Below are 133,481 nucleotides of genomic sequence, written 5' to 3'. Positions count from 1 at the left end.
TTCAGGCTCTGATCAGGCCCTACACCCAAACAAGGGCACTGCGTTCATCCACCTCTGGCCTGCTCGCCTCCCTACCTCTGAGGAAGTACAGTTCCCGCTCAGCCCAGTCAAAACTGTTCGCTGCTCTGGCACCCCAATGGTGGAACAAACTCCCTCACGACGCCAGGTCAGCGGAGTCAATCACCACCTTCCGGAGACACCTGAAACCCCACCTCTTTAAGGAATACCTAGGATAGGATAAAGTAATCCTTCTACCCCCCCCCCCCTTAAAAGATTTAGATGCACTATTGTAAAGTGGTTGTTCCACTGGATATCATAAGGTGAATGCACCAATTTGTAAGTCGCTCTGGATAAGAGCGTCTGCTAAATGACTTAAATGTAAATGTAAATGATGTTTGGTGAGGACCTGCCTTACAACAGGCCTACAAGCCCTCAGTCCAGCCTCTTTCAGCCTATTGCGGACAGTCTGAGCACTGATGGAGGGATTGTGTGTTCCTGGTGTAACTCGGGCAGTTGTTCTTGCCATCCTGTACTTGTCCCGCAGGTGTGATGTTTGGATGTACCGATTTATTACACGTGGTCTGCCACTGTGAGGACGATCAGCTGTCCGTCCTGTCTCCCTGTAGCTCTGTCTTAGGCATCTCACAGTACGGACATTGCAATGTATTGCCCTGGCCACATCTGCAGTCCTCATGCCTCCTTGCAGCATGCCTAAGGCATGTTCACGCAGGTGAGCAGGGACCCTGGGCATCTTTATTTTGGTGTTTTTCAGAGTCAGTAAAAAGGCCTCTTTAGTGTCCTAAGTTTTCATAACTGTGACCTTAATTGCCTACCGTCTGTAAGCTGTTAGTGTCTTAGCGACCATTCCACAGGTGCATGTTCATTAATTGTTTATGGTTCATTGAAGAAGCATGGGAAACAGTGTTTAAACCCTTTACAATGACGATCTGTGAAGTTATTTAGATTTTTACCAATTATCTTTGAAAGACAGTGTCATGAAAAAGGGACGTTTCTTTTTTTGCTGAGTTTATATGGGTGGATTTTGCAAATACGGGCCTTTTTGTGCTCAGGGTTAGATTTCTAAGGTGAAATGTTAATTTATTTTTCTTTTTTTCCCCCCTCAATTAAGTAGAAACTAAAATAGCCTTTTTTTCAGCTTTAAAAATGTTTTTTTATTTTAGTTTCTAAAGCATTTCATGTATGGATTTCACTGTTTTGCACTGTTTTTGTCCTGTCTCTACAGACTTTTGACATTCTTCAATGTATTACACTTTCAAAAGTCTTGATAATTACAAAATATTTAATGCACCTGTTTCCATGAAATAAATTGAAACTATATACATATTAGATGTGCATAAGCCATTTGATACTTTTTACACAAAATGCAGTTCTCTCTAAGTATTGTGTCATTAACCCCACGACAAGCAAATTACATGATAATAACCTTTTTTCAAAAGTTTGTGAACTTGGTTACCATATATATGAATAGTGACAGTGGAGCACGTGGATGTCATGGAGGGGAATTCCAATTTTGATGCCAGGAAATTATAGAAAAATAAAGGTAAATATGACTTGAGAGGATAATGTTTTTATTGTACGTCATTACCAAATAGGCTATAATTCCATCAAATTATGTTTGATTTTTAAAATTATGTTTCAATTATGTGTATTCAGAATACATTGTCTGCTAGTTGTTCAACTGGAGTTAGCATGCTAGAATCCCTGCTAATTATGACCAAATACTGTAAAAATGTAATTCCCACCACATGTCATTACCACCATAATGAACTGTGATGGTAGGGACAGAATGTGGTGATAATGACAAAATGTATTAGTTCATAAATTTTTACATACCTTAAGACCTGAAAAGACAAACATATTACATATGTGATCATGGTTAAGTTGAAATTGAAAAGTTATTTGTTAAAAAGGATGAGTGATTTTTGATGTCTATTTATTTGACTTACTATGGTTATTACTGACTTAAATGTTTTTTTTTTAATGTTTCTATAAGATGCCTCCTAAATCAACCTAGGAGAGGACAAGGACTAACACTATATATACAAAGTATGTGGACACCTCTTCAAATTAGTGGATTCGGCTATTTCAGCCAAACCCGTTGCTGAAAGATGTATAAAATAGAGCACACAGCCATGCAATCTCTATAGACAAACATTGACAGTAGAATGGTCCACACTGAAGAGCTCAGTGACTTTCAACGTGGCACCATCATAGGATGCCACTTTTCCAACAAGTCAGTTCGTCAAATTTCTGCCCTGCTGGAACTGCCAAGGTCAACTGTAAGTGCTGTTATTGTGAAGTGGTAAAATCTAGGAGCAACAACGGCTCATCCGCGAAGTGGTAGGCCACACAAGCTCACAGAACGGAACCGCCGAGTGCGTAAAAATCATCTGTCCTACGTTGTAACACTCACTATCGAGTTCCAAACTGCCTCTGGAAGCAACGTGAGCAAAATAACTGTTTGTCGGGAGCCTCATTAAATGGGTTTCCATGGCCGAGCAGCCGCACACAAGCATAAGATCACAATGCACAATACCAAGCTGGAGTGGTGTTAAAGATAGCCGCCATTGGACTCTGGAGCAGTGGAAATGTGTTCTCTGGAGTGATGAATCACACTTCATCATCTGGCAGTCCGACGGACAAATCTGGGTTTGGAGGATGCCAGGAGAATGCTACCTGCCCCAATGCAGAGTGCAAACTGTCAAGTTTGGTGGAGGAGGAATAATGATCTGGGGCTGTTTTTCATGGTTTGGGCTAGGCCCCTTAGTTCCAGTAAAGGGAAATCTTAACGCTACAGCATACAATGACATTCTAGCTTCCAACTTTGTGACGATAGTTTTGGGGAAGGCCTTTTCCTGTTTCAGCATGACAATGCCCCCATGCACAAAGCAAGGTCCATACAGAAATTGTTTGTTGAAATCGGTGTGGAAGAACTTGACTGGACTGCACAGAGCCCTGATCTCAACCCCATCGAACACCTTTGGGATGAATTGGAACCAATGGTCTGTTCCATATCTTCAATCAAATTTAACATGTACAACTGTGACATTAAAATGTTTAATGGTATTTTTCATCAGTTGTTTTATATGAAATGTAATTTCCACCACACTCTGTCATTACCACAACACTAAGTCATTACCATCACGGTACATATTTTTGAGGCAAAGGTGCATTAAATTACAATTGATATTGATGATTTTTCCCATATGTGAACCTTATATGCTTGCTCTTAAGATCATTTCTAATGGAATGTAAAATATTAAGATTTTGATGTTGTAAATACATTTTTCTGAGTATCATCAAGGCATACAGTATATGGACATTTAGACATGACAATGATGAATACATATAATTAAGAACATGTCCAAATAGTAAATAAATAACATTCAAAAAATACAGTGAATGTGAAATGTTATATAAAATACCATTTGCACAATTTCTGTAATTTCATTTTCAACAAAAATTGCACATTTTATGACGTTGTGGAAATTACATTTCCCCTCTGGTATTTGGGGAACTGATAAAAATCGTTATATTCTAAATAATATGGTCTCAGCCACTATTAGATATTGTTTCCAGACAGAGTGAAGAAAATATTTTGATAGATAAAAAGCAGTTTCCAGAGGTTTCATTTTCCAAAATATTTAACATCCAAAAGTTCCCATATTTGCAGAATGAACCGTATATTCAACCACAAGGATGTACTAATGAGCTATGCAAGATAGAATAAATAAAAAATAAATCATAATGGAGGACTACTGAAAGGATATTATTTCACTGTAGATAAGGGAAGGGCAGGTTAAATAAAAAGACGACAGCCAGACAAGCCAGTGTATGAATATAACGGATTCGCATATGAATGGAGTGGAAATTAACTTCGTGATCTGTAAGGTAAGTAACTTTAATGTGTCAAACAGATTACACGTTTACTTTGCCATTTCTGAAGCGTAGCAACGTTTAAGACATGGATATCATGTTGTAATGTTAACAAGGTACCCAAAAGTAGTTGTTTTTATCTGATTAGCTAAACAAAACTTGTTTAAACCGTGACATTGTCGAATCATTAGGTCACCACACCATTGATATAGCAATGGACGCTAATAGTTTATCGAATCCCATTCTGACGCAGAGGGAGACACTATTTGCCCTGGTTTCTTCCTTGCATTTAGACTGCTCCTGTTGTATCTGCCTGCTCAGCACTGTACAGAGCCCATCCGTCATGGTCACCCCTCTCACCCCCCTCCCCCTCCTCTCTCGCCCCCGCCTCTCTCACCCCCCCCCTCTCTCGCTCCCCCTCCCCCCCTCACACTCACTCACTCTCTCTCCCTCCTCTCTCGCCTCTCTCTCTCATTCCCAGTTGGAGTGCTGTTCTAGTGCCCTCTCCTAGATGACAGAGACAGATACCTTTCCAGTCAAAATGTAAATGAACTTTATTGATCCCCAGTCAATTGTATTACTTGGTTTTATGTACTAATTTCAGTTTCTGTTGTGTTTTCTCTTTCAGATCTGACCCCTCTCTCTCCAACTAGCTGACCCGTGTCTGATGGAGAACAGTGAAATCTACACACACACGCGCACACACACACCTCTTAGCTTTCCATCGATGTCGATGATGACGAATGTTCCTCTTGTGGATCGGGGGTAAGGGTGTGCTAGCACTTTAAATAGACACACACACACACACACACACACACACACACACACACACACACACACACACACACACACACACACACACACACACACACACACACACACACACACACACACACACCTACAATCACTCTCACTCAGGCTCAAAGAATGTCAAGAAATGCCAAAGATGGACTCGATGCTCATTCAGTCATCCTTTCAATGTTGTTTTTCAACTTTGATCATTTGAACTGCTGCCATTTTGTATGTGGACTATTGTTACACTTCTATGTCACACTTTGTTGTTCCTATGTTGGTCTAGAAATCTTGTTCCTGTGGGTTATAGAATGGATGGCCAATCTGTTCTTAATGTAATATGTACACACATTTCTAAAGGTGCAATTCAAATTTCTCTACCCCCGTAATGACATGACCAAGTACAAACACATTCCACCTGACACAATCACAAAAACATAGATTGTTTGTATGTTGCTTTTTGTTTTAACACTCAAAAAAAAACACTCCACTAAGGGATAGATTCAATCAGTTCTGCCTTAACCCGCAATAATCGACAACATTGTTTTATTAAGGCGATGTCGGAGGTGTAACTGCGTTGGAGCTGTAAAATCAGAAAACGCCTCCCGGCATTATAGCTATTACGGACCCTGCCATTGGATGTGCAGAGACACAGTAGTAATACTAGCATGCAGCCTTGTTACGAGCTGTCAAATCGGTGAGCAGCTGCTCTTGTGATCATTGTCAAAAAGCCACACCTGCCCAACTCGCGTTATAAGTTCAGAACCAGGAAGTGTAGGCTATATAGAAATAATTACTCTCAATTTGAAAAATCAATAAGCTAAATAATGAGGATTTCTATCATCCTAATCGAGGTGTAGATTACATCTCACATTACAGTGTTCAAAATAGTGAACAAGGCTGCATGGCATTTTTCTCAATGCTCCACTCCATGTAGCCAATGGCAATGTCTGCTTTAGGTACAATTTAATATTGAGATATAAATGGCTGCATTGGACCTTTAAATGTAGCTATTTGGAGTCTTTGGACCCTTTTCCCCACTTTGAATAGCATAATATTTGTTTGCTAAATAAACTTTTAAGTACCTCCTGTAAATTCTTAGATTTTTCAATAGTGAATTGCTGTATACAGTTTAAGCACAGGAATTTCACCAGCATCTGTGGTGATAAAACACATGAAAGTTCAGACTGTTGCAACTGCTGCAACCGTTAATGCTCTATCTTGAAAAATGGAAGTGATTTTCCACTAGTGGTGTAAAGTACTTAAGTAAAAAATACTTTAAAGTACTACGTAAGTAGTTTTTGGGGGTATCTGTACTTTACTTTACTATTTATATTTTTGGCAACTTTTACTTTTACTTCACTACATACCTAAAGAAAATTCTATACTTTTTACTCAATACATTTTCCCTGACACCCAAAAGTACTCGTTACATTTGGAATGATTTGCAGGACAGGAAAATGGTCAAATTCACACACTTATCAAGAGAACATCCCTGGCCATCCCTACTGCCTCTGTTCTGACGGATTCACTAAACACATGCTTCGTTTGTAAATGATGTCTTGAGTGTTGGAGCGTGCCCCTGGCTATCTGTAAATTAAAATAAACAAGAACATGATGCCGTCTGGGGTGCTTAAATATAAGGAATTTGAAATGATTTATACTTTTTTTTAAACTTTTGATACTTAAGTATATTTTAGCAATTACATTTACTTTTGATACTTAAGTATATTTCAAACCAAATACTTTTAGACTTTTACTCAAGTAGTATTTTACTGTGTGACTTTCACTTTTACTTGAGTCATTTTCTATTAAGGTATCTTTACTTTTACTCAAGTATGACAATTGGGTACTTTTTCCATCACTATTTTCCACTTCAGCCGATCCTTACAGGGAAAGAGCTTGGGTTATGTTGTTGGAGGTGAATGGATGGAGTTCTTTTACATATGTCCTGTTGCAGGATAACTTTCTTGCAATTCAGGAAATGTAAAACTTGTAGTGTATTTGAGGTTTAAAAAGGTTTCTGAGGTTTGTTATCTCCACTTAGACATTTCAGACTTGATTTTCCCGAAAAATGTATCAACCCCTACAAAAATGTCTGTTAATTATAATCCACATAATAATTCACATTTAATGTTGCTGCAGGATTATTTTCCTGCTGTAGCAAACTGGCTCAAATTAAGATCCTACATCTGTAGCGTCAGATCTAACTAACTGACCGAAGCCTAAATGTGTACTTTAGGACCGGGTTTCACTGACTCTTACTGCCTTTTCACCCCACAACACCCATACTTCTACAACGGATATTAATAACCAGCTAATTTAAAATATCAGTTCGGAGTTATTGGCACCTATTGTCAGAGTAGACGTGCTGTTAACTGAGTTGAGGGAGGAAGGTTGCGGAGGGCTAGTGTCCACATTTGCCCTCAGCTGTGGTCTTTTCCCAGGGCGCACCTAGTAACCTGAAGGAAGGTTAGGTAAACAGCGTAAAAACACTTGCCCTCTGACATTCACTAATTTCAGAGTTAGAGAGCTCAAATTTTCAGGGAACGTTGTACATTGAAGATGTTATTAAACGTGTCAAGCGTCTTTAACCCAGCTTGAGAAAGGTCATGTATACTGCAGCTCATCCAAATGGAGAGAGAAATATGTCTTAGACACGTCTGCATACATCTCCACTTTCAGCTACATTGCAGTCTTCGACCAGCAGTCTTCTGTGTTGCATATCTCTCCTCTTGTTCATCTGTATCTCATATCGCTCTCTTTCTCTCCTTTGGTGGTCTCAATCATAACTGTTTCACACAGTTAGTAATACAGAAGTTTGGGCTGGTAGAAGTGAGAAATGGAGTGGGGAACATAGGGCCAGATTCACTAATCATTGCAGAAAGTTTACACCTTTTATTTTCCAATCGGAATATAAATGAGTGTTGAACGAAAGATGAAATAAAGGGAGGTGCAACAAGTGCAAAAACTTTGGGTAAATTTGGCCCTGATTGGTTGGGTTTGGCTTCATTTTGGAGGCTTTGCAGATATAATTTGCAGAGGCTCCTCTCGCTGATTTCTCTCATGGGGAGCAGCTGGAGATGTAGAAGAGATGATTATAGAGAAAGAGAGAGAGAGTGAAAAATAGGGAGAGAGGGGTGGTATAAAGTGTCAGACGGGGGGGGAGAAAGAGGGGGTAGATACAGGAGAGAGAGAGAGAAAGAGAGAGAGGCGGTGGTAGCTTCAGAGTGTCAGTCAACTCACAGTGCCAGGGAAGGTCACATTACACTGACTCTGGGAGTGCAGGGTTTTAAATAGAGTGGCTATTTTGGGGGCTACATGTTCAGGCGGGGCTGAGGGGTACCGGGGAGGGGGTGTACTCAGAGGGAACGTAGTGAAAAGGCTATATGGGTTGAGTGTGAAGACCAAGCCATTCATTGTTGATCATTGTGCCTGCAATGCTTGGTAATGTGTGTGAGTAGCCATGGGCTGGCTCACTGCTTGTTCCTCCAGTGCTAGAATTGTTGGCGGGTTGGCGGGTTGGTGGGCGGGTTGGTGGGCATGTAAAAAAGGGTGGGTTAAAAATGAGTGGAACATTTGGTACAAAACTAATTGGCATAGGCATTGACATTGGTCAATAGTTCCCTATTGATAGCTGATATTTCTTCTCTCAAAACATGCATACCTGCCTGTTTGCATACCTGCCTGTTTGTCTCACCAATGTTCTCTTGTCTCTCTCCCCCTCACTCGTTCCACTGATATAGTTCTGATATCACCCTTCTCCCTCTCTCCTTTGCTATTTCAACTCTTCCTCCTTACACCTCCCTTCTTTCACGATATATGGTCATCCTGGCCTGAGCCTCCTTCTCCCACCGTCCTCTCTAAAGTTAAATTTGAACATTTGATGACGGCAAAAAAGCAAGCAATATCTGCCCCTCTCTCTCTCTCCCTCCCTCTCGCTATCTGCCACTCTTCCCTGTTCATTCCATTTTAGACGGTGCATGGTCAACGGTGCTGCATTTGCCCCTGTCACTCAGCCTAATTGCCCCCCCCTCCTTCTCATCTTACCCCCCGGGTTGGTCTCTCTCTTCTGCTGCCCGTCCCACATTAGTGCCGTCTGTGTCGGGTCTGCAACGGGGTCTCTTCGAACTGTGCCATTTTACTGCATTCTTAAACTTTAAAGGGTGGGGTAAACAAACACTATTTAAGGAGGACAAGAGGGTTACTTTTTTTTTCCAAAGGAGAAGGACACCTACCTTTTCCAGGAGTGATTTGATTCATCATTGTTTTGTGAGTTGAGAACAAGTGTCTGGATTTCTACTTGGAAATCATTCAACTGGGCATTACACAGGCCTATTGTGTGCACTTATTTATAACTGGAGCCCGTTCCCCATCGCTCTCCCTAGGGTTTGTTTGTGTGTGTGTGGGTGTTTGTGTGTGTGTGAGACAGAAAGGCAACGAACTCTGGGGGTGTTAGTGTGCACGTGCTAAACCATTGCACTGCAAAGGGAGTGATCCCTCGTTTATCTGGTATCATCCCTCACTCTCCTTGTTTATCTATCGTCCCTCACTCTCAACCCTTTGTTCTGAGATTAATCATGGCCTCCTTTAAGACGTGGCTCTTGGGACTGTTCCTAGCCCTGCTCTGCACCTTCCAGACCCCTCTTGCCCCTGGCGTCAAGGCTCAAGACCTGCCGCTGGCCCACCAACAGGATGTAGTAGCTGATGACGAGGGGGAGCATGCAGCGGAGGTAGGGGGAGATGACGACGATGACGATGACGATGATGATGATGATAATGATGGGGACAGTAAAGAGGACGATGCGGATGATGACGATGATGATGACGATGATGATGACAATGATGACGATGATGATGATGATGACGACGACGATGATGATGACGATGATGATGACAATGATGACGACGATGATGATGACGACGATGATGATGACAATGATGACGATGATGATGACAATGATGATGACGATGACGACGATGACGACGATGATGATGATGATGATGACGACGACGACAACGATGATGATGATCATGATGATGATGATGACGATGATGACGACGATGACAAAGATGATGATGATGATGATGACGACGATGACAAAGATGACGACGATGATGATGATGATGATGATGAGGATGATGATGACGACGACGACGATGACGACGACGATGATGACGATGACGACGACGACGATGACGACGACGACGATGATGACCACACAGGTACGTTACATCTGTTCACTTAAATGATGCTGCATTCTTTATCCACCTTCCCTCGCCATCATCTTTGTGTGACCCTAACCCCACTCCTCTCTGCCTGTCTGAAACTATACCAGAAGAGAAAGGGAGAGGGGAGGGGCTTAGCCACACCTTGGCCACTCCCCTCTCCTTACCTCTCCCTGCCCTGCAGAACCTCTCCTTGTCAGTTAGTTCTCTGCTCCGCCTGTCACTCAGTTCAGCTGTCCAATCAGAGTAGATATAGGAAAAGAGACTAGTACACAAGTCCCTCCTTCACGCCTTTACAGCTGTCCATTACCTTTGCTGTGTCTGTCTGACTCTCTCTGTGTTCTCTTCCCTGCTTAAACAGAGTTATGAACACTCTGGGGAAATTGAACTGGCCCGCCTGGAGTCCCAACTGTGTGTCATCCTTCGTACAGTAGATATGAACCTGGGGACTACAGAAGCATTGTAATGATGAGGAAAAAGGAAAAAAATATATATATTTAAAAGTAACAAGAGACTTGATAGAGTCAGTCATCGGATCATAATAAAAATCAGATCTTTTGATTTGTGTCTTGTTTGAAATAATGGTTTCTTCTTTTTCACTCCGTCCTTCCTTTCTCACGGTTATGGATTGGATTGACCTGTATTTGTGTCTCCTCCATGCTAACCTACAGAGAAAGAAAGAGAGACAGTGATGTAGAAAGAGGAGGCTTGATAGAGATAGACAGACAGACATGAGGTGGAAGGGGTGAGGGGAGGCACATGAGGGCTAAAGAATTCATTAATTTAGTAGATAAGAGTAGTAAGGAGTGGTAATTGTAAAAGCGTCGATAGAGTTTCTCTCTTTCTCCACATCTCTCAATCTCTCTCTTTCCCTGTAGAGCTTCCTTCTTTGTCACTGTATGTTGAATAGTTCCAATGAAATGAATGTACTGTATATGCAACCCTGGTCTATGTTTTTACGTCATCTTTGAATGCATATTAATAACACATCTGTGAATGTATCCATTCATATTTTGTAATACTCACTCAAGCGGTTCTCAGACAATTATATTTGTACAAAGATAATCATTCATGCTGAGAACAGAATCTTCCGTTATTTTCTGAAACTAATTTTAAATATTTATATGGCCATTAGCCATTAGTCATTTTTCACTTCAGAGAGGATAATTGGAATATAAATGATTCTGATAATACATTCATTTGTATAATTGGGTATGATACCACTTTAGTTAGATTGTATGTCAGATATCAGAGATTTTTTGATGACGTTCGCTACACCAGATCAAGCAATGTTTGTGTGGGCTACCTCTAGCCTGGTACTCAACGTAGATGTTTTTCATATTTTGGAGGGAAAAAAATGCATTGGGAAAAAAAAGAAATATATCTGTTTTAGGTAGTCAACTGACAAGAGATGACAGTTACTCCAGGAGTTTGAGTCTGCTCTTATTTTTATGTGGATTTTCTTTCTTTATTTTTCGTTGACTGTGAAACAACCCCTTTCTGTGAAAACTGTGACAAAATATCACCTCTGATCATGTCTCTCTAACCCTACTTTCAATCATAGAATAAATCAATTGATCATGACGAGTTATATGGATGTACTTCTGTTGTTGCCTGGAGTCATGGGTTTGGTGACTGACTACATGCATGGAGTACGTCTGTGTAGTATGAAAAAGGTGGGAGATAGTACTGAAAAAAAGTCTGTTTGAGACTGTTTGTAAGGTCATACTGAGTGTGAACCTATATATATCTTTAAAATGATTGGACTTTTCTTTATGGGCGTTTGTGATTATAATCTACCTATGTGTATTTGTATGTACAAAGCTTCTGTGAGGTAGTCTGTACATTGTACTGGTTTGGGTATGTGGTTAGAATTTGTGTCTGTCTACAGTATATGAGCGTGTAGAACTAGTGTGTGCATGCGGGACTGTATGTAAGAAATGAGTTTTGTACAGTATGAATGAACTCTACACTGCCATTCTGTTACACTTGCTATACAAACAAAAATGCATTAATTAACACTATCACAGAACATTTACAGATACACACATACGTGTTAGGATGGAAATGAACAACTTATTTTACAGAGGCTGACGGTAATAACGACGATGATGATGATGTGCCGGCTGCAGCTGATGATAATGACGATAATGACGACGATGATGATGATGATGATGATGATGATGATGATGATGACGACGATGATGACGATGATGATGAAGAGGAGGAAGATGACGGTGAACTGTATCACAAAGGATCCCTCTGTTCATACTGTGAATACTGTGAGGTAGGTCTCACCATCTAGATAGAAACACAAGTTTAGTGTTTGTGGATGTGGTTACATTTATTGGTAAAACAATTTGCACCCTTTTAATACGTTTTCCCCATCCTTGTTAAAAATGGCAAAAATTCTCTCTCCCTCGCTCTTCTTTTCCCTCACCTTTTCCCTCTCCCTCTCTCTCCCTCCCCATCTCTTTATCTCTCTCTCTCTCTCTCAGCACTGTGACACCTGCGACAAGTGCCCATGTGCAGAGGGAGATGAGTCTAAGCACTGTGACACCTGCCAGGTAAAATTACCTTCCCATTCAACCACTAGTAACCTACACTCTCAGAAAAAAGGGCTCCAGAAAAGTTATTAAGCTGTCCCTGTAGGAGAACCCATTCTTGGTTCCAGGGAGAACCCTTTTTTGGTTCGAAGGAGAACTGTTTTGGGTTCCAATTGTAGAACCCTTCCACAGAGGGTTCTATATGGAATCCAAAATGGTTCTACCTGGAACCAAAAAAATGGGTTCTCCTACAGGGACAGCCGAAGAACCCTTTTGGAACCCTTTTTTTCTGAGAGTGTAGACAGCATGAAAATGTGACGGACTGGGTTATGAACCCAGGTCATCTGTGCACCACAAGACTGTGCATTATAATTAGCTTGGGAAGTTAACACAAGTCTTCAGGTCCTAGGCAAGGTTACAACAGAGCCAGTTAATACCTAGTCTCTCAAAACTCAGGGAGCTCTCTACGCTTCGCATGCTCCATACAGCGGTTGTGAGAAGAGACACTAGTCAAAACCAAGCTGACCAAATCATTATCAAACCTCACTGTTACCCTTGAACTAAGCAGAAATCAGATATGATCTAGATATGGTGACTTGGGCAGGGCCTTCCTTTGGCATGCAAGCTTCTACGCAGTGCAGCTGTCTACACTGAAATACATAATGACAACCACATAACTCTGTTATGATTACTACTGCATAGTTTGTAATAATCAGGACAATGGCTGTAATCGGGAAAGTGGCTGGTGAGATGGTTGTAAAACATGATGATGCCTGTGACTGTAGGACTGGGTGACTCTTGAAAGATAATTGATAGTGGGCTTCACTTTTTATCATAATGATGATTTGACTCATTTTGCGTTCGCATGCTCCTCAGAAGTAGGAAGCTGATCTTAATATTATGATTTTTGACATCATGTAACGGAATTCCTCCTCCTCTTCATACGAAGAGGAGTAGTGATTCGACCAAAATGCAGCGTGGTTATATGACATAATGATTTATTCAACAAGACGAAGACGAAACGAAATACACTTTGATAAATTACAAAACAAATAAACGATATAGACAGACCTGGACGACGAACTTACATGAAACACGAAGAACGCACGAACAGGAAAAATGACTACATAAAACGAACGAACAAACAAACAAAACCGAAACAGTCCCGTGTGGCGTAACATACACAGACACAGACACTGACACAGGAGACAACCACCCACCACAATCAATGTGAAAACACCTACCTTAATATGGCTCTCAATCAGAGGAAATGAAAACCACCTGCCTCTAATTGAGAGCCATATCAGGTCACCCATTTACCAACATAGAAACACAAAACATAGACTGCCCACCCAAACTCACGTCCTGACCAACTAACACATACAAAACTAACAGAAAACAGGTCAGGAACGTGACACATCAAGAGGGCTGGTTATGATGCAATGACAAAGTCAGATCAGAGAGGCTCCTCCCTCCAGTTATGTCCTATGATGTTATATACTCCATTATTTCTTATCCTTCTCTAATGGCTTACCCTTTTCCTGCTTATTTCTTTAGATCTGCAACTTCTGCTACGTGTGTCCCGTTTGCAGCACTCTTTGCCAACCAGGTAAGACAGGGGTGTGGGACTGTTTGATAAAGAATGATCGTTTGAACTGCTTGCAAAAAAACAGTTGAGATGTCATTAGCCGCTATTAGAGGCATCTTTGAGCTTGAAAGCCAGGCAGCAGAAACATCAGGTTCACTGTATGTTTTTAATTCCCAAGGTGGTTTTCTGGACGAGCTGACTGGATCAATCTATAAGTAAGACACAGTTACACGTTCACAGTGACATAACACCTTTTTGAATTCCTCATTGGGAGCTGTCAACATTTAATTTGACACAGAATTACGTTTATTCTCAAAATGACAAATAATGTCTATCTGTGGAATTCAGTTACTACAAGGAGCACCCCACATGAAACGGCCATTAGCATTGCTTCACTACATGCCGTGCCCACTGCCATTGAGGCTGCTTGTAATAGTACGGCCCGTATCGTATGGATGGAGAAACAATTATCCACACAATGTGGAAAGATGTCTTCGGCTACACACATATCAAAACAGACATTAAATGGCAGCCATTAGTTAAAAATAGTTATGTTTATTTCACAGTGACATGCCAATTAGCTAAAATTACTGCCTTCGGGAAGCTCAACGACAAGCAAATGACACCGGTGTTGTATCGAGGTGCCTGCTGACCTAAGGTGCTTCCCACTGGGCAGCTGTATCAGTACATCGGCACACAGTGTCTTGCGCCCCCGCCTGCCGAGCACTGTTTTCTCGCAGTTATTTTAACGTTACGGCGAGGGAAGTAGCTAGCTACAGTGCTTTCAGAAAGTATTCATACCCCTGTGTTAGAGCCTGAATTCAAAATGGATTATATTGATTGTTTTTCTCACCCATCTACACAACATACCCCGTAATGAGAAACTGAAAACATGTTTTTAGAAATATTTGCAATTGTATTACCATGAAGTCCAAGGAACTGTCCATAGATCTCTCAGATAGAATTGTGATGAGGCATATATCTAGGGAAGGGTATAAAACTATTTCTAGAGTGTTGAAAGTTTCCAAGAGCCCAGTGGTCTCCATCATAGGGAAATTGAAAAAATATGGAACTGCCTAGAGGTGGCTGTCTGACCAAACTGAGCAACCGGGCAAGAACGACCTTGGTCAGGGAGGTAACCAAGAACCCAATGACCACTCTGACAGAACTACAGAGTTCCTTGGCTGAGATGGGAGAACCTGCCAGAAGGACAAGAGTCTCTACAGCACTACACCAATCTGGGCTTTATGGGAGAGTGGCCAGACAGAAGCCACTCCTGAGACAAAGGCACATGACAGCACGCCTGTAGTTTGCAAAAAGGAACGTGAAAGACTGAGATCACAAGGCAAAAGATTCTGTGGTCTGATGAGACAAAAATGTAACTCTTTGGTCTGAATGCCAAGCGCTATGTCTGGAGAAAACCAGGCACAGCTCATCACCTGTCTAACACCATACCTACCGTGAAGCATGGTGGGGGCAGCACCATGCTATGGGGATGTTTTTCAGCAGCAGGGACTGGGAGACTGGTACGAATAAAGAGGAACAATGAATTGAGCCAAATCCTTGATGAGAACCTGCTTCAGAGTGCAAACTACCTTAGACTGGGGTGAAGATTCACATTCCAACAGGAGCGTTAACTTAGCAAAGTTTGAGAAAAGCTGCAAGGAAGAATGGTAGACAATTCCCAAATCCAGATGTGCAAAGCTAATACAGACGTGCTCAAGACGACTGAAAGCTATTATTGCCACCAAAGGTGCTTCTACAAAATATTGACTCAGGTGTGTGAATCTTAGATAAATTAGATATTTTTGTATTTCTTTTTCAATAGATTTGCAAAAATGTCTAAAAACATGTTTTCACTTTATCATTATGGGGTATTGTGTGTAGATTGGTGAGAAAAGATATATAGTTCGCAAATCCAAATGGCAAGCTTATCATACCCAAATTCACATGCACATCACCCTGTGATCCTTTCAATAGGCCTACCTGTGTGAGTAGAAATGTGAAGACTGACGCGCAGTAAAATCAAAGATTGATGGAACATAAACCAACCACTTGTCTCCCTTTATCCGTTAGGACTGTAGCCGACGTCTTCGAAGCTGACAAATAAGCTCCCTGCCGCCACCATGTGGCCAAGGAAGATACTGCAACCAAGGGATTGTATTCACTGTCATTATTTTCACTTTTAATAAGTTATAAGTTATTTTTCTGTCTTTTTTGTTGTTGACTGAGAACACCACAAACATGCACACTGGATATAGAGATATTGGATATATTGGATACACATATTGGATATAATGGATAGCCTATAGAAGTTGTAATTGAGCTATTTGTGTATAATTGTTAGATGACAGGTTCATGGTATTCTTCTCAGGAACATGCATTCATATTTTAAAGTCATATCTGTGTTTCTTAAACACAGTGGGGTTGTATGAAATAAACTAAAAGGGGACGTTTTAAACATTTGTGCTGTAATGTTTTTATGTGCACTGTCATATCAAATGGAAAATGCAGCTAGAATTAGGTTATAATAGAACAAAGTATATTGGCAGATATGAGCAAACATGGGGTATTTTATCGTTTCAGCTTCAATTGGAAGATTCATATTTTGTAATGGGGAATATAAGCATAGAGTGTAAATTGTTGACTGTCATTGAGTAGAATTTACAGTATATACTGAACAAAATATAAATGCAACATGTTGGTGCCATGTTTCATGAGCTAAAATAAATTATCCCAGAAATGTTACATACGCACAAAAAGTGTATTTCTCTCATATTTTGTGCACAAATTTGTTTACATCCATGTTGGTGAGCATTTCTCCTTTGCCAAGATAATCCATCCACCTGACAGGTGTGGCATATAAAGAAGCTGATTAAACAGCATGATCATTACACAGGTGCACCTTGTGCTGGGGATAATTAAAGGCCACTCTAAAATGTGCAGTTTTGTCACACAACACAATGCCACAGATGTCTCAAGTTTTGAGGGAGCATGCAATTGGCATGCTGACTGCAGGAATGTCCACCAGAGCTGTTGCCAGAGAATTGAATGTTCATTTCTCTACCATAAGTCGCCTCCAACGTAGTTTTAGAGAATTTTGCAGTACGTCCAACCGTCCTCACAATCGCAGACCATGTGTATGGCAGAGTGCCCCATGGTGGCGGTGGGGTTATGGTATGGTCAGGCATAAGCTACGGGCAACGAACACAATTGCATTTTATAGATGGCAATTTGAATGCACAAAAGGTATCAAAAGGAATTTTAAAGGTATCTGTGACCAACAGATGCATATCTGTATTCCCAATCATGTGAAATCCATAGAGTAGGACCTAATTAATTTTTATTCAATAGACTGATTTCGTCATATGAACTGTAACTCAGTATAATCTTTGAAATTTTTGCATGTTGCGCTTATATTTCTGTTCAGTATATTTCTTTGTTCTTCACAGGTCAACATAGTTGTGGTCGAATACTATTACTGCATAACATTTGAACATACCTCTAATATACACTACCATTCAAAAGTTTGGGGTCACTTAGAAAATTCCTTGTTTTTGAAAGAAAAGCACATTTTTGTCCATTAAAATAACATCAAATTTATCAAAAATACAGTGTAGACATTGTTAATGTTGTAAATGACCATTGTAGCTTGAAACGAAAGATTGTTTATGGAATATCTATGTAGGTGTACAGAGGCCCATTATCAGCAACCTAAACTAATCCAAGTTAGCTAATCCAAGTTTATTGTTTTAAAAGGCTAATTGATCATTAGAAAACCCTTTAGCAATTATGTTAGCGCAACTGAAAACTGTTGTTTTAAAGAAGCAATAAAACTGGCCTTTAGACGAGTTGAGTATCTGGAGAATCAGCATTTGTGGGTTCGATTACAGGCTCAAAATGGCCAGAAAAAAATGTCTTTCTTCTGAAACTCGTCAGTCTATTCTTGTTCTGAGAAATGAAGGCTATTCCATGCGAGAAACTGCCAAGAAACTGAAGATCTTTTACAACGCTGTGTACTACTCCCTTGACAGAACCGCGCAAACTAGCTCTAACCAGAATAGAAAGAGGAGTGGGAGGCCCCGGTGCACAGCTGAGCAAGAGGACAAGTACATTATAGTGTCTAGTTTGAGAAACAGACACCTCCCAAGTCCTCAACTGGCAGCTTCATTAAATAGTACCCGCAAAACACTAGTCTCAACGTCAATGTCAACTCTAAACAATGAAGAGTTTAATTCCAAAACGCTATAGATTTTCTGAACTTAATAAAGAGATTGTTGTGTTTTTTCAAAATCTAATCGGGCATGACATGTATTTGTTTAATATCTATCACTTGATGGTTTCATTTCAGAGAGACAAATACATGTTTAATAAAGAACTGTACAAATGATACATTTGTGACAAACATTTTTTAAATGTAAAAAAAAAATAATAATAATTCAATAGAGTAATATGACATCTGTATGTAAAACATTTACATTTGGCGTTTTAGTAATTTAGCAGATGCTCTTATCCAGAGTGACTTACAGTAAGTGTTCTCATTTGAGACAACTACAGCTAGTTGAGACAACCACATAACCCTAACATTACATGTACAGTGCCTTGGGAAAGTATTCAGACCCCTTGACTTTTTCCACATTTTGTTACATTACAGCCTTATTATAATATTGATTCAATATTTTTCCCCTCATCAATCTACACACAATACCCCACAACGAGAGCATAAAAGCTTTTTAGACATTTTTGCAAATGTATAAACATTTTAGAACAGATACCTTATTTACATAAGTATTCAGACCCTTTGCTATGAGACTCGAAATTGAGATCAGGTGCATCCTGTTTCCGTTGATAATCCTTGCGATGTTTCTACAACTTGATTGGAGTCCACCTGTGGTAAATTCAATTGATTGGGCATGATTAGGAAAGGCACACACTTGTCTATATAAGGTCCCACAGTACACTGTGCATGTCAGAGCATAAACCAAGCCGTGAGGTCTGCATACACGGCGGAGCTGATGGCATTACAGTGGGTTGAAGTCAAGCCAGACAGAGTACCCAGCTAGCACATAACATTCTGAGAACCATATGTTTCTTAGGGCTTGGTGAGAGTGTGTTTGTCCTATGGTTATTTAGCATACAACCTTCCCACAACATTCTGGTAATGGTGCAAGATAGTTGCTTGGCATTGGAACATTCTCAGTGCATTTAAGGAACTTCACAAAGTCATGTTCTCAGAACATTATGAAAACTTTCCATAAAAAATGAAAACATTAGTAACATTCAAAGAAAGATCTAAGAATGTTATCTAAAAACATTTACATTCTGTTCTCAGCATCAATAAAACTCTCTATCCTCTCTTGTTAACTGTGTTCAGCTTTGTTGGCTGTGCACACTAATTGGCCACACCTGATCTTAATAAGTGTTTGTATTCTTTGAAATGGGGCACATTTGACTAGAATAAAATGAACAGCTTTGTATGAGTTTAAAAAAAAAACGTGGTACAGTAGCTCCATCCTGGTGTTGCAGTAGACTAATTCCATGGATAAAGAACAGAAGACGTAGGTTTGAATTCCACTGACGCTGTGCCACAATAAGAAAGAAATATGTTTGCATGATTAATACCTAAGCAAATTAATCTCCATGTATCCTATCTGTTCAAAACAGAAACTAAGCTAGCAGTGATGTAAAGAAATCTCAAAATAACCTTCACATATCGTTCAAAACAATCACAACATTTAGAGAATGTTCCTACAATGTTATTTAATTACCTTCAAATAACTTCAAATGTACATTCTCAGAACGTTATTAAAACTGATGTACTGGCTAAACACCCTTAGCAGTGACGCGGTGGACATTGAAGTTTCAATGAGCAAGGCAGCGGCAAAAGGCCTGATGTGGTGGTGGTGCAGAGATGGTAGGAGCAGTGTAACAGAGACCCTAAGGGCAGGCATCTATTCCAAGTACAGAGGAAAGTCATGGAGGGGCGGACGGCAGGAAGAGACAGAGGAGAGGAGCCATCTTTACAAGATTAAGGGTGGGACTCAGCCAGTTGAATAAGAAGTTAAATGTGATAGGAAATCATCCAACAAGAAGGTGTGATTACTGCCAGGAAACAGAGGAGCATGTGCTGATGGAGTATGAGAGGGAAAGAGAAAGAATATGTGCTTCAGTAATGTGGGATTTTTAGCATTCATAGCCATGGTTATCAATTGTACTGCAGAAATGGATCGGAAGTCACAGAAAAGAGGTTGTGGTGCCAGCGGCAGAGAAGTACTTGGGATTGCGAGGATTTACTGCAGAACAGTTGCAAGGGGTGTGGAGTGGTAGTGTTCTGTCCTCTCAGACCGTTGGATTAGATGTGGTTAAATAGTGGAATGGGGGTATTATTTTTTGGGGGGGAGCTTTAATAGTTGGCTGGGCAATTTTCCTTTTTCCCAATGTTGTATTACCATATCAATAATTGAATGTAGGTAGGCCGTGAATGCCATCACACACCAGTACAGTAGGTGGCGGTGTATGCACCAAAATTTGGATGCGATCCAACAATCAACTCATGAAGAAGACGACTCGAACAATTTTCACTGACGTACCAACATCCGCAGGATTGACTTCGCTAGAAACGGACACAGTATTGTAAACACACATATTGTTTATAAAGAAGCTATTTTTATAGTATTATTGTTCTTTAGATTCAGCTACTACTCAGTTCCATGCAAAGAGGGTTATTATTTGTTTGTTTTTTACTATCAAAGCTTGCTGCTAACGTTTGGTCGTGGGACCAGTTGGCGTTGGTTAGCGTTATCGTTGGCTAGCTAAGACTTGCATGTTAACCTACATGTTTTCTGCTAGCTAGCAAGTTGTTTAACGTTAGATAACTAGTATCTTTAAAGTGTTTTCCCCCCTAGCGGACAATGACTCGGCATGGGAAAAATTGTACGGCAGGAGCCGTTTACACCTACCACGAGAAAAGGAAGGACACTGGTGAGTCTTTGCAACGTTGGTTAACGTTAGCTATTCATGCCAGCTAAGCACCATCTGCTCTCTCTTATCTAGCGGCATCGGGTTATGGGACGCAAAGTGTGCGTTTAGGAAAGGATGCCATTAAGGATTTCGACTGCTGTTGCCTTTCTCTCCAGACTTGCAGGGACCCCGTTGTAACGTAAGCCGCAATCCCCTTGTCTCACACAAACACATCATTGTTGTGTAACTCGTTAATACCAGTTTGTGTGTCGTAAAAATGATGTTAATGTTGTATCTCCAGTCCAGATGGATACTTGTATGAAAAACAGGCCATCCTGGAGTACATACTCCACCAGAAGACCGAGATCGCCAAGAAAATGAAGGTAACTGGCTTTTCTATGGTCCTGTTTGGGAAATAGTACAGGAAACACAGAGACTAGTTTTAGCTATATATATATATATATATATATATAAATTAATGGCCAATCAAAAACCCATACTTTGACCAATGGGTATGTTACTTGTGTATGTTAATTGTGTACATAATCCTTTAACAAAACCAATGGTTGTAGGATGGTCAGAGAAAAAAGTGAAACAAAATCTGGAAAATGTAATCACTTAAGCTAGGCTGGATTCTGTGCAAGAATTAAGGCTCACTTTCCCTTTAGGCTCTTATATTTCTTCTCGAATCCGCAGGATATAAAACAATATAAAGGTAAGATGGATATCGATTTTGAGACATGACATTTAGAATTGTAGTATACATTTTTCTCTGAAATGTCAATGGAGCACTGAGCGTATACCAATTTATTTATTTTTTCAAATCCCTTTACATTTTGATTTGGCTCGTGTCATGTTAATTTAGCTTCTTGCGACCATCGGATGTAACTCTGAAGATGACAACCACAAAATGTAAAGTCCTCAAGTTGTTAATTAGAATCCTGTACCGCTATGTCAACAGAGCTCTGTGCTTATTATCGGATATATTAGGTTACAAAATCTTTTTTTATTTTTTTATATCATGTTAATGATATAATTCATAAGGCTGACGAATATGATTATTCAGGTTCTGAATCATTCAGTGTAGTCTTTCTAACATATCATTAACATGATACAAAAAAAAGTTAAATTTTGTAACCTAATACATCCGATAATAAGCACCGAGCTCTGTCTTCATCTGACCCTCTCACTGTCCATCTTAGGCGTACGAGAAGCAGAAACAGACTCAGAAGAGTGACAGTCGTCTGGAGTCTAAATCTGAGGAGAGGGGGATAGCAGAGAGGTTCAAGACCCGGGAGAACAGCATCGTGTCCAAACCCATCAACCCCTTTACCTCTGGTAAGTGTGTGTTTGTGTGTCCACTAGCTTGGAAAGGACGTAGGACAGAGAACAGTAGATTGAGTTAACCTATCTCTTCAGGCCAGGCCAAAGAGTCAGACAGCCAGAGTGTTGCGGGTACATCAGCCAGTACATCAAAAGCCGAGTCCTCTGCTCCTGCCGCCGGCACTAGCTCCTCCCAGGCCCTGCCCAGCTTCTGGATCCCCAGTCTCACCCCAGAGGCCAAACCCACCATACTCAAGAAACCTGTGAGTGAAAGCCAAAGTCCTAAAGTGTTGACTTACCCCTTGCCCTTATCCCACATTTTCACTCTCTATTTCTTTCTCTTAATTTCTCTCATTCAACACTGCTGTCTGGTCACTTGTTTTCCTTTACTGAGGATCTGACCTTTGTGTCCTAGGGAAACAATTGTTGACTCTTCCACTGCCAAGAGCTTGTTAGGTTTCTTGTCCAAATGTCAATGTCATTGCACTCCCTGTGTCTGTCCCCTCTCTTTCTCCATCTCTCCGTTATCTCTCTGAGGTCAGCTTGTCCCCAGGTGTTTGATCTGTTGGTCTTTCCTTCTCCACCATACACCCAACATACATTTGAGCTATTTCAATGAGTTTGTGCAAAGCAAATTATTGACCCAATAAAGGGGAGTTCAAATTCAATCATCGCTCGCTCTCTCCCCCTCAGAGTAAGACGGTGGTGTGTCCCATGTCTGGCCGGCCTCTGAAGATGAATGAGCTGACCAACGTACACTTCACTCCTCTGGACCCCAGTCTGGGCCGAGTGGCCCTGCTCGCACGCCAGGTCAGTGCCTGACCACACCACAACCTCTGCACACTGTTACACATTGTTATCTCTAGCTCCATGCATCTCCCTCTTTTACATAAATAGTTGCATTCATGAGTTTTCTTGACAAGTGTCAATAAAAAAATAAGGTCCGCCAAAGTAAAAACCTGCGCAAAAGGAATTTATGATTGCTGTAAATACAGAAATGTTTTGCTCACTGGGAAATAAATGTACAACTAGTCAGTGACTGTTTGGAGTTTGTGATAGCAACTATATAAGCTTATTACAGTATAGACGCTATGTCCTGGGATTTCCTCTGATCTATGTAGAAAAACCCCTTACCTTCTAATGATGCTTGTGAGCATCCTAGAGCAGAGCATGTTACAGGTTCATGCTTTTCATAAATGGTGTGTAGCTCAAACCATTCGGACTCTACAGATACCCAGCCCCGGGCCCCATCGGGATCCGCCCTTGTCTCACAAACACTGTTCTAGCTCAGCCCCCGTTAATCACACAGGCTAATGGTTGGTATCTACAGATGCAGAAGAAATAGATAAAGCCAATACCCAGAAGTATATAGCTCAAACACAGAATTTTTAAAAGGGGTTAGAAATCTCCAAAACCTGTCGGCGTTACAGTGGGACTCATTGGGTCATGTTGTTTCCAGGAGAGGTACCTGTGTGCTGTGACTAAAGACACTCTGGGTAACAGTGTCCCCTGCTCCGTTCTCAAACCCTCGTAAGTATACCCCTCTTCGGTTCCTTTATTTACTGGACCACCTCTCTTTACATCAAGCCATCCCTACTACCTCTCCTCGCTTCTTAAATATCTTTCTACTCCCCCTCTCAGTGGAGCGGTGGTGACTCAGGAGTGTGTGGAGAGGCTGATCAGGAAGGACATGACGGACCCGATTACCGGAGACAAACTCACAGAGAAGGACATCATCCCACTACAGAGGGTGAGTGTTGGAGAGTGTGTTCGAGTTTTAAAAAAGAGTATACGTACAGTACATGCAAGACCGAGCAAGGTACTTAGTTTGTAAGGGTATTTGAAGACCGCCTGATGTTAATGCTGAAATAATATTTTCAATTTTTTTCCTTCCCAGGGTGGAACTGGGTTTGCAGGCTCTGGAGTGGGACTGAAAGCTAAAGAGGCTCGACCCGTAATGATGGTGTGATGGTTCAGAGACGATAGTCAACATGACAAAGGCGTGTACATGCGGTTATCTGTTCTCGTATGGAGTCTGAGAATTCCAACTGCTATTTTGAAGCTTTGTCACACATACACTTATAAAACAGGGCTCTATTCTGACCTATTTTACAAGAAACACATAGGTGAACACACAAAGAAACTTAGGAGGTAAAATATGAGGTATTAATTTTAGGCACACTGGTGCTCCTAAATAAAAACAATCCTGTGTATATGCAAGTAAAATGGCCGTACTGTAGAGCCCTGAGGAATGTCCTTTTTATTTCTCTGGCATACACGCATCAAACAGCCTACACACCAATTCATGTCTGTACCATGTTTTATATAAAGTTAAATTGACCGTCTTATTGGCTGTGTTGGGGTCAGAGTTCTTGGTGACCCTCATCCGCCAACATACCTCCGTAGTCAGTCAGCGTGCTTGACTTAAGGAAGTCGACCTTGTCCATGACCTCCGAGAGAGAGAGACGCCCATCCTAAGAGAGGAGAATGAAGGATAAGGGAAGTAGAAGATAGAGATAAATAGGAATCTGGGTAAACTCCATTCACGCGCCAGGAAACAAATTACATTTGAGTAATTAAGTTGCTTAGGACAGTAGTTAATGATTTGTCATGCCATAAAGAAAAATACAACTTTTTGTAGAAAAACCAACATGGCTTTATTTAAAATTCAGAGAAATGTTTCACCACAAGTGTCATTCAATTTTGCTTCCTCCCACCCTGTGTAAACCAAGTGTATATTCTATATATGGTGCTGTAAAAAAAAAAACGCTTATTGACTTGTGGAGTGTCTTTGTTCACACTTGAGCGTGATTGTGTGTTCGGTGTGTGTCTGTGTGAGGTTGTGGTTATGTATCTGCGTGTGTAAACATCTCCATGCTCCCGTTACCTCCCATGGCAATGTGTGTTCAACAGTATAAATATGACCTGTGACCTTTTCCCCCCTCAGAACTTCCCCCTACCCAACTCCATAATAGTAACAGTATTCTCCATTATAAGTGGATGCCCTTTCACAATACAAACCCCAAATATTTTGGAAATCCCTCTCCCTAAAGGGCTCTACGCAAACAGAGTACGTATACGGTCCGTTCCAAAAATTCGGCCTCACAAAAAGTACATAGAACTGCGCAGAGAGCGATGCAAACGGTGCTCTGTTTGCATGGAGCCCTTAACCCCTCCCTATGCCTTTGCATGACTTCATCAAAGCTCGTCATGTCTCCTGGTGAGATCCTCTCCGTAATTGGTTGCCTGGCTCCCCACAAACATGTTCCAATTAGCCAGAATCTCCTTCTTGGTTATTTTGTCATCCTGTTTCGTCCAATCGCGGAGGAGGCAAATTTCAGGTCCCGCCCACCACCATTCATTGCGGTCATGATTGAGAGAGAAGGATGAAAAAGAGGGAGAGTGGAATGAAAATGAGGGAGAAAAATGGATAGATAACAGTGAGAAAGGGAGAAAAGTGTGAATGAAGGACAGATGGAGAGAAAGATTAATTATAATTAACAGGTCATTACCTCCAATTAATTCCATTATGTTGATTATTAGCTGTGTTCAGGCTGACAGTGTGTGATGTGAGTTGTGAGAGAGAGCCCTGAATCTGCTCCCAGGCTCATGTCTCTGTAGTGTCGCAAATGGCACCCTATTCCCTATAGTGCACTACTTTTGACCAGGACCAATAGGGCTGAAGTACTGCACTATACAGGGAATAGGTTGCCATTTGGGATGTAACATCTGTTTTGTTTTAGCATAAATGCTACTATTTTTCAAAGTTCCTAATTTAAACTGCTAGGAGACTGTTCTTGTATTATTACCACAGATGTCATTTAATGTTTACTCCATGTAATGTAGGATAGGCCTATGCGTTGCACATGTCACCAAATGCAGTGGTCAGTTGTAACAGGATGTTATTTGGTTTTTGTATGGGAAGTCGGTGTGAGGTTGGGGGAAGGTGTGAGGTCAGAGAGGAAGGGGAGATGCTACGGGGTGAGTTGGAAGGGGCGTGAACGGGTGGGGGTGTGCACTACACGATAGTTGTAGCTATGGCGGTGGTTAGATGTGGGGTGAGGGTAAAAAGGGGGACACAGGTGGTGTGAGTTGTAGAGGGGTACAGTGATGGGGAGGGGTATGGGGAGGAGTGAGTTGTAGAGGGGTACAGGGATGGGTGCTTCGGGGGGGATAATATTGTGTGTGGAAGTGGATCTCACAAGGGTGAGAGTTCAGGCAGTAGGACTGAAGAGATGCGTACCTTGTCTGTGTCTGTCTCGTGGATGAGGTGCTTAGCCTCATTGTCAGTATGATCAATCTCTCCTGGCAGGATCCACTGAGCTACCTCATGGTTATCCAGGAAACCATCCTGACAACACAACACGCATAGAGCTTTTACAAACCATCCTGACAACACAACAGACACAAACCTGTTAACTTAGTGTTGACAGAGAGAGGGGTGTGTGTGTAAGTATTGACATGGCTGGTCTGAGGGGTAGGGTACTGTAAGTGTACTGACTTAAATAGTGATGTATAAGGAGAGGATGGTGTCAATGTTAAGGTGATCCAGTAGCAGCAGACTAGTGTACCTTGTTGGTGTCTCTGAACTCTGTGAAGTGTTTTTTCTCCGTCAGCACCCAGTCTGGTTCACTCTCTCCATTCTCAGGTGTGAACATGTCCCCTGTGATGGAGAACAGGTTACAGCTTGTACAGTAGGTGTTGTATTTCTAAAGTATATTCCAGGGGTTATGAGCTAGTTCAGGGCTACAACAAAATTGTGAAACGTCTGGGGATCCCCGAGGAGTGGTTTGAAAACCACTGGTCAATACGCTGGGGAGAAAATCACTTTTAAAATCCTGCCTACTGTGCATCTCTGGGTTATCTTCTGTTTGTGTGCGCATACCAGCACTTTTCATTTAACATATAGTTGATTGTGGACCCAAGAATATCCCTCATAGATGGTAATAAAATAAATGAAATATTTCATTTTTTGTTCTCATATTAAATGTATAAAAACCAATTACATTTGGTTGATGACATATTGTATGTTCTCTGTTTGGAAAGGGTAGTAAGTGGAAGGAGAGACTAACCAATGTATTCATCAAGGGTGATCTTTCCATCACCGTTCTTGTCAATGTCTTCTACGGTTTCCTGAAGCGAAACAGAAAAAAATAGTTTAGAAGTGGGCTGGAGAAAAAAAGTACACCACCTGGATGTTCCTCAGAATTTGATTGATCTAGTGACTGATCCCAGTCCTCTGACTGACCTGTATAACAACGGCCTTCATGTGGTCGTACTCCTCGGGGTGAAGGAAGGCAGTGAACTCGTCCTTGGTGGCGATGCCGTCCCCGTCGCGGTCAGCTGTCCTAAAGCGCCTCTCGTCTCTAGTCAGCATGGCCTTGTAGCTAGCCTTGTCATCCACGTCATCAAACTCCTCATCTGCAACGGAGCGGAGGACATTCTCAGAGTCAAGACATGGCTTTGTAAAGCAAAGATCAGGGGTCGTATGTATCAATCGTCTCAGTGTAGGAGTGCTGATCTAGGATCAAGTTTCCCCTGTCCATGTAATGTTACTTATGATCTAATAGGCTAAACTGATCACTAACCCTTTCCCCTGCCTTTGTATTAACAATACGAGCCTAAGATGACACCACTATCGCATAGCTGTATGGCCACTACTGTACTGTCATGTTCAGCTCTCCCCTCTCATTCTTGGATTGTGTTTGTAGCTCATGATCAATCTCTCCTTATATCACATAGTAATTATATCAAATTAGACCCTACATAAATAGTATATTGGTTGTGCCAAAACCTGCCCATAATTCCAACAATATTTAACACCCATAAAGCCTACTAATTATATGCAGACTATACACCTCTGGTAAATTTGGACTGCCCTTTTGAAGTCCCACCCCCTCGCTCATTCGCCTCAAATTTAGGCTACCCACACTCCCACACACACCCTCCCTCCCTTGTCGTACCCAGGTAGTAGCCGTAGGTGGTGTTCTTGTATTCCTCCCAGCCGATCTTCCCATCCTTGTTCTGGTCGTACTCCTTCCAGTGCTTCAGCACATTCTCCTCGATGTACCTCCTCTGCCTGTGTTTGATCCACTGGTGCAGTTCCCCATGGCTCACGAAACCATCCTTGTCTGTGTCGATGCGATCTACAATCTTCCTGCCAAAGGGACAGAACAAGCCAACTAAGCCTACTACCTACAGAAGCGAACTGGCCACCATTCAGAGCCTGGTTCCTTTCTAGGTTTCTTTCTAGGTTCCTGTCTTTCCAGGGAGTTTTTCCTAGCCACTGTGCTTCTACATCTGCATTGCTTGCTCCTTGGGGTTTTATGCTGGGTTTCTGTATAAGGTCATTTCCATGTAAAAGGACCCATGAGCACCAACGTGAAGTTCATAGGAGCATATCAAATTGGGTGTCAAATGAATGCTAAGAGTATATTTCTGATAAATGAAGGCATACTGTATACACATTTGTTACAGTTTTTTTTTTTTTCATTTATGTTTTGAGTTTGGACTTTTAGCACGTAGGGTGCACCGATTGGTGTCACCTTGTTAGTCAGAAGGTGTTTCACCTGTACTGGCCCAAGTGATATTTAAGAGCAGCTGACCCAGTGCTCCAGTTGTCTTGAGAGATGTGTAGGGTCAACACTTTTAGTTGGAGCTCCCTATTTGATTTATAGAAAACATTCCTTTGTCTGATCTTCCCTGTTTTCGTTTTGCTCAACTTTTTGGTTTGCCTACTGTCTTTAAGTTTGGTGTGGGTTTTTCATTTGTTTGCCTCTTACTGGGCAAATTTAGTGGGTGCTCATGGTGGGTGTCTTTTAGGTCCCAGTTTTTATTGCTATGCAATTTTCAGTGGACACCCCAATGAGTGTCTTTCAGAACCCCTCCTAAAACCCCACCTCTTTAGTTTTGGTTGTTGTCAGTGAGTCTTTGTTAGATCCCCTTTTGTTTGGTCAAAATGTTTGATTCTTGCTGGGGAATGTAACATTTTACAACCAAATTTGGTCTTGTTTGGGGCAGAGCTCATTAAAATAATACCCAAATAAGGATATTGCATATTTATACTTTTTTTAATTTAACTAGGCAAGCCAGTTAAGAACAAATTCTTATTTACAATGACGGCCTAGCCCGGCCAAACCCGGACAGCGCTGGGCCAATTGTGCACTGCCCTATGGGACTCAATCACGGCCGGATGTGATGCAGCCCGGATTCATACATAGTTCCCTCTTTTTAACCTGAGCCCTATTGGCCCAGGTCAAAGGTACTGCTGTACATAGGGAATATGGACCCTGTTTCTATAGTAATGCATAACATAGGAAATATGGGCCCTGGTCAAAACTAGTGCATGTTGGCCATTTGGGACACTGCCTGCCTGGGAGTTCTGTAACATAATGTACCCAAGTTTGTCTTTGCTTTCCTCGGGGGTCAGCTGGTCGAAGGTCTTGGCTTCCTCTTTGCCCAGGAAGGCTTCGTGGTCATAATGGAAACCAGTGGTGTCGTCATGGGCGTGGTCACTCAGGTCACTATGGCGATGGACACGCTTCTCTTTAGCGGGCACAGCTACCACCACCCCGAGGATGAGAATGAGGGACGGTAGTGACTGCAGCAGCATCTTCTGTCCTGAGAAAGAAAAAAGGAGAAAGAGAGACACTACAGCAGACTGAACAGAACTTATCCTACAAATAGACAGAGATGATACTTGCCAGACACATGGGCCTCAAACAAAATAATACATTATTGGGTTAGACAATAACTGTTTATTTAATGTAAACAGTGATACATATGGTCATAAAAAAGTGTTCAACTTTTGTGCCCTATTTATAGTGCCCTACTGTCTTGAGTCCTGACATGATTTAGGATAACTCAGTCAATGTCTGTTGTCTTAAGTCTTAACACTTCTGAATAATGAATACAACAATAAATTACATCAATAATGCAAAAAGTGATGCAGTTAGGTAGCCTACATATTTTAAGGCAATGAGTTTAGGCTACTTCAAAAACATTTTAACTTGGCATAAACTGTACACAACGTTTTTTTATTTTAAACAACCGAAATCACTAAATCACTACGTTCATGCATTATTAATAATAATAAAACGTACCAATTTTTAGCAACACGTCTCAATCACGGTTTTTTCTGGGCTTGTAAAGATACGCGTTGGCACTTTCCCTGCCTCTTTAAATTCTACAATAAAGGAGGCGGTGCCACGCTTTCTCAGTCGACCATTCACAGACACGCTGACAAGAAAAGTAACCAATAGAAACGAGAAAATGGGATTAACGGAGCCCGAGACTGATTTCGATTGGCTTTGAAGCGCCACGTTGACACGCGAACGCGCAAACCTCCATACCGGAGCGCGCATGAAGAGATTTTTACGAAAGTTTTCATCAGCAATGTAAAGGGACACCTGAGGTTTATATACATACGGCAAGGAATGGCAGGCAGCATTGTTTGGTAAAACCCAATGCAATTGACAAGCATCTAGCCCACTCATATGAAATCAGAGAGGATGGAAAACCACACCATTGTAGCCTTTACCACTGTAAAGTCCGAAAATGATATACATACTAATATCGGGAACGACAGACTAACGTGATATTTATTATAAAGGAACTTATTCAGCATGGGGGGAAATTAATTTCACATAAATAAATAACGTATGCTTATGTTGTTCTAGAAACCTAACGCTTGGGGGCAGAGTGGGATACATTTTGAACAGAACAATCTAGAAACCACAGCTGAACTTTTTTTCTTCAAAATCCCCCTTTTTTCGTTTCCCGACTTCCTTCCTACCACATACCTCCCGCCAGAGCCACCTTAGCCTATTGCCACTCAGTATACCTTTCAGGGCAGTTACATCAGTTTTATTTTTAATGCCTCGATAAAATCATTAATTCGTTCCTAATTTATTGTATGAGAAGGAAGTATTTTGTTTAGGTTTTGCAAAATTTCTTTTCAATGTTTGGTCATATGAACGGAGTTTGATATGATTAGAATTGGCTATTCATTAATTGATTAATTCATTTTATGTAGCCAATTTCTCCATATTGTCATTGGAATTGTTGTTATTTACTTAATTGTGTTATTCAGGCCTACTTCATTTTGTTATTAAAGGTGAATAGCTATTTTTCTATTTTGATTTTAAGGCTATGGAATAATGCACTGTGCCAAATTGTGATGTAAATGTGCGTACTATGTACTGGTGCATCAAAATACAGTGGGACAGTTTTATAGGCTTTTCCAATGGATGAAAGAGATCCAGGCTACTGTCCAAACACTAAACGACACCTTATCCCCTCAGCCCTCAAATTAAGTGGACACTTCTGATGACGTTTCATCACGTCTGACGAGTATACACTTGCAGAACAAGGGGCGAGGGAGGAAGGAATGCTTTTTAAATGGACTACCCTTGGCCGGAAATTCGTCACTTGTTCATCCCGAGATGATTGTGTTTTCAGCCACTGGTAGTTTGTGGGTGTTTTATATGGCTACAGTCAATTATGAGTGCATGTCTATATTAAATATATAATTATTAATATACACCTATTGTATGATAGCTAGCAAATGAATTAGCTAACTAACATTAGCCTGCCTAGCTGGAACTTCTGAAGAAGGAAAATGTTTTATTTCTACAATTTCCAAAGATAACCAAACAAAAACATATTTACCTTTACGTAGTAGCAAAATTTCACAATTATTTGCATTCGTTTTACTTACACTTGTATGTTGACTTCTCCATTGGTGTTGTTTTTAAGTTTTCGCTGACTTTTCTTAGCGGATGTGCAATCGTCGCAAATTGAATTATGGGGAGTTTCTAAAAACTAGGGCTGAGGGGCTTACGTTGTAAACTTCCCTTGCTTGGCTAATAATTTGGACCGCCCACCAAGATGGCGACGGGGATTCCCTCAAAGGCATAAGGCGAGGGTAAGTGGACGAGGGTGTGTCTTTTAAGTGTTTGGACCGTAGCCCCAGTTTACATTAGGGACTCACACCCACCCTGTAGGTTAGGCAGGGCTCTGGTACTTGTAGTACTATGCCCTGTAAATGTTTTCTTGTAGTACTTTTATTAGTACTGTTAAGATGGCACCGGAGAACAAGGCTGACGTTTTAATTATTCCTAACCAACCGTGTTTTTTTATTTGTTTCTTTGCATTATTTGTAACTTAATTTTTACATAATGTTGCTAATACTGTCTCTTATGACCGAAAATAACTTCTGGGCATCAGAACTGCGATTACTCACCATGGACTGACAGAATCCTTTTTTTCCTTTAATGAGTCCGAAAAGCCCGACATGAATGATATCCTGCTCTCCCAGGAACAGGCCCAGATCCCGTCATTTGCATGAAGAGACGGCGGAGAAAAAGTGGCCTTAGAATTTGTAGACAATCGAATAAATCCCCACTTCCTTTCATTCTGCTAGCAAACATGCAATCTTTGGAAAATAAAATCGACGACTTACGCGGAAGATTAAACTATTCTTCTGACACTGCCAGGACCTCTATACCAGGCGGTGTCAGAGGAAGGCCCTAAAAATTGTCAAAGACTCCAGCCACCCTAGTCATAGACTGTTCTCTCTGCTACCGCACAACAAGCGGTACTGGAGCACCAAGTCTAGGCCCAAGAGGCTTCTAAACAGCTTCTACCCCCAAGCCATAAGACTCCTGAACATCTAATCAAATGGCCACCCAGACTATTTGCATTGCCCCCCCCTTTTTCACCGCTGCTACTCTGTTGTTTTCATCTACGTCTAGTCACTTTAATAACTCTACCTACATGTACATATTATCTCAACTAACCGGTGCCCCCGTACATTGACTCTGTACCGGTACCGCCGTATATAGTCTCGCTATTGTTATTTTACTGCTGCTCTTTAATCACTTGTTACTTTTATTTCTCATTCTTATTAAAAAAATGTTTAAACTGCATTGTTGGTTAGGGGCTCGTGAGTAAGCATTTCACTGTAATGTCTACACCTGTTGTATTCGGCGCATGTGACTAATACAATTTGATTTTGATTTGATTTGATTAGTACTGTTATTTGAGTGAATTCTGTAAAAGTGGGACTCTTTTTGCATTTACTGTAACCTCTGTAACCCCGAACGGTAACCTCTTCAGAGATCTATCTAACATATTAGCCCAATACATGATACATTTCTGAAATACTCCAATGTTTCCTAATCACACACAATTGAATTGAATTGTCATTGGGGTACAATTGGGACTATAATAATGGTGTCCCAGTTATTTTAGCCTGCTGTCCCAGTCTACCAAATGCGAACTGAAAATATGCTTTTAACTCACTGTACACAAATGGGTGTGTCATCCCTCCTGTCAATATGATATCAACATAGTTTTTTTGCTGATTAGGAAACTTCTTGAGGATTTCAGAAATGTATCGTGTTGGGCTAATATTTTGGATAGATGTCGAAAGAGGTTATAGCAGACGGAAATGCAAAAAGTGTCGCACTTATTCCGAATTGATCCTACTTAATTGTGTTATTTAGGCCTACTTCATTTGATTATTTACGCAATTGTGTAATTTACTTCATTTGTCCTTTCTTGAGTTTTTCTCATAGAAATAGAAAGACCTTCTCACAACATTCTGGGAATGGAACCAATTTGCTATCTTAGTTAACAGGAATCCATTAGTTCTCAGTGTTGGACTCCTCAGTCAGGACAATGGTTGACAGCAGGTGTTGCTGTTATTGGATAGTCTTACACAGGATGTTGCTGAATGACACAGTCAAGACTTTCTCATCCCCTCCTCTAACCACACATTTTTATTATGTCCTCTCTCTCTCTCTCCCTCTTTCGTCGTCTCTTTCTCTCTCTTTCCCTCTAATTCAAACTCGTTTTCTCTGTTACTTTCTACTTTCTCTTGCTATCTCCCTATCTCACACATACCCTGTCTGCCTCTTTTTCCCCTCCGCTCGGTTTCATTCTCTCTTCTGTCTTTCCCGTTCCGTCTCTCTCTCCCTCTCTTTCTCTTTTGCTCTCCTCTCTCGCTCCTCTCTTCCCTCGCCTAAGGCAGTGTGTCTAGTTCCATGGAGCAATTGAAGGTGACAGGGGCAGTGAGAGAGGAGGGGAGAGGGAGGGATGGAGGGAGGACGTGCCACAGTGCCTGGGGGCACACAACAGCAAAGAGATGGAGAGAGGAGGAAGAGAGAGGAAAGAAGGAAAGACAAAAGCAAGGAAGAGGAGGGGAACAGTGAATTGAGTGGGGGATATTTGACATAAAGTGAGAGAGATGGATATAGAAATGAATATTTCATAATCAATGTAGCCCCTCCCCTTTTATGGAAATTCACAGAGTTAATAGAGTCACGAAAGGGAAAAGGACACACGCACACAGACACACAACCGCACGCACACGTAAGCTCGTGTGTTTTGTTTTAAGGACTTGATATTAATTTGTCCCGGCATGGTTGCTATGGTGACCTCCATCCCCCTCCCCCCAGCAGTGAAAAAGAGAGAGGGGGAGAGAGAGCGAGAGAGAGAGGGTGACAGGGATGAACTAACAAGAGACTGAAAAAATGTGCCCTAAAGCTGCACGCATATTCAAGCAACACACATAAGCATACACATATACAGTACACACACTCAGGGCCGGCTCTAGCCTTTTGGGCCCCCCCACCTCACGGGCAAAAGTGATTAACAAAATCAACGGTGGCCCCCTGGAGGTCAGGGCCCCTGGGCAAGTGCCCTGCGTGACCAGTCGGTATTCGGCCATGATTACTCCAAGTTTAGATAGCTGGCAAGACAAAAGTATGTGGACACCCATTCAAATTAGTGGATTTGGCTATTTCAGCCACACCTGTTGCTGACAGGTGTATAAAATCGAGCACACAGCCATGCAATCTCCATAGACAAACATTGGCTGTAGAATGGCCTTACAGAAGAGCTCAGTGACTTTCAACAAGACACCCTCTTAGGATGGCACCTTACCAACAAGTCAGTTCGTCAAATTTCTGCCCTGCTAGAGCTGTCCCAGTTAACTGTAAGTGCTGTTATTGTGGAAACGTCTAGGCGCAACAACAACTCAGCTGCGAAGTGGTAGACAGATTCTGTGCTTCCAGCTTTGTTGCAATAGTTTGAGGAAGGCCCTTTCCTCTTTCAGCATGGCAATTCCCCGTGCACAAAGCGAGGTATATACAGAAATGGTTTGTCGAGATCGATGTGGAAGAACTTGACTGGCCTGCAGAGCCCTGACCTCAACCCCATCAAACACCTTTTGGAAGAATTGGAACGACTGTGAGGCAGGCCTAATCGCCCAACATCAGTGCCCAACCTCACTAATGCTCTTGTGGCCGAATGGAATCAAGTCCTTGCAGCAATGTTCCAACATCTAGTGGAAAGCCTTCCCAGAAGAATGGAGGCTGTTATAGCAGCAAAGGAGGGACCAACTCCATATTAATGCCCATGATTTTGAAATTAGATGTTCAACGAGCAGGTGTCCACATACTCTGGGTCATGTAGTGTATATATTGAACAAAAATATAAACATAACATGCAACAATTTCTAAGATTTTACTGAGTTACAGTTCATATAAGGAAATCAGTCAATTGATCCCGCAGGTGAAGAAGCCGGATGTGGAGGTCCTGGGCTGACTTGGTTACACGTCGTTTGCAGTTGTGAGGCCGGTTGTGAGTACTGCCAAATTCTCTAAAACGATGTTGGAGGCGGCCAGGATCCCGGAGTCACCTCTTCACTGTTGACTTTGAGACTGGTGTTTTGCGTGTACTATTTAATGAAGCTGCCAGTTGATGACTTGTGAGGCGTCTGTTTCTCAAACTACGTAGACACTCTAATGTACTTGTCCTCTTGCTCGTTGTGCATGGGGGCCTCCCACTCCTCTTTCTATTCTGGTTAGAGCCAGTTTGCGCTGTTCTGTGAAGGGACTAGTACACAGCGTTGTACGAGATCTTCAGTTTCTTGGCAATTTCTCGCATGGAATAGCCTTCATTTCTCAGAACAAGAATAGACTGACGAGTTTCAGAAGAAAGTCATTTGTTTCTTGACATTTTGAGCCTGTAATCAAACCCACAAATGCTGATTCTCCAGATACTCAACTCGTCTAAAGAAGGCCAGTTTTATTGCTTTTTTAATCAGAACAACAGTTTTCAGTTGTGCTAACATAATTGCAAAAGGGTTTTCTAATGATCAATTCGCCTTTTAAAATGATAAACTTGAATTAGCTAACACAACGTGCCATTGGAACACAGGAGTGATGGTTGCTGATAATGGGCCTCTGTACGCCTATGTAGATATCCCATAACAATTCTGCCATTTCCAGCTACAGTAGTCATTTACAACATTAACAATGTCTACACTGTATTTCTTATCAATTTGATGTTATTTTAATGGACAAAAAAAGTATGTTTCTTTCAAAAACAAGGGCATTTCTAAGTGACCCCAAACTTTTGAACGGTAGTGTGTGAGTATATATATATATATTTAGGGTGGTTGGGGGCCCCCTAGTGGCTTGGGGCCCTAAGTGACCGCTTATGCAGCTTATGCCTGGAGCCTGCCCTGCACACACTTGTGCATACAGGCATACACACAAGATACAGTGTACATGTATGCCCATAAACTCACTCTTACAAAGACAGGATGCATAGAAACATCTCAAACACATTTACAGAGATATCTTATATTCTTGCTTCATTGTTTCTGGAAAACAAAATCCCTTCTTTTTTATGTCATCTATCTCTTACCTCAGATTATTCTCTGTAGCCAGCGACAGAGAGAGAATGACAGAGAGCGAGGAAGTTTAGACGGGAGGGAGGGAAGGAAAGAAGGGAGGGAGCGAGAGAGCGCAGAGTTTTGTCAACCGGAAATAAAACATGTTGGCACCCTCCTTCTCCTCCACCTCCCCCCTCCTCCCATTCTCTCTCCCTGTCTCTCGCTCTCTCTTCCTCATGCCCTCCCTGTCCCCCTTTCTTCTTCTTCGTCTAATCTTATAGTCATACTTAAGTCCTCTTGTTTTACTTCTAGTCTTTATAATATTAACATGAACATCCTCATTCCATTCTCTCTCTGTGTTCTAGAAGTAGTTGTTCTTGAAGTAGTTGTGCACTTCTGTTAAGGTTTGAGTCAGTTGTATTTCAATTCAATCAATTCAGGTGATTAGAACATTTTAATTCAAGACGTGAAAACTCATCCTCATTGAAAGTAAATTTAGGCACTTCCTGAATTAAAATGTAATTGACATTAACCTTGTGTGTTACGAAAATCATCCAATCCAGTCTACATCCCAAAAATTATCTGTTTGTAAGTGTAGTTTTTAGAATATCAGGCAAAAGGTGCTGTATTATGACTGTAAAACATAGTGAGCTCTCTAATTGTATTCATTTAACCTTTATTTAACTAGGCAAGTCAGTTCAGAACCAATTCTTATTTACAAATGACGGCCAAACCCTAACCCGGACGATGCTAGACCAATTGTATGCCGCCCTATGGGACTCCCAATCATGGACGGTTGTGATACAGCCTGGAATCGAACCAGGGTCTGTAGTGACGCCTCTAGCACTGAGATGCAGTGCCTTAGACCGCTGCGCCACTCGGGAGCCCAAAATATCAGCAGACACCAAAAGACTAAAGATAGATAACTGGGATTTGAGTAATAGAGTTCTCCTCAATACATAGCCACTATATTCTATTGTATTACAGATATATTACCCCACAGGACTCAACATTAGTTTGCTCAAACTGCAGATGCATTCTCTCTTCTCATTTTTGTAGTGTCAAGGACTCTCTAGTTCTCTGGGCTAATCCAATGAAATATGCAAATGTGGTGTCACGAGTGACAAAGTGCAGTCAGAGAGAAACCAAGCCAAACATGCCGTAGCACGCGTATTTGGCAGCGTGTACTGTGTAGGGTGTGTGTATTTGGGGAGGGGCCTCACGTCGTAGTCTGTAAGGACAGCGACTGACCAAGTTGTGTGTGTGTGTGTGTGTGTGTGTGTGTGTGTGTGTGTGTGTGTGTGTGTGTGTGTGTGTGTGTGTGTGTGTGTGTGTAAAAAAACAAGTGCTGTGTATGAAAGTGTATACCTCAAAGTGTTTGTACTATGGCTATAACTGTGTGTTCCTAGAATGCGACCCTTTGTTTCATATCTGCACATGGAAATGTATGCAGTTTCTCTCGAAAGAGCCAGAACTGGGCCAGTGGTCTCTCTCTCTCCCTGTCCTCTGTATCCGAAAGGTCAGAGTTTCTCTCTACAGTCCAAACCCTTTGGAACACTATAAGGCCAAACACATTTCAGTTTTAAAGCTTTACCTTTTTATGAATGTCTTATACACCTGTATTAAATAGGTTGCTATTCATAGACCGTTTATATATCATTTGTTATATATATATATTTATTAACAAGTAAATACCGGTACCTGCCAAAAAATATTCAGTACAAGGACATGTAACCTTATAGATCATGAGTAATATGGCTTTTACATAAAATGGGTACACTATTGAATAATGTTTAGAAGCCATCCTTCAAATAAAGTGTTACTAGGCCTTGTTTTGAAATTGATATAGGTGATCGTCATCCTCCCTTCATCCTTCACCCTCCCTTTGCGTTTCTTTCATTCTCTCCATACCTTTACCAGCCCTCCCTCCATCTTCCCCTCATCTCTCTCTCTCTCTGTCTCTCTCTCTCTCTCTCTCTCTCTCTCTCTCTCTCTCTCTCTCTCTCCCTCTCTCTCACTCTCTCTCTCTCCATCACCCCTTTTCCTGGCATTAAGTCCAGACCTGACACTGACACTGAGTCTGTGTGTCATCCTTCTCTTCCTCCCTCCCCCTCCTTCTCTCTCCCTTTCTCTCCCTCTCCCTCTCTATCCATCGCTCCGAGGACCAGAGTGCCTGCAGACTTGTTTCTCTCTCCCTGGCCCACTCCCCCCTCCCTCGCCTCCTCTCTTTCGCTCTGTCTAACTCTCTCCATCTCTACTCTGGCTCGCCTCCCTGCTCTCTCTTTCTCTTTGCACACACAGTCAACAAAAGCGAGGTCAGAGGAGAGGGATGAGGGTATAACGAAAGAGAGGAAGAGGAGGAAGAGCAAAACCTTGGAAGCAGTGGAAAGACTAGAGAAACATCAAGTTTGGAAAACCATTGGCATTCTCTCTCTTGAGGAGGTGAGTGTCCTTTCACTAAACTTGTCAACCAACATCAATGTTGGGGGAGAGAGAGACAGACACAGACACAGACCAAATAAGAGAACAAGACAAATTTGAACGAAACAAATAGGAACTATTTATGACAGACAGTGAGAAGTATAGCAAAAGTACCAACTGGACTAGAGAGGGTGGAACCACACGGAACCGCACAGAACCAAGACAACTTGATCTTTGCCTCGAGGTAGAGATACGGAAAGGCACTGTGAGGCAAACAGGTAGAGAGAGATACACCCCGCTAGCAAGATTCATGAATATATGGTCAGAGAACTAGCTCTCACTCGCTGATGCTTCAGGGTTTCTCCACTTCTTCTGTTAATGTATAACCTTTACCCACTTTACTTTGTATGTATTCAAGCTAAAGGTCTGCTAATAACAATTTATGAAATCTGCCTGTCCGGTGTCTTATGCTTATAACCGGTATGCTGGTTATGATACCTGGTTGTAGTCATAGCTGGGAGTCCGTCAATGCACAGCACGCTCACAACTTTAGAATAAAAGGACAAGGCAGGATTTATTTATACTAATTGTCTCGTCCCCATGTATTCCAGTCTCAATCGTAATCATTGATTAACGGATCAATGAATCAACTGTAAAATGTAGAGTGAAGTGTATAGTGTTTGAGCATATTTTGACCACACAAACAAGATAATGTGTGTCCAGTGTTGTGAGTTGCTAGTCTCTTCCATCATTACTGTATTAGGGCCTATTGTTGTGTATTTTTCCAAAGTCCATTGAGTGTTTAGCTGTTCTATTTCTCTATCATCATGTGTCATTAGAGTATAGTTACAGTATTAATGTACAGTATTGTGAGTATTCCTGCTCCAATTCTCTGTATACCGGTATCACTATCATACGTAGTCAGTATGTACTTTTGTCCCTCCTTTCAGTGTACCATATTAAGGTGAAGTTAGGTTTAAGGTTAGAGTAATGTGGTGTTGTGAGTGTATTCCCCCCTTCTCTGTGTATTACAGGTGTAGCCAGTGTTGTGTGTAATTCTGCTCCCCTGTATCACCAGTATAGCTTTAGTGTTGTGCATACATATTTCCGCTCCCCTTCTGTCTGTGTGTGCATCATAGTCAGAGTGTGTATAATAATGTGTGTAATGTTACATTGTGACTGTGTATCATTAGTGTAGTTAGTATATGGGGTTGTGTTCTGCCTGTGTGGTTAATGGTAGCTGACAGTGTTACTCTCTCCTCTCATGCGTGTGTGTATAGTCAGTGTCAGAGTGGAGGGAATGTAGCTCCTAATTACTGAGTGTGTTTGTAATGAACTCCCCGTGTGTCGCCATGGGAGGCTAATGCACAAGCGTGTGTATGTCTGTCTGGCTGTCTGTCTCTCTTTCTCTCCAAATGTATGTACCCTATCACTTATTTCCTTTCTCTCCTCTTCCTCACCCTCTCTTTATCTTCTCCTCCCTCTGTCTTCCAGATCTGTGTTCTTATTGGAGGAGAGAAGTAAGAGGTCAGAGGTGAAGGGGAAGTGTTATGTGTGAGAAACTCAGCATGCTGAATCTACAGAACACCTCCAGCTGGACTGGGCCAAACAACTGGTACCATCAACCAACACAGCACGGTACAGATAGGAAACAGAGGTTGTGTGTGTGTGTGTGTGTGTGTGTGTGTGTGTGTGTGTGTGTGTGTGTGTGTGTGTGTGTGTGTGTGTGTGTGTGTGTGTGTGTGTGTGTGTGTGTGTGTGTGTGTGTGTGTGTGTGTGTGTGTGTGTGTGTGTGTGACTCGTGGTGTCAGCTTAGGGTGAGCTGGAGAATCTTCCACATGACTGAGCAGAAACAGTGTGCCAACAGCTACAAAACACACACACGCACACGCACACACACACACACACACACACACAGAAGTGATACACACATCTACAGTGACAGAGTGCACAAACACAAAACAGTGAAATGCATACGTACATGTGGAGATACGAAGAATGCATAAACGCTTGTTACACTCAGGCAGACAGTAACAGTGGACACACAAACACACACACATTTCACCAAGAAAAGAGATTCAATTATCCTTCTGTTCTAGAACAATCTCTCTCCCCCTTTCCATTAGATGGCTGTGTGGTGGATGACGTGAGCGTGCGGATGGTGGGAGGAGGAGAAGGAGTGCAAAGAGAGAGGGATGAGGTAGAGGACGCCCAGCATCACCTCCAGCTGAAGAGAAAGCTCCAGAGGAATCGCACCAGTTTCACCCAGGAGCAGATTGACGCGCTGGAGAAAGGTCTAACCCCAGCCCCAGGCTTCAGTTGAGGCCTGTGGAGATTCAATTAAATTTCAGTAATAAACATGAAGGAAAAGCTAAGTTTAATGCCATGGGCGTATGTGTGTGTGTTAATGTAAACCATTGTGGGCTTCTTGACACATGTTTCTCCACCTCACAGAGTTTGAACGGACACATTACCCAGATGTCTTTGCCAGAGAGAGATTGGCAGCTAAAATCGACCTTCCAGAGGCTCGCATTCAGGTAACCAACCGTTCACTCTGTCTGTTTGTTTAAACCTCTTCTTTTTATTCTTATCCTTTACTCCCCCTAGTGGCCAGATTAGAGTATGGCAGCTACCAAAGTAGTACCTGAGCTGTTCTCAAACCAGTTCTCTGGGCACCAGTTTTCACATATTTGTTATATTCCAACACAAACACACCTGAATGGTTACAGTTTGGTTGATTGATTGATTGACAGGTGTGGTTTTCCAATCGGCGAGCTAAATGGAGGAGGGAGGAGAAGTTGCGCAATCAGAAGAGGTCAGGGGGCGGGACTTCCTGTTCTCAGGCACATGCCCCCCTCAGCACCTCCTTCAACACAGGTGTCTATCACTCTCACCATGGTAACAGCTCATGTAAGAAACCATATTTTTCAATATGTTTGTAGGTGTACAAGTGTGTGTGTGTGTGTATGTGTGTGTGTGTATTACTGTATACAATATTATTTTAAAACATATTTCTGTGTTTCTTGATGAAGCCTCGATGCACAGTCGCAGTGACAACTCTCTCTCAAGCTACGGCTCTCTCTCAGTCTTCTCCAATATGCAGGTAAATTCAACACATTTTTATTTTTTATAGTGCTATGAACCCCATGGCGTCCATTGTTAACATGACTATTGGTCCTTCATTTTGAACCAAAACTTTCACTGAATCTTTGTTCTGTCTCATCAATCTTATCACTGGTTAACAATCTTCTCTCTTTTCTCTTCCTGCATGTCCTGTTACTGTCCCTCTCTCCTCTTCTCTTTGCTCTCTCTCTCTCTCCAGTCGTTGCCCCCCCAGTCCACTCCCTCTTACCCCTGCATGCTCCCTCCCTCCCCCTCTCCTCCCCCTCTGCCCCGGAAGTTTGACTCCCTCTCTTACCCCTCTCCTCACCTACCTCCCTCTCACTCTGCCAGCTCCAACACAGGTGAGTCTCTGCAGCATGTGTGCATGTGTCTGTGAAGATCTAGTATTTAGTTTAGGTACCACTTTGCTAACTCATCCTTCTTGTCTTTGTTTCTCTCTCTCTCTGTCTCTCTCTCTGTCTGTCTTTGTCTCTCTCTCTTTGTCTCTCTCTCTGTCTGTCTTTGTCTCTCTCCCAGGATATCTCTCTCCTGGTGTGTCGGGTAGTGAGCAGGACTTAGGTCAGTACTGGACCAGACTCCAGTGAGAATAACACAGTTACGGCATGACACTAGACCACCACCAAACCTGCCAGTATCTGAAGATCCACCTATTCTCTGTGACAGACTAAGATACCCAAACACCCAATCCGTTACAATCCAAAGCGATTACTATCAGTCATTCTAATAATGACAAAAACTACCAAAAAAAGTATCAATGACCTGCCACAGCCAATAACAATCATGGATGGCCTTGGAACCACCAATGACAATCTAGTATGGGCCTGAAGCAGCCAATGACAATCAAGTATTGGTACTGGACTATTAATTACAATTAAGCTTGATCTCAGCGCACAATGCAATCAAATGACGAACTGGAGCTGGATCCCAGCAGATTCACTCACTCATTCACTCACTCACTCCTTTTGATGTTTGTTCAGATCAAACAGACAATCAAGCATTGAAATGAAATCACCAATCATAGTCAAGCATGGATTTCATTTAACCAATGACAGTCGGGCAGGGATTAATGTAACCAATGACCTAGGAGAGTTTAAGACAATCAAAAACCAATACTAGTGAATAAGGATGTTACTGTGATGCCATATTTTTGTCTCTCCTGGTGTACATTTAGCACTGTGTGTGTGTGTGCGTGCGTGCGTGTGTGTGTGTGTGTGTACGTGTAGACATGAGTGAGTGTTTGTATGTGTGTAGTTGCATTTTGTCTATGTGTGTGTCTTTAAACTGCTAATCATTTTAGTGTGTTCCCTTTTTGTGAAACTGTTTGAATCAAGAATAAAATTCTAAATGTGAAACTAAACAATGCCTGTTATTTAACAGTAATTTATCACTAATAAGAGGGCTAGCTTGATTAATGTAAGAGTTGGAATGTGCATTGCTTATATTTTGAAATAAGTGAATTTACACCACATATACTGTACAAACAGGGAAATAGTGGTTGGAAAGGGGGGAATCCTGAGGTGGCTTTCTTTCTGAACACAAAAAGACTTTGGCTAATTTAAATTTGAGATTATTTATCAAATCTTCAGTAACATATTGATCTATGTTAGTGAACCACCCCTCAGAATCGTCTGGTGGCGCTTGTGTATTATATGACCTTTAGCTTTTGTTTATTTCTCACTCTGTCACTGAGCAGGAGCATTTCCTGCCTATGTGACTGTGGATTTCCTGTTTTTGTTACTCACATCACCACACCCACTGTAAATAATGCCCTGACTGACTGACAAACCAATTCTCACAGGGACATGAAACGCACTCGTACAAACTTGCAAATGCGCGCACACACACACACACACACACACACACACACACACACACACACACACACACACACACACACACACACACACACACACACACACGTATACCGTATACTGTTCTTGTAATCTTGATAATCACAATCAACACAAACACTCAGTTACAGCCTGCCCATATAAGGTCCTATATGCCAACAAAATTATTTGTGGGTTTCCGTGGCAATGTTTAAATGAGTGTAATTAGGAGCAGAGTTAACGAGGTGTGGAGATTCCGAGAGGATGTTGCACGCAAGACACTCTTAACCCCTGCTCAAACAATCACATCACCACTATCCCCACCATCCCCTATGGACTGTCTCTACCTCCTAACCCACCCAACCCATCAACTCAACTTCTGAAAGAGAGCACTTATCTACTCTCTGTCTTTGAACATGGCCCTCCCTCTATCACTTCATCTTTTCCCATCCCGCTTTCTACTCCCTTCTTCTTGGTCTTGCCCACTCAAACACCTCTCTCTCTCTCTCTCCAGCTAAACTTGACCTCACTTCAAACCACTTTCAACTTTGAACATGCACTCTTGGACTTCACAAGGGTCACAGTATGTGTTTGTATTCACTCTCTTGTGACATTTCCAGAGGACAGGAAGAGTTTCCTTGGTGTAAAAGAGCACTGCTGCTCACCAGGTTTTAGAGCGAGTTCAGTCAAAGTAACCAAAGAAGCATACATCATCTACCCTTATACTGTATGATGGTAATGAACACAATCCACCAAGTTGTGTCTCTAGGGTGAATTTTCAACATTGACATCTATCTCTCTTTTCACCCCCTCCTTCCTTCTCTCACTCATTATCTCTCTCGCTCTCACTCTCTCATTACCCCCCCCCCCCCCCCCCCCCCCAGCTTCCTGTCACAGAGGAAGTGCCTCACCCTGCTGGCTGGCTCCCCATTGGTCCTCAGAGGAACAGTGATTTGGGGGGAGATAGGGAGGGAAGGACAGGGGGATAGATAGAGGGAGCGGGAGACTTAGAGAGGGAGAAGGGCACGAGACAGGGCATTGGGCAGGCAGGAAGATGAGCGCCAGGCTAAATTAAAGGGGAGAAAGAGAGAGAGGACTGCTTAATGTGTTCAACATGACGGCAAGGAAATGACTTTGAAGACGTAAGCGGTAAGAAGAGCGCTACAACAAGCAAGTCAGGAAACTGTCCATGCAGAGACTTTAGAAAACAACAGAAAGAGAGGGAGAGAGAGAGTTAGTGAAAAAGAGATGGGCTGGCAGGAGAGAAACCTCCATAATGTTTTTGTTAATTATACCGTATTACCGTATCAATGCAGTGGCATTTATTTTTATGTTCTGTTCAGTATTTTTTTGAATGTACTTTGTTTAGGTACTTTTGTTTGTAACTCATATAACCTGCAGGTGGTCAGATGTGTTTCTATAATTTCAGATGGAGCATGGTCTTATCAGCAGAGTTTTCATTATTCCTTCAAACATGTCTGTCATGCAGTACACTCTCTCTCTCTCTCTCTCTCTCTCTCTCTCTCTCTCTCTCTGTCTCTGTCTCTGTCTCTGTCTCTGTCTCTCTCTCTCTCTGTCTGTCTCTCTCTCTCTCTCATATGTCCCTTCAACTTTCCTCTCCCCTTCACTCTCTCCTTTCCTCTCTCTCTCTCTCTCTCTGTCTCTCTCTGTCTCTCTCTCTGTCTCTCTCTCTCTCTGTCTCTCTGTCTCTCTCTCTCTCTCTCATATGTCCCTTCAACTTTCCTCTCCCCTTCACTCTCTCCTTTCCTCCTCTCTCTCTCTGTACATTGTCTGTGTTCAACCATTCTCTCGCCTTTCCTCTCTTTTTCGTGCTTCCTTTCTTTCTCTCTCCCTCTCACTCTCTCAGTACAGTCTCTCCCAATCCTTGTACCAGTGTCTGATTTTAAGCTGACGCTGGGCATGGTTTGGGGGGGGCCATGCTGAGGATTCTGCAACAAGTTGTGCGTGTGTGTTTGGGTGTTGATGGGTCTTTTTGTGCGTTAGACCGCTGTGCCACTCGGGAGGCGCAAGATATTGCTTTTTGTGGTAACCTTTAGAATTTGTTAAATATTCATCTGACCTCACAATGATTCCATGCCATTGTTGTTAGATACAAGTCATGTATTTACTGATGAGTATATGTACAGCCTGTACAGGTTACTAATAAATAGTATGATACATAATGCAAATCTGTGGTGTTTGTAGATTTTTTTAATTACTTTTTGATATTTTATAACCTAAGATTGAACTAGATTCAATTAATAAATAGTTTGAAAATGTTGATTGATCTTTGAATGCAATGTAAAGAGCTGAGAAACACTCTTTTCACTCCACTTAGATACAGCTATGACCAGAAGTGACCTTTTCCTAGCAGATTAGGAGAATTTATGCATCAGATTAGGATAATTAACATAGCAGGTTTGGAGAATTAGATTAAGGTTAGGAAAAGGAGTAGGGTTAGGGTTAGCGAAAATGTTCTCCTAACCTGCAACGAAAATCACTTTTGGCCTTAGCTCTATTGAAGTGCTGTGAAAAAGTGTGTAGCTTAGGGGTTCCCAAACTCTTTTGGCCCATGACCCCATTTTGATATATGAAAATTCTCAGGAGCCCAGAGCACTGATGGTGATATCAAGACAACTGGGAGCTCTGAAAAATTTGAGGTCAAATCATGACGCCAGTGATCCTCAGGTCGGAAAGTCGGAGCTCTAGAAAGAGGCCCGAGTTCCCGAGTTGGAATGACCGTTCAAATGATTTCCCCAGTGGTAGATCGTTTTTTCCCGAGATCGAAGTTGTCTTGAACACACTGAAGTCGGAAGTCGGAGATTTTCAAGTTCCCAGTTATTTTGTATGCGGCATTATTGCTCAGAGGGAGACGGCAGGGTATTCCCTTTGAGACAGGAGCAAAAACTCCTTCGTAGTGACCTGTGAATGCATTCGGTCACATGACAGCTCAATCAGTTGTTCGACTTCACTTACCCGCATGTCAACTGAGCCAGGATCACAGTCAAATGGATTGGGAAGTAGGTCCCAAAGTGCTCTTCCAAGCGTTGGAGGTGAGCAGTGATCACTCGTGTGGGACATTTAAAATGCTGTTTTCTGTTAGAAACATGCACAGCCGAGGGAAGGGGGCATGGTTAGCTTTTGAAAGACTCTCCAATAAGAATTATTTCCTCTGAATCGGTCGCTTGGTTTTTGTATTTCCGCTGCATGCTTGCAAATACTGTATGTCTTTTACATAGGCAAGGAAACATTTTCTTTTAATTACCCAGAAAGTCAACCAGTTTTTTTGCATCCATTGTGAAAGACAACAGTAACTCTCTCAATGCGAACAATCTTTCCAGCACTCACCCTCGATAACCACCAAGCCTCATTGCGAAATAGTTTTTCAAACAGGCGTGCGCGCAGTTGACGTGGTTTAATGCAGCTAACAATCGAAGTTGCCTGCTGCAGTATATCTCTGAGTTCTGTGCTCAGCTCTTTTGCCACCAGCTGTGTATTATACAGTGGGGCAAAAAAGTATTTAGTCAGCCACCAAATGTGCAAGTTCTCCCACTTAAAAAGATGAGAAAGGCCTGTAATTTTCATCATAGGTACACTTCAACTATGACAGACAAAATGAGAAAAAAAAATCCAGAAAATCACATTGTAGGATTTTTAATGAATTTATTTGCAAATTATGGTGGAAAATAAGTATTTGGTCAATAACAAAAGTTTATCTCAATACTTTGTTATATACCCTTTGTTGGCAATGACAGAGGTCAAACGTTTTCTGTAAGTCTTCACAAGGTTTTCACACACTGTTGCTGGTATTTTGTCCCATTCCTCCATGCAGATCTCCTCTAGAGCAGTGATGTTTTGGGGCTGTTGCTGGGCAACACGGACTTTCAACTCCCTCCAAAGATTTTCTATGGGGTTGAGATCTGGAGACTGGCTAGGCCACTCCAGGACCTTGAAATGCTTCTTACGAAGCCACTCCTTCGTTGCCCGGGCGGTGTGTTTGGGATCATTGTCATGCTGAAAGACCCAGCCACGTTTCATCTTCAATGCCCTTGCTGATGGAAGGAGGTTTTCACTCAAAATCTCACGATACATGGCCCCATTCATTCTTTCCTTTACACGGATCAGTCGTCCTGGTCCCTTTGCAGAAAAACAGCCCCAAAGCATGATGTTTCCACCCCCATGCTTCACAGTAGGTATGGTGTTCTTTGGATGCAACTCAGCATTCTTTGTCCTCCAAACACGACGAGTTGAGTTTTTACCAAAAAGTTATATTTTGGTTTCATCTGACCATATGACATTCTCCCAATCTTCTTCTGGATCATCCAAATGCTCTCTAGCAAACTTCAGACAGGCCTGGACATGTACTGGCTTAAGCAGGGGGACACGTCTGGCACTGCAGGATTTGAGTCCCTGGCGGCGTAGTGTGTTACTGATGGTAGGCTTTGTTACTTTGGTCCCAGCTCTCTGCAGGTCATTCACTAGGTCCCCCCGTGTGGTTCTGGGATTTTTGCTCACCGTTCTTGTGATCATTTTGACCCCACGGGGTGAGATCTTGCGTGGAGCCCCAGATCGAGGGAGATTATCAGTGGTCTTGTATGTCTTCCATTTCCTAATAATTGCTCCCACAGTTGATTTCTTCAAACCAAGCTGCTTACCTATTGCAGATTCAGTCTTCCCAGCCTGGTGCAGGTCTACAATTTTGTTTCTGGTGTCCTTTGACAGCTCTTTGGTCTTGGCCATACTGGAGTTTGGAGTGTGGCTGTTTGAGGTTGTGGACAGGTGTCTTTTATACTGATAACAAGTTCAAACAGGTGCCATTAATACAGGTAATGAGTGGAGGACAGAGGAGCCTCTTAAAGAAGAAGTTACATGTCTGTGAGAGCCAGAAATCTTGCTTGTTTGTAGGTGACCAAATACTTATTTTCCACCATAATTTGCAAATAAATTCATTAAAAATCCTACAATGTGATTTTCTGGATTTTCTTTCCTCATTTTGTCTGTCATGGTTGAAGTGTACCTATGATGAAAATTACAGGCCTCTCTCATCTTTTTAAGTGGGAGAACTTGCACAATTGGTGGCTGACTAAATACTTTTTTGCCCCACTGTACAATGCGTCCATATTGCAGAAGGAGACATATTCATAACTAGAGTGCATAACTAGAGGCCTGCCCCTGTTCCCTAATAGATGAAGCCCCATCTATGCAAAAGCCCACCATTCCATCCCATAGAATCTGGTTTTCGTCAATATTGCCACGCAGCACACATCAACTGTGCCGTTTCATACTCGGGAATCGTGAGACAGAACACTATGTCCCCATGAATAACATCCCTCGACATGTACAGTAAACAAAAGTCAATGCATGGGTATCTCGGGCATAAACTGGGGAGTTTGAGTCCTTCAATCAGAGTATCATCTTGATTGCTAGTAATAGCATACATTATTTGTTTAACAGTGTTATCTGATAAAGGTATTGATGTGAGTTTCTGTGCCTCTGCCTCCCCACACATTGTTTTCACCGCATCAATTGCAGCCGGTAATATCAAAGGTCCTGCAATAGTGTGTGGTTTCATAATGTAGCGGGCCTAGCCATTAACCGTGGGAATGACTGAAGTGCAACGGTCAAGTGCTGCCTTTTCCCATGATCTAAGGGCTCTCTCTGGTTGAATTTTATCTTTTAGATTTGAATAATTTTCATTTAGGTTTTTAAGCTTAAACACATCACAATAATTTTGGAAATTCTCCTGCAACCCCATTTTTATATCAGGCTACATAGTACATAGTGTCGCGACCCCTAGTTTGGGAACCGCTGGTGTAGCTGTATCGAAGTGACATGAAAAGAGCTTCCACTTTAAGAGAGCAGACATCTTTTATGTCCAAGCCGTTGTTTTGCCAGAATTGTAAAAGGTAAGAACATGTATCAAGTCTGTGCCGAAGAAGCGTTATTGAAGAATTTGAGGGTGTACGATTTCGTAATTGTGATGGCAGCCACATTATCAATTCCCCGGAGTGCCCGGTTATGGTAAAGGAGTATGAAGTGGCAAGGGTCAGGACTATACAGCAGGTCTCCTACACGGAGGCACGTGAAATAGTTGAAGGAGCAAAGGGAGCTGAAGAAATGGCGATGGATGATCCGCAGGCTGTGGAGATTCAGAGTGTTGTTCAACAGTTGAGGGAAACTCAAATGCTGATTGTGAAGAAGGTGGATTTTATGGTGTTTATTGCACATGTGATTAATTGTACTGCACAAACTAACAAAAAGTCAAAGAAACTGGACATAATAGCATCTGCGGCTGAAAGGTTTTTGGGTTTCCAGTACTTCACTGCCGAAACATTGCAAAGAATACTGTCCGAAGATGCTCTTCCTTCTCAGACCCCAGAGCCGGTAGTGATTGGTGTTGGCAGTTGAATCTGAATAAAGAAGTACATTGAGTTTTGTTTAGTTCATTTAGTTTAGTTTTATTTTGTTCATTATTTGGGATGATATACAGCCAAAACAGTAGGTGGCGGAATGCACTTATATATTTAGTTTGCGAACCGCAGTAATGTCAAATGAGACCCCGTACAGTAGGTGACGGCAATACACCAATAGGTGTAGTCTGCCATAAAACTTTAAAGAAGAAGAAGAAGAATGCGGTCATGCGCAGATGTTACATTTGGTAGAAGCGGTAATGGCGCTTGAACCTCACGGCGGTGGAAATAAGAATGAATGGACGTTGGTCTAGAAGAATGGAAAAGTAGCAAAATTGTTGTGGGAAATAATGTGTAGTTCTGATAATACCCCATTGTATCTTGTAGGAGTAATTTTTTGGTGAAAAAAAAATGATATGCCTGTCACGAGATGGATTGGTAGATAAGTGGGTGGCGGGGCTGGTGTTATCATCAGCTCCTATACAGCTAAATTTTTATGGAATGGTCTGCCTATCTATGTGAGAGACGCAGATTCTGTCTCGACCTTTAAGTCTTTATTGAAGACTCATCTCTTCAGTTGGTCCTATGACTGAGTGTCGTCTGGCCCAGGAGTGTGAAGGTGAACGGAAAGGCACTGGCGCAACGAACTACCCTTGCTGTCTCTGCCTGCCGGTTCCCCTCTCTCCACCGGGATTCTCTGCCTCTAACCCTATTACGGGGGCTGAGTCACTGGCTTACTGGTGCTCTTCCATGCCGTCCCTAGGAGGGGTGTGTCACTTGAGTGGGTTGAGTCACTGACGTGATCTTCCTGTCCGGGTACGTGCCGTGGGGGAGATCTTCGTGGGCTATACTCGGCCTTGTCTCAGGGTAGTAAGTTGGTGATTTGAAGATATCCCTCTAGTGGTGTGGGGGCTGTGCTTTGGCAAAGTGGGTGGGGTTATATCCTGCCTGGTTGGCCCTGTCCGGGGGTATCGTCAGACGGGGCCACAGTGTCTCCTGACTCTTCCTGTTTCAGCCTCCAGTATTTATGCTGCAATAGTTTATGTGTCGGGGGGCTAGGGTCAGTCTTATGTCTGGAGTATTTCTCCTGTCTTATCCGGTGTCCTGTGTGAATTTAAGTATGCTCCCTCTAATTCTGTCTCTCTCCCTCTCCCTCCCCTCCCGAAGGACCTGAGCCCTGGGACCATGCCTCAGGACTACCTGGCCTGACTCCTTGCTGTCCCCAGTCCACTTGGTCGTGCTGCTGCTCCAGTTTTAACTGTTCTGCCTGCGTCTATGGAACCCTGACCTGTTCACTGGACGTGCTACCTTGTCCCGGACCTGCTGTTTTAGACTTTCTCTCTCTACCGCACCTGCTGTCTCTAACTCTCATTGATCGGCTATGAAAAGCCAACTGACATTTACTACTGAGGTGCTGACCTGTTGCACCCTCTACATCCACTGTGATTATTATTATTTGACCCTGCTGGTCATCTATGAGCGTTTGAACATCTTGGCCACGTACTGCTATAATCTCAACCCCAGCACATCCAGAAGAGGACTGGCCACCCCTCAGAGCCTGATTCCTCTCTAGGTTTCTTCCTAGGTTCCTGCCTTTCTAGGGAGTTTTTCCTAGCCACCGTGCTTCATTGCTTGCAGTTTGGGGTTTTAGGCTGTGTTTCTGTATGGCACTTTGTGACATCGGCTGATGTAAAAAGGGCTTTATAAATACATTTGATTGATTGATTGATCATACGCGCCATCAGCGAGTTAGCTAATCAGACAGGTAGCTGGGGATTGGCTGTCATTTCCTATAAAAGCGCTGTGTTTTGTGTTGTTCGGTGCTGGGAGTTGAGCGGAGAATGTCTCTCCATGGGGGTCGAGCCCCAATGCAAGTGTCCATGTCGTGCGCCTCCCGAGTGGCGCAGCAGTCTAAGGCACTGCATCACTACAGATTTGGGTTCAATCTCAGGCTGTGTCACAACTGGCCGTGACCGGGAGTCCCATAGGGCAGCGCACAATTGGCCCAGCGTCGTCCGGGTTACTTGGCTCATCGCGCTCTAGCGACTCCTTGTGGCGGGCCGGGCACCTGCAGGCTGAATTTGGTCGTCAGTTCAACAGTGTTTCCTCCGGCACATTTGTGCAGCTGGCTTCCGGGTTAAGCAGGCGGGTGTTAAGAGGCGTGTGACTCGACCTTCGCCTCTCCCGAGCCCGTTGGGGAGTTGCAGCGATGAGATAAGATCGTAATTGGATCGCAATTGGATATCACGAAATTGTGGAGAAAAAGGAGGTAAAAAATGGGTGTTTGCACTGGACCAGTGTCTGTGGGACAAGAAGTCTTACCAGCTAATTCGAGTGAGGAAGTGGGAGGCTGTGCTGACCACGAACTGAAACTGGAGCTGATTGGTGATCCGAGAGCAGAGGACCGAGAGAGGCATTGGTACAACGTAAATCTAGGAGATTTAGCTCCGCTAAGTAAGGGACGTGTTTCTTCCTGTGTTCCTCTTACACTACTTTCTCTCTCTGGGCTGTTTCGCCACACCACTGAAAACCACTATCATCGGCAGGTTTCTCTGCCGTCTGTCTCCCTCTCGTTCAGCACCTGAGGCGTGGCCATCGGAGACATTGCCAAGCAGTGTCATCCTGGGCGCATTCCAGGACAGGGAGCTGTGCAGATCTGGATATCGCTAGACAGAGACGTTTACTATTTTATTGTTGTGGGGATATAGTTCTCATCGCGGCCGAGAAATCCAGAACCTATCTCCACCCTGTATATGTTGTCTTGTCTGTCATTCCCCCTCCATATTTTGTCCTGTAGAGGGGTTGGTAGAGTAGAGCAGGGCCAGGGGAGGGTCCCATATTGTGTGCAGCACCAGAGTGAGATTGTAGTGCCTTTCACCATATTGTTTGCAGTGCCTTCCCTTAGAATAACTATCTTGTTGCGGTGCCACATCAGAATAATTCAGTGTGCAGTGGAGTGAGATTTGTAGTGCCTTTCACCATATTGTTGCAGTGCCATATCAGAATAATGCAGTTTATCACTTTTACATGCCCGATATTTACCTGAGGGAGTAAGGGGGAGAGTGTATTGTGTCGACACAGTCCGGGAAATCGTACAATCTGCTGTGGGAGGTGGGGTACAATCCATGTTAACCTATGAATTGAAAATAAAACGTACCTGTCCTGGTCTTCTGTTTTGGGGTTGTGTGCCTGAGAACATTAAATGCTGTGTTGGATGGAGTTAAAAGGGGTTCACAATAAACTGTGACATGCCGACTTGTGGAACCTGTTCAAAACATCCAAAATTATGAAGAAAGCATTGGGTAAAGTAGAATGAGTGAAGATCACGAGAAGTAGGCTTGTTCTGGTTTCTGCGGATCAGAAAAAATGTGTGTTGGATATCAATTGAGCTGATGGATATTACGGCGCAGGGCACCTGTCAATGAAGAAATGTCTGAAGTCTCAGATAATGTTGACATTACTCTATTAATGAAAATTCCAGGAGTGGTTGATGCACGTAGGATGAATCATATGGTTAATAGCAGGAAGGAGAAGTGTTGGTCTGTTCTAGTGTTTTTTTGTTATGTGGAGTCTTGCCCTACTCTAGTGCAGCTGGGATATGTGTACTATTCTGTCAGAGCTTTTGTAAACCGACTTTACAATGTTCTTGCTGTAAAATATTTGGACATGTAAGAAGTGTCTGCAGACAAGAGAAGCTGAAATGTGTGAAAGATCACCATGAAGGAGATTTCGCATTTTTAGTAGAAGAGAATAGCCATGGAGCAAAATATTGTAACTGTGGTGGAGAGCGCAAAGTGCAATCCTTGGAGTGCCCTATAAGGGTGAGAGGTTGCCAAAATCAAGGCAGGAGAGAGTCTCCTATGCGGAGGCTGTCAAAAGGGTAGAAAGATCGAGTATCTCTGAAGGTTCGGTGGTAGTGAAAACCGGTAGGCCTACACTGTAGCCTGAGTATCACCAGCTCCCTATGCAACTGGGTCCTGGACTTCCTGGTGTGTGGTCCCCAGTTGGTGAAGGTAGGCAATATTACCTCCACAACACAGCGGCCTCACAAGAGTGCATCCTCAGTCCCCTCCTGTAATCCCTGTATACCCACAACTGCGTGGCCAAGTTCGCTATAGACATGACAGTAGTAGGCCTGATTACCAACAACGATGAGATGGCCTACAGAGAGGAGGAAGGCACTCTGACGGCGTGGTGCCAGGTAAACAGCCTCACTCTCAACATCAGCAAAATAAAGGAGATGATTGTGGACTTCAGGAGGAACCAGGCTCGGCACACCCCCATCTTCATCAACAGAACCGCCGTGAAGACGGTCAAAAACGTCAAATTCCTCAGCATACAGATCTCTGAAGAGCTGAAATGGTCAAATCACACAGATCCGTGGTGAAGGCGGCATGACAGTGACACAACCTCAGGAGGCTGAAGAAATTTGGTCTGTCCCCGAGGGCCCTCAGTGTTCTACAGGAGCACCATCGAAAGCATACTGTTGGGCTGCATCACAGCCTGGTACGGCAACTCCACCACCACTGACCGCAAGGTTTTACAGAGGGCAGTATGCTCAACCGAATGCATCATTAGGTGCACACTGCCTGTGAACATAAACAATATAACTAATTTAGAACAAGCAGCCCCACTCTACATCTGGCTAGCTAGCTGCCCCAGAGAACTCAACAACTCAACATAAGTGTATGTTACAAGCATAAACAAAGTCTACTTATAAAGACTCAAAAGCTGGGTTACATGTAGCCTAGTCAGTGTATGGAAAAGTCAGAGACAGGGCTAACTAGCCAGACACTTCAGAGGACTTGGGCTACTTGGCCTGGATAGTGGTGAGAAGCAACTGGCATAAGGGGAGGTGTGCACCAGTGTCATGACTTCCGCCGAAGTCGGTCCCTCTCCTTGTTCGGGCGGCGTTCGGCAGCCGAAGTCACCGGCCATATCCGATCCACTTTTAATTTTCCATTTGTTTTGTCCTTGTCTTACACACCTGGTTTCAAATCCCCAATTACTTGTTCATTATTTAACCCTCTTCCCCCATGTTTGTTTGTGAGTGATTGTTTATCTGTTCATCAATGCGCACGTTAGGCTGGTTACGCGGGGTTATGTTAAACCCTTATTTGTATTTCGTGTTAGTTTGTGCCATGTGCTTTTGGGTCGCCAAATAAAAGGCTCCGTTTTGCTACCAACTATCTGCTCTCCTGCGCCTGACTTCCTACAGCCCTTCACGCATACCATTACAACCAGACACTGTAGCCCCCTTGCATGACCTGCAGAGACAGTGGGACAACTTTTTTCACAGGGGTGTAGGGCTAAAATACACTTACGTCAAATGTGCATATTTATCTGATTAGAATTTCAGATAAGCTATATTAGTCAAATTGTCCAGTCAAATAGGCCTAGGCCTGCAGCTTCTCTTTGTTGCCCTAGAAGACAAATAATTGATAGGCTAATACATAATAAATAAATCAGTACTCACAAGAATACATGTCTTAAATGATAGAATGAATGCATCATCTAGCTGACATCTGTAAAGTTCTCTTTCAATGTTGCTTCTCTTGACGGGACCAGGGAGAGAAAGCGATAGCTCTTAATAGGGTAGCTTGAATATTATTCCCTTGCAAACATTTTCAGATTAAAAACAGTGAAAGAATGCACTTTGTCATTGATGCATATTTTACGTGGTTGAATACTGACAGCTGTTATGTAAAAGGATCAATCTCTGAATAAGACACTCACCATATTTGCTTGAGAAATAAATCTTACCACACTTTTCCCAGAGACCAAAATAACATTTGCTGTATCTTTGTACTGCAAGAAATACTTAATTCTGCAGAAGTTAATTTCATACTAGGCTACATGTGAGATGTTATAGGCCTGTCAGTGTCCAGATTTCAGTTAGTATTCCATTTAATCCATCTCAGGTTCAAGGTGATACTTTTAGCTCTCATTTCAGCTCTCATTTGTTGGCAAAGTAAACATGCTATAATGTGATAGATTAGTCTCTCACAATATTACAATCTTTCACAATAAACAAGTCATTCACAATCATTTTCAAAGTAGGCATAGTAATAAACTCAGTTTATTTGTTATGAAGATACAGGATAGTTTACATGGCACAATTAAATAGTAGCCATACATACAGTAATGGCGGTGTAGTACAATACAATAAATACCTGTACAGTGGTGAAATAGAGGCAACAGCGGGGTAGGTGTAGAGATGTGCAAAGGGTCATCTTGTGACAAGAACATGGAGAGAACAGATACTTTATTGTCCAATGCTTAAAAAGAAAATGTGTCTTCTGTTTTCACAACAACCTGCTGCGCAGCACCCCTGGGTGGATAGCAATTGTGGGAGGTTAAGAGCCTTGCTTATGGGCACAATGGCACAGCGTTGTCCCAGGCTTGAACCATTGTAGTCATGGCAGCACACTCAGTCATTACTCCTGTAGTAGCCTTGCCCTAGAGCAGTGTTGCCTGATCCTGGTCCTGGGGACTCAAAGGGGTGCACATTTTATTTTTTGCCTTAGATGATTTGAATCAGCTGTGTAGTGTTAGGACAAAAAAAAGAATATGCCCCCTTTGGGTCCCCAGAACCAAGGATTGAGAAACAGAGGGAGGAAAGGCAGACCAGCAGTTGGAAGGTTGATGGTTTATGCTCCGGGCCAGTCAACACAAATATGGGAATGGAACTGAACTGGCAGCTGGAAGGCTGCTGGTCATTGATCCCATGTACCATCTGCTGCCATTGTGCCCTTGAGCAAGGCACCTAACCCCCCCCCCCCCCCCCCCCCCCCCCCAACAATTGCTCTCCATCCAGGGGCTCTGCACTGCTGTCAACTTCTGTGTATTTGCTGGTGTTGGGAAGAGGAGACCAATGGATTATAAAGTTGTATTAAATTCCTCTTTGGAGTCCTCCATGTCTTTATCCAGCATATTGTCGATCTAGAGAGGGATAGACAGCCCTGACAACACAAACTGGGTCCCCATGTAGTCCACTCCTGGAAAAATGTCTCCCATCGAACATTATTTTCTGAAAAAAGGACAACACATTAGACTCCCCTGCGACATTTGTTGAAATACGGTGCCTTCGGAAAGTATTCAGACCCCTTGACTTTTTCCAAAATGTTTTACATTAAAACCTTATTCTAAAATAAATTACATTAAAAAAAATCCTAAGCAATCTACACACATACCCCATAATGACAAAGTGAAAATTGATTTGGAACATTTTGCAAATTTGTTTAAAAAAATAAATAAAAATTCTGACCCTTTGCTATGAGACTCGGAATTGAGCTCAGGTGCATCCTGTTTCCATTGATCATCCTTGAGATGTTTCTACAACTTGGAGTCCACCTGTGGTAAATTCAATTGATTGGACATGATTTGGAAAGGCACACACCTGTCTATATAAGATCCCACAGTTGACAGGTCACGTCAGCGCAAAAGCCAAGCCATGAGGTTGAAGGAAATGTCCCTAGAGCTCCGAGAAAGGATTGTGTCGCGGCACAGATCTGTTGAAGGGTACCAAAACATTATTGTAGAGTGACCAGACGGAATCTACTCCTCAGTAAAAGGTACATGACAGCCCGCTTGAAGTTTGCCAAAAGGCACCTAAAGACTCTCAGACCTTGAGAAACAAGATTCTCTGGTCTGATGAAACCAAGATTGAACTATTTGGCCTGAATGCCAAGCACCAAGTCTGGAGGAAACCTGGCACCATCCCTACGGTGAAGCATGGTGGTCGCAGCATCATGCTGTGGGGATGTTTTTCAGAGGCAGGGACTGGGAGACTAGTCAGGATCGAGGTAAAGATGAACGGAGCAAAGTACAGAGAGATCCTTGATGAAAAACTGCTCCAGAGCGCTCAGGACCTCAGACTGGGGCGAAGGTTCACCTTCCAACAGGACAACGACCCTAAGCACACAGCCAAGACAACGTAGGAGTGGCTTCTGGACAAGTCTCTGAATGTCCTTGAGTGGCCCAGAGCCAAGATTTGAATCCAATCGAACATCTCTGGAGAGAAATGAAAATAGCTGCGCAGCAACACTCCCTATCCAACCGTACAGAGCTTGAGAGGATCTGCAGAGAAGAATGGGAGAAACTCCCCAAATAGAGGTGTGTCAAGCTTGTAGCTTCATGCCCAAGAAGACTTGAAGCTGTAATCGCTGCCAAAGGTAATTCAACAAAGTACTGAGTAAAGGGTCTGATTACTTAAGTAAATGTGATATTTCCATTTTTAATTTTTAATAATTTGGCAAAAATGTCTAAAAACCCGTTTTTGCTTTGTCATGATTAGGTAGTGTGTGTAGTTTGATGAGGAAAACATTGTTTTAATGCAATTTAAAATAAGGCTGTAACGTAACAAAATGTGGAAAAAGTCAAGGCGTCAGAATACTTTCCAAATGCACTGTAGGTTCAGGACTTTTGTGAAACAGCACAGTTGGAAAATATATGGCAAATAGAAACAAACAACAGATAACTATTGTAAAATATACTGTGTCTGTAAAATGTATATATATAGTATGTATAAACGGAAAGTAGAAGCCTAAGTGTTGTTGTCCATTCATTTACTCAAATTAGGGGAGGGGTGGTAGGGGAAAATAATGAAGGAAAATATATTTTTTAAAGCAATATATACATACAGTACCAGTCAGAAGTTTGGACACACATTTGTGGCCTGCTGGAGGTCATTTTGCAGGGCTCTGGCAGTGCTCCTCCTTGCACAAAGGCGGAGGTAGCGGTCCTGCTGCTGGGTTGTTGCCCTCCTACGGCCTCCTCCACGTCTCCTGATGTACTGGCCTGTCTCCTGGTAGTGCCTCCATGCTCTGGACACTACGCTGACAGACACAGCAAACCTTCTTGCCACAGCTCGCATTGATGTGCCATCCTGGATGAGCTGCACTACCTGAGCCACTTGTGTGGGTTGTAGACTCCGTCTCATGCTACCACTAGAGTGAAAGCACCGCCAGCATTCAAAAGTGACCAAAACATCAGCCAGGAAGCATAGGAACTGAGAAGTGGTCTGTGGTCACCACCTGCAGAACCACTCCTTTATTGGGGGTGTCTTGCTAATTGCCTATAATTTCCACCTTTTGTCTATTCCATTTGCACAACAGCATGTGAAATTTATTGTCAATCAGTGTTGCTTCCTAAGTGGACAGTTTGATTTCACAGAAGTGTGATTGACTTGGAGTTACATTGTGTTGTTTAAGTGTTCCCTTTATTTTTTTGAGCAGTGTATGTTATTTCATAGTTTTGTTGTCTTCGCAATGTAGAAAATACTAAACATTTTGAAAAACCCTTGAAAGAGTAGGTGTGTCCAAACTTTTGACTGGTACTGTATATTTGTCATTCTCATTTAAATCAAGTCCAAGAAGTGGTAGATCTGTTCTATGTGCACTATTTCTATGCTTCCCGTTCTTAAGTTTAGTTTTTGTGTCTTTTACTTTTGGTTTTGTACACCAACTTCAAACAACTGAAAATACAATATTTTAATTAACAAAAAATATTGTATTTCACAGTTGTTCAGATCATTGGTTCCCAACCTTTTTCAGTTACTGTACCACCAACTGAATTTTGCTCTGCCCGGAGTACCCCTGAAGTGCATTTTAACAGGTGGCCTACGGTCTCATGAGTCTTCTAAGTACCCCCTGTGTAGCCCTAGTTTAGATGGTACAACGATTCTCTATATTGTGAGTTGTTTTGTCACATAAACTGAAATAAGGAAAACGATTAGATTTCTTGCATCCAGGAAATGGCGGAGACATTGTTGCCACTGTCCAGTTGGTGGCAACAACACACCTTAAAACCCAAAGAGGAAGACGTTACCACAGAGTAATGTCACAGATAGAACGATGAGCCAGATATTTCACCAGATGTATAAATGTGAAGCATCCAGTTGGCGTTTCCACTCTCTACGAGATATGGGGTGCGTTTGTAAATTCAGCGCAGAATAGCTGAGGAAATTACAAACGTGCAACACGGTGACCAGTGTCAGTAAACTTAGATTTTTGCCAGCAGCACAGTTAGTCAGATAACATGAAAACAGGCTAACCAGCTCTGCTAGGGCGAGTAAAATGGTCAGAGTGAGGTGTTCTCTCATTTGTGTCTGGAAGTAGCTAGCAAGCTGGAAATGGAAATATGGAAATAATGCTACGATGCACCAATAGGAACTTGCTAGCTCGTGCTTGGCTCTGCCCACCTCCTTGCTTGTTTGGCCCATTGTGATTAATTTGCTCCCATTTGAAACAGCAGGCTGTGGTCTATCTTGAGTTAGTTCTAAAAATCTTTGGTAATGTCACATAGTACTGTCTGTAGCTATCATACAGTAGGCGTAAATTAATAATTATATATAAGGTGTTTGCCATACTCCTAACTACCGGTACCCAAAACTACACAATTAATCACAACAGCAATACCATTGCCTTAAACAAATCTTGGTTCAGTCACCAGTTTAAGTTGAGAGAGGGGGTATCCATGGCATTTTCCAATTATGTCCCTATTTTACAAGTCTAAAAAAAGAGAGAACCTTTCATAATGTTGCCAAACAAAGACTCAACAAACTTACCTGAGACTCCCAGTCTGTCCCTGCCTATCTGTCCCCAGCTCTGCTGTCTGTGTGCCATCTGTTGCCTGATCTGCCAAATGACATCATTATGAAACATTTCCATTAGCATTTCACTTCTTATTAACATTTTATCAACTAGTCTTTGAGATATTAGGCTACTAGGGTTCATACTTTGCGTTTTGGTGTACTGAAAAATGCTCTGATGTCCATCTTTTTTCTTCCATTGTTCTACCTGGCTGGCTACACACACACATTCATACAATGTGCAGGTTATTTACAGTAGGAGATGGGCTTCTATCATCTATTATCATTCTAAAGTCCCCTGGCGACAATTTAGCTTTTGCAACGAGACCATAAAGATATTTAAGACAATGGTAGAAGAGAGTGTAGTTCTGTTCAGTTTGGAGTTCAGTTTATCATAGGGACTTAAAAGCAATACAGCTGCATGCTGATCTTGGAATAAACTGACGATAGCAAAGATTCCATCTTTGACGACTTCACATAAATGAAATAGGTACTAACGTTAGCTAGCTTGCTAACGTTAGTACGAACAGAGTAGACTTTCGTACAGAGTAGACTTTCATGTGCATGTTCACTTTGAATATATTCCATCGAAGCTTATTAAGAGTAAAATAACTTCAGGCATATTCCTAGTACTGCTTCAAAGGTATAGGGTTCCCATTCCTTCCTCTTTATTTTCACAATTGTCTCTTGCAGAAGGGAACCATGAAGAGGAGCTTGGAGTGGGCAAGGCTTATAAAGCAGCAGAGAAGACCTGATTCATCAAGTATCAATTCATTTTGGTGATTCTCACCTGGTTGGCATGCATGCACAACACAAGGTATGCAACGTTAAGCCCAATCAAATATAAAATCTTATTAAAACATGTATCCTAATTTACAGTCAAGCAACGTCTGTCAGTTGTGTTAATGTTATGAACCTCAAACAATCTATGGTTCTTGGAGTCAATGAATCAATTGAAAGTGACTACAATTAGACATTTTAAAACTGTGCCAGTAAAGATGACAAAGTAATCTGCTCTTATGGTTCTGTTTACATTTTTTCCAGACACTTCAATCTGACACTCTTAATGTTTGACATCAGGCAAAATGTCTTCAGCCACCATAGGACGGAGAGCCGCTGGTTGGCATTTGACTGCAGTGTCTGTGGGTGTACCAGGAAAGGACATTAGAAGTTAGGTCCCCATGATATTGAAGCTTCTTACCGTCTCCACTGCAGCCCAGTCGATATCGATAAAATAAAATCTGGAACAATAGATTGTGCTACACTTTGTACACCTCCAGTTTGCCTATTGTTCCAACAAATGTCAATTATACATTTTTAAATCCGTCAGAGTGCATTTTCTTTTATAGCTCTGCTTTCAACGCCATCCTGACCCACAAACTGGTTAGCAGGCTCTGGGTGTAAATCCTGTAATAACAAATTTGATTTTTTACATTATAAGAATGTGTATCCCTAGAATGGACCCGACACTACCACGGTAGACATGAGTACATGAAGGAGCTGTGGGACCTGACAATGGTGATAGGACAAGTCTCAGCATAAGCAAAACAAAGTAGATGGTGATACTTGACCATTCTCCCATCTACTGTACATGGAAATGATCAGCAGCTTCAAGTTCCTGGGCACCCTGATATCCTTTTCTGCCCTTAGTTACTTCACTCAAAGTCCCACTTGTGCTTCTCCACTAGCCTCAAACTTGCTGCACCGCGACCTGTGTACCAACTACAGTGTCTTATTGCCATAACACATGTAAATGAAACGTCCATATTTACTGTAAGATTTATTTATGTAACATTGCACATATTGTAACAGTCCCTTGACATACATGGCTTAACTACTTTGCATAATGCTCAGTTCACCCACTAAGAAATCATAAATGTATTTAAATATTAAAGCTGCATTATGTATTACTGTCCAATTGATTCTGGTTAGTTGTGTAGTGATAGTTTTCAAACATTACAACTTTCTTTTGCTGATGGACAATCCTGTCGGAAACTTTCATAATATCAATTAACATTGGCTGCAGTATTCCGAACTCACTAGGTGGTCATGCAATAAACGTTTTGGATAATTCCCCTTAAATTAATTCTTTAAATCAAATTGTATTTGTCACATGCGCCAAATACAACAGGTGTAGACCTTACAGTGAAATGCTTACTTACAAGCCCTTAACCAACAATGCAGTTACAAGAAAAGTAAATAATTAAAGACCATCAGTAAAATAACAATAGCGAGCCTATATACAGGGGATACCGGTACAGAGAATGTGCGGGGGCACTGGTTAGTCAAGTTAATATATACATGTAGGTAGAGATATTAAAGTGACTATGCATAGATAAGCAGCAATAGTCTGGGTAGTCATTTGATTAGATGTTCAGTAGTCTTATGGCTTGGGGGTAGAATCTGTTTAGAAGCCTCTTGGACCTAGACTTGGCGCTCTGGTACCGCTTGCCGTGCGGTTGCAGAGAACTGTAGCTGTGGCTCCACTGGCAATCCCAGCCTAGGAATGCTGAAGCCCCCGAAGTGAAAATGAAAACCTCCATGGTTAAAGGGTATGTGTTCCCCCCTGAAAAAAGGAAAGGGGAGGTCATTAAAGTCCATAAGTAACACTTGTTGGAGAACACAGTACTCTTAAGTGAAAGTAGTTTGGGATTTGGGATTTAATTTATTACATTCTTAGGGGGCCCATGGAAGAATAAGGCTACAAAATGCTGTCCCACAGTTGTGAGAGTGATTAGGTGATGTTTTACTGATGTGGGCCGTGTTACTTCAATAATCATGGTTTTGCATCTAACCTTCCACCTCCAGAAGTCAGTCCCTCCAGAAACATATTACTCTTCTCTCTATTGCTCTTTGATTGGTACCAGGTGGGGAGTGCTCTGCTTTGAAGAGAGAAGCTATGTCTTTGGCCAAAAGAGGTTTCTCAGCGTAGATGAAAACCTCTCCGAAGAGGCTTGAGTGTCTATTCATGTAAGGCAGGAGACCTAGACACTCCAGACCCTCTTTGAATCTATAAAGTAAAAATAAGTCTATGAATTTGCCCTGAAGAATTTAACTAAACTTGAGATTCCTTAGATATATGGAAACACTACTCAAGAGCATCCCGCATCCTGCTTTCTAAGTAGAACTTTGTGGCTGACTCCACCAGGGCATCCCTCTCCAATGTACGAATGTATCGCACTGGACCCAACGTGACCACTTCCTCTGCCTCGTCAACAGTTTGTGCTAACTGGATCTTAGATTGTTTATTGAACTGTGTTTTGGGACAAATTAGCAAAACAATAAACTGATTATCACTACCCTTAAAGATTGACTGCCAACAAAAATAAACCAAATCCACATGGAAAAGTTGTCATGAACTACAACCCCAAAAATGTTCAAACTTAGTGCAAATTAACAGTAACATAACATCCAATCACAGTATAAAGTACTTAACTTCTCTCTGAAGTCATATTCCGCAATTTCTTTCAGTTCTGGCACAGGAGGTTGTAGGCCACACACTTGCCTGTATAGTGTCTGAAAAAATGTGGCTCTACACCCCCATGTTGCTGTCACACAGAAGACAAACAGTAAATAAAGGACACATTCCATTCAAATGTCTTACTCAAGTCATATATATATTGCCATAAACAAATGTGTCTTTGTTGGTGTAAAAGTGTAACTCACCTTGAGAGTTGCAAGAAAGGCCTTTTTGTCAATCAGGTCCCTCAAATATTGCAGAGGAATGGATGGCACTCATTAGCAGCCGGAGAAATTCTCTTGAGGGACCACCCTCATCAGCTGCCCCTTTTTCATCAGCATCCCTAAAAACCATGTCTATTTTTGCCTCCGGATTAAAGCGGGCTCTCTTAAAGCCTCTCATTGCACAATCATAAATGTTGTCCCTCATCACGATAATTTGGTTGGCATCTCATTAACTTCAGCAGTGTTTGGAGGTCAACACTAAAAGAGACATTCAGAATAACAAAGCTCAGATACTTCCCACAATTCATCTGTAATAACAAGACATTTAATTATTTACAGGGATGACTTACTCATTACCAACATCAACAGAAGAGTGTGGTGAAGATGAATGATAAGCCTCAGGGAATGGTGGAGGGGAGGCCACAGGAAGTGGTATAGGTGGAGGGGAGGCCACAGGAAGTGGTATAGGTGGAGGGGGGCCACAAGAAGTGGTGCCACAGGAATAGGTGCTGCCACAAGTGTAGCCTCGTTTGTAGAAGTAGTCGGTAAAAGGTAATTTAAAGGCTTATACATTTCAAAAACATGGAGAAAGCAATAAAGCTGTCAAACATAATGTGATTGCGTTCTGAAAATGATTTACAGAAAAAAAAGTAGCCGCATGCATCACTCACTATAGAATGTAATCAATGTGTAGGTCAAGAAGACATTAAGGATGCATGTAGCGCTATTTTTTAAATAATATTTTCAATATGTATTACATTCAACAAGCAGACAATGTTGTTTTCTCCTCCATGGTCCGTCCTAACTTTGGAGGGAACGCCATATCTGGAGACAGATTTCACGAAGCAATCCATTACAGTACTGCTGCGATTGTTGCTGGAAGCACGAAGAAACACAACGAGGCGGCTGCACCCATCAATGCCACCATGTATGACTATCCTCCACCTAAATCAGAAAGCACAGCAGACCAGATATTAAATTAACATCCAAAATGTGGAACAATGTTAATGAATCAAGTTAATGAGTCAAGAGGACAGACTCTCCTGTTGTTCACACTTAGGCACAAATACTTTGTTCCAACCGTTTTTGCCTCAGTATGTCCTCAATATAAGCATGTTTGTTAATTTCATGATGCAGATATTCTATCGTTCACAGAAGTAGCAGAAACACAATAAAGCAATTATCCACATGATTGACATTGGGCCATTGCTTGCTAAACTGAACTGTTAGTTGTTGATGAACAAGTTGATGAACAATTTGAGATGTTACAATGTACAACTTCTCACCAGTGATATAGATAATTGTGTCTATCACAAAGATACATCTACCTTATCAGTTTGTGGTTTCCATCAAGGTGCCATAACGAGTTTGGTCCAGCAACACGGTATGACCTTCTATGTAGCCTCTGCGACATGGCTCTGAGGGCAGCCGCCCTCGGGTTAACACGAATCATGCTGTCCCTCACTCTGCGTCTCTGCACCCGGATTCCCAATGCCCTTAATTGCGCTCGAACAGCCTCCGGTCCAAGTTTGTCGTTCCCAGCCACCAAGTCCTTAATCTTTTCATCCAGAGCCAAGTCTGACATGTCAGAATATAACGGTGCATGTGACAGATTGAAGTGTCTGGGGAAAAAATTGTAACAATGGACAGGGATGAGGTAATGTATATCATCATAGTCATTTTAAAGTCCTGTCTTGATTGTAGTCATTCTAAAATTGTTTGATTGGTAAGAAACTGGAAACCATGCATCTAAAGTCTGTAGTTTATAGCATTACGCCCAAGAACAACTGACCTTAGACAACATTTGAGTGTTGATCGGGACACATGTAGAATATCTGCCATCTGAGACACGCTGAAAGCACAGGACATCAGAAACCTCAGTTGCTCTTGAGTGATGGCATAAACAAGGTGCACCTCTAGCTCCTCTCCAAGTCCGAGGAGCCTGGTAACCGGAACTGGCTGTAACAATAATAAACTGCGTTTAGGCTACTTATTGTATTGTCACACCGCCCGACCCCTCATTCCAAAAACACTTTGGAATTATAGTAACTGTCACAAATTGTGGCCAAGTAATGTTTTTATAATATTGGATTTTAAAGCCAAGACATAAATAGAAATGTTGACCAAGAACGAATACAATGGGCAACAGTAAACCCAACCAAACCCACTATAATGCTGCTTACTTTCGTGTCTTTACTATCATTAAATTGAAGACTTAGTTTTTATCAAAGATTCCTGTAATTAGTATTACGCGATTAGATTGATTAATCATGTAACCGTAATTAACTAGGTTGTCGGGGCACCAAGGTGTCACGTTCCTGACCTTATTTCCCTTGTTTTGTCTTTATTTAGTATGGTCAGGGCGTGAGTTGGGGTGGGCAGTCTATGTTATTTGTTTCTATGTTTAGGTTTGTTCGTTTGGCCTAATATGGTTCTCAGAGGCAGGTGTTTGTCATTGTCTCTGATTGGGAACCATATTAAGGTAGGCTGTTTTCAATGTTTGTTTGTGGGTGATTGTTGCCGTGTCTGTGTTTGTTCGCCACACGGTACTGTTTTCGTTCGTTTGTTCACGTCGTTTATTGTTTTGTATTTTGTCAAGTGTTTTTCGTCTTCGTTGCTATAATTAAAATATGTATTCAAACCACGCTGCGCTTTGGTCCGATCCTTGCTCCTCCTCAGACGAGGAGGAAGACGAGCGTTACACAAGGAGAATATTCAGATCACAAAGTTATCATTTCTTAACATAACTTTTCAGATATTTTCATATCTGATCCATAGTCTTCTTAATTAATGAATTATTTACTTTACCTCGCGTTAGTCTCATTCCAAACGTTGTAAATTGTTGGTTATCTGCACAAACCCAGTCTTCACTATGAGTCATCCATACATCAATTGTCTTAAATCATTTATTTATTACTAACTAAGTAATTCACAGAAATGCATAAACAAACAAACAAAGTAAATAATGGTTACAAGAAATGATAGGAGAATGTGCCCTAGTGGGCTAAACCGGCATTGTTGTTAGACCAAAGGGAAGTGGGGGTCGACTGAGACGTCACTACAGAGTTAATAATTATAACAATTGAAATGCTAATCCTTTGCACATGAACGCTCACTCATTCGGGGAACAATTGCAATCAATATATATATTTACGCTCAGTGTGTCGTCTTGATCGCTGTTGAAAAGTTAGTTTCTGTTGGAGAGTTTCCGTCCTCTCTCTCTCTTTCTCTGTCGTAGGTTAGAGTGGATAGTTCATTCGTGTTGTTGTAGAATGGATGTTTCGGTGGCTGTCGTTCTTCGCGTTCAATGATACCGAATTCCTAGCTGCAGACTAGTAATTAATATCAAAGACTTGTTATTATTCTGTCGGTATCGATAGTCTAAGAGTTTAACCACGTGGTATGGTTAAAAGATTCAGCAATGGTCTGCAACCTTTTGTCCTCCCTTGATTGAGAGAATCATGGTCTGCAACCTTTAGCCATCTCGTAATTGAGGTAAGCTCGGTCTGGTGATAGAAAACCCGAGTGGGGGTTTTATTCGGAAGGGCCGAAAAAGGGCTGTCCCAGGATGCCTGACCCTAACTGGGCTCAGGGGCGGTCCTCTGATTTAGTTCAAATCAAAAAGGGAATTGGGTTTTCCTTCATTAAACAGTCCAAAGGTATATTACACAATTTTACAAACAGTATCATACTCACTCATTCATCTTATACAACAATTAGATGTAAAACTCATATCTGAGGCTATTATATAAACAGCGTTATGGTAATGTGGCCACACCGTCTCCCATGAGCTTCCCCAAGTTGTAACAAACGGACCAGTTCGTAGCTGGATTCTTCACCGATCTTTTATACTTTCTCCGGAACATGACATTTGTTCGTACCTCAAGTTCTGTGAGGTGGAAGAAATTCCTTTGTTTTCTATGAAAGCTTACTCTGCCTCTTATACTGTTGTGGCCATGTGGTAGGGTCTTCTCCTCAGGAATTTACAACCTCTCTCTGACCACAGCAGCGTAGTTGTAGGGGGCAGGGAGAGCTTGTTGTACCCAAATAGGCCAAAGTCATGACATTACCTTGTGCATGCCAGCCAGAGGAACGAATCTCCTGAATGAACTGAGATACTTGATCAATTAGATAATCTGCTGAAGCAACATTTATCAGCCTCCCCCTAGCCCAGTCAAGGCTCCTCTGCATGGTTTCCATTCTGCAAGACGACAGTTTTGTGAAAATAGAGACCATAGAGACCATGTTAAAACAGTATCATAGTACTAACGTTAACGTTCCTGGTTCTGAAGTTGTTAATTTCTGCATCATAGGCTTAGATGAAATATACAAATTTCAAAGGGTATTCAAAAGTAATATATGTGCTGTTGGAAAGCTGGTATGTTGTAGATATTAGCAAAGTTTTTACAGGGTTGTCTTAGGTCAAATGAGCTTTATGTGAGTTTTGTAAATGTTTTCATGCTAATCGCGAGCTAGCGCGGCTAAGGCTAAGTGGCATTGATATTATAGTTAGCCAGCCTAAAAATACCTGAAAATACAAAAAATGCCTAAAAATACAAAAACATGTTTCACGTCAGTACTCCTTGACAATAAATCACCTTTATGTAGCTAGCAGGGCTGTAAAAATGTTACAAGACTGCACCGTTCACTGCAGCGATGGCCGGGGTGTGCGGATCAACTTTATGATTACACTATTATTAATGACCTGACAAGATCATAAAGGAACAATTGTCCAGACAGACGGTTGAGTTTACGAATTGACGGTTTATTAACCCAACTTTACACAAGCTACTGTTTGGTCGTAGCCCACGCCAAATAAACGAAAGATACCCCACAAGCCAACCGTGACCTTCTCTTGTGAAGCCCAGACGTAAGAGAGAGAACAATGGCTAAACCTGGTCTTAACTTCCAATGCTCCATCCCCCTGCCCAACCCCCTCCACGCCTCTCCGCCAAACACCAGGATGCCCGGCATCAGAACATTCCAGGTATCCCCGTGATTGGCAGATAGCAGGTTGATTGGCATGTCGGACCCCGCGAACACTGGTAAGTACAACACAACCCACTAATAGCCTAGCACATAACAGACCGCTGTCTGTGCGGGTCGCTACAATAGTATTTAAAAATAATCAACCTTGTTAACGTGGACTCAAGGGCATCAAGTCCAGGATTATCGAGTGCAGTCATTTAGGATCTGTTTGCAGCGGATAAGGAAGTTCCTTCTCGCCATCTTCAATTGTGGTGTTGTTGCTGCATCAAACTGACTGTACACTGATTATTGAAACCTGGTTGAAAGGAGGAGCTAGGGAAATTGGCTAGTAAAATTAGCTTATTAAGGAACGCGTTAAGTTAACGTGTATAGGTGTATATTTAGCAGCTGTAGGCATTAACTTGACCGCTTGCAGCCGTTTATTTAGCACATGTTGAACCGCCTGCAAGCACATTTGCACGCGTTTATTTGACGCGTGTAGGCGTTCATTTAGCACGTGAAGACGTTAATTTAACGCGTGCACGCGTTAATTTAACACCTAAACCTGTTTACTTTACACATAGAGCATTAAAAAGATTGCGTTTTGACCAAGTGCTTTAAGACCCAAACGGCGTTCCATATCAAACAGCAGCAAAAATGGGTAATGTTCAAATCAAATCAAATTTTATTGGTCACATACACATGGTTAGCAGATGTTAATTTCAGTGTAGCGAAATGCTTGTGCTTCTAGTTCCGACAATGCAGTAATATCTAACAAGTAATCTAACAAATTCACAACAACTACCTTATACACACAAATGTAAGGGATGAATAAGAATATGTACATATAAATATATGGATGAGTGATGGCCGTGCGGCATAGGCAAGATGCAGTAGATGGTATAGAGCAGTATGTACATATGAGATGAGTGATGTAGGATATGTAAATATTATTAAACTGGCGTTATTTAAAGTGACTAATGATAGACATAGGCAAGATGCAGTAGATGGTATAGAACAGTATATACATATATTAGTAATGTAGGATATGTAAACATTATTAAAGTAGCGTTATTTAAGGTGACTAGTGATACCTTTATTAAGTCCATTTATTAAAGTGGCCAGAGATTTGAGTCTGTATGTGACAGCAGCCTCTCTATGTTCGTGATGGCTGTTTAACAGTCTGGTGGCCTTACTTTAGGCCTTACTGTAGCTAGCTAGCAAACGTCACCTAACCCACTAGCTAACATAACGAGTGACCTGTAATTTAATGTAGCGAAAATGAAGACTATAAATGACAGTTATAAATGTGTTTTCTTGTGTTGAGTGGTAAAAGTAAAGAAATGTCTAACATATCTTTTGTTTGAACTCCTTACTGGATGTCAGCCACCAACGACAGAGCCAATGTCAGATTCCCACACATGCACCGTACCTGCATCATGTGCCACTGCTAGAGGGCTGGGGGGTGAGAGGCAGTGGATCAAACCATTGTGTAGCAAAGGGCAGGGTTCGCAATCTTTTGAAACAAAAACGCGCTATTAAGTGTCTATAATCAGGACAAGTGCTTTCATTGCATACTATTAATATTATTGAAATGAGTTATGTTTACAGTGATATATTGGGGGGACAAATCATATTTTTCCCAGGATGGGGGGGTCGTGTCCCCCCTGGGATTTCCGCCTATGGTCTACGCATGAGTTTATGCCGCGTTCACAACAACTGGGAACTCGGAACTGGAAAATCTCCGACTTCCATATTCAGTGCATCCAAGAGCACTGTGAACTCTGAAAAAAAAAAACTCCGACTGAGAAAATTCGTTTTGAATGCGGAATTCTAAATTGGGAACTCTGACCCTTTTCTAGAGCTCTGACTTTCCGAATTCGTTTTTTTTCCAAGTTCACAGTTGTCTTGAAAGCACCATTAGCTAGCCAACTTCACAATGACGTCCTATAATGCCGTGTTCAATGCTAGTCGGAACTAGGAAACTAATTTCCAACTTCCTGATTCATTGAACGAGGCACATGTATAACTACAACCAGTTTTATCAAAGATTTTTACAACTAAGATAGACCACAGCCTGTTGTTTCCAACGGGAACAAATTAGTCATAGTGGGCAGAACAAGCAAGAGGTTGGCGGAGCCAAGCACGAGCTAGCGAGATCCTATTGGCGCGTTCTAGCAACTTTTGCATATTTCCGTCAGGGAACGACTCTTTGAAGTGAGCGTGTGCAATAACACAATTCGCTTTGGCACTCCTTCTAAACAGCTGTAATTGTTTTGAGTAAAAGTTTACAAAACGTTGTCCACTCTGTTCGGCACGGATTCTAGTTTTGGTGACAGAAAACTGTATTGAGATCAAATGTTTCATTGATGAGAAAATTTGCAGAATCTCGGCCAAAATCCATCTCGTTCTATATTCTCCCAGTGCCGGCCAATGGGCTTCCTATTACTACTATATTTGGTAGTGAGTGGAAACGCCAAAGGGGTGCTTCACATTTATACGTCCAGTGAAATATCTGTCTCATTGTTCTATTTGTGGTTGTAGCATTTTTAACATTTCCGAGTTTCCTAGTTCCGACTAGTAGTTGAACGCGGCTCAAGTGGGGATCGGGGATTTCTATTGGAGAAGTAATTTCTGCCTATCTTCATACTGTACTGTCTTTGACGTAATTTATCTCAGTTTGGATATGCGGAAAACTGTAACTTCGAGTTTCATTTGGTCAAGAGAGGTTGACTTGAAATTCACCCACAAAAGTAGCTAGCAAGACTGGATAAGAAGTAGACAAATATGAAGAGCATTCTGTGAGGACTGACAATAGTGGAAGCGAATGAAAACATGTAACGTTAGCTAGCTATATATGTCTTAGTCTTCTATCGAATTAATACAACTTTACAGCGATAGCCTGCTGTTGCTAGCTTGAAGTTGAAGAAGTGGAGTGGAGAGGAGATGAACGCTTAGCACTATATATATATTTTTTAATTATATTTTAGAAAAGTTAATATTACTCACTGGGACGTTTTGCTTATGAGGACTCCGATTCGGCGTGGAGCAGTGAGGGCCGAACCACCACAGGTAACGTTAATATTTAAGTGGCCGCATATTTGAGGGAAAATCGACTTTCGGTCCGGTGTTCAGCCATTCAAACATCAGTGGGTGTTAGTGGTGTGCCGATGACCAATGTAGAGTTGCACATTTCCATTTTTGAAAAGATTAAGTAAGTCAAGTGTAGCCTTGTGAACATTCATGCCACAGATACCACCTGAACTGATACGTGCATGCCATGACGTTCTTGGACTAAGTAATATCCTTATTTACTACAGCCATTAGCAGGGGCGCAACTTTGGTTTTAGAAGTAGGGGGAATGGGGTCCTCCCTCAGAATTTGTTTGTGCATCTAAAGCTCATTTCCTGCGTTTCTACTAAGGCTGTCCCGAACACACAAAAAAAAATTGGTCCACCAAGATTAGTCTTCTTTCATTTTAAAATGTGTATTTTTCCATTTATAGACACACCCTGTGTGTTTTAACAAAATCAATTGTACGTACTGAACTTGTCTGATGCTGTTTGATTAAATATCGAAGACCCACACATGACTCGAGGGAGCCAGAGATAGCCTAACCAGAAGGAAAAAAACCTATTCCCGACTGTCCTTCACCCGCTGCTGCTGGCCTTCCCTCCTGAAGTTGCCGTTAATAGGCTATATCAGTGGTCGGAAACCTTTTCCATTTGAAGTGCCAATTGATCTTTCCGTTTATACCAATCTGCGTGCCAGTTATGATTTTCATATGCACATTTTTGTGGAACAGTTTCATTTAATTTATAGAAGTCTTTGTATCTCAAAATCATTGTCTGTGGTTAATCTACATTGCCAAATATGTAATAATAACCTACATAAAGCCAACACACAAAAACATTGCAGCTTGCAGGTAGAAAATATCCTGATAAAAATAAATATCCTATAAATCAAATTGGCTAAGCATGGCCTGTCTGCAATTATCTTGAAACATTGTAACATTGTATCAACTGGGTCTCCCCAAAACTCGTGCTAGCAAACTTGAAACATTGTATAAAATATTCTGTGCCCTCAGTTTCCCATGCCAGTGAGCTCAGGACAGACACACCTGTAGACTATTTGTGCAAAGGAAAATAAGTAATCAGGTATTTTATGACGTTTCCATTACATTTTTCCCTTTCATGCCGAGTGTTTATCGAAAGGGAGAGAGCTGGAAATGTTGTTCAAATACTTTGAGGAACTATAGTCTTTCTAAGTTGATTCTAAAAACAGACTTTGTTTACTTGCTGTTTGAGGTGAAGAGACATTACTTTGAGAAGCTCCACAGCTCATTAGTGGTGGTGAGTTAAAACCTCTACCGACCCCCCATCCCGGATCCGGGATCATCCTCATCAGAAACGCTGACTAGCATAGCCTAGCGCCACAGGGATATCATATAATATAATTTCATGAAATCACAAGTCCAATACAGCAAATGAAAGATAAACATCTTGTGAATCCAGCCAACATGTCCGATTTTTAAAATGTTTTACAGCGAAAACACAACATATTTATGTTAGCTCACCACAATAGCCCAAAACACAACGCCATTCTTTCACCGTAAAGATAGCTTTCACAAAACCCACAAATAGAGATAAAATTAATCACTAACCTTTGAACAACTTCATCAGATGACAGTCTTATGACATCATGTTATACAATACATTTATGTTTTGTTCGAAAATGTGCATATTTATAGCTACAAATCGTGGTTTTACATTGGCGCCATGGTCACAAATGGCACCAAAATGTCCAGAGAAATTCTAGACAGCCACGTAATCTAACCGAAAAACTCATCATAAACTTTGCTGAAAAATACACGTTGCACATATAATTAAAGATACACTGGTTCTTAATGCAACCGCTGTGTTAGATTTAAAAAAAATAACTTTAGTACAAAGCACAGCATGCAATAATCTGAGACAGCGCTCAGCCATTCTCCGCCATGTTGGAGTCCACAAAAATACGAAATAACATCATAAATATTCCCTTACCTTTGATGAACTTTCTTCAGAATGCAGTGCCAGGAATCCTAGTTCCACAATAAATCGTTGTTTTGTTTTAGAATGTCCATTTCTTCTGTCGAATTAGCAACTTTGGCTAGCATGGTGGAGCTCACGTGTCCATGAAGATTTTACGCATGAACGAAAAATTCAAAAAGTCATAATAAAAGTTGAATAAACTGGTCAAACTCAGTTGAAAATCCATCTTTAGGATGTTTTTCACAAATATATCCAATAACGCCCCAGACGGAGCATTTCTTCGTGTCTACCTAACGCATTGCAGAAAACGATATGACAAACCGAAGTGCGTAGCCAAGTACTACCAATATGGCTGACCTCTCACTCCAACGACTACCATCCTGTCCCAGAGAAGGCTAGAGACTTCATTCCACGTTCTACTGCCTGTTGACATCTAGTGGAAGGCATATGCATATCATATGATCTAGGACAGAGTACGAGGCCGTTTAAATTGGGCACGATTTTATCCAGAAGTGAAAATCGCGCCCCCTATTTCCAAGAGGTTAAGACAATCAGAAATACTATCAGACATCCCCAAATGGCCACATGTATTGGTCTACATTTGCACGCAGGCCATGTCCTACGTCTATATGCATAATCAGATGCGCGTCCTTACGCTGTCCATTGACAGGAGGGTTTCAAACAAAAGACAATGAATAATTTGACAACTCGTAAATGTAATGAAATAAACAAAAACTTGTCCACTCCGACAATGAGAACAAACGGTAAATGACTAATAATAATATATATATATTTTTTTTTATTATATATATATTTTTTACCCCCTTTTTCTCCCCAATTTTTGTGGTATCCAATTGTTAGTAGTTACTATCTTGTCTCATCGCTACAACTCCCGTACGGGCTCGGGAGAGACGAAGGTCGAAAGCCATGCGTCCTCCGAAACACAACCCAACCAAGCCGCACTGCTTCTTAACACAGCGCGCATCCAACCCGGAAGCCAGCCACACCAACGTGTCAAAGGAAACACCGTGCACCTTGGTTAGCGTGCACTGCGCCCGGCCCGCCACAGGAGTCGCTGGTGCGCAGTGAGACAAGGATATCCCTACCGGCCAAACCCTCCCTAACCCGGACGACGCTAGGCCAATTGTGCATCGCCCCACGGACCTCCCGGTCGCGTCATGCTGCGACAGAGCCTGGGCGCGAACCCAGAGTCTGGTGGCACAGCTAGCGCTGCGATGCAGTGCCCTAGACCACTGCGCCACCCGGGAGGCCAATAATAATATATTTAATGCATTAACAGAAATAACCAAACACACATTGCAGATTAGAAATAATGGGAATTAACAGTATTTGTAGGCTACTATTGGTTATGTACAGTATGTAATGGGTAATTGATAGACATAACTTCATTGTGTGCACTGTTTGCTATGAAACAATGAATACCCACAAAATTGCGTGAGAGTGCATTCTGGAGAGACGTGCCTCTGAGCCACAATCCCCATATTCTTGGACCGTGGCATCTCCGCAGCCTCCTCAATGGATTAATCCACTGAGACAGGCGCAAATAAAACTGGTGTCTCGTGTGCCATGAAAAAAATATATATATATTTGACTGCTCAAAAAAACCAACTAATTTTCAATACAGACCCCTTTTACAGTAGGCTAGTCCATTATGAAAGTTGCACAGTATACTCTTAATCTTATAATAAATCAGATCTAGTGATACATAACGTGACATTTCTGCCATGCATTGTTTGCCGCTATAAATGCTAGCTTAAACAGTTTCTTCTGATAAGTCTCCAGTATCAACTGTATCAATCCAGTATCAAGCAAACAAAAACAGGGAAAATAGAGAATCTTTAAACATGCTGAGCTAAAATAACATACACTTTGCCAGAATTCAGCCAGCCTGCTCAAGATCATAACATATGCAAATACAGTGCATTCGGAAAGTATTCAGACCCCTTCCCTTTTTCCACATTTTGTTACGTTAAAGCCGTATTCTAAAATTGATTAAATGAAACATTTCTCATCAATCTACACACAGCACCCCATAATGACAAAGCGAAAACAGGCTTATAGAATAAAAAACAGAAATACCTTATTTACATAAGTATTCAGATCCTTTTCTATGAGACTCAATTGAGCTCAGGTGCATCCTTTTTCCATTGTTTCTACAACTTGATTGGAGTCCACCTGTGGTAAATTCCATTGATTGGACATGATTTGGGAAGGCACACACCGGTCTATTTAAGGTCCCACAGTTAACAGTGCATGTCAGAGCAAAAACCAAGCCATGAGGTTGAAGGACTTGTCCGTAGCTTCGAGACAGGATTGTGTCGAAGCACAGATCTGGGGAAGGGTACCAAAACATTTCTGCAGCATTGAAGGTCCCCAAGAACACAGTGGCCTTCATCATTCTTGTATGGAAGAAGTTTGGAACCACCCAGACTCTTCCTAGAGCCCGCCGCCCGGCTAAACTGAGGAATCGGGGGAGGACCTTAGTCAGGGAGGTGACCAAGAACCTGATGGTCACTCTGGCAGAGCTCCAGAGTTCCTCTGTGGAGATGGAAGAATCTTCCAGAAGAAGAACCATCTCTGCAGCACTCCAAAAGGCCTTTATGGTAGAGTGGCCACTCCTCAGTAAAAGGCACATGACAGCCTGCTTGGAGTTTGCCAAAAGGCACCTAAAGGACTCTCAGATCATGAGAAACAAGTTTCCCTGGTCTGATGAAACCAAGATTGAACTCTTTGGCCTGAATGCCAAGTGTCACATCTGGAGGAAACCTGGCACCATCCCTACAGTGAAGCATGGTGGTGGCAGCATCATGCTGTGGGGATGTTTTTCAGGGACTGGGAGACTAATCAGGATCGAGGCAAAGGTGAACGGAGCAAAGTACAGAGATCCTTGTTGAAAACCTACTCCAGAAGGCTCAGGACCTCAGAATGGGGCGAAGGTTACCCTTCCAACAGGACAATGACCCTAAGCACACAGCCCAGACAACGCAGGAGTGGCTTCGGGACAAGTCTCTGAATGTCCTTGAGTGGCCCAGCCAGAGCCCGGACATGAACATCTCTCTCGAGCCCGGACATGAACATCTCTCAGCAACACTCCCCATCCAACCTGACAGCTTGAGAGGATCTCCAGAGAAGAATCAGAGAAACTCCCCAAATACAGGTGTGCCAAGCTTGTAGCGTCATACCCAAGAAGACTAAAAGGCTGTAATCGCTGCCCAATGTGCTTCAACAAAGTACTGAATAAATGGTCTGAATACTTATGTACATTTGACTCGTTTCAGGAAACTAGGCGTGTGTCGCGGGTCACTACTTCACAGGAGAGCCATTTGAACGTAAACTTTATTAAAAAATATATATATCTAAATGCATTTTTTTTGGCAGAAATGCCTTCTGGAACGTGAACTTTCATGTGCCTTATTAACATACTTGTATGCCATCTGTAATTACAAATACAATTGTTAAATTACGAGCCTAGTTGTTTTAACCACAGAAAAATAACCTAATGAGTGGGCTGGACATGCCGAGAGATGAGTTCGGATTGGTCTGCCATATAGCCAGCTTCTGTCAATTTGAGCTGGTTAGTATGTGTAGGTAATCCTGTCCTTAAAAATATACACTGCTCAAAAAAATAAAGGGAACACTAAAATAACACATCCTAGATCTGAATGAATGAAATATTCTTATTAAATACTTTTTTCTTTACACAGTTGAATGTGCTGACAACAAAATCACACAAAAATTATCAATGGAAATCAAATTTATCAACCCATGGAGGTCTGGATTTGGAGTCACACTCAAAATTAAAGTGGAAAACCACACTACAGGCTGATCCAACTTTGATGTAATGTCCTTAAAACAAGTCAAAATGAGTCTCAGTAGTGTGTGTGGCCTCCACGTGCCTGTATGACCTCCCTACAACGCCTGGGCATGCTCCTGATGAGGTGGCGGATGGTCTCCTGAGGCATCTCCTCCCAGACCTGGACTAAAGCATCCGCCAACTCCTGGACAGTCTGTGGTGCAACGTGGCGTTGGTGGATGGAGCGAGACATGATGTCCCAGATGTGCTCAATTGGATTCAGGTCTGGGGAACGGGCGGGCCAGTCCATAGCATCAATGCCTTCCTCTTGCAGGAACTGCTGACACACTCCAGCCACATGAGGTCTAGCATTGTCTTGCATTAGGAGGAACCCAGGGCCAACCGCACCAGCATATGGTCTCACAAGGGGTCTGAGGATCTCATCTCGGTACCTAATGGCACAGGCTACCTCTGGCGAGCACATGGAGGGCTGTGCGGCCCCCCAAAGAAATGCCACCCCACACCATGACTGACCCACCACCAAACCGGTCATGCTGGAGGATGTTGCAGGCAGCAGAACGTTCTCCACGGCGTCTCCAGACTCTGTCACGTCTGTCACGTGCTCAGTGTGAACCTGCTATCATCTGTGAAGAGCACAGGGCGCTAGTGGCGAATTTGCCAATCTTGGTGTTCTCTGGCAAATGCCAAACGTCCTGCACGGTGTTGGGCTGTAAAGCACAACCCCCACCTGTGGACGTCGGGCCCTCACACCACCCTCATGGAGTCTGTTTCTGACCGTTTGAGCAGACACATGCACATTTGTGGCCTGCTGGAGTTCATTTTGCAGGGCTCTGGCAGTGCTCCTCCTGCTCAAAGGCGGAGGTAGCGGTCCTGCTGCTGGGTTGTTGCCCTCCTACGGCCTCCTCCACGTCTCCTGATGTACTGGCCTGTTTCCTGGTAGCGCCTCCATGCTCTGGACACTACGCTGACAGACACAGCAAACCTTCTTGCCACAGCTCGCATTGATGTGCCATCCTGGATGAGCTGCACTACCTGAGCCACTTGTGTGGGTTGTAGACTCCGTCTCATGCTAGCACTAGAGTGAGAGCACCGCCAGCATTCAAAAGTGACCAAAACATCAGCCAGGAAGCATAGGAACTGAGAAGTGGTCTGTGGTCACCACCTGCAGAACCACTCCTTTATTGGGGGTGTCTTGCTAATTGCCTATAATTTCCACCTGTTGTCTATTCCATTTGCACAACAGCATGTGACATTTATTGTCAATCAGTGTTGCTTCCTAGGTGGACAGTTTGATTTCACAGAAGTGTGATTGACTTGGAGTTACATTGTGTTGTTTAAGTGTTCCCTTTATTTTTTTGAGCAGTGTATATATTGTGTATTAAAACTGCATGCGTGTTGCTCTCCACTTTCTGGAGGACCGAGTTTTGAAATCAGTGGAATTAGAGTATGATAGCTGAGGAGATGGAGAAAACACCTGTCTCCGGATTACATTTTCAAACTAAGGGCAACCATGGCATCCATGACAGGGAGAGGCGTCCATCTATTATTTATACGGATAAGATAGTCTAGCTAGCTACATTTTCAGATATTACAAGTTTCTAATTGTTAGTCATTTTCATTTCTAGTTAAAGTGTACTGTTAGCTCGCTAGCTAACGTTAGCTGGCTGGCTCGCTAGCTAATGTTATGTGTATGATCTTGTTATTCGTATCTCAGAGTCATTTGCTTTGCTAGTTATAGCCTAATGTTAGCTAGCTAACATGAACCTGGTTTGTTAGCTAGCTAACATGAACCTGGTTTGTTAGCTAGCTAACATGAACCTGGTTTGTTAGCTAGCTAACATGAACCTGGTTTGTTAGCTAGCTAACAGGAACCTGGTTTGTTAGCTAGCTAACAGGAACCTGGTTTGTTAGCTAGCTAACAGGAACCTGGTTGGTTAGTAACATGCGTTGGGATTATGGTTCATTATTCAGCTAGCTAGCTAGCTTCACGTCTTAACAAAAGACTCCACTGTTCAAGTAACCATTTCAATAGAATGCCACTGCGACTGTTGATAGACATAGATGGTAAATGTATCTACTCCGATTTACAGAGCAGAATAACTGATGGATTTACAAACGCTTAACAACCGTTGAATATGGCCGGTGCCAGTAAACGCTGGCGAGAGAACTTAATTCAATTGTTGCCAGCAGTGGAATTAGAGCTGTTTATACCATTAGGGCTGTTTATACTGTGTCAGTGTGAAAAGTAGGGAATTAGCTACGGAAACTGACAGATCAATAATGTTACATCGCTATACTGACTCAAATAAAATATTGCGCTGTCAAATGTCAGTATATCGGTTTTCAATCATTTGCCCGCAGGTTTCATTGTCTGCTTTCAGGTCTAGTGTGATTCATTTAAGCCAACTTTTGGCTAGCTCTAATGGTACTTCAACTGGCGAAAACTATCCAAGTTAATTTACTTCAGGTGAAACGGGACAAAAAGCCATCAAAACATTTCCATACACACAACAGCTGTTAGATACTGCTATCTGACAGATAGCTAGAGCTGAACTGGCTGTGGTAGCTACTAGCTAGTTCATTCTCTTCAGACAGACCTTCAGTCGAGAGGGGATGAAACATTAGCTAACATTACATGTCAGTTACACTTTTAGATCATCACTGGGAATAAACAATAATAATAAACTGCTGACAGCAGTTGCCTTGCCAGCTACATCAGTCAAATAAAGAGTAGCCTGTTTCTGCTCTGCTCTGCTTTTACAACTCTGAGAAAAAGTGCAACACAGAGACAGCAGCTGCAGACAGCAGCACCGTGCTGGTCAGAAGCTTTGCCTTCACACAGCCTGTCCGCAAGCTCTGTGATGTCTGCGTGGTCCTAAATCCAGCCGGCTGAAACCGCCTACCTGACCACTCGGAGGCGTCCAGATGTTCCTAAAGCTCACCGATGGCATTTTTTTGTATCAGTGTAATGATAACACTGAGGGGGACACATGCAATTTTAGAATGTGGGGTGAAATATGGGGTGACAGTTGCGCCCTTGGCCATTAGATTAATCAAAAAACCACACATACACACCGATAGTGCTGAGCGATTAGTCGTTTCGGTTCGATTATTAAAATATAACTGGTTTCGGTAATAAAAAAAACAACATTCTATACAATATAATGGGGGGTGACCAGTGCTCTTCTGGCTGTGCTGGGTGGAGATAGTACATGGCCACTTCTTAGGGATCAAATCCCGTTAACGGGATCGATTTGACAACATCCGGTGAAATGGCAGAGCGCCAAATTCAAATTAAATTATTAGAAATATTTAACTTTCATACAACCACAAGTGCAATACACCAAATTAAAGCTTTACTTCTTGTTAATCCAGCCACCGTGTCAGATTTCAAAAAGGCTTTACGGCAAAAGCAAACCATGCTATTATCTGAGGACAGCACCCCATCAAACAAACACAGAAAATCATATTTCATCCCACCAGGCGCGACACAAAACTCAGAAATAACGATATAATTCATGCCTTACCTTTGACGAGCTTCTTCTGTTGGCACTCCAATATGTCCCATAAACACCACAAATGGTCCTTTTGTTCGATTAATTCCGTCGTTATATATTTACATTTACATTTAAGTCATTTAGCAGACGCTCTTATCCAGAGCGACTTACAAATTGGTGCATTCACCTTATGATATCCAGTGGAACAACCACTTTACAATAGTGCATCTAACTCTTTTAAGGGGGAGGGGGGGGTTAGAAGGATTACTTTATCCTATCCTAGGTATTCCTTAAAGAGGTGGGGTTTCAGGTGTCTCCGGAAGGTGGTGATTGACTCCGCTGACCTGGCGTCGTGAGGGAGTTTGTTCCACCATTGGGGTGCCAGAGCAGCGAACAGTTTTGACTGGGCTGAGCGGGAACTGTACTTCCTCAGAGGTAGGGAGGCGAGCAGGCCAGAGGTGGATGAACGCAGTGCCCTTGTTTGGGTGTAGGGCCTGATCAGAGCCTGAAGGTACGGAGGTGCCGTTCCCCTCACAGCTCCGTAGGCAAGCACCATGGTCTTGTAGCGGATGCGAGCTTCAACTGGAAGCCAGTGGAGAGAGCGGAGGAGCGGGGTGACGTGAGAGAACTTGGGAAGGTTGAACACCAGACGGGCTGCGGCGTTCTGGATGAGTTGTAGGGGTTTAATAGCACAGGCAGGGAGCCCAGCCAACAGCGAGTTGCAGTAATCCAGACGGGAGATGACAAGTGCCTGGATTAGGACCTGCGCCGCTTCCTGTGTGAGGCAGGGTCGTACTCTGCGAATGTTGTAGAGCATGAACCTACAGGAACGGGTCACCGCCTTGATGTGAGTTGAGAACGACAGGGTGTTGTCCAGGATCACGCCAAGGTTCTTAGCACTCTGGGAGGAGGACACAATGGAGTTGTCAACCGTGATGGCGAGATCATGGAACGGGCAGTCCTTCCCCGGGAGGAAGAGCAGCTCCGTCTTGCCGAGGTTCAGCTTGAGGTGGTGATCCGTCATCCACACTGATATGTCTGCCAGACATGCAGAGATGCGATTCGCCACCTGGTTATCAGAGGGGGGAAAGGAGAAGATTAATTGTGTGTCGTCTGCATAGCAATGATAGGAGAGACCATGTGAGGATATGACAGAGCCAAGTGACTTGGTGTATAGCGAGAATAGGAGAGGGCCTAGAACAGAGCCCTGGGGGACACCAGTGGTGAGAGCACGTGGTGCGGAGACAGATTCTCGCCACGCCACCTGGTAGGAGCGACCTGTCAGGTAGGACGCAATCCAAGCGTGGGCCGCGCCGGAGATGCCCAGCTCGGAGAGGGTGGAGAGGAGGATCTGATGGTTCACAGTATCAAAGGCAGCCGATAAGTCTAGAAGGATGAGTGCAGAGGAGAGAGAGTTAGCTTTAGCAGTGCGGAGCGCCTCCGTGACACAGATAAGAGCAGTCTCAGTTGAATGACTAGTCTTGAAACCTGACTGATTTGGATCAAGAAGGTCATTCTGAGAGAGATAGCAGGAGAGCTGGCCAAGGACGGCACGTTTAAGAGTTTTGGAGAGAAAAGAAAGAAGGGATACTGGTCTGTAGTTGTTGACATCGGAGGGATCGAGTGTAGGTTTTTTCAGAAGGGGTGCAACTCTCGCTCTCTTGAAGACGGAAGGGACGTAGCCAGCGGTCAAGGATGAGTTGATGAGCGAGGTGAGGTAAGGGAGAAGGTCTCCGGAAATGGTCTGGAGAAGAGAGGAGGGGATAGGGTCAAGCGGGCAGGTTGTTGGGCGGCCGGCCGTCACAAGACGCGAGATTTCATCTGGAGAGAGAGGGGAGAAAGAGGTCAAAGCACAGGGTAGGGCAGTGTGAGCAGAACCAGCGGTGTCGTTTGACTTAGCAAACGAGGATCGGATGTCGTCGACCTTCTTTTCAAAATGGTTGACGAAGTCATCCGCAGAGAGGGAGGAGGGGGGAGGAGGGGGAGGAGGATTCAGGAGGGAGGAGAAGGTGGCAAAGAGCTTCCTAGGGTTAGAGGCAGATGCTTGGAATTTAGAGTGGTAGAAAGTGGCTTTAGCAGCAGAGACAGAAGAGGAGAATGTGGAGAGGAGGGAGTGAAAGGATGCCAGGTCCGCAGGGAGGCGAGTTTTCCTGCATTTCCGCTCGGCTGCCCGGAGCCCTGTTCTGTGAGCTCGCAGTGAGTCGTCGAGCCACGGAGCAGGAGGGGAGGACCGAGCCGGCCTGGAGGATAGGGGACATAGAGAGTCAAAGGATGCAGAAAGGGAGGAGAGGAGGGTTGAGGAGGCAGAATCAGGAGATAGGTTGGAGAAGGTTTGAGCAGAGGGAAGAGATGATAGGATGGAAGAGGAGAGAGTAGCGGGGGAGAGAGAGCGAAGGTTGGGACGGCGCGATACCGTCCGAGTAGGGGCAGTGTGGGAAGTGTTGGATGAGAGCGAGAGGGAAAAGGACACAAGGTAGTGGTCGGAGACTTGGAGGGGAGTTGCAATGAGATTAGTGGAAGAACAGCATCTAGTAAAGATGAGGTCAAGCGTATTGCCTGCCTTGTGAGTAGGGGGGGAAGGTGAGAGGGTGAGGTCAAAAGAGGAGAGGAGTGGAAAGAAGGAGGCAGAGAGGAATGAGTCAAAGGTAGACGTGGGGAGGTTAAAGTCACCCAGAACTGTGAGAGGTGAGCCATCCTCAGGAAAGGAACTTATCAGGGCGTCAAGCTCATTGATGAACTCTCCAAGGGAACCTGGAGGGCGATAAATGATAAGGATGTTAAGCTTGAAAGGGCTGGTAACTGTGACAGCATGGAATTCAAAGGAGGCGATAGACAGATGGGTCAGGGGAGAAAGAGAGAATGTCCACTTGGGAGAGATGAGGATCCCAGTGCCACCACCCCGCTGACCAGAAGCTCTCGGGGTGTGCGAGAACACGTGGGCAGACGAGGAGAGAGCAGTAGGAGTAGCAGTGTTATCAGTGGTAATCCATGTTTCCGTCAGTGCCAAGAAGTCGAGGGACTGGAGGGACGCATAGGCTGAGATGAACTCTGCCTTGTTGGCCGCAGATCGGCAGTTCCAGAGGCTGCCGGAGACCTGGAACTCCACGTGGGTCGTGCGCGCTGGGACCACCAGGTTAGAGTAGCGGCGGCCACGCGGTGTGAAGCGTTTGTATGGTCTGTGCAGAGAGGAGAGAAGAGGGATAGACAGACACATAGTTGACAGGCTACAGAAGAGGCTACGCTAATGCAAAGGAGATTAGAATGACAAGTGGACTACACGTCTCGAATGTTCAGAAAGTTAAGCTTACGTTGCAAAAAAAAATAATCTTATTGACTAAAATGATATAGTACTGCTGGCTGGTGAAGTAGGCTGGCTAGCAGTGGCTGCGTTGTTGACTTTGTTTGAAAGTGTAGCTGGCTAGGTAACCTCTAACTGGCTAGGTAACCTCGACAATTTCTCTAAATTTCTCTAAACTACACAATTATCTTGGATACAAGGACAGCAAAGACAACTATGTAGCTAGCTAACACTACGCTAATCAAGTCGTTCTGTTGTAATGTAAGTTTCTACAGTGCTGCTATTCGGTAGAAGTTGGCTAGCTAGCAGTGTTAGCTAGCAGTGTTGACTAGGTAGGAGAACGGCAGCGCGGCGGACGAAAATAGCTGGCTAGCTAACCGATAATTACTCAAAACTACACAATTATCTTAGATACAAAGATAGCAAAGACAACTATGTAGCTAGCTAACACTACACTAATCAAGTCGTTCCGTTGTAATGTAATCGTTTCTACAGTGCTGCTATTCGGTGGCTAGCTGGCTAGCTAGCAGTGTTGACTACGTTACGTTACGTTAGGACGAAAATAGCTGGCTAGCGAACCTCAATAACTACACAATTATCTTTGATACAAAGACGGCTATGTAGCTAGCTAAGATCGAACAGATCAAACCGTTGTACTGTAATGAAAATGAAAATGAAATGGTAATACTACCTGTGGAGCGAAGCGGAATGCGGAATATATACAAAATGTCCATTTATTTGGCGCGTTTGATCCAGAAAAACACTGGTTCCAACTCGCGCAACATGACTACAAAATATCTAATAAGTTACCTGTAATCTTTGTCCAAACATTTCAAACAACTTTCCTAATACAACTTTAGGTATTTTTTAACATAAATAATCGATCAAATTTAAGACGGGATAAACTGCGTTCAATAGCGGATAAAAACAAAGTGGAGCGAGCTTTCAGGTCGCGCGCCCCTAACAGTACACTTCACTCGACCCTCGTTCTGAACAGCAATACTTCTTCATTACTCAAAGGAAAAACATCAACCAATTTCTAAAGACTGTTGAAATCCAGTGGTAGCGATAGGAACTGCAAGCAAGTGCCTTAGAAATCTAGATCCCCATAGAAAACCCATTGAAAAGAGTGATCTCAACAACAAAAAAATCCTGGGTGGTTTGTCCTCGGGGTTTCGCCTGACAAATAAGTTATGTTACACTCACAGACATGATTCAAACAGTTTTAGAAATTTCAGAGTTTTCTATCCAAATCTAATAATAACATGCATATCCTAGCTTCTGGGCCTGAGTAGCAGGCAGTTTACTTTGGGCACACTTTTCATCCGGACGTGAAAATACCGCCCCCTAGCTTAGAGAGGTTTAAGGCCAGATTGTTCTTCAAGATGTTCATAGATGACCAGCAGGGTCAATCAGAGGTTGAGACAGCAGGTGCGGTAGAGAGAGAGAATCAAAAACAACAGGTAGCACGTCCGGTGAACAGGTCAGGGTTCCATAGCCGCAGGCAGAATAGTTGAAACTGCAGCAGCAACACGACGAGATGACTCCTTCCTGAGGCATGGTCCTAGGGCTCAGATCCTCCGGGAGGGGAGGGAGAGAGAGAATTAGAGGGAGCATACTTAAATTCACACAGGACACCAGGTAAGACAGGAGAATTACACAAGATATAACAGACTGACCCTTGCCCCCCGGCACATAAACTATTGCAGCATAGATAATGGAGGCTGAGATGGAAGTCGGGGAACACTGGCCCCGTCCGACGATACACCCGGACAGAGCCAAACAGGCAGGATATAACCCCACCCACTTTGCCAAGCACAGCCCCCACACCAATAGAGGGATATCAACAGACCACCAACTTACTACCCTGAGACAAGGCTGAGTATAGCCCACAAAGATCTCCTCCACCGCACGAGCCTGACGGGACGCAAATCCGGACCTTGAAATCAGCCCTAGCCTTAACAGGAAGCCAGTGTAGAGAGGCTAGCACTAGAGTAATATGATCAAATGTTTTGGTTCTAGTCGAGATTCTAGCAGCAGTGTTTAGCACTAACTGAAGTTTGTTTAGTGCCCTTATCCATGTAGCCGGAGAGTAGAGCATTACAGTAGTCTAATCTAGAAGTGACAAAATCATGGATGAGCTTTTCTGCGTAATTTTTGGACAAAAAATTAGATTTTTCCAATGTTACGAGATGGAAAAAAGCTGTCCTTGAAATATTCTTTATATGTTCGTCAAAAGAGAACTCAGGGTCTAGAGTAATGCAGAGGTTCTTCAGTTTTATTTGAGACAACTGTACAACCATCAATATTAATTGTCAGATCCAACAGCAATTCACTTTATTTCTTGGGACCTAGAACTATAATCTATGTTTTGTCCGAGTTTAAAAGTAAAACATGTGCTTCCATCCACTTCCTTATGTCTGAAACACAGGCTTCCAGGGAGGACAATTTTGGGGCTTCACCATGTTTCATCGAAATGTACAACTGTGTGTTGTCCGCATAGCAGTGAAAGTTGACATTGTGTTTCTGAATGACATCACCAAGAAGTAGAATATATAGTGTAAACAATAGTGGTCCTAAAATTGAACCTTGAGGAACACTGAAACTTAGAATTGATTTGTCAGAGGATAAACCATACACGGAGACAAACAGATATCTTTCCGACAGATAAGATCTAAACCAGGCAAGAACTTGTCCGGGTAGACCAATTAGGGTTTCCAATCTCTCCAAAAGAATGTGGTGATCGATGGTGTCAAAAGCAGCGCTAAGGTCTAGGAGCACGAGGACAGATGCAGAGCCTTGGTCTGGCGCCATTTAAAAGTAATTTACCACCTTCATGAGTGCAGTCTCAGTGCTATGATGGGCTGTAAAACCAGACTGAAGTGTTTTAGTATACATCATTTGTCTTCAGGATGGCAGTGAGTTGCTGGGAAACAGCTTTCTCAAAAAATGTTGAGAGCAATTGGAGATTCGATATAGGCCTATTTTTTTATTTAAAAAAAAAAAAAACATTTTCTGGGTCAAGGTTTGGCTTTTTCAAGACAGGCTTTATTACTAGCACTTTTAGTGATGTGGTACACATCCGGTGGGTAGGGAGCAATTTATTATGTTCAACATAGGAGGGCCAAGCACAGGAAGTAGCTCTTTCAGTAGTTTATTTGGAATAGTGTTCAGTTTGCAGTTGGAAGGTTTAGAGGCCATGACTATTGCCATGAATGTGTCAAGACATACAGGATTAAAAAACTTACGGACTACTCTTTGAAAACTACTTTCAAAGAGTAGTCCGTAATTTGCTTTCTAATGATCATGATCTTTTCATTGAAGTTCATGAATTCATCACTGCTGACGTGAAAGCCATCTTCTCTTGGGGAATGTTGCTCTTTAGTTAGCTTTGAGACCGTATCAATTTTTTTTTTTGCATTGTTCTTATTCTCCTCAATTAAGTTGAAAAAATAGGATGATCGAGCAGCAGTAGTGAGGGCTCTTCGATATTGCATGGTACTGTCTTTCCAAGCTAGTTGGAAGACTTCCAGTTTGGCGGAGCGCCATTTCCGTTCCTATTTTCTGGAAGCTTGCTTCAGGGCTCGGGTATTAACTTCTCTAGGGTAGGGGGCAGCATTCGGAATTTTGGATGAAATGCATGCCCAAATTAAACTGCCTGTTTCTCGGGCCCTGAAGATATGATATGCATATAACTGATAGATTTGGATAGAAAACACTCTAAAGTTTCCAAAACTGTTAAAATAGTGTCTGGAAGATTTGGCAGGTGAAAACCTGAGAAAAATCCATTCAGGAAGTCGTTTTTTTTTGGTTTTGTAGTTTTCTATTCAATGCCATTACAGTATCGCTTGACTTAGGACTCAAATTGCAGTTTCTATGCCTTCCACTAGATGTCAACAGTCTTTAGAAAGTGTTTCAGTCTTGTATTCTGAAAAATGAGGAAGTAAGAGCAGACTGAATGAGTGGACCCTAAAGTTTCACAGAGCTTTTTCCTGCGCACAACCGAGAGAGTGCGTTTCTTGTTTACATTTTATATTGACGGCGTTATTGTCCGGTTGAAATATTATTGATTATTTAGGCTAAAAACAACCTGAGGTTTGAATATAAACATCGTTTGACATGTTTCTAGGAACTTTACGGATACAATTTGGATTTTTATGTCTTCCTGTTTTGACTGCGTTTGAGCCTGTGGATTACTGAAGAAACGCGCGAACAAAACTGAGGTTTTTGGGTATAAAGAGACTGTGTTGAACAAAAGTAACATTTATTGAGTAAATTAATGTCTGCTGAGTGCAACCATATGAAGATCATCAAAGGTAAAGGATTAATTTTATCTCTATTTCTAAATTGTAACTGTTCTATCTGGCTGGCTACTGTTTGTAATGATTTGTCTAGTGGGCTATGTTCTCAAATAATCGTATGGTATGCTTTCGCCGTAAAGCATTTTTTAAATCTGACACCGTGGTTGGATTCACAAGACATTAATCTTTAAACCTATGTAAAATATGTTTTGTTTTCAGAATTTTTATAATGAGTATTTCTGTATTTGAATTTGGCGCCCAGCAGTTTCACTGGCTGTTGAAGAGGTGGGACGCTACCGTCTCACGTGCCCAAGAGAGGTTAAAGGTTCAATTTAGATTCCCAGTTAGGTGGTTAACCAATTAAAAAATGTATATATATTTTTTACTCCAACGTCCTTGGGTAGGTAGAGGTAGTCTGGAAGGTCATCTAGCAATCTTTGGGTTGTCTGATAATTTATAGCATGCCTTTTGATGATCCTTGGTTGGGGTCTGAGGAGGTTATTTGTTGCGATTGCAAATGTAATAAAATGGTGGTCTAATTTAGTCCAGGATTTTGAGGAAAAACATTTTAGATCCACAATATTTATCCACGGGACAAAACTAGATCCAGGGTATGACTGTGGCAATGAGTAGGTCTGGAGACATGTTGGACAAAACCCACTGAGTCGATGGCTCCGAAAGCCTTTTGGAGTTGGTCTGTGGACTTTTCCATGTGAATATTAAAGTCACCAAAAATGTGAATATTATCTGCCACGACTACAAGGTCTGATTAGGAATTCAGGAACTCTGACTTCCCTGATTGAGTAGGTTGCATAGATTTAATGACTAAAACGTGTATGTATGTGTAAATGTTAGCGACACTGGTGTTCGAGGCGGAGGTGTTCGAACTCTTGTGTGTAGAATGATTGAAATGTGGATAGACTGGATTCTCCAGCCATGTGTTTGTGTACGGCATTGCTTTCACTTCCCTATGAGTGCCATGGCATCAGCCATTGTGTTTGTCACTGACGTATTCAGGTAGAAACAAAGACTGTTCCATTAGCAACACAACCGCAACTATGGGGAAAAACAATGTAAACTATGTTTCTTCAACGTTTATTGAAAACATAAATACATTTGCACTATGAGCACTTGTTGTCTTAAATACATTGTTACAGTTGTTGGTTAGTTAGCTAGCAAATGTTTTGCCATATTAGAATTGTCATGAAATCATTCAAAACAAGACATGGTATCAAGAACAAGATAAAACTAGCTGAAATTTGTCACTTACGATTCCCCACAAAGCAGTTTCTTGTAATTTTTGGTAGCTATTTGGCCATCCAGAATCACAACTCACTGACTTCTGCCCCATTGAAGCATGCACATCGTTTTTGTGACATTGTCAGCTAACCCATCTGTGGAAGCATGACAGATCTAGGCTACATACGGTCAGTCTGTCTGTCAGTCAGTCAATAAAAGCGATAGAAGTTCAAATCAAATCCCTTAACTAATGAAAGGTTTGGTGTCTTTAGGTTGGGGCTGCCTTTGGAGTTGACTTTAACCATGCACTTGTAGGAGTTGCTATACTACATACTAAGACACAAAAAATGTCAGGTATAGGCCAATAACATTTCTCTCTCTTGCTCTCTCAGTGATGTCAGCTGATGCGCTCAACCCTACCTCTCCCAACCCCTCAGTGATGTCAACTGATGCGCTCAATCCTACTTCTCCCAACCCCTCAGTGATGTCAACTGACGCGCTCAATCCTACCTCTCCCAACCCCTCAGTGATGTCAACTGATGCGCTCAACCCTACCTCTCCCAACCCCTCAGTGATGTCAACTGATGCGCTCAACCCTACCTCTCCCAACCCCTCAGTGATGTCAACAGATGCGCTCAACCCTACCTCTCCCAACCCCTCAGTGATGTCAACAGATGCGCTCAACCCTACCTCTCCCAACCCCTCAGTGATGTCAACTGATGCGCTCAACCCTACCTCTCCCAACCCCTCTGTCTCGTCCATCTCTCTGGTTGAGATCAAGGCAGACACTCGTCTGGTGCTGAAAGCTTTCCTCCGCAGCGCACTCTCTAATCCTTCAGCCGAGCGACTTGGGACGGTGGGGGGAAGCTACAAAGACCACAACAAGTACAGGTAACAACTCTCTCACGTAGCCCCCCCCCCCATCTAGGCTATTACCTGTCATCCCCATCACCTCACATCCCTGCCATTCACCCTCATCCCAGTTGTATTTTTTTTTAAATGCCACCTAATATTCTTTAACCTTTTATTTTGAATGGTATCTTTTTTTGCAATCTATCCAACCATCCTACCTCTTTATCCATCTCCCCTGTCTCTTCCTTCCAGTGCAAAGGAGTCTAGGAAGCGGCCGGACAATGGCTGGGACTCTCTGGATGAAGCAATCAGCTCAGTAGAGGAGAAGAAACACGGCTTGAAGGACCTCATTAAGAGACGACTGCAGCCACGGCCCTCCAACCTGCCCCTCCGTCGCTCAGCTAAAGACAGTGGTGCAGACCAGACACAAAATGGTGGCTCCTTGGAGAAGGACGGAAGACCAAACCGAACCAACCCAGGCCTGCCAGGCTTCTTCAGAGACCAACTCGAGGTGAGATGGATTCACGTTGTTAATCACAACGCATTATTCAAAATGTACTAAGAAATTACATGTCACATACAGTACCAGTTAAAGGTTTAGACACACCTACTCATTCAAAGGTTTTTCATTATTTTTACTATTTTCTACATTGTGGAATACTAGTGAATACATCAAAACTATGAAATAACACATATGGAATCATGCAGTAACCAAAAAAGTGTTAGACAAATCAAAATATATTTTATATGAGATTTTTCAAAGTAGCCACACTTTGCCTTGATGACAGCTTTGCACACTCTTGGCATTCTCTCAACCAGCTTCATGAGGTAGTCACCTGGAATGCATTTCAATTAACTTCTTGACGCTAGGAGGCACAATTTCTATGTTTGGAAAAATAACGTTCCCAATGTAAACGGCCTATTTCTCAGGCCCAGATGCTAGAATATGCATATAATTGACAGATGAGGATAGAAAACACTCTAAAGTTTCCAGAACTGTCAAAATATTGTCTGTGAGTATAACAGAACTAATTTTGCAGGTGAAAACCTGAGGAAATCCAACCCGGAAGTGCCTCTTATTTTGAAAAATCCCTGTTCCATTGCCTGCCTATCCTCCAGATCAACCAGATTCATTTTCCAATGGCTTCCACAGGTTGTGAACAGTCTTTAGACATAGTTTCAAGCTTTTATTCTGAAAAATGAGCGAGATTTATCAAATCGCGCCAGTGTCCTTGATTAGTTCTTGCGCGCGAATGTCGTAGCTCGACATTTTATTTCTGTCTTGTATTGAATTATTTTACCCTCCGGTTGAAATATTATCGATTTATTTATGTTAAAAACAACCTGAGGATTGATTATAAAAACGTTTGACATGTTTCTACGAACTTTACGGATACTATTTGGTATTTTCGTCTGCCCTTCAAGACCGGCACGAGCCTGTGGATTACTGAACATAACGCGCAAACCAAATGGAGGTTTTTGGATATAAAAATCATCTTTATCGAACAAAAGGAACATTTATTGTGTAACTGGGAGTCTCGTGAGTGCAAACATCCGAAGATCATCAAAGGTAAGCGATTCATTTTATTGCTTTTCTGACTTTTGTGACCAATCTACATTGCTGCTAGGTGTTCGTAATGTTTTGTCTAGTGATCGATAAACTCACACAAACGCTTGGATTGCTTTCGCTGTAAAGCATATTTTCAAAATCTGACACGACAGGTGGATTAACAACAAGCTAAGCTGTGTTTTGCTATATTGCACTTGTGATTTCATGAATATAAATATTTTTAGCATGTTTTTTTTAATTTGGCGCACTGCAATTCAGCGGTTGTTGATGACAATTATACCGCTAAAGGGATCTGTGCGCCAAGAGGTTAACAGGTGTGCCTTGTTAAAAGTTCATTTGTTGAATTTCTTTCCTTAATACGTTTGAGCCAATCAGTTGTGTTGTGACAAGTTAGGGGTGGTATACAGAAGATAGTCCTAGTTGGTAAAAGACCAAATCCATATTATGGCAAGAACAGCTCAAATAAGCAAAGAGAAACGACAGTCCATCATTACTTTAAGACATGAAGGTCAGTCAATACGGAAAATGTCAAGAACTTTACACTTTCTTCAAGTGCAGTTGCAAAAACCATAAAGCGCTATGTGAAACTGGCTCTCATGAGGACCGCCACAGGAAAGGAAAACCCAGAGTTACCTCTGCTGCTGAGGATAAGTTCATTAGAGTTACCAGCCTCAGAAATTGCATCGAAAAATAAATGCTTCACAGAGTTCAAGTAAAAGATATATCTAAACATCAACTGTTCAGAGGAGACTGCGTGAATCAGGCATTCATGGTTGAATAGCTGCAAAGAAACCACTACACCAATAAGAAGAAGAGAATTGATTGGGCCAATTTTGGTTCCAACCGCTGTGTTTTTGTGAGACGCAGAGTAGGCGAACAGATGATCTCTGCATGTGTGGTTCCCACCGTGAAGCATGGAGAAGGAGGTATGATGGGGTGCTTTGCTGGTGAAACTGTCAGTGATTTAACCAGCATGGCTGCCACAGCATTCTTCAGCGATACGCCATCCATGATGGAGTGCTGCATCAGATGACCTGACCTCAACCCAATTGAGATGGTTTGGGATGAGTTGGACCGCAGAGTGAAGGAAAAGCAGCCAACAAGTGCTCAGCGTATGTGGGAACTCCTTCAAGACTGTTGGAAAAGCATTCCAGGTGAAGCTGGTTGAGAGAATGCCAAGAGTGTGCAAAGCTGTCATTGAGGCAAAGGGTGGCTCCTGTGAAGAGTCTAAATATATATTTTGATTTGTTTAACACTTTTTTTGGTTACTACATGATTCCATGTGTGTTATTTCATAGTTTTGATGTCTTCACTATTATTCTACAATGTAGAAAATAGTACAAATAAAGAAAAACCCTTGAATGAGTAGGTGTACAAACTTTTGACTGGTACTGTAATTGGCTGGTATCCCAATCCCACATTTTAAGAGTTTTGTTGGGTTTTAGGTCAGACAGAAGACCTGTGACCGATTTTAGCTGCTGTTTTAAATTCTAGACAAGACCACATCGGTCCTAGAGCAAAACTGCTGCTCTGAAATCTAGCAGAAAACTATGGAATGTAATAAGTTGTGGAATGTGGTTATGATATGTACAAAGCTGTGATTATCTGTTCTTATACAGTGTGTATACATACATACATACATACATACATACATACATACATACATACATACATACATACATACATACATACATTATCCATCATTGTTACTATTACCTCAGGAAGACGTTAGGTTCCCCTCCATGTCAGATGAAGGGAACGATCCGAAACAGCAGAAAAAGGCAAAGAAGTTGAAGAGCCAGATCTCCTCTTTCTTCAGCATAAAAAAGAAGCCAGAAAAGGATAAAGACAAGGATGAGACACGTCTTCAGAGGCCATCCACACTGACCATCGGCGTAGGGCCAGTACCCGGGGCGCCAGTCATCTCTCCCAGTAAGTATTTTGGAACCGAACAGTCGTCAGCAATGAATGTTTGCCTCAAAATATCATATTTATTAGGGGTTCAGCAGCCAACACCAGCAGGCTCATAGTGGCCATATTGTTTGAGCTGGAGTCCTGGTTGAAGAAATAAGTACATAGATGCTATATACCAAATTTGGTACCAATCGGTCTAGCGGTTCTGGTGAAGTAGACGTTTTAAAGTACATAATTAAAAATAGTCCAAAATACATCAAAGCACATTGCATGATCTGTTCGATGTTGAGTTTTGATATTGGACAAGCCTAAAAATTAGTACAGCGGTAGCTCATCCAAGGGGCACAGTGAGCCCACAACTTGAGTATTGCTATTTGCAGCTATACTTATTATTATTCATATAAGGGGTTCAAGCACCAAAGCTGGGTGAAACCCTATTGTTTTTGCTGCCGTTTATTATTGTTATTATTAATATACATCTTCTTCTGTCAAGGAAAATTAACATGTACATTCCTGTATGATAATAAGGCCTAGGAGGATGAAAAATTGCATGACACCCTCTCATGCAATGCCAATTGGTCGAATGGTGGCACTATAATAAACAATTGAAAATGCTACATTTGAAAGCTCATGCCCCTCACCCCGTTTGAGCTAGAGTCCTGAAATTTGGTACCCATGAGGTCCGCCATGATCAATTTTGAATTTTGTTAACACTTAAAACGCTACTTCTCTGGCATGAAACTTGACATGTGGCATCTATGGACCAATGTCTCTCAACGTAAAAATAGTTAAGACTACAACCTAAAACAACTAGTGCCTATTGACCAATAAACATGTGGGCATGGTCTCACACATAAAGGTCTATAAATCAGTCACGGATATTCATATTGTAACAAAACTTGGTACATATTTTGCAAACTCTGTCAAGGCTCAACAAATCCAAGCACCTTCATATCAACCACACGGTGGCACTATAACAGGCACATTTCTATATCTCTTGATCTGTTTGACTGAGTGATGAAATTGGCATACATTCAAAAGGATATGAGACTAGCTAACCTTTTTTAAAGTATGGTAGAGTTTGGCCACATTATTGCACTGTTGGATGGGAAAAAACATGAATGCAAGCTCATTGGCTCATAGAGGCCATATTGTTTCAACTAGAGTCTTGGAAATATGAGTTTGAAGATATGTATCCATACAGTACATTTGGAAAGTATTCCGACCGCTTCCACATTTTCTTACGTTACAGCCTTATTCTAAAATGAATTAAAGATTTTTTTCCCTCATCAATCTACACACCATAACAAAGCAAAAACAGGTTTAGATTTTTTTTCTAATGTATTAAAAATAACATATTACATGTACATAAGTATTCAGACCCTTTACTCAGTACTTTGTTGAAGCACCTTTTGGCAGCGATTTCAGCCTCGAGTCTTCTTGGGTATGACGCTACAAGCTTGGCACACCTGTATTTGGGGAGTTTCTCCAATTCCTCTGCAGATCCTCTCAAGCTCTGTCAGGTTGGATGGTGAGCATCACTGCACAGCTATTTTCAGGTCTCTCCAGAGATGTTTGATCGGGTTCAAGTCCGGGCTCTGGCTGGGCCACTCAAGGACATTCAGAATCTTGTCCTGAAGCCACTCCTGCGTTGTCTTGGCTGTGTGCTTAGGTTCGTTGTCCTGTTGGAAGGTGAACCTTCGCCCTAGTCTGAGGTCCTAAGCAAGTTTTCATCAAGGATCTCTTTGTACTTTACTCCGTTCATCTTTCCCTCGATCCTGACTGGTCTCCCAGTCCCTGCCGCTGAAAAACATCCCCATAGCATGATGCTGCCACCACCATGTTTCACCGTAGGGATGGTTCCAGATGTGACACTTGGCATTCAGGCCAAAGAGTTCAATCTTGGTTTCATCAGACCAGGGAAACTTGTTTATCATGGTCTGAGAGTCCTTTAGGTGTCTTTTGGCAAACTCAAAGCGGGCTGTCATGTGCCTTAAACTGAGGAGTAGCTTCTGTCTGGCTACTCTACCATAAAGGCCTGAGAGGTGGAGTGCTGCAGAGATGGTTCTCCCATCTCCACAGAGGAACTCTGGAGCTCTCTGTGACCATCGTGTTCTTGGTCACCTCCCCGACTAAGGCTCTTCTCCACATATTGCTCAGTTTGGACGGGCGGCCAGCTCTAGGAAGAGTCTTGGTGGTTCCAAACTTCTTTCCATTTAGGAATGATGGAGGCCACTGTGTTCTTGGGGACCTTCAATGCTGCAGAAATGTTTTGGTACCCTTCCCCAGAACTATGCCTCCACACAATCATGTCTCGGAGCTCTACGGACAATTCCTTCAACCTCATCGCTTGGTTTTTGCTCTGACATGCACTGTCAACTGTGGGACCTTAAATAATATTTACCTCTTTTGTGCATCATGTGCACATTCAGATAGCCTTGTCCAACTAGGTCTACTATCAATCACCTCGTATACCTTAGCTGGTAACATTGTAACCAATGCCTGCCTTACATGTAATTAACCATAGGCTGCTATAGGATATAAAGCCCACAGGTTAAACAATTTAGCTTTGATTTTCTCCCCATCATAACTGTCGGAGGGGGGTAAATAAATGACTTCCTTGAAAAGGGGAGAATATGAGCTTTACAACAATGCCAGAATTATTACTGTACTCATTATATTCAGCAAAAATCATGTGTTTTTCTAATCTGAAAAAGCAACCGCAACTCGCTATTGCCATAGATGAAAATAACGCTTATGGCAAAATACAACTGGATGTGATCTGAGCAAAATGGTTAGTTTGTTACAATTGAAGTGTCCTGGCTGTGCATCAGCTCAAAAGAAAGGCAGACGAGTGATTGAAGTGACTGGGAACCAGTGGTTAAAATAGTTTAAAGTACTACTTAAGTGGTTTTTGGGGGTATCTGTACTTTACTATTGATATTTTGGGCCACTTTTACTTCACTACATTCCTTAAGAAAATAATGTACTTTTTACACCCTACATTTTCCATGACACCCAAAAGTACTCGTTACATTTTGAATGCTTAACAGGACAGGAAAATTGTCCAATTCATGCACTTATCAAAAGAACATCCCTGTCCATCCCTACTGCCTCTCATCTGGTGGACTTAATAAATACAAATGCATCTTTTGTAAATTATGTCTGAGTGTACCCCTGGCTGTCTGTACATTTTAAAAACAAGAAAATGGTGCCGTCTACTTTGCTTAATATAAGTAATTTGAAATTATTTATGCTTTTACTTTTGATACTTAAGTATATTTAGAACCAAATACTTTTAGACTTTTACTCAAGTAGTATTTTACTGGGTGACTTCCACTTTTACTTGAGTAACTTTCTATTAAGGTATCTATACTTTTACTCCAGTATGACAATTGGGTACTTTTTCCACCACTGCTGGGAGCTGTGTGTGGGAGAGCCAGATCAACTCAATCAGCTCGCGCAACAGAAACATGTTATCGATCAATGAGAGGATTGCATTATGTATTCTACACAGCTATGCATGCTTATGATTGGACAAAACAGATGAAAATGAGCTTCATGTCAAAGTGAATGTCTATTAGTCTCACGTGGACTTCTCGTCTTGTTACATTTTCGTCAACTAAAATGAAAAGCAATTGGTAATAGTTAGTTTTTTTTCAGAGCGTCTCGTTATCGTAATTTAGTTTGTGTCAGGAGCAATAGGTTGTTGGCGAAATTAACACTGCAACACACCTGATTCAAAGTTGAATGTCCAGACTGAAGACAATGCATGTTTTTAGTTGATTATTTCAAACAGGAGTGTTGGAACAAAAGCTGGAATTAAAGCCTGCAACATCCAGTAGCTCTCCAGGACCAGAGTTGGAGGCCCATTCTATTACACTCCTACTGTTCTCTCCTCCCATCCCTCTCTGTAGCACACCCTCCTGAGTTCTATGAGGAGGTGGCTGATACTCTGGACAGGATTGCTCAGCGGTCCCACAGTATGAAGAGACCCCAAAGGTCCAGCCCACGACCCAGCCCTGCTACCACCCCGGTCAAACCTCCCCCTGGTGAGTGGAAACACACATGCTATGCTGCTGTATGGCTATTCTTTATTTTGATCCATCTCTCCTGTCCTCAGAACCTGACAAAGAAGAAATGGTGCGCCAGCTGGTCCAGGTACTGTCTATGGAAGGGGACGCCATCAACTACAAGGTAAGACTTCTGGTGTAGGACTAGATCTAGATCACCTGACACTGCAGTTTCTAACTACCTACACAGTTTCCAACTACCTGCGTACACCTTTACGAACTACCTACACCTTTACTACCTGCCTACGCCTTTACGAACTACCTACACCTTTACTACATACACCGTTACAAACAACCTATACCTCTACTACGTACACCTTTACTAACTGCATACCCATGTATTGTGTGTTCCCCCCCAGATCCAGTCGGACCCCTTCCTGCGCTTCACGCTGAACCGTCTCTCATACCCGTCCTTCGCCAAGCTCCTGGACACCTTCGCCAGCCAGGAACAGGCCACGCCCTCACCTCTGCCACCTCCCTCCAGCAGCCCCACGCTGAGACGAGTGGCCGTCACCATGGAGGTCTCGCGGCGTGTCGTCACGGCGACAGGGATGCAGCGCATGCAGGGCTACGCAGAGCGCTATATGGAAAACTTTGCCCCCTGGGTGAAGAGCCATGGAGGATGGGTGAGTGTTTGCTCCAATTGCCCTGTCCCTATCAGAACTCTCTATCTCTAAACTCTTTATGCAAGTTAGCCCTAACTTTTTTTAATGCAGATTTAGCTTAGCGTTTGTTTTCCATTTCTCCTAAACAGCTAAATATATGAAGAATATATACATGTATTTGATAAGAGTAACTTGTTTGGTTGTATAGACTGTTTGGTTGTATAGACTGGTTGGTTGTTGAGCAACAAAACTGACACGTGCGAGACTATGGGGCAAATCAGACGGGGTTCACTTAGTTTGTTGACAACATGTAAACTATATTTCATCTCCAATGTTTACTGAAAACATAAATAAAGTTGCACGATGAGCACTATTTTTGTGTTGTTGGTTAGTTAGCTAGTAAATTCTGGCCATATCAGCATAGAAGTGACATCAGTCAAAACACCTCAAAGCAAGACAGGGTATCAAGAACAAGATAAAACTAGCTGAAACGAGCTACGTACGATTCCCCACCTGGCGACATCTTGTCATTGTTGCTAGCCTTCTGGCCATCCAGAATCGCAACAACACATGGACTTCTGCCCCATTGAAGCATGCGCAAAGTTTTTGTGACATTGTAAGCTAACCCATCTTTTAAAAAAGGTAAATGTGGACATTGGCGCCCTCTGTCTGTTCTAAAGTTTAAAGGTTGTTTCCAAACACAACCACCAGGAGGCAGAAGAAGTCACTGACCACAGCAGGCATCTGGTGCTGATTTTCCCTCAATTTCTAATCCCACATCTCCCATTTTCCATCTGCAGGAAAGTATTGTCCAGTTGGAAGAGATTTTGGAGTGCGACTGACAAGCCTACACCATCAAGGCAGCTCGGAAATCCTCACTACTTCCTTTTAACGGTGAACTCTAATCTATGACTAAGGCTTAGAGTTGTGTCCTATCAGGTCAGGTACAACTCAAGGCCCTTCTTGACCTCAGTTTCTCCTGTGGTGAGAGACGGAGAAGGCATTAGCTTTTTAGAACTCTACGACACGTGAATTATGTCACTTGTATTTGTCTGAGAATCATGTGTACTTGTACAATTTTTTTTTTTTATCAACGTTTTTCTATAAACGTGTTTTACAAAAACCAATGTGTACAGTGTGGTCTTTGGTTTGGTTTTCATTACTTGGTGTTACAACTGGAGATCATCATTAAATAGTATACTTTGATAGTCCATTTATAATGATATGAGATATTTATTTCATTATAATGACAAACCCTGTTGCAAGTCAATGACCTCTTCAGTTGTCTATTGGACAGAAATAAGTATATGAAAGCATAGGCTCATCTCAGAACTATAAGAGAAGTGAATTCATACCGACAACACCTCATAACTTGTTTCCATATGGTGCTTGTTTGAACTATTACCAGATTCATACATTTGGTTAAGTGTATTTTACAAAATGTGCAAGTTCACAAAACAAATACCACTTCACAAGCATACAAATTACAATGGATTTACATTTTGTTTGCTTTGGTAAGGCTCACTTTTAAACACATAGTTTAGACTTCTGGTTAAAAGATGCTGCAGTTGAACAGAGTACTGTAAATGTTTCTTTGGGGCAGATCTCACTGCTTGTCCATGGGCATCAGAGCAAGCACTTTACATTTTCACTACTAAACAATATCATTTGTATCGCCTAATAGTAAAAGTGACAAGTAGCATGTAGTCCCCAATAGGTACAAATAATGTAATTCCTTATACAGGATAAGTGGCTGTATTGCAGTCGTGTTGTGCAGATGATCAGATCTCTAAAATACAATTTAATTACACTTCTCCAGGCGTTGTGAGATCTGAGCAACATGACTGCAATGAAGATGACCTGGAATGTGCCCCATGGTTTTTAGTGCAGTGTTCTAAGAACAATCAATCCAGATGAAAATAACCCTTCAAATGTGTGCTCATTAAAATATATTTCATTTAAACTTAACAGAATTGAACACAAAATGATGATCTGGATTTAATGTTCTGAAAAACCATCCCCAGCAGCTGTTCTCACATTTGGGACCCAGCTAACACTTTTTAGTTCCCACATCGTTGTGGGGAAGTTATTTTCCAAATAACCGAAGGAAAACCTTAAGGGAACGTTACATGAACTCTCTGTGCCAGCTAGGGAGTCTCTCATTCAGCCTCTCTTGTCTGTGAAGGACCAGTCCCAGATCAGTCCAGGTACTTCTCAGCACGGAGGATCTGGCAGTACATCAGCAGGGAGAAAATCAGGGCCAGGATCTGAAACGACAAGAGAATGTATTTGAGTTATACAAATGGTGACCTATATTTCACAAAACCGGGTTAAGTGAATTGTTTGCCAGATACGTTTCCTAAATGATTAGATTTTTTTTTAATTCAATATTTGTAGCTCATATTTCGTAGTTCATCGATTTTAGATATGTTACAACACTCAATATTCTCAATAACCCAGATTCCAGTGGTGTAAAGTACTTTAAGTAAAAATACTTTAGTAGTTTTTTGGGGTATCTGTACTTTACTACACATTTTTGACTACTTTTACTTTTACTCCACCACATTCCTAAATAAATTTTTTTTACTCATTTTCCCTGACAGAAAAATACTTGTTACATTTAGAATGCTCATGCAGGACAGAATTATGGCACCTATCAATATAACGCTTTGTCATCCCTACTGTCTGATCTAGCGGACTCACAAAACACAACTACTGTGTAAATGATGTCTGAGTGTTGGAGTGTGCCTCTTTCTGTCCGTAATTAAAAATATGAAAATAGTGCTGTCTAGTTTGCTTAATATAAGGAATTTGATGTATAGCATTTACTTTTACTTTGTACTTTTACTCAAGTGTGACAATTTAGTACTCTTTCTCCCACTGCACTTAAGTACATTTAAAACCAGATACTTTTACTCAAGTAGTATTTTACTAGGTAACTTTCACTCTTACTGGAGTTATTTTCTGTTAATGTATCTTTACTTTTACTCAAGTATGACACTTGAGTACGTTTTCCACCACTGCAAGATTCAAGCTTTCTTTATAAACATGCAAGTATATCTGGCTGTTTATCAAATTTAGTTGACTAACAATGATCCTGCATGGTGGAATACAACCCTGGCTCATTGAATGTGATTAATTGACTGATCTATTAATATGTTGTAATTACCTGGACAATACCAATGCAGACTCCAAACACCAGGACAGAGAGGATGTTGTCCAGGAGCCACTGTCTGGCCTTCTGATAACACGGCTGAGAGAGGGAAGAGGAAAACGCGGGAAGAGAGAAGGACAAAGGGGAAGGAGGAGAGGGAAACGTGAGAGTAAATGGGGAAGAGAAAAGGGCAAAGGAGTAGTAGGGGAGGGTGGGGGACAAAGAGGGAGATGGGGGTTGGGTAGGGGGGGAAGAAGAGTGGAGGACAGATGTTAGAGAGAAGCAGAGCAACATGATGAGAATTGGGTGTTGTAAGAATGCAGTTGAGAAAATAAATTGTATTGTCACAGTCAGGTTCATTCTTTACATTCTTGTAAGTGTGAGCGCACATGCAGATCTGGACTCTGTTAGCAAGATATGTAGGCAGCTGGGAAATGTCTTGTGCGCAGGCTGTTGAACCTTGACTCCCCAGACTCTCCCTCCCCGTCCCCCCCTACATTTGAGAAGTGGTCTGACCTCGATCCATCTTTCAACACATTGGTCCATCCCACCGGAGCAGCAGGAAACGGGGAGCGTTCCATTGATCACGGGGTACCAATCTGTTTTGTTGGTGACGCCGCAGCACTTGAACTAAGAAACAAGTATTGCATATTTGTTATTATCTCTGTTGGTCTCTGACTCTGTCAGATCGTTGTTTGTTTGTCTGAAAATGTGCCTCTAAAAATGTGTCCCTGGATCAGCAACTACAGCCCCTCAGACTCACTGATACTGTATGTACATTTCTAGCCAACAAAGATTTAAAGCGATAGTGCCAGCCAGATGTTGGCCCTTTTTTTTTTTTTTACTTATGCAGAGTCAGATGAACTCATGGATGCTATTTTTATGTCTCTGTCCAGTATGAAGGAAGGTATCTTCGCGACCCAATGCTAACTAATGTTCGTGCAATGGCTGGAAGTCTACTGGAACAGCTACAGTAGCATGCTGACTCTGGTTAAGTAAGGGCCCTTTAAAGGGTCAATCTGCAATTGCTACATCCATATTTGGATATATACAGTGGGGAGAACAAGTATTTGATAACCTGCAAAATCGGCAGTGTTTCCTACTTACAAAGCATGTAGAGGTCTGTAATTTTTTATCATAGGTACACTTCAACTGTGAGAGACGGAATCTAAAACAAAAATCCAGAAAATTACATTGTATGATTAAGTAATTAATTTGCATGACATAAGTATTTGATACATCAGAAAAGCAGAACTTAATATTTGGTACAGAAACCTTTGTTTGCAATTACAGAGATCACACGTTTCCTGTAGTTCTTGACCAGGTTTGCACACACTGCAGCAGGGATTTTGGCCCACTCCTCCATACAGACCTTCTCCAGATCATTCAGGTTTCGGGGCTGTCGCTGGGCAATACGGACTTTCAGCTCCCTCCAAAGATTGTCTATTGGGTTCAGGTCTGGAGACTGGCTAGGCCACTCCAGGACCTTGAGATGCTTCTTACGGAGCCACTCCTTAGTTGCCCTGGCTGTGTGTTTCGGGTCGTTGTCATGCTGGAAGACCCAGCCACGGCCCATCTTCAATGCTCTTACTGAGGGAAGGAGGTTGTTGGCCAAGATCTCACGATACATGGCCCCATCCATCCTCCCCTCAATACGGTGCAGTCGTCCTGTCCCCTTTGCAGAAAAGCATCCCCAAAGAATGATGTTTCCACCTCCATGCTTCACGGTTGGGATGGTGTTCTTGGGGTTATACTCATCCTTCTTCTTCCTCCAAACACGGCGAGTGGAGTTTAGACCAAAAAGCTCTATTTTTGTCTCATCAGATCACATGAACTTCTCCCATTCCTCCTCTGGATCATCCAGATGGTCATTGGCAAACTTCAGACGGGCCTGGACATGCGCTGGCTTGAGCAGGGGGACCTTGCGTGCGCTGCAGGATTTTAATCCATGACGGCGTAGTGTGTTACTAATGGTTTTCTTTGAGACTGTGGTCCCAGCTCTCTTCAGGTCATTGACCAGGTCCTGCCGTGTAGTTCTGGGCTGATCCCTCACCTTCCTCATGATCATTGATGCCCCATGAGGTGAGATCTTGCATGGAGCCCCAGACCGAGGGTGATTGACCGTCATCTTGAACTTCTTCCATTTTCTAATAATTGCGCCAACAGTTGTTGCCTTCTCACCAAGCTGCTTGCCTATTGTCCTGTAGCCCATCCCAGCCTTGTGCGGGTCTACAATTTTATCCCTGATGTGCTTACACAGCTCTCTGGTCTTGGCCATTGTGGAGAGGTTGGAGTCTGTTTGTTTGAGTGTGTGGACAGGTGTCTTTTATACAGGTAACGAGTTCAAACAGGTGCAGTTAATACAGGTAATGAGTGGAGAACAGGAGGGCTTCTTAAAGAAAAACTAACAGGTCTGTGAGAGCTGGAATTCTTACTGATTGGTAGGTTTTCAAATACTTATGTCATGCAATAAAATGCAAATTAATTACTTAAAAATCATACAATGTGATTTTCTGGATTTTTGTTTTAGATTCCGTCTCTCACAGTTGAAGTGTACCTATGATAAAAAATGACAGACCTCTACATGCTTTGTAAGTAGGGAAACCTGCAAAATCGGCAGTGTATCAAATACTTGTTATCCCCACTGTATATATATATATATGAATGATATGTAGCCATTGATTCTTAAAGAATATAACTTATAAATCACTCATGAGCTTAGTTCAACTGTCTTACCACACCAGAACCACCCAAAAAATAAGCTTGTTTTACTCCAATGTTTGTAAACAAAGTAAAACAATGGATGGTCAGTTCCGAGGGGTATACAACGAAGCAGGTTGAAGGAGTTAGGAGGTAGCTTAGGTCAACTTTGAGTTCAACTAGGTTTTACCGGTCATACAAACGTGGCTCATCTTTTAGCCAAGCACATTTCTATGGCAACGAATCCTTCAGAACTCACGGCTAACTCCACTTACCCAGAATGAAATGACTGAGCCGCGAGTTGAGGGCCATATCCCTCCCTCTGGCAAAGATTGCATCATCCCCTTCATTGGACGAAGTCGACTGGTTCAATATTTTATTAATCAAAAGTTTTTTGTGTGTAAAATGTTTTGGTTAAAATATCAAATTACACATTTAATGACAGAATGCAACTTCACGCAATGTAACACTTTTGTATGACTTAATAACTATTGATAGAATAGGACTTAACTATTGATAGGAGTGGGGGAAAATGGAGTTGATAAGCACACCAACGACTGTATTAACGATAAGTAATACAATAACTGCACTTCTAAAAGCCTATTTCACACTGCTGAATTTGCAAGAGAACTTTACTTTCATTTTGGTTTCAGCACAATTGAAAATGTGGCACTGACTCGCCCATGGATTGACGTTTCAGCATTGTCATAATGAAGCAGTTACAGGCAGTTACAAGCCTGCTAGAGTTAGCTACAGCCGGCCGAGCAATATCCACTGTTGTAGGATGGATGAAGCCTGAGCTGGAATGTGAAGCTAACTGAAGCTGGTTAGCTTAGAAAACTCTGAGTAGATCTAACGGGCTTTGTAGGATACCGCTCTGGCATCCATGGCTCTATGAATTTGAGAGTGGGTACCGGTACGTTTCTCCAGCCCATCATTCAGCTTTTTTTCTGAAACGGGAGAGGGGACAGGGCCGGATTACAGAACGGGCATGCAGGGCACATGCCCCGGGTCCCTGACCTCGTTTTTGGGGCCCACCTGGAGGTTGGGGTCCCCTAGATAGCATATGATAGCAACATGTGTAGAATTGCAGGAAATTAAGCTGTACAACTGCACCATTTTTTCGGTCTCATGGTAAAATGTGAACAAAAGCATGAGATGGCCCACTGGGCACGCACTGGTTGAATCAAGCTTGTTTCCACGTCATTTCAATGAAATTACGTTGAACCAACATGGAATAGATGTTGAATTGAAGTCTGTGCCCAGTGGAGAGCTATAAAACAGCAAACGTGTAGAATTGCAGGAAGTTTGCTTTAAAACTGCAACATTTTATCTTAGCCTCAAGACAAAATGTGTAGAATAGCATTATAAAACTGCAAATGTTTCTCTCTGCACCATGCCAAAATGTGTTGAATTGCAGGAAGTTAGCTGATTTCCAAAAAACAAAAACTGTGGATTGGCCCATTAATGATCACTAAGGCCGGGATCGCCTACACCCGCATAGCTGGGCTGCATGCACTACATGAAACATAATAGAATGTTAAATTGAACGTATACTGTGCTGTACAGAACGACCAGTTGAAAAACAGGGAGGGGTTGGGTTCTGACTTCAAAATGCACCTCTGCCTTTTAAATACGTCAGCCATTGCTTCAAGCCACACACCGGCACACCCACCGAACAACGCAAACGTACCTCAATGTCTGTTCAAGAACATTTTGGGGAAACGTGTCATTCAGTACAAGCTGTTCCACAATGTAGCAAACATTCAAGTGAACTGGACGCACCCCTGATGTTTTGGCGATGTCGGATGTGTAACTGCATTAGTGCTGTCAAATCAGTGAGCGTCTGCTCGTGTAGTTGTCACGAAGCCACACCCGTCCCACTCACATTAGAAGTTCAAAACGAGAAATAATGACACATTGAAAATCATTTAACAAAATAAGGATTTCTATCGGTCTAAAGCGACTCAGTGCATCCCATGGCAGTGTACGCAATAGCCTACCGTACCGGGCTGCTTGTGGATTTGACAGCTGTAAATGCAGTTCCACCTCCTACATCGCCAAATCAATTGAACACCTTCCTAATATTGAGTTACACCCCCCCAGGTCTTGAAATCATTTCACCGGGATGCTGGCCCATGTTGACTCCAATACTTCCCACAGTTGTGTCAAATTGGCTAGATGACCATTCTTGATACACATGGGAAACTTTTGAGTGTGAAAAACCCAGCAGCATTGCAGTTCTTGACACAAACCGGTGCGCCTGGCAACTACTACCATACCCCGTTCAAAGGCACTTAAATATTTTCTTGCATCATTCATCCTCTGAATGGCACACATACAAGGCTTAAAAATCTTCCTTTAACCTGTCTCCTCCCCTTCGATTCCCCGGGTCAGTCTATGTCATGGAACGAGCAGGTGTTATTAATGTTTGTATGATCAGTAAGTCCTTACTATCATCGTCAGTCAGTTTAAGTGATTTATCACTAAATCCACACTGAACAGACACAAGCACCATATAAGGTAACAGACTAGAGATTGGTGGGTTTCCCCTAACCCCCATCCCCCCTCTACCATTTTCTGCACATTGTCCCATGACTTCTTCAGTCCTTCGTCTGTCATGTAATTCTTCATCCCCTCCTTTAACTCATCCTGCGCTTTCGTGTCCAGCTGTGTGTGAGAGAGAGAGAGAGAGAGAGAGAGAGATGAAGATGAAGTGTGGGCCTTGATATACTTGCAGCATATGAGACAGATATAGGGGATAATGTAGATGTACAGAAGGCTTCTATAATGTAGACTGTACCACCCCTTTGTCTTCTGTATCGGTATATCAATTTTTTTTAAACACTGGTTGTTAATTTAGTGGTAATATGGTGGTAAAACTTTACTAATGACCCTCATTTGGGGTTGTGAAACATCAGTGGGTGAAACTGGATCTTTATGAGTGGCCAGGAGGATGGTAGACTGGACTCACCTCTTTGTGAAAGATATGGAGGACCAGGGTTAGAGTCACCTCTGTCAAGACCAGGAGCAAAAGGATTACAAAGAACTGTGGGGAGGGAGGGAGGGAGAGAGAGAGGGATGGGTTAGATATTTAATCCTTTGGACCTGTGCGTGTGTGTGGTTTTGTGTGTTGTGCTAAGTTGACTTGTAAAGGTATTTAACATGGTTGAGGTGGACCCATGTTTTGTGATGTCATGGGGACTCACCGTCATCAGCAGGCAGCGCTGCTCCTTCAGGGCACCAAGGCAACCCAGGAAGCCTGTCACCATGGTGACGCCTCCAGCGACCAGAAGTAGGTTTGCTGCGGAGAGTGAGGGAAAAGACAGCGGGAGGGAAGAGAACTCGGACTGGGTGAATGATAGCCACACTCCCACTCCAAACAGGCCACACCCTCCCAGCTACAGAGGAGACAGGAGACACAAAAGGTGACTTACGGTGAATCTCAATACGTATAGTGGTAGTTTATTCCTAAATCAAAGTTTGAACCATGTTTTTAGTCCTCAAAAGTAATCTATTTGTTGGACAAACTTAGATTTCCGAGTGAACTGTCAGAAGTAGTTGCCTCCATAGTTAGAAGATAGGACATGGGAAAGGAAGCAAGTTTATGCATTGGGACTCACCCTGCCTTTTGTGACTGGTCCCAGATCTGTATGTGTTTACATGTGTAAAAGCAGTTACAGATGGGACAAGGCTACCCTGTGTTATAAGTTGTGCATTTTAAAAGCTAAAGCAGAGCAAAATCATCAATGCTGCCTGCTTGACCTACATAAGTAGAGATTTGGCAGGAGTCTTACTGTTGAGGGTGTTTCCATATGTTCCTACCAACTAACATATGTCCAGAGTTATTGGAGTGTCGTTTTATGTCTTGGTGCCGCCAACCAGAGGCTTTATCATGACCCTTTTTCTCTTTCTTTAACTCCATGGCCCGTTATGACTTTGCACTTTATGATATCTAGTTCAGAGTTTGTATTCACATCCTAGTGTTGTTAGCCAACACTGTACATTACGTGTGGTGCATTGTGAACTTGTTCCCCAGCCTAAGGTCAAGTTCACGTTAATCTGGGATCACAAATATATTCATTTGGGAGACAAATAAATAGACCAAACTTGAACATAATAGAAACAGGACCACAACAAAACTAGAACAAGGCCAGATTGGAATCAGACTAGTTTAAGACCAGAATTTACAATCTCTTATGGTATGTAAGTATGTAGAATGGAACAGGCCAGAACAGATCAGAACTGAGCCAGAACAGGACAAGAAGAGAGCTAGAAGAACACCGTAATAGAACCACACAAACAGGACTAGACAAAGACCAGAAACAGATCAGAACTGGAATCGGAGCTTAAAAGCTCAATCTGTGATATCAAACAGCCTGACCCTCCCGCTTTGTTTGGTCATCTATATTCTTCAAGATTCAAACAATGGGTATAGCGTACTGTATATCATTTATTTAAATGACTATTGGACAGCAGAACATCGTACAGATTGTGCCTTTAAAAAACTGAGGCATACCAAAGGACAGAGATGTGAAGGTACTGACCCAGAAGATGAGGTTGAAGACGAACATGAGGTATTTCACGCAGCACAGGCACCTCCGAGAGGCTGACATCCTGACAGAGAGAGAACAAAGTATTCTATATATTAATATTAAGTTCAAGCTAATTGGATTATAACAAGTTCAAGACAAGACTTGAGAAGTTTAATCTACTTAACTCTACTCAAGTATACCTTGGGCATACAGCACATTCGAGGTGTGATTGTGGTGGCAGATGGTTTTGTGTATTGTGGTTATTTTTATTAAGGTATTTATATGGTGTGTCTGTGGTTAGTTGTGTGTGTGTGGGAGGGCGGTGGGGTCTGTGCCTGTGTTGTAGTGTTCTTAGCCAACCAGTACAGTATGTATGGTGGACTTGCTCCCTAGCCTGTGTTCCTGAGTGGGTCTGATAAGTCACACAGTCACTGTGGTGGAATCTAGTGACCTGTTCCACACACAGGAAGTCAGTTTGTCAGAGCACAGGAAGGAACCTCCCTTCTCCTGCTGGACTGCTAATTGTGTGTGCTTGCTAATTGAGCTCATGTGGGGCGGTCGTGGAAGGTTACCATGACCAGCCACAGACAGGATGAACATGACTCATAACACGACTGGAAGTGGAGCTCATTCTAAAGGCATGCTGATGCTAGAGTGCAGAATAGTGTGGTAGAATAGACTTAAAAATACTTAGAACAGAATGAAACAGAGGAGTGCTTCCTTTGTTAATAGATGTACAATAAGAGGCGGTCTTTGAAAATGGGGGAGAATTCTTGATCAACCAAAACGACATTGATGTTGGTAGTGTGAACAATGCCAAAGTATTTTATGCGTTTTTACTTGTCCACCACTTAGAATGGACATAAATGGAGGCAGATGTACAGAAGAAGAAAACTACTTTGGCTTAAGTTCTGCTGTAAATTATATAAAATATAAATTATTCACAGTCTTAGACAACCAAATTGTCGTAAATCAATATATGCCATTACTAGGATTCATGCATACACAGTCAAGGCATACCTGTCATGGCGGAGACCTTTAACGTGTGTGTATGTGTTTTAATTAAGCCTACTGTACCTGTCTGACGGTTGGCTCCACAGGCTTGATATACAAACAAATGAGTAGAAGAATTCCAGGCTAGGGAATCCTCTTTTGTTCTCTTGGCTCTTCTTCTTTGTTGAGTTGATTTTATTTCAACTCAATAACATATGTTTCGATTCAGTCCCCTTTGTTCTGTTTTAAACGGTCCTCCAGATTAGAAAGCTACATTTGAGTTTTCCCTCTTTGTCGTCCTCCCCCTCTCGGGAATGGATTGTTCTTAGGATAGAATTCCAGTTTCTTGCGCTCTCTCTTTCTTTTCCTCAATTCCTCTCTCTCTGTCCACTGTAGAATTCTTGTCAACCTTTAGATAAACTGTCCTCCCTTAAATCTTTAACTCAGTTGATACATTTAATAAGTCTATCCCTACATCTACAGTTTGTTTATCCTTTCTCCCTCTTTTCTATGACAATGCAGTTATCTCTCTTTCTCTTCTCAATAACTTCCAGATGTGACTGTGTTGTTGCCGCTCTCTATTCTCTCTCTCTCTCGCTCACCCTCCTCCCCTCATTATTTTTGCCGTCCCTCCTCCATCGCCTCTTCCTCCTCATCCCCATCCCCTTACTCACAACATATCTCTCTCTCGCCCTCCCTTCCTCTCTCACACTCATTCTCCCTCTCTCTAAACAAACATTCTCTGTCAGATTATCCTATTCAGCAGAGAGACATTTAAGGCATTAATTTGCCATAGTAGCAGATTTTTTCTCTTCCTTTCCCCCTGATTCTGTTGTATGCACCCCCCTCCCCCCAACACACACACACACTTCCTCCCCTTCCTGAACAAATGGCCGAGGGAGGTTGAGGGGTGTAGTGGAGTTTTGACCAGGATAAAATATAACATTTTGTCTTACGTACGTAACATGTCCTACCAAGGACATTGCCTTTACAGTGATCAATCTTAGTAAAAGTGGTTGTTGTTATATCTAGGTTTCATGTGTGATCACATCACATCAGAGGGTTTTCCCTGATTTAGTTGTTTGCCTGAAAAACTGTGTTTGATCTCTGCCTGAGGTACCTGTTGTTTTTCTGCTAGACGTTTGCAACAGATGCAACTGAGCAAAACAGACCAATAGAACGGAAGACCTGTGCGTCACCACCACACCAGCTCTTTACTGCAGGTCACATAATTGAACTGTTCTCTGATCATAAAGATAGGGAAAGGGCACCACCTAGTGGCCATAATCGGCAACACATCAAATCAAAGCCTAACTTCTACTGAAGTCAAATATTCACTTAGTCTCCCAATTGACATCAATGCATGATTAAGTGAACATTCAACTTCAGTGGAAGTAAAGATTCCTCCCTACGAATTGAGTGCTATTGAGTCAAGCAGTTCCAGAAATAAAGTGCATTTGCGGACAGCAAATGATTAATAAGCAAAAGGTATTCATATTCTGTCACGTACAACAACTTCATTCTAGCCCATTCTCTCCACATCCTAAAACTTTATTAAACTGAAAACGGTTAAGAAAAAACACCATACAAAATACAACTGGTAAAACGTATGGCTATACACACAACCATTAGTTATGTTGATAGAACACACAATCACAGATCAATACGATGTTAAAGGCCTTTTCAGTAGTACAAAAATATTAGAAACCTTTACAATTATCACCTGGGGAAAAAATTTTTTTATGGAAAACTGTTCAATTTTTAAACTGCAGTGGTCAGACAGAATGACGCTCCTCCATTCTGCTCACCTCTTTCACTCTCATTTTCTTTCTTTCCATTCCCTTCTCCCCTCTCCATCTCTTTTTCACTTTCCCCCTCTCTGTTGCCCCCTCCTGTCTTTTTCTCAGAGTTAGATTTTGAAAGTGAAGGAGAATCCATTTTCTCCAGCCCCTCCTCCACTCCCTCATCAATGTACAACAGAGGCTCCTTCTCCTCCCATTTCTCCGCCTCCTTGCTCCCAGCCACTCCAACTGCCCCATCAGGCCCACCCCTCTCTCTCTCAGTCTCGTTGGCTATGAATGTGCTCAGCACCACATCTGTTCCAGCCCCCTCTCTCTTGTTGTCCTCTGGGCTCCCTCCCTCCTCCCCGCCCTCACCCTCCTCCCTGTCCCCGCCCCCTAGCTTCACTGGCCCCGCCCAGGCATCTTCCTCTGCTCCTTTCTTCCGCTTGGAACTCTTCCCGTTCTGGACGCTGGACCCAAAGTACTCGGTGCGGCACTGCCTCTTTCGTCTGACGCCCAGATATATGCAGTAGAACATTCCCAGGCATATAACCCAGACCAGGAGACCGACGATGATGACCCAGAACAAGCTGAGCGGCCTTTCCTTGACCCCGCCCACCGTAGAGTCTGGATCTGTGGAGGTGTGGGTCGTAGCGGGGGTTGTGAAATGGCTGGGAGCGCTGTTGACCGATGGGGAGGCGGGTGCAGGGGTAAGTCCCTCTGTGTGGCTGGCAGTACTCTCTGAGGCAGTGTGGATAGGTTCAGGTGTAGGAAAGGAGTCCTTCGTCAGACGAGGGGTGGTGTGGAGGGGCCAGACTGGGATAACAGAAGTCAGGTGGTCCTGGGATGTGGTTGGGAGATAAGAGGGGGTAGTCAGGATGTCTTGGGAGGTGATGGGTTTAGGGCCAGGTGAAGTGGTCGTATCTACAGGCCCTTCAGTGATCACAGGGGATGGTGTCATCGTCTCAGCCTCTGTAGTAGTAGTTGGTGCATCAGAGGTGGGCTCCTGAACGGTTGTGATCTCAGGGTCTGTTATTACTATAGTGAGGGCATCTATGGCAAGTACTGAAACAGAAGTTACCAGGGTGATTTCAGTGATGGGCTGTGCTGTAGTGACGGCCACAGGAGCAGTCGTTGTCTTGGTGGTGGCCTCAGGTGAAGAGGCTGCCATCGTGCCGTCGTCATTAGTAGGTGTTGCCATGCTGCTATATTCAGGTACGGTGATATTATCTTGGGCAGGGAGACTGGGCAGAGAGAGGGAGAGGAGCATAGCCCCGAGCGTCAGTCGTACCCACTCCATACTGGGCAAGAACTGAGAGGGGTCACGGAGGTCAACAGTCACTAAAAGGGTTTTGCTGACCTCTCTCAGAGGACGTTTGTCTTCCTCTCTCTGAGGTGCGTCAGCGACAGCCTTGTGGCTTGAAAGGTATTGGAGGTTTGTTGTACAAGTCTAGAGCAGAATAATGTACACTCTAGAAAAGAAAAGCGGTATCCGTCATCAGGTACCGGGGTTCTTGGTTTGACTACAATTGAGTGTCAGGCTTTGATCTTCACTGCTCTCGGATTGTCCCTTTCTTTCAGGCCTTGCTCTTGTTAACAATCTAAGGTTTGACTGAGTGTTAAGCATTTGAAGTGAATTGACGTAGTCAAACTTTTGTTCTCTTGCTGTCTCTCCTGGTTGCTGGGCTTGTGGTTCACTAGGGTGCACTTGTGTGCAAATAGGCCGGAAAGACACAGCCCTTCTCTTCCTCTCTCGCTCTTCCGTTTTCTCCTCCCCTGCGCTTCACTCTACTTTTCTGTGTATCAGCTGTCTATTTCAGGTGCAGGGCGAGAGATTGCAGCAACGGTGAACCAAAAAAGTCACGAGGCCTATAGAGAAAAGGACAGATTGAAGGGTAAAGGGAGAAATAGAAGAAGGAATGGAGAGGTTATTCTATGCGTACATTCCCACAAGTACTGTGTAATACATTTACCTCCTCACAGCATCCACTGTCTGGACCGCTGTAGATGTAAAATGCTTGCTTAGTGCACGCCTACAAAATTAAGGAAGTTACCAACGCTACTTCTTGTTGTTTATTCTTGTCCGTGATGTCACCATCCATTTTTATTTAATTTATAAATTAGTGTCTAAAAGCAAGTAGGCCTGTCTTAAAAATTATAAATAAAAAAAACTATGATAAAATGAAGACTTAAACACCAATTTAAAATGAAAGAAAAAACATATTTAAAGAAATTGAAAAATGTATTTAAAAGGAATTATGAAGAGATACATTAGGAGATTAGGAGGAGATTAGGAGGAGATACATACATTAGGATACATTAGGAGGACCCTCTTACTACAAGAGCATGTCAGTAAATGTAACACAAGCCTATGAAAGTTCCCCTGATTGTATTTTTGAAACATCTCTTTCCCTCCTTTTTCTTGCCTCCTCACAAAGTCATATTCTGTCTATTATTATCCAGATCAGTGTCTGTTAAGATCAGACATATATCAATGTGTGCCATGAGATTTTCAATCTTACTTACCCACATGTTGCTTGGAGAGAACGGTTGGGTTGAAGTTATGAATCCACCATAAAGGCATAGGTTTTAACTCCTGTACTGTGTGGATGACGTCTCCTGCACAAGTGCATGTATGAAACACCTTTCTCTCGCTCTCTTCCTCCGTCCCTCCCTCCTGTTCACTCCCTTCTTTCTCTAACCCCTCCCTTATTCTCTCTAGTTGGTTCTCTCTATCTCTTCCCCCTCAGAGTATCAAATTCTTCGTAAAACAGTTTTGTTAACTACTAAAGAGAGATAGGTGGATAGGTGGGGTTGGAGAGATGCCAAGTAACTTAAGAGTAGCTTACTTTTGTTTACTGTGTCATGTACTTATTTTCTTGAGGAAAAAGGAGAAGTTGGTCCTACGAAGAATCTGTGTGTGTGTTGAAATGTTTGAGCCAGGGTCTGTTTGCACATGTGTTTGTGTGTGTGTGTGCGTGTGTGTGTGTGTGTGTGGGGAGCTGGCAGTCAAAGGGCGTAGGTTGTCAAAACGTGAGAATTCAAAGTAGAGAGAGTATGATGAAAATGCCATTTTATTATGTCAGTCCATGTTGTTTTCACGTCTTGGGACATTATATGTCAAACTTCAGCTGGTCAGGTATTTTCTACCGTATTTACAGCTATACATTATTGATCAAATGGCCCGATCCATTATCAATTGTGAGGTAGGCCTATAGTCGATTCCAGTTACCATGTTCACATGCACACCAACATTCCGTTATTATTTGGGATACTCAAGTATTCCTGTTTACAATAACCCAAATACACTTGTATCCCAGTTATGAGAAACCCAGTTAAGATGCCTGGGATATGCTGATCGTAGACGGGATAATGTGGCATGCCAACATCTTATTCCGTTCACTGTTGTTTTACATGATTTGTACAGGCTCAGTTTCGCATAGTATCATGGGTAAATTTATATTCTGTTTATACAGGGATAATCGTAAGCGGCGCATAGACGGATAGGGCTGTCGTGCTTCAAGTGCTTAGGAAACTTTGCAGTATAATATATATTTTTTTCTGTTATTTCTGAAATTATTAGCCCAAGAAATGTTTTGTGTTATTACATACAGCTGGGAAGAACTTTTGGATATCAGAGCGGCGGTAACTCACCAGCATTATGACCAGGAATAAGACTTTCCCGAATCGGATCCTTTGTTTGTAGCCCTCAGGGCAATTGAACTGATCCAAGAGGCTGTTCCAAAACTCCGCCGGCGGAAAAGAGATACTCGGAGCTGACTTTTAGTTCGACTCAGGAGGCGCACACACCACCCACCGAATCTGAGTATATTACTCGCTAATGTTCAGTCTCTGGACTATAAAGTTGACGAGTTCAGGGCAAGGATTTCCTTCCAGAGAGACATCAGGGATTGTAACATACTCATGGCTCTCTTGGAATATACTCTCTGAGTCCGTTCAGCCAGTGGGTTCTCAATTCATCGCTCAGACAAGAATAAATATCTCTCCGGGAAGAAGAAGGGCAGGGGTGTATGTTTCATGATTAATTACTCATGGTGTGATTGTGATAACATACAGGAACTCAAGTCCTTTTGTTTACCCAACTTAGAATACCTTACAATCAAATGCCAACCGTATTACCTCCCAACAGAATTCTCTTTGGTTATAGTCACAGCCGTGTATATTCCCCCTCAAGCCGATACCACGACGGCCCTCAAATAACTTCACTGGACTTTATGCAAACTGGAAACCATATATGATGAGGCAACATTTATTGTAGCTGGGGATTTTAGCAAAGCAAATTTGAGGAAAACGTTACCGAAGTTCTATGAACACATTGCCTGTAGTGCCTGCGCTGCTAAAACACTCGACCACTGCTACTCCAACTTCCGGGATGCCTACAAGGCCCTCCCCCGTACTCCCTTTAGAAAATCTGATCATGACTCCATTTTGCTCCTCCCTTCCTATAGGCAGAAACTCAAAGAGGAAGTACCCGTGCTAAGGACTATTCAACGCTGGTCTGACCAATCAGAATCTGGAATATGTTCCAGGTAGCTTCCGAGAACAACATAGACGAATACACTGATACGGTGACTGGGATTATCATGAAGTGTATAGGAGATGTTGTACCCACTGTTGTACCCACTATTAAAACCTACCATAACCAGAAACCGCATTCCCGCAAGGTGATTGGGAATATGGCTGAATACAAACAGTGTAGTTATTCCTTCACCGGGCGCCGAAGACGTGGATGTCGATTAAGGCAGCCCCCGCACCTCTCTTATTCAGAGGGGTTGTGTTAAATGTGGAAGACACATTTCAGTTGAAGGCATTCAGTTGCACAACTGACTAGGTATCCCCCTTTCCCTATTTCTTCCGTAAAGCAATCAAACAGGCAAAACGTCAGCATAGAGACAAAGAGTCAACGGCTCCACAATTCAACGTCTCAGACACGAGACGTATGTGGCAGGGTCTACAGACAATCACGGACTACAAAGGGGAAACTAGCCACGTCGCGGACGTCTCGTTCCCAGACAAGCTAAACACCTTCTTCGCCCGCTTTGAGGATAACACAGTGCCACCGACGCGGCCCGCTACCAACGACTGTGGACTCTCCTTCTCCGTGGCCGACGTCAGTAAGACATTTAAGTGTGTTAACCCTCGCAAGGCTGCCGGCCCAGACGGCATCCCTAGCCGCGTCATCAGAGCATGCGCAGACCAGCTGGCTGGAGTGTTTACGGACATAGTCAGTCTCTCCCTATCCCAGTCGGTTGTCCCTACATACTTCAAGATGTCCACTATTGTTCCTCTACCCAAGAAAGCAAAGGTAACTGAACTAAATTACTATCGCCCCGTAGCAATCACTTCTGTCATCATGAAGTGATTTGAGAGACTAGTCAGGGATCATATCACCTCTACCTTACCTGACACCCTAGACCCGCTTCAATTTGCTTACCGCCCCAATAGGTCCATAGACGGTACATTCACCATCGCACTACACACTGCCCTATCCCATCTGGACAAGAGGAATACCTATGTAAGAATGCTGTTCATTGACTATAGCTCAGCATTCAACACCATAGTACCCTCCAAGCTCATCATTAAGCTCGAGGCCCTGGGTCTGAACCCCGCCCTGTGCAAATGGGTCCTGTACTTCCTGACGGGCTGCCCCCAGGTGGTGAAGGTAGGAAACAACACCTCCACTTTGCTGATCCTCAACACTGGGTTTCCAAAAGGATGCGTGCTCAGCCCCCTCCTGTACTCCCTGTTCACCCATGATTGCGTGGCCACGCACACCTCCCACTCAATCATCAAGTTTGCAGATCACATAACAGTAGCAGGCCTGATTACCAACAATTACGAGACAACCTACAGGGAGGAAGTGAAGGCCCTGGGAGTGTGGTGCCAGGAAAATAACCTCTCACGTAACGTCAACAGAACCAATGAGCTGATCGCGGACTTCAGGAAACAGCAGAGGGAGCACGGGAGCATCCCCCCCCCCCCCCCCCCCCCCCCGCATTGGCCACTTTAATAATGTTTACATATTTTGCATTACTCATCTCATATGTAAATACTATATTCTATCATATTCTACTGTATTTTAGTCTATGCCACTCTGACATTGCTCGTCCAAATATTTATATATTCTTAATTCCATTCCTTTACTTTAGATTGTGTGTATTGTTAGATATTACTTGTTAGATATTACTGCACTATTGGAACTAGAAACACAAGCATTTCGCTACACCTGCAATAACATCTGCTAAACACGTGAATGTGACATACAATTTTATTTGATTTGAAAGGTGTATTTAAACAGCTTATCTATAATAAGACCTTAACTAGGATATGAGCTATTATCTGGAATACAGTACGAATGTAAACGTGGTCAGTCAGATAAATTAAGCTAAATTGTTTACGCCCAGTGCAGTTCACCAATCCTTTTTATTTGACTAGCTCCTGATAACAGTGCATGTTCAGTATTAGGAGTCAACAGTATTTGTCTCAGTGTGTTTGTAGAAATGGCACCTTTCTCCTCGTTGCTGTTTGACACATGACAATGATGTGTCACTAACAAGGTCTGAATTGTCTTAAAATGGGAACTCTCTTATCAAGTGTTATTTCCAGTTAGACATGTGGTTCTAATCTCTATCTCTATTCCTCTCTCTCTTTCTCTCTGATCAGACCCAGGCTTAATCTGTCTTTCAGTAGACTTATGCAGATCTTATACTTTTGTTACAGCCAATAAACATACAGATTATCAATTCATATTGGAAATGTTTAAACTCTGTCAGGATTATAGTTTTCAAATCTGCCATGGAATTGGTAAACTAAGTATGAACATTTCTCCCCAAAGTAATTCCAGGTAAATTGTAGTACTGTAGTACCAAAAAACTAAATCATACGCAGGTCTCCAACAATGTTTGGTCTGTAGTTTCTTCTGGTACCGCGCTTCCATTTGCATACCAGAAATCAGTGATGTCCTCCAGTGTCACTTTGGGTTGAGTCCACAGGTTGTCACACTCTATCCCTTTCTGCCTCCGCTGCTCCCTCCTCACCCTCTCCTTCACCCTCTCCCTCCGTTTATGGTCAGGTCCCATGGTGGAGCCGTTGGCGTACCAGAATTCCACCCTCTCCTCCACCGATGATATCTGGTCAACCCACAGGTTCTCCAGATCCACCCCTGACACCTTCTCTCCTCCTCTCCTCGCTCTCCTTTCCCTCTCTCTCTGGACTGACAAACGCACCGATAGGAAGACAGTGAGACCAAGGAAGACTGAAGCAGTCAATCCCAGAGCCCACAGAACGATGAAACAGACCAGTCTAGTAGAGCCAGGAGGCAATGATGGGGACCTTTCATCTGCCTCTCCACACTCAGGACGATAATGCACATTGTTTTCAGTTGTGTTGTTCAGCCTGTTGTCATGGCCTGAGATTGTGTGGTTGTGTCTGAGTGAATGAGTATGAGTTGTCTTATTCAAATGTACTGTTGTGTTACGATTATTAGAGGTTGTGGTATTACTGTATGAAAGTGTGTTTGTGTAGTTGTCTGTGTCATTATCTGTAAATGTGTTTGCATTGATATATGGAGTTGTGCTATTGTCAGCATGGGGGATTGAAACTGTGGCTGTGGTGTGGTCCTTAGACTGGCTTGTGTCGTCAGGTTGTGTTTTGTAGCTAGTAGCCCTGTAAGTCACGGTCATGTGCTCATACAAACCAGGACGTGTGACTGTGTACGTAGGTGAATCCGTCGTTGTTGTTGCGACGCTGTTGGCCTTACTTTGTTTACCTCTGTTCAAACCTGTCACTCTACTAGTGGGGGTGATTGTGAAGAAGTCTCTCTTTGTTGTGTCGTAATCTCCTGAAGCAGTCTCTAGTCCTTGTGTAGCAGTGTGCTGGTCTGCTGCTTGTGACCTGTTTAAGTGTGGTTTCGCTAGCCTGGAGTCATTACTGGTGTCAGCAGCCCATGTCTCTATGGAATTTGGTGTGTTCAGTTCTCTGGCTATTTCAGTGTTGCTGCTGTCATGATACTCAGTCCCTTCCTCCCTGGGGAGAGTGGTGGTGCTGGGGTGGTCAGTTGTGGGTGAGGCTGTGTGTCTGCTGAAGGGAAGAGTCTCATGGTGATTGTGGCTCTCTGTTTCCTTCCTCAAGTCTCCTGCAGTTGTGTGCCTGTTGCTCTTCTGTACGGCTGTGGTGGCGTAAGTGGCAGTTCCTGTTCTGAGAATGCCTCTTCCTTGAGTCATTCTGCCTGAGTTGTTGACAGCTGCTAAGCTAGTGCTTTTCTTCAATTGTGTTTTGAATGTGCCACTAGTCCTACCAGGGTGGTTTTCAGTTGTGGAGAGTGGAAGCATCAGGGGGTCTGATGTTGGAGTGCTGATACTAAGGTCTAGAGCTGTTGTTGTGGTTTCTGTGGCGCTCGGTGAAGCCGCAATGGTGGAATGGAGGCCAAGAGTGGGGAAAAGGTGAGGAAGGCACAGGGCAAGGGAAATCAGAGTCCCTCTCATCATGTCTGTGTGTGAGAGAGGGGGACAGAGAAAGATATGAATAGTGGGAAAGAGAGAGTAATAGAGAGAGGGAGAGAGAAAGAAAATGAGAAATAAAGAGAGAGAGTGAAAACGAGAGAGAGACAGAGGCATCCAGCTAATCAGATTGCTTTGTTTTGCTTGTAGTACTGTAGCACACTTTTGAAAACTCTCCCATTGCTTCCCATTGCCATTCAGTCTCATACCCAGTAAGTTGTCAGTTCTCAATGAAAAAGTTGTGCATCTAGCGATTTCATACAATTAGAGACCAATAACTCTGCTCAACATGGATAATAAAATATCTATGCAAATAAACAGAAAAGTACACATACCTAATTGTCCAGCTTTCTCTTCTCACTGCCTCTTCCCCTTTATCCGTGATTTCCTCTTCTGCGGCGCCACTCATCATCGCACTCTGCTCTAACCACAAGCCTCCCACTCAAAGTTGACATGAGGAAATGGTCTGTTTGATTACCATGGCAACAGAGCTAGAAGGTGCAAGTTGTGGTATGATGATGTGGTATGACATGGCCCCTCCTCCATCCTCCATTGCTCAGTCCCCTTAGACGGCAGTTTGGAATAAAAACATGAGTTACACCCCGCTTCCTGTTGACTCAATTCATCTCACATGTTACAGATTCAAAGTGATAAGTGAACGTTTGGCGAGAAAAGTGACAGACAGCATTCAAGTCTGTAATTATCGTTCTTTTGCCATTGAGGTCAACAGTGATGTCAAACACTTTACTCATAATGTAAAGTGATTTAAACATAATGATTATTCATCATGCCTGCTTGACAAAAAAAGTATCCAGTGCAGATTAGGGGAAATCTTTTAACACCATCATGGTCTTCTGTAAAATGATTTTCCATAGATTATGAATTTATGAACAAACGTGTACAGGATGTGTAAATTACATTTGTGGTAAACCGTGGGGTGTTGGGTTGAGCGTGCAGAGATTGACACAGACAGGGATGCTTTAGTCCGCAAAAACAACTTTACTAACACAGAAAATAAACATATCAAAGAAAATCACTTAGGTTTGGCTCGGTCTTTCTTCTCTACTGTGGCTTGGTGTCGTCTCTCCCCGGTCTCTCTCGCAGTGTGCCACCGTGCTCCTTTTATTTGGTCTCCACGGCTGGTTGGTACTTTCCTCTAATTACCTCCACTTAGAGCTGTCCGTGTCGGGGTGCCCAGCTCCCGTATTCCCAGCAGAGGGAGCCAACGTCGCCTCACATACCTCCCCTCTATTACCATCCCCCGGGGTAGACCTCCTGGGATACCACGCCCCCCCCCCCCCCCCCCTTAGCCCTGACTGGGAGGGAGGCATGCTAAGGGCTAGGTTTGCATCCCTTTGTGTCCTTACCTCTTGCCATCCACACAAGGGGGGCATGGTCAGTGATCAGGGTGAACTTCCTCCCGAGGAGGTAATACTTGAGGGTGTCCAGTGCCCACTTCACGGCGAAGCACTCCTTCTCGACAATCAAGTATTTATTCTCCCTCGGGAGGAGCTTCCTGCTGACATACATGATGGGGTGCTCCTCGCCTTCCTGCTCTTGAGACAAAACGGCCCCTACCCCTGTGTCAGACGTGTCTGTCTGGACCAGGAGGTTTTTTGAGAAGTGCGGGGTGACGAGTACCGGGTGCGAACATAGCACATCCTTCAGGGCCTGGAACGTCGCCTCTGTGTCCTCTGTCCATCGCACCGTCTGGGGTAGTCGTGCCTTTGTTAAGTCTGTGAGGGGAGAAGCTATTGCGGCAAAGTTAGGTACAAATCTACTGTAATACCCTACTAACCCCAGGAATGACTTCACCTGACTCTTGGTTCAGGGGACCGGCCATCCCCTAATGGCAGCGATTTTTTTTTCTTGGGGTTTCACATTTCCCCTCCCGATCTGATAGCCCAGGTACTCCACCTCGGCGTAGCCCAGCTTGCACTTGTGGGGGTTCGCGGTCAGACCTGCATCCCTTAGCGCATCCACCACGGCCTGTAACCTACAAAGATGTGACTCCCAACTGCCACTGTGCACAATTATGTCGTCCAGATAAGCAGCGGCGTACTCACTGTGCGGCCGCAGGACGCGGTCCATGAGTCACTGAAAGGTCGCTGGTGCCCCGTGGAGCCCGAAAGGCAGAACCCGGTAGTGGTATAGCCCCCCCTGGGGTGGAGAAGGCAGTCTTCTCCCGAGAGGCCGCTGCCAGTGGCACCTGCCAGTACCCCTTCGTCAGGACCAAGCTGCTGACGTCTCTCGCCATCCCCAAGCGGTCGATCAGTTCGTCCACCCGGGGCATGGGGTAGGCATCGAACTTACTGACCTCGTTCAGGCCCCGGAAGTCATTACAGAAGCAGACGGTTCCGTCCGGTTTCGGAACCAGCACTATGGGGCTAGACCACTCACTGTGTGACTCCTCCAGTACCCCCATTTCTAGCATTGTCGCCACTTCCCGCTGGACCACCACCCTCCGGGCTTATGGTATCCGGTATGGCCGTTTACGCACTTTTTCTCCTGGACGGGTGTGGATATGATGTTCCACGAGATCCGTGTGCCCCGGCACCTCGGAGAACCCCGGAGCTGTGATCTGGCACTCCGGGCAACAACGGCAGTAGTCCTCCACAACGCGCTTGACTCCGGGCCAGTGGAACCGGTTCCCGTGCCGCTCCCTGGTTTTCTCCATCCCCAGGTGTGCCCCAAGCAGGTGGGTGTGGCCAAGCTGCAACACAGTCCTAACATACTGGCTGGGTATGAGTAACAAATCTTTTGTCTCCCCATTATGCTTTACTACCTGATACAATAAATTATGCTTGATTGCGAAGTGGGGGTAGCGCCAATCACTTACCCCAGGTAACAGTACGCCATCCACTGCAATCACCTGGCACCTAGCGTTCTGGAGATTGGGGTCTTCTAACTGGGCCGTCCCGAACTGACCCATGAGGATTCCAGTGTCGGGAGGTCCGTCTAGGGCCTCCACCTCCATAAATGGGAGCCTGAGGTCTTCCTCGCACGATGGCTCGCTTTCCGGAGCGGGGTCGTCTCCCTCCTCCGGGTCCGACTCGGGCCCAGTGGACACCTCTTGTGGCGGGGGTTGGGTTGCACAGGCCACCGTCCTTTTCCCTTTTCTTCCTACCTCCTGTGCTCGCCTCCCCAGGTCCCTCCTCCACAGGGCCTGGAAGAGAGGGCAGTCCCGACCGAGGAGAATGGACACGGGTAGGTTAGGAACAGCTCCCACGTGCATCTGGCACTCCCCCTTGGGGTGGTTATCCTCACTGGCACCGTTGGGTACCTCTTTGTGGATGCGGATGCGCTGGTGGATGCGGATGGCATGGCCTCCTCCCGGCCGGGACAGCTCCGCGCGAGGTGCCCCGGCTCACCGCACTCATAGCAGCAAATAGCACAAATTCTGACAAACTCCAAGCATTGATTATGCAAGAATGGGCTGCCATCAGTCAGGATGTGGCCCAGATGTTAATTGACAGCATACCAGGGCGGATTGCAGAGGTCTTGAAACACTGCAAATATTGACACTTTGCATCAACTTAATGTAATTGTCAATAAAAGCCTGTGACACTTATGAAATGCTTGTATTAATACTTCAGTATTCCATAGCAACATCTGACAAAAATATCTAAAGACACTGAAGCAGTAAACTTTGTGAAAATTAATATTTGTGTCATTCTCAACTTTTGGCCACGACTGTACTACCCACCACTAAGACCTGTATGCTCTCGTTGGCTGGCCCTCACTACATATCCGTCGCCAAACCCACTGGCTCCAGGTCATCTATAAGTCTTTGCTAGGTAAAGCCCCACCTTATCTCAGCTCACTGGTCACCATAGCAACACCCACTTGTAGCACGCGCTCCAGCAGGTATATTTCACTGGTCATCCCCAAAGCCAACACTTCCTTTGGCCGCCTTTCCTTCCAGTTTTCTGCGGCTAATGACTGGAACAAATTGCAAAAATCTCTGAAGCTGGAGTCTTATATCTCCCTCTCTAACTTTTAAGCATCAGCTGTCTGAGCAGCTTACCGATGGCTAGGTATAGTGAATCTGTAAATAGCACACCCGACCATGTCATCCCCATAGTGTTACTTACCCTCTTGCTCTTTTGCACCCCAGTATCTCTACTTGCACATCATCATCTACACATCTATCACTCCAGTATTAATGCTAAATTGTAATTATTTTCGCCTCTAGGGCCTATTTATTGCCTACCTCCCTACTCTTCTACATTTGCACACACTACATATATTTTTTTATTTTTTTCTATTTTTCTTTTCTTTTGTGTTATTGACAGTATGTTTGTTTATGTGTTACTCTGTGTTGTTGTTTTTGTCGCACTGCTTTGCTTTATCTTGGCCAGGTCGCAGTTGTAAATGAGAACTTGTTCTCAACTGGCCTACCTGGTTCGATAAACTAAAAAATTGAACCCATTTTAGACTAAGGTTGTAACGTAACAAAAAGTGAAGGGGTCTGAATACTTTCCTGAATGCACTGTATGTTTTAATTATTTGGGGTATAGGGGAGGGTCACTTTTGTTTTTCAAGTGTTCAGGGAGGGTTTAGTTAAAATATATTTTGCTGAAGGCAGGGCCAACCATTTTCATTTCAGGGATCAGATTTTTTCCAGGTAACCCTTATTATAAATAACGTACACTTCCTAAGCACATGCAAAATCCTAGAGGAAAACCTGGTTCAGTTTGCTCTGCACCAGATACTGGGAGATTAATTCACCTTCATTAGGACAATAACCTAAAACACAAGGCTGGAGTTGCTTACCAAGAAGACAGTGAATGTTCCTGAGTGGCCGAGTCACAGTTTTGACTTAAATCTACTTGACTATGGCAAGACCTGAAAATGATCAACAACCAATTTGAAAGAGCGTGAAGAATTTTGAAAAGAATAATGGGCAAATGTTGCACAATCAAGGTGTGAAAGCTCTTACAGACTTACCCAGAAAGACTCACAGCTGTAATCGCTGCCAAAGGTGATTCTAACATGTATTGACTGACTCAGTTGGTTAAATAATTATCTAATCAATATATATTAGTGTTTGATTTTTCTTTTTCTCCTCTTTGACATTACAGAGTATTTTGTGTAGATCATTGACAAAAATAACAATTAAATGTATATATCCCACTGTAACACAACAAAATGTGGAAAAAGTCAAGGGGAGTGAATACTTTTTGAAGGTATGTAAAAACATGTGAACAACTGACCTCATGTGTCTCATTTGTTTTGAAGTGAACATTTCAGCTCAACATGTGAAAATAGTTATTTCACATATGGCTTTTTGTAAGTGAATTAATTAAATTGTATGGGGGATTTAAGGTAAGTGGTGTGCTGTTCACCTAAAATGTGTAAAAACATGTTTTACTAATCTTTAATCAGTATGATTACATTTCACCTGATCACTTAGTACTGACTTTTCAGTACAAACCAACCGGGAATTTGAACTCACATTTGCGTTACGCTGATCTTTATGCTGCGCCACAAAGTCTGTAGCATTCTCAGAAGTCCCTGTGATGGAACTTTTTACGTTTGTGCTTTTCTAATAACCAATGTATGTGTTCATGCAAGTGACTTATTGAACGAATCCTCACTATCAGTATCTTGCAATTTGACAGTTACGCCAAGAACCTTGCTTTGAGAAAGGGATATCTCAGTGTCTCAGCTTAGAGAGAGAAGAAGCCTCTCGAGGTATTTGTCTGTCACATGCATGACCCAGTATTGGTCAGTCACATGAAGGAAGCAAACATTTATTATGAATGATGAATAAGCTAAATCATGCAAATATAACTTGTCTGTATAGAAGAGAACTAACGGGGCTGCCCCGGGTAGAGCTTCTGATCAACATGTGTACTTGGTGCATTGAATTGGTTGGAACCTCTCCAGCGTGCTGATAAAAAAAAAAACATTTAAAATTGACTGTGTCCCTGTGTAAGAAATTATTAATTTAAGATTGACTTAGAGTGTCCCTGTGTAGGATTTCCACGATATCCCCTACACATTCATTACCTATAATACATCTGCACTGCTATTTTAGTTATAAATTCATCATTATTTTCTCAGCGATTTGAGGGTTTTCTATTTAAATGTTACTCCTGAATCACTATGATAAATATAAAAATATATATACTGTATATATTGAGTGTATTATACAAAAGCTGAGATTTACTTTTAAGTCTAAAGTGTAGGAATACAGGTGATATTAAAAATTGACACAGACATGGTGGTGCAGCAGGAAGATTGGCATGCCGTGAACCAAGTTCAAACCAAGTTCAAATCTCAGGTAATAACATGTTGAATAATAATTACTGTATAAATAAACATACACAATGCCAAACTGTGTAAAATATTTGAGTGGGAAACACTGCGGCTATTTTCTGATGTTCCGGAGACTTCCTAACAACTTTTTGTTTGCAGTGCATCATGCAAAAATGTGAATACGTGTGAAAATCCACAAGAAATTTTATCAGATGTTCCAAAACCACATGGTTTCACATGTGCATTTTTATGCAAAACACGGAAATTTAACTTTTGAAATCATGTGATTTTCTGTAAGTCTGTACTGTGCTGCAATACACACACGTACTGTAAGTAAGCATTGTTAGTCTACACTTGTTGTTTACAAATACAATTTGATTTGACACACACACACACACACACACACACACACACACACACACACACACACACACACACACACACACACACACACACACACACACACACACACACACACACACACACACACCAGCTTAGCTTGACACATTGGTTGATGTGTGATTTCATTGTTTTGATGTAATTGTACCATTTGTCAGAATACCTGTGTTCTCCAGAAGACAACATCTACAATATCAGCCTGTCCTGCTTCAAAATCAGAGCTTTAGAAAGTGGAGCCCTTTTTAATCATTGGGAATATAACTCCCTGAGACTGTATTATTTACAGCAATTTACAAACACTGCACACCAACCTGTGGAACAGTGTTTCTTGATGTCCAAAATGAGGGAAGCAACTGTAATGTTCTGTGAAGACCAGTAGGTGGCTGTAGAGGCACGACATTAGTGATGCGCGAGTCAGCTGTTTTTTTCAACACCCGCCCGCAATTGCTAATAACCCATCCGCAACCCCCCGACTAGGCCTATATGTGATAAAGTGACATTCTGAGTTCCGCAACAGCCCCTAACCCACTAGTATAGAAAATGCGCTGTAGGCTACAGTCAAAGATGGTGGAATTCGTTTTTGGACAGGGCGTGTAGGATGTTTTTTGCCTGATATGTTTCTGCTTATAATTTCTGAGATTTTGCTGGCTATTTGTTCGTCAAGTTGTCTATAATTAGATACATGCAGCTTCTCTTCTGTCATAATATGTTGCGCCAGAAGACTAAATAAACACTTGCTCATCAGAATAATGTCATAAATGGATCGAATGAATGCTTCAATCTAGTTGAAATCGGTAAAGTTTCTATGCTTCTTTTTGCAGAGCAAAAAAAAAAAAACGGGAATGATTTTTTTCAGTGCAAAATGTCAAAATGACCGGTTGTAAGGAAATAGAAAGCTGCTTGGATACATATTTTATGAGGTTGAAAAACTATCCGCTTTTATCATGCTGATAAAGATAGCACCTCTATAGATGGTATCTACAGCACATTCGCATTCTCTCAAGATGAAAGCTGAAATAATGAAATCATATTTCCCCATTCCTGTTTCTGAGTAAAAATGTTGCCTACATTTGGTGTATCCTTTGACTGCAAGAAATGCTTAACTCTGCAAAAGTTAACATTAAAGGAAAACTCCACCTCAAAAATCTTTTGGTGCTTGTTTCATTAGTCCATTGTTGAGTAGTCCCTTTTTTGTTGCTTATCAGCAATCAAGTTGTCAAGATATGTAACTTTCATATCCTTGTCTCATCGCGCTCCAGCGACTCCTGTGGCGGGCCGGGCGCAGTGCGCGCTAACCGAGGGGGCCAGGTGCACGGTGTTTCCTCGGACACATTGGTGCGGCTGGCTTCCGGGTTGGAGGCGCGCTGTGTTAAGAAGCAGTGCGGCTTGGTTGGGTTGTGCTTCGGAGGACGCATGGCTTTCGACTTTCGTCTCTCCCGAGCCCGTACGGGAGTTGTAGCGATGAGACAAGATAGTAATTACTAGCGATTGGATACCACGAAAATTGGGGAGAAAAGGGGGTAAAATAAAAAAAAAGATATGTAACTTTCAAAATACAGAAATTATCCAGTATGATGCATTTTGCCATATGATGCAAATTGCTCATACGGAGATGATTTCTGTATTTTGAAAGAGGTCATAGACCTACAGTCAGTGTCTAGATTTCAGTTTCCATTTAACCCATCTGAATAGTAGGCTACAGTTCCCTTGAAGTACCATCACACATTACATAGCCGGTGCTGCTATCCTCCTCTTTTTCCACTTTACCAAATCTTTCCAAAACATGACTTTTCTGGCCCTCCCTTCTCTCTATTTTTAACTCTCAATTTGCAGCTTTTCTCTTGAATTAACCACTGACATTGTCCTTTTTGCCTCAGTGGATGACATTAACCTTTTCTAACCATTTCCAAAAGCATTTGGCGATTGGTTAGGCTATTTGGCACTTGTAAGCCTATGTCAGACCCTAAAGCTTAGGCTTACCGCGCTAATGCGAGATAGCCTAAAATAATGAAAGAAAAACCTATAACCTGTAGCCTGTAGATATATTTATTTATTTAAGGTATTGTTCTCTCTTTATTCAACCCTCCCGCCACCCACCCACCCACCCACCCTTCATCAACACAATATTTTATGACCCTAAATCTGCCGCCCTGCGGATATAACCTCGGGGCCTGCGGGTTATGAGTCAAGTATGCAGGAAAATTATGACTGGTGTGCAACCACCAATTAATATGTGAAGTGTTCCTTATGTTTCTCACACTGTGCGAAAAAATGAAATTGGAATGATACAGAGAAGATAGGATGGTAGTGAAGGGAAGTCGGGAATTTGAACAATAAAAACAATTTCCAATTCTTGAAGTATTACTGAAATTGTTTTTTATTACTTAAATAGTGTAATGTAAAGTATTTTTGGTTATTCAATGGTTCTTGCTACATTCAAGTTTCAACAATCTCTTCCTATCCACATCTCTTTCTCTCCCTATCTTTTTCTCACTTTCTCTCTCTGCCAGAAATGTAAGACTTGATGGAATTTGATCCAAGGAGATTCATGCAGTATCGTTTCACCGCGCATTTTCTGACCCTAAGGGAGATAGGAGCAACGTAAGTCTACCCCTTTGATATGGACTTTTATATCTGTAAAATGAGTGAATAATGACTCATTCAAGCAGCAGTTAATCAATGTGAGATGTGGATGCGTCTATGTGAGCATGTGTATGTGTTTTGTTATGAGTTTTTGTGTTAATGTAGGAGGGAACATTGTGTTAATGTAAGTACTGATAATGTAGCTGAAATTGTGTGTACGTGTATGCATGCATGTGACTGTGAACGACTGTACTGTATGTCTAAGCTCTGTGTGTATATTAACGTCTGTCTGGCGTTCTCTCTCAGACTAGAGTTTACGGTGGGCAGCAGGGTAGTAAACTGTTTCGTCTGATAGAGAGGCACGACTTAAGAGACCTGATCCTCAAGACCTTTGACTTTGAGATCGGCTACTGCAACCCCCACAGCAGGAACACCTGTGAACACATCTATAGTCTACCTGACCTGGAGGCAGACATGGGTGAGTACACACGTACATGCACGCACATATATATGCATGCACACTAGGGATGCAACGGTACACAGTATGTTGTCAAACGGTGCTTATGTTGTCCAAAATGTGCTTATTGCGTTGCAGATTACACGCACGTTGTACATTCAAATCCACATAATTAGACTTGCAGCTTGTGAACAGGCTTGGCAGGCAACTGCTTGGGGCACCAGGCCGTTATGGGGCTCCTGAGGGCTGACAAACTTTACTCCACAGCAATGTCTCAAAATGTGGCAACCACCTCCCCCTTAACTTCTCTAGGGTAGGGGGCAGCATTCGGAATTTTGGATGAAAAGCATGCCCAAATTAAACTGCCAGCTACTCATCCCCAGAAGATAAGATATGCATATTATTAGTAGATTTGGATAGAAAACACTCTGAAGTTTCTAAAACTGTTTGAATCATGTCGGTGAGTATAACAGAGCTTATGTAGCAGGCGAAACCCCGAGGACAAACCATTCAGATTTTTGTTTTTTGAGGTCACCCTGTTTTCAATGAGTTTCATTGGGAATCCAGATTTCTAAGGGACTTGCTTGCAGTTCCTACCGCTTCCACTGGATGTCACCAGTCTTTAAAAATTGGTTGAGGTTATTCCTTTGTGTAATGAAGAAGTACGGCCATCTTGAAAAAGTGTCACTTCATGTGTACTGTTTGATAGAGGCGCAAGACCAGAAAGCATGCTTGAGTTTTTTTCTTCCTGTATTGAACACAGATCATCCCGTCTTCAATTTTATCGATTATTTACTTTAAAAAATACCTAAAGTTGTATTACAAAAGTAGTTTGAAATGTTTTGGCAAAGTTTACAGGTAACTTTTGAGATATTTTGTCGTCACGTTGCGCAAGTTGGAACCGGTGTTTTTCTGGATCAAACGCGCCAAATAAATGGACATTTTGGATATATATTGACGGAATTAATCGAACAAAAGGACCATTTGTGATGTTTATGGGACATATTGGAGTGCCAACAACAGAAGCTCGTCAAAGGTAAGGCATGAATTCTATTTTTATTTCTGCGTTTTGTGTCGCGCCTGCAGGGTTGAAATGTTTTCTCTCTTTTGTTTACTATGGTGCTATGCTCAGATAATAGCATCGTATGCTTTCGCCGAAAAGCCTATTTGAATTCTGACATGTTGGCTGGATTCAGAACACGTGTAGCTTTAATTTGGTATATTTCATGTTATGATTGAATGAAAGTTTGATTTTTATAGTAATTAATTAGAATTTGGTGCGCTGCATTTTCTCTGGCTTTTGGCCAAGTGAGACAGTAGCGTCCCGCCTAAACTCAGATTTTTGGATATAAATATGAACTTTACCGAACAAAACATACATGTATTGTGTAACATGAAGTCCTATGAGTGTCATCTGATGAAGATCATCAAAGGTTAGTGATTTGTTACTTCTCTCTTTGGCTGGAAAAATGGCTGTGTATTTCTGTGGCTATGCACTGACCTAACACAATCACAAGGTGTGCTTTCGCCGTAAATCCGTTTTGAAATCAGACACTTTGGTTTGATTAACGAGAGGTTTATCTTCAAAATGGTGTATAATGCTTGTATGTTTGAGGAATTTTAATTATGAGATTTCTGTTGTTTTGAATTTGGCGCCCTGCAATTTCACTGGCTGTTGGTTAGGTGGGACGCTACCGTCCCACATACCCTAGAGAACCAATGGACGATTTGCAATGACATCTCAGTAGGAAACCTCCCTAAATGGGTCCCATGAAGAGATGGGAAACTAAAAACAAATATTCTCTCAGCTCCAACGTTACAATGGCGAGCGC

At 42.7% G+C, this 133,481-nt stretch overlaps 8 protein-coding genes and 1 long non-coding RNA gene across 11 annotated transcripts; 4 read left to right on the top strand and 5 right to left on the bottom strand.

Annotated features, from left to right (window-relative positions):
* The first annotated feature begins 8,863 nt into the window (after positions 1 to 8,863).
* On the top strand, positions 8,864 to 16,814 carry LOC120033138 (serine-aspartate repeat-containing protein F). Its single transcript, XM_038979418.1, has 6 exons — positions 8,864 to 9,915; positions 12,006 to 12,205; positions 12,417 to 12,485; positions 14,022 to 14,073; positions 14,231 to 14,267; positions 16,129 to 16,814. Exons 1-6 carry the CDS (start codon positions 9,270 to 9,272, stop codon positions 16,160 to 16,162), a joined length of 1,038 nt encoding a protein of 345 aa, XP_038835346.1. The 5' UTR covers positions 8,864 to 9,269; the 3' UTR covers positions 16,163 to 16,814.
* Positions 16,815 to 20,610: 3,796 nt separating this feature from the next.
* Positions 20,611 to 25,108, top strand: LOC120033204 (nitric oxide synthase interacting protein). Its single transcript, XM_038979491.1, has 10 exons — positions 20,611 to 20,685; positions 20,958 to 21,033; positions 21,106 to 21,211; positions 21,314 to 21,395; positions 22,215 to 22,350; positions 22,432 to 22,598; positions 23,029 to 23,145; positions 23,795 to 23,865; positions 23,977 to 24,085; positions 24,233 to 25,108. Exons 2-10 carry the CDS (start codon positions 20,964 to 20,966, stop codon positions 24,302 to 24,304), a joined length of 930 nt encoding a protein of 309 aa, XP_038835419.1. The 5' UTR covers positions 20,611 to 20,685; positions 20,958 to 20,963; the 3' UTR covers positions 24,305 to 25,108.
* rcn3 (reticulocalbin 3, EF-hand calcium binding domain) lies at positions 24,571 to 30,543 on the bottom strand. 2 transcript variants are annotated; one of them, XM_038979442.1, is made up of 8 exons: positions 30,438 to 30,543; positions 29,733 to 29,955; positions 28,299 to 28,492; positions 27,584 to 27,756; positions 27,408 to 27,468; positions 26,907 to 26,998; positions 26,579 to 26,686; positions 24,571 to 24,809 (listed from the first exon to the last, which is right to left on the bottom strand). In XM_038979442.1, exons 2-8 carry the CDS (start codon positions 29,945 to 29,947, stop codon positions 24,699 to 24,701), a joined length of 954 nt encoding a protein of 317 aa, XP_038835370.1. In that variant the 5' UTR covers positions 29,948 to 29,955; positions 30,438 to 30,543; the 3' UTR covers positions 24,571 to 24,698. The 2 variants fall into 2 exon arrangements, with proteins under 2 accessions (XP_038835370.1, XP_038835376.1); XM_038979448.1 differs by lacking the exon at positions 24,571 to 24,809 and adding an exon at positions 25,074 to 25,641.
* Positions 30,544 to 40,978: 10,435 nt separating this feature from the next.
* pax10 (paired box 10) lies at positions 40,979 to 43,149 on the top strand. The gene is made up of 7 exons (XM_038988542.1): positions 40,979 to 41,104; positions 41,569 to 41,736; positions 41,897 to 41,979; positions 42,196 to 42,352; positions 42,475 to 42,545; positions 42,765 to 42,906; positions 43,082 to 43,149. Exons 1-7 carry the CDS (start codon positions 40,993 to 40,995, stop codon positions 43,147 to 43,149), a joined length of 801 nt encoding a protein of 266 aa, XP_038844470.1. The 5' UTR covers positions 40,979 to 40,992.
* Positions 43,150 to 65,435: 22,286 nt separating this feature from the next.
* LOC120033380 lies at positions 65,436 to 67,102 on the bottom strand. Its single transcript, XR_005473955.1, has 3 exons — positions 66,872 to 67,102; positions 66,408 to 66,701; positions 65,436 to 66,024 (listed from the first exon to the last, which is right to left on the bottom strand). It is a non-coding gene; the product is annotated as an uncharacterized LOC120033380 (long non-coding RNA).
* A 5,532-nt stretch (positions 67,103 to 72,634) lies between these two features.
* Positions 72,635 to 101,380, top strand: bcl2l12 (BCL2 like 12). Its single transcript, XM_038979276.1, has 8 exons — positions 72,635 to 73,119; positions 91,643 to 92,141; positions 92,355 to 92,613; positions 95,394 to 95,604; positions 99,504 to 99,638; positions 99,710 to 99,783; positions 100,019 to 100,285; positions 101,065 to 101,380. Exons 2-8 carry the CDS (start codon positions 91,645 to 91,647, stop codon positions 101,104 to 101,106), a joined length of 1,485 nt encoding a protein of 494 aa, XP_038835204.1. The 5' UTR covers positions 72,635 to 73,119; positions 91,643 to 91,644; the 3' UTR covers positions 101,107 to 101,380.
* A 97-nt stretch (positions 101,381 to 101,477) lies between these two features.
* On the bottom strand, positions 101,478 to 112,232 carry tspan4b (tetraspanin 4b). 2 transcript variants are annotated; one of them, XM_038979528.1, is made up of 8 exons: positions 111,731 to 112,232; positions 110,666 to 110,735; positions 109,328 to 109,519; positions 109,093 to 109,167; positions 108,693 to 108,788; positions 103,935 to 104,048; positions 103,434 to 103,517; positions 101,478 to 102,531 (listed from the first exon to the last, which is right to left on the bottom strand). In XM_038979528.1, the coding sequence occupies exons 2-8, from the start codon at positions 110,732 to 110,734 to the stop codon at positions 102,463 to 102,465; spliced, it is 699 nt and encodes a 232-aa protein (XP_038835456.1). In that variant the 5' UTR covers position 110,735; positions 111,731 to 112,232; the 3' UTR covers positions 101,478 to 102,462. The 2 variants fall into 2 exon arrangements, with proteins under 2 accessions (XP_038835456.1, XP_038835463.1); XM_038979535.1 differs by lacking the exon at positions 103,935 to 104,048.
* A 1,175-nt stretch (positions 112,233 to 113,407) lies between these two features.
* On the bottom strand, positions 113,408 to 116,042 carry si:ch73-248e21.7. Its single transcript, XM_038988540.1, has 2 exons — positions 115,954 to 116,042; positions 113,408 to 115,296 (listed from the first exon to the last, which is right to left on the bottom strand). Exon 2 carries the CDS (start codon positions 114,725 to 114,727, stop codon positions 113,408 to 113,410), a length of 1,320 nt encoding a protein of 439 aa, XP_038844468.1. The 5' UTR covers positions 114,728 to 115,296; positions 115,954 to 116,042.
* Positions 116,043 to 119,742: 3,700 nt separating this feature from the next.
* Positions 119,743 to 122,329, bottom strand: si:ch73-248e21.5. Its single transcript, XM_038979216.1, has 2 exons — positions 122,282 to 122,329; positions 119,743 to 121,936 (listed from the first exon to the last, which is right to left on the bottom strand). The coding sequence occupies exon 2, from the start codon at positions 121,932 to 121,934 to the stop codon at positions 120,327 to 120,329; it is 1,608 nt and encodes a 535-aa protein (XP_038835144.1). The 5' UTR covers positions 121,935 to 121,936; positions 122,282 to 122,329; the 3' UTR covers positions 119,743 to 120,326.
* Positions 122,330 to 133,481: the final 11,152 nt, after the last annotated feature.

Source organism: Salvelinus namaycush, chromosome 3 (assembly GCF_016432855.1).
Source record: "Salvelinus namaycush isolate Seneca chromosome 3, SaNama_1.0, whole genome shotgun sequence".
NCBI classification, from domain to species: Eukaryota; Metazoa; Chordata; class Actinopteri; order Salmoniformes; family Salmonidae; genus Salvelinus; species Salvelinus namaycush.
This window is presented reverse-complemented; position numbering and strand designations above follow the sequence as displayed.

Coding starts and splice junctions, on each gene's coding strand:
- LOC120033138 (XM_038979418.1), top strand. CDS start 9,270: ATGGCCTCCTTTAAGACGTGGCTCTTGGGACTGTTCCTAGCCCTGCTC. Junction 12,486..14,021: donor AGCACTGTGACACCTGCCAG/GTAAAATTACCT, acceptor TTATTTCTTTAG/ATCTGCAACTTCTGCTACGT. Junction 14,074..14,230: donor CAGCACTCTTTGCCAACCAG/GTAAGACAGGGG, acceptor TTAATTCCCAAG/GTGGTTTTCTGGACGAGCTG.
- LOC120033204 (XM_038979491.1), top strand. CDS start 20,964: ATGACTCGGCATGGGAAAAATTGTACGGCAGGAGCCGTTTACACCTAC. Junction 22,351..22,431: donor CATCAACCCCTTTACCTCTG/GTAAGTGTGTGT, acceptor CTATCTCTTCAG/GCCAGGCCAAAGAGTCAGAC. Junction 23,146..23,794: donor TGGCCCTGCTCGCACGCCAG/GTCAGTGCCTGA, acceptor TGTTGTTTCCAG/GAGAGGTACCTGTGTGCTGT.
- rcn3 (XM_038979442.1), bottom strand. CDS start 29,947: ATGCTGCTGCAGTCACTACCGTCCCTCATTCTCATCCTCGGGGTGGTG. Junction 28,493..29,732: donor GAAAGCAAAGACAAACTTGG/GTACATTATGTT, acceptor TCCCTTTGGCAG/GAAGATTGTAGATCGCATCG. Junction 26,687..26,906: donor AGTTCAGAGACACCAACAAG/GTACACTAGTCT, acceptor TTGTGTTGTCAG/GATGGTTTCCTGGATAACCA.
- pax10 (XM_038988542.1), top strand. CDS start 40,993: ATGTGTGAGAAACTCAGCATGCTGAATCTACAGAACACCTCCAGCTGG. Junction 41,980..42,195: donor TTCCAGAGGCTCGCATTCAG/GTAACCAACCGT, acceptor ATTGATTGACAG/GTGTGGTTTTCCAATCGGCG. Junction 42,546..42,764: donor CAGTCTTCTCCAATATGCAG/GTAAATTCAACA, acceptor CTCTCTCTCCAG/TCGTTGCCCCCCCAGTCCAC.
- bcl2l12 (XM_038979276.1), top strand. CDS start 91,645: ATGTCAGCTGATGCGCTCAACCCTACCTCTCCCAACCCCTCAGTGATG. Junction 92,614..95,393: donor TCTTCAGAGACCAACTCGAG/GTGAGATGGATT, acceptor CTATTACCTCAG/GAAGACGTTAGGTTCCCCTC. Junction 99,639..99,709: donor CCCGGTCAAACCTCCCCCTG/GTGAGTGGAAAC, acceptor TCCTGTCCTCAG/AACCTGACAAAGAAGAAATG.
- tspan4b (XM_038979528.1), bottom strand. CDS start 110,734: ATGTCAGCCTCTCGGAGGTGCCTGTGCTGCGTGAAATACCTCATGTTC. Junction 109,168..109,327: donor AGCGCTGCCTGCTGATGACG/GTGAGTCCCCAT, acceptor CCCTCCCCACAG/TTCTTTGTAATCCTTTTGCT. Junction 104,049..108,692: donor GGGACAATGTGCAGAAAATG/GTAGAGGGGGGA, acceptor CTTGTTTCTTAG/TTCAAGTGCTGCGGCGTCAC.
- si:ch73-248e21.7 (XM_038988540.1), bottom strand. CDS start 114,727: ATGGAGTGGGTACGACTGACGCTCGGGGCTATGCTCCTCTCCCTCTCT.
- si:ch73-248e21.5 (XM_038979216.1), bottom strand. CDS start 121,934: ATGATGAGAGGGACTCTGATTTCCCTTGCCCTGTGCCTTCCTCACCTT.